We start from the raw sequence: 117,857 nt of genomic DNA, 5'->3' as shown, positions 1-117,857 counted from the left end.
CGACGACTGTATAGGGAAAGGAAAAACAGCGAGACGGAGAGAAAACTGTTTTAAAACCGATCCAGCATTTCCGAAGGGCCGAACTTTAATGAGATACAACAGTAATGAGGAATGGATCCCAGCCGAATATGTGATACCCATTTTAATTAAGATGGCGAGCTTGAGTGCATACTGTTAAATATTGTTAGACCCCTATTTTCTTAGGGTCGCATGGAGGGCATGTACCCTGACGGGCTGTTACACAAAACATAGCTTACATATGGGGGTCAGTAGTGATCAAAGATAAACTCAGACCCTCAGAATACCCTCGGTTCTCATCACAGGTACATCTTGTCGCCTTGCCCTGCTCTCTCTAGTGTCACTGAAGATGATAGCTCACTTCAGGACTAGTTGACAGCCCTGTCTTAGGTTTCGGATGGTATCCCGAGATAAAGATGGCCTGATAATTACACACAATTCCGCTCCACATCTCTCATTCAGCATTAGAGGTCTTAAGATAAAGTAATTGAAGTGTTTATTTTGTATTATTATTCATAGAGAGAGGCTTCTGCATGACAGTGTGTTCTGAATTGCCATATTACTACAATTGGTAATGCAACATGTAAAGGCTGTTTGATTATGAGGTAATAACGTGCATTGTGCATTAATCAAAGTCACAAAGGCAGCGCTCAGAACCTCAAATGCCGTCTGCCGCGTGTCACAGCAAATTTGTTCACTGACATATTACGGTAAGCATCTAATAACATGAATTTGAAAGCTGTTTTTTAGCCATGTAATGACGCTTTAAAAGAAAATGAGCTATTTGGATTTCAATTGTACACTTTATATACGGTGCATATTAATAGTCGCAGGTGCTAAATGTCACGGATTAGATTATAACTGGGAACGTGATTGAAATAGAGCTTTTTTTTTTCTTCTACTGCTGCGGATTTCCTTTCCTTGCTATTAGATTGTCAAATGGATCTTGGCCTTTTGGTTTGAGTGCTAGCTTTGTTGATAGGTGGAGACTTCTCCTGTTGAAGAGGTTAGCTCTGTTTGGCAGAACCTCCTACTTCTTTAATATAACAATCTGTCAAAAAACATTTCGACAATAATTACGGCCCCCTCCTCTTTCCTCTTTGTGTGTGCTCTTTCAAGACTTCAAAAGGAGGTTTCCTTCTTTCTTCTGTATGAAATATTCATAACTTCTGTGTTCGTGGCTTTGTGCTTTAAACAGATAACAGACAGATTTTTATATTATTTCATCTTATATTCTTTTGTTAGATATTGTATTTTGATATACATCACCTTACGTTAAACACCTAATTTGTTGAGCCCAAACAAGACGCAGAGCATGGATCTCAAAGTCATTTGCTCTAACACTAGATTACGTTGAAGTTTTTCTTATTTTGTGCAACAATTACTGTTTTATACAACCCCTGGCAAATAGTATGGGATCACCACTTTTAAAAGAATTGTGTAGAAAAAAACAAACAAACACATACATGCCACAAAAATATTTCTATAACAATCCAAACTTCTGGCTGTATGAAACACTTCATTAAAAAAGTAGAAAGAAAAAAGAGAAAACACTGTAGTCAATTAAAACGTTTTTTCCCGATCAAACAGAGACAGAATCACACAAATCTGAGGAAATTATATGGACTTACCAAATAAAAACACCACTAGTACTTTGTTGCACCAACTCTGGCTTTTGAGAACAGCTTAAATTATCTGAGGTATGCATTAAAAGTATGCTTCATCTATCTGTCTCCAACTTTGTCTTATTGCAGATCAGCTTTGCAGGTTGGAGTCTTGTCATGGACCACTTTCTTTAATTTCCAACACAGATGTTCAATTGGATTAAGATCTGTACTATTTGCAGGCCATCCCATTGACATTATATGTCTTTCCTGTGGGAAAGTTTTTACAGATGTGTCTGAGTTTTTTCTACACAATGAAATATTTGAATCAACATTTTCCAAGAATGGTGATTCTATACTTTTTTTCCCAGGGGTTGTGTATATACCTTTTTCTGCTTGATGTTTTTTTGGATTTTACAACCAATGTAATGCAGTATTTATTGTTTTAAATACTTATAAAGCACTAAAGATTAAATGAGCTAGATTAAATGCCATTAATATCCTGTATCTCATTTTTTAAAAGATATTACAACATGCTGCTGGAAATGAAGGACAGTCTAAAGTAATATGTTGTTTTAAGCCAAATGACCTTAGAAACTTATATTTTTAAATATACATTTCATATTTATACAGAGTAAATATTAACTAACTGTTTCATGGAAAACAGAAATGTTGAAAATGCTAAGAGGTTTCATTGTGTGTTCTGTCATTTAGAAATAATTAAAATATATATAAATATAATAGTTTTTAGGGATAATTTATGGTGTTAAAACAATACGGAATATCCAGTGATTAAAATTTACTCAGTTTTAGTTTGTTGGATTTTATTTGTGTGTAAATGAAGCTATTATTTATTTTCAGACAAGCTAGTTTCTGTGCTTTTTCAGTTTTTGTTTTGTTTTTCTTTCCAAATAGTCAAACTGGAAAATTTCTATTGGTTCAAACACACTGCGCAAAACACACAGGGACAAATATATTTAAATCAAATATTTAAAGGGCACCTATGATAAAAATCATCTTTTTGAAGCTGTTTGGACAGAACTATGTGTAGGTATAGTGTGTCCACAGTCATATAAGGTCGATATAAAGACAATACGTCTCTTTTTTTAAGGCACTATAGATGAAATGAGCTAGATTAAATGCCATTAATACCCTGCATCACATCTTTCAAAAAATATCACAACATGCTGCAGGAAATGGAGGACAGTCTAAAGTGATATGATGTTTTAAGCTAAATGACCTTTAAAATTTTTATATTTTTCACTTATATACTTATATTTTACTTATGTTTATACTATGTAATTTTACCCAATAGTTTCGTAAAAAAATTCAAAAGTTAAAAATGATGTTGTATCATTGTGTTTGTTTTACTTAACTAATTATATTTAACAATTATAACTAAATGGTTATATTTGATATATACATATACATCTTTTTAAAATACATATGCATTTAAAACAATACCAAAGAACCAGTTATACAATTTTTTAAGCTTTTAAGCTGTAGAATTTAAAATGTGTATAAATTAAGCAATTTATTTTGAGACAAGCTAGTTTCTGTCTTTTTTTCTCTTTCTAAATAGTCAAAATAGGGGAAAAAAATCAAATGGTTCAAACATATTGCACACAACACAGGGAGAAATATATATAAATCAAATATTTAAAGGGCACCTGTGATGGAAAGCATCCTTTGTAAACTGTTTGGACAGACGTGTATAGGTATGTCCACGGTCATATTGGGGTTATATAAACACAATGAGTCTCTTTTTTATGTTTAAATAGTATCCAAATCCCTCCCATTTTGAGGCCCACAGCAATGTGATGTAGAAGCAGGGTTTCCAAGCCCACCTAATTGATTGACAGCTGCATATGAACATTTGTCCGTAGTAACACTTATAATCTTATCAACAAGACATGACTTGCGCAAAGCCACTGGGATTAAGCTATTCGGCTTTCTGTGATCATCAATCATCATCAAATGTGATCAAGAATGAGCTTTACAAGTTTAACACATTTTAAAAGCAGGGCATGTTTGTAATGAATTGGTTTTACTGTCTGTATCATCACAGCCGCATGTCAGTACAATTATAAAAAAAAAAAAAAGAAGCTTCAATCCCAGTTTGTGGACATTAAATCAGGTTTTTTTTTTTTTGTACATTAACATAATGGATATCCATAGAGCAGTTTATAATAATGTGTATCCTGTCACATTTGTGTGCAAAAACAGTGCAAAGTTAAACGCAGATGCTTTGTGTGAACTTTGTAACGAGATTGTGTGTCACTCATCGATGCAGAAAGGTCTGAATTAACTCCACATCAAATAATCATTGGGAACGTTTTTACTGTAGTACAGTATTTGTCACAAACTTTACAGTATTTTGTCACAAACAGAGCAGAACATTCCAATATTCTGAAAGCTATAATAAATAATCTGATGGGAGTTTTGAGCTGAAACTTTACACACACATTCCAGAGACACAAAAGACTTATCTTTAATCTTGAAAAAAGGGTAAAATAGGTGCTCTTTAAAATAAGATATACAGTATAATTGTCTTTTAGGATATGTATAAATCCTTTAATTATTCATGCTTATGCAGTCTTCTTAGCTATTATATATGAATAGAATTCATTAGTTTTCTGACACTAAAAAGTAGTTTTGCAGTAACCTGAATAAAAATATGCATACGTATATATGCATAATTATGATTCATACTGGGGGGGAAAGAAACCAGCTTCTAAAGCGCTAGATTTTCTGATGCGCTTTCACTCCGCAGTGTATATACATCAAATTTCCCGGCTGAATACATTTGGTGTGAAGTATGCTTTGTAGAAGTGTTCCCTCAGACTTCAGTAATTCATCAGTAATTAAGTCTGTCTGGGGGCTGTCAAGGGACCCCGAGTTTTTCCTGCAGACTCTGAAATCAGGCTGTTAACACGGCCCTTTAACGGGTACATGGACCCGCTGGGATGGAGTCGCTGACCCATGACTGTCTGATATGTGCGTATGAGGGAGTGCGTGATGTCAATAGTCAGTCTTTCTGCTTGTGCTGAGGTGTGGAGCAGCTCAGGTGGAACTAATGCAGAAGGCTGTGACCAGAGCTCTGCTTACCACAACATTAATTAAAGTCATTCGCTACACACAACCATGGATAAGGGTACGCATCAGGGGAGTGCATTTGTGAGTGTGTGTGTCATATTTATGTTCCAGTTTCTAATGTGATGATTTAATAAAAAAATAAAAGGATGAATGTTGGTAAACAGATTTGCTAATTTGTCTGTATATATTTTAAATTTTTTTCATTAATATGATGATTTACAAAATTAAAAGGAGAAGAATGTTGCCAGATTGGTGAACAGATTAGCCAGTTTGGTTATATATGAAGAGTTCAACTGCAAAATCTGTAGCTTAAATAATTTCAAGTTCATTGCAAAGAATACACTTTTTTAAAGGTCTTTAAAATAAAATAACTCTACATAAACATAGAAGTCTGAGAAAAATACAAATTTTCAATGGAAATTTCAGACGCCAGAGTTGAACTCTATATATCTTTTTTAACTTTTTTTAACAATATGATGATTTAAAAAATTAAAAAGAGATGAATGTTGCAAGATTGGTAAACTTAGCAGCAGATAAAAGAAAATGAAAATTATGTCACCATTTACCCGCTCTCCTCATGTTGTTCTAAACCAGAGATATCCAAAGTTGGCCCATTGTAACCTTTGATTTGGCCCACCATCCATCCTTAATCAGGTTTGGTTTTTCTCCTTCATAAGGAAAAGTTTGGGCACCCCTGCTGTAAACACATCGAAACACAAGTGAAGATACTTTAGGTTTTCTGAGATTTATGTCTTACCATTAAAGATCACCCAAAATGGTGCAGCTTATAATTATATAAATTCTAAATAAAATCTTTTTAATTCTGCAGTTTGGTGGGTTTTGGAATTTTAACATTGTACGTTTACAGTGTTTAGATTTAGTCAAAGAAACTCAGTAATGCTTGCTTGAAGAGTGAGAACCAATTAAGTTCATTTCTATGCATCACACGGCTCTTCTGAGCTTTGGCAAAAACCAATCAGGTTTGTTCTAGTTCCCCAAGAATGGAGTTTCTGTGTATGTTCAATTTTTATTATTTTTTTAGTTATTATTACATTGTTTCTGTGTTTATGAAAGGCTAAATTAAATCTGTTCATAATAAAAAGCAACCAGGTGTTTTCAGAAGACTGGAGATCATTTGTATTTATTTTTTGATTTCTATTAAAAAGTTTTATAAAAAATAAATAAATAAAAAACTTTAATTTTTGAACAAATAGTCTTCATAAAAATATCCGGTGTGGAACAATATGAGGGTGTGAAAATGAAAAAAAAAAAAAAAAGTGCAACAAATCTTTAAATTTTAGTGACACTTTTAGTTTTATTTTAATTACACTGCGGTATTTAATATGCACATTTTTGTTATCATAGGTATGAAAATACTGTGAACGTTTCTGTCTCTGAACAAATTTTTAGAGCACACTTTAAATCATGTACAAAATTGCACATAACTTGCTAAAAATACTGACAACAAAATTATCTCTGTTAAAGTTGCAGTAGTCGATCTGCCAAAATGCTATCCGTTTGCAAAGTAGCTTTGAAAACACAGTCCTCTGCTGGCACACACCTCCCCTGCTGGCCAAAGCCATGCCTCCAGAAACACTAATGTGCACCAGTTAGAAAACTTTATGGTAAAGTAGCATGGTAAACAATTTAAGGAGTGCGTGACAGGCTTTCATTGTTCAAAAATGAACCAAAGTGAATATAAAACCAACTCCACCTCAGTAAAGCAGGCTAGGTGGAATAGTATTGTTTACTTATGTTTTGTTGTTTAGCTAAATAAAAACCTACATTATCGATGCTGTAAAAGGTCCCTTATGAAACTGAAAATAGTGATGTCAAGCTTTCGCTGTAAGATTGCAGTGGCTAAAAAACACTTTTGTGCATATAACCCATTTGAAAAACAACTAAATCACAACATAAACTTTTTATGACTAAAATAGTTTTAAAACAGAACATTACCTGTCTAAAAGAATAAAAGAAATACTTCAGTCATGGTGTCATCCTTCCTCCAGTGTGCAAAAGTAACTCCATTATTGATTCATGATTTTAAAAAATTTTGATTCAGTATTTGTTTTTACTGGTGTCACTCTGTCTCACGTGCACGTAAGCGCACGTGTACGCGCAAATGGCGAATCAGTCTGTGTGAACAAGGATGCTCCGGTGTACAAATCTACATTTGTTGACAGACAGTTTGGGCTACTTATCAGAATTATTGGCCCAAGAATTTTTAATTGGACAAATATTTTTTATTCTTATGCTTACCCATTCATTTATTCATTTTCTTATCGGCTTAGTCCTTTTATTAATCTGGGGTCGCCACAGCGGAATGAACCGCCAACTTATCCAGCACGTTTTTAAGAAGCGGATGCCTTTCCAGCTGCAACCCAGTAACATCTATACACACTCATTCACACACATACACTACGAACAATTTAGCTTACCCAATTCACCTATACCACATGTTTTTGGACTTGTGGGGGAAACCGGAGCACCCGGAGGAAACCCACGTGAACATGGCAAGAACATGCAAACTCCACACAGAAATACCAACTGACCCAGCCGAGGCTTGAACCAGTGACCTTCTTGCTGTGAGACGATTGTGCTACCCACTGCACCACCGTGACGCCTATGCCTTACCCAGAATTTAAAAATACATATAAATTCATTTACTTTAATTATTAATATTATAATGTGAAGGGACTTTCAACCAGCACAACAAAAACTGCTTCTGAAGGCAAACCCCTGCTGCAGCTTTAACTCTGTTTTTTTGTAATTTATTAGAATGTGGTATTATAAAATATTCAGCTAGTATTGTGCCATAAAAATGTAATACCATCACATGCCTAGCAGCGATTTATTTTAAAACTAATATAATAGTTCAAATCTACGTAGATGATTGTGTCAAATCCAGTGATCATTTAAAATAAATTACCAAATTAGAAATTTCTAATAATAATCAACCTCATCCATTGGCAAAAGCCATATCTGATCCAGTCTGAGTGTGGGTGTTATATGTCAGACTCAAAAGGCTTACATAAAAAGAGCTCTGTTTTATTGAATAAAAGCCATGAAAGAAAAGCCATTGGGCGTTTGCATTTCACACCATTTCGGCTGCGAACTTCCCCTCTGAAGATTCTCCCACTCTTTCTGAACCCTTTCATGTTGCCTTTCACCACGGAGACACAAGGAAGTTCTCATTTTGAAGATTGCTTAAAAAAATGTCTCCCAAAGATCAGACAACGTCAAGATTAACCTGCCCTGCACACAAGACCCAGAAATGGTCGAAATGAGCAATCAAAACGGCGGCAACTGGAGACTTAACGTGACATGACAATGGAAGCGGTTAGCAGTCAGTCATTCATATGTTTCCGTGTTTAATCTGACAGGAGGTGGAAGCAGCCAGTCCAAATCTACAGCATGAGCGGAGCGAAGACAGATGGGACCCAGTCAGGATACAAACTCACGCGGATCCATTCAACTCCAACTCAAAGCATATGCCATTAGGACAGTTTCCGCATAAATTACCTGAAATTCTGGTGACCCGCAGGTAGAGGATTAACAAGCACTGTAAAGAATGCTGTACAGTTTCAACCTAATTTTGAAATCAATCAAATACCACTAAATCAAATACCATTTTTACAAAACAATTGGGTTAGTTCATACTGCAACCAAAACTGCCTTAAAGTTTCTTTTTTTTTTTTTTTGTTAGTACACTTCACAAAAATACTTATCTTACTTAGATATTTTTGGCTTGTTTCAAGTCCAAATATCTAAACAATCTTATATTAAGAAGCATTTTCTAGGCAAGCAATTCAAATTGACTTGTTTTCAGAAATAATATGCCAATATTAAGTGAGTTTTTCCTAAAAAAAAAATAAATAATAAATAATAATCTGCCAATGGGGTAAGCAAAATAATCTTGCTTTTCCTTTTGACATAAGATTATTTTGCTTACCCCATTGGCACATTATTTTGCTTTTTTAAGGAAAAACTCACTTGATCTTGGTATATTATTTCTGAAAACAAGACAATTTGATTTGCTTGCCTTGAAAATCTTGCTTTAATTATTTTAAATATTTGGACTAGAAACAAGAAAAAAACAACTAAGAATGTCATTTTTTTTTTTTTTTTTTTTTTTTGCAGTGTTTGCTCTAAAAAAATTAAGATGTTGTAACCCAATATTGGGTCAAACCCAACCATGCTAACAAAACGGTGATGCTTACAAATATTTTTAAAGAGATTACAAAAAATCTTTTTTAGTTCTGTAGTTTGACTTCTCATAATGAACATATTTTAACATTGTGGGCTCTATTTTGACGATCCATGTACAAAATGCAAAGCGCAGGGCGCAAAAGCATTAAGGGCGTGTCAGAATCCACTTTTGCTAATATAAGGACGAAAAAATGTGCTTTGCGCCATGGCGCAGGGTCTAAAAGGGTTGATCTTATTGTCTTAATGAGTTATGAGTGTGTTTTGAGAATAAACCAATCGGAGTCTCCTTTTGCTATTTACATGGCAGACTTTGTAAGTGAATAAAACTGAGGGTTTCACTAGCAAGAAAAAAGGTAAACAGAGCATTTACAGCACGAGAATAAAAGATGAGCCTCCTCATTATTTACTTTCACTTTCACTCTCGTGGTTAAAGAAACTTGTTGTACACACAAACATCCATTAGCCTTTAAATAATTAATTTAGTTTGTTAAGCGCAAAGATTTGTTTCAAAACTAAATTCAGTTCCAATTTCCAGCAAATTAATATATCCAAATACACATGCTATTCCCCATATGGTCTAAAACCTGACATGTGGACAAATCTAAGCTTGGTTTTAATAAAACAAACATAAACATGCATATAATAGATAGAACTGCTAATAATAATAATATTATACAAATGAAATTGTCACGAATAAACTGAAAAAGCCCTCCGAGATGAAGAAGGCATGGAAGTATGGTTTTGTATTTATGTAGGCTAAAAAATAATATGTTTGTAATATTTTAATCCTTTATATTTATATCCTATATATTTATCCTTATTCTACCCTATATATATCCTTATTATATCCTATATATTCAATATTTAAATTCTTTTTCATATGTACTTATATTTACGTATTGCAGTACATCATGTGTGTATAGTTCCTCAAAATAGCAACGCGCCAACATTGCGCCTCAACACGCCTCATTTTTTAGATCAGAATGCCTGTTGGCGCAAACATGAGCACTAATGCATTTGCTATTTAAACAGCGTGGTGCAAAACGTCAAAATGTCTCTCGCACCAAGCTGAGTTTCTGGTGTCCCGCAGGTAGAGGATTAACAAACACTCTAAAAAATACTTTACAGTTTCAACCCAATTGTGATTCGAATACCACTGAATCAAATGCCATTTTTACAATAAGGTCTGTACTTATTTGCACCAAAACTGGATCAAAAATGACCTATTTTCTAGCATGTTCACTCTAAAAATAAGTTGGGATGTTGTAACCCAATTTTGGTTAAAGATTGACAAACCCAACCATGATGACAAAATGATAATGCTAACAAATATTCTAATAGTAAGATTGAGAATAAAATCCTTGTTAATTTAATGGTGTAAATGGCTTCAGATGATAAAAAAGTTAAAATTTTGATGTAGAAAGGGTCATTTAAATTGAAATAAAAAAGATAGCCTAACATTGGATTTGTCCATATTTAACTTAACACAAGGTTACAACAAGGCATACGTTTTTTTCTGTGTAGGCTTTTAGATGCAAATTATGCATCGCAAAATCCTCAAAATAGTATTATATACTAAAAATTAATCAATCTTCTTTAGAATAAAAAAATCCCAGTTGTTTGTCTCTAAAGAGACTCAGCAACTAACGAAGTCAGTAACTTACAACTGAACTGTAAATTCATTTGTCTCCACTTCATAAAGCAACAGTACAAAGAACTCGCTTCTAGGAAGCATGCGTGAGTGTGTGTGTGTGTTTCAGAATATCTGCACTTGTAATTATTTCGGGTGGAAGAGTATGAAGAATTTATAATGAGTATTTTTGTTTTTTAAAAAGAAATACCGGTAATAACTACTATGCAAAGCTATTTGAATGAATATTTATGACCTTTGCTATGAAATATTCATAAAGTCGGTATAAAAAAAGAACACAAAGAAAGAAAATGGAGAAAACGATGCGTGAGTGAGAAAAGTCACGGAAAGGGAGCCACTGCCTGGAATTTTGGTGGGAAGAGCGACCGACAAAACCTTCGGATTGTATATCTGACATTTATTAACAAAAGCACCAGCAACATCCTCCTGTTTTTTTTTTTAAGTGCCCGTCCCTTCATCCCCGAGTTTCTTTCTTTCTTTCGTTCATCCGATCCTCCCCTTTCCATCGCTCTGCTTCTCTTGCTCAACTTCTCTCTCTCTCTCCCTCTTCGTTCCATCTACCCAAATTAAGAAATTAATGAGGGATAGATTCTTTACCGACTGCCCCTGCAATGTTTACCACTGATGAAATTATAATGCTGCCTCAGCTGTATAATTTATAAGCCAATTAGAGGAAGTGTTACTTGATTTGATGGGGAGCCGACACACAAAGTACATTTAACTAATAGAGAGCAAGAGAGTAGCGCGCGGAAAGAGAAGGAGGAGGGAGGACAGCTGAGGCTGACGAGTCCTTGCGCCACTCTAGGATTACGTGGCTAATTGCCCTGCTTTATCTGTCTGTCACGGATAGCCATGCATATTTCAGTGTTCCCAAAGACTTTGATTGTTTGCACTCGTGTTGGGCCTGTAACAAGCAGAGCAGTGGCCAACGTGGAGAGTAGTTAAAGACTGGCACCAGGAAGAGGTGGAAGAGGGAGGAGGGAAGCAAAAGAGAAGAAGTAAAACTGACAGATGAATATTACTGGAGAGAGAAGAGAGGAGAGAGCACCACCAGAAAGATTAATGCAAACATGAGAACCGGCTGCTGTACAGTAATTACCGTAAACTTAGGAGCACTGCTTTGCTTTGTTGCCAACATGTGCGTTTGTTTGAAATTTGACTCAAAAGCAGGGGAGGGACGTGTTGTAATCAGGGGTTTTGTTTAGTTCTTCAGGAGTAATTTTGAAACGTCTTTATAACAAGAGGCCTTCATTTCAGAAATAAAAGAGCGTAAATTAATATTAAATTGAACGTACAGTTGAGGGCAAAATTATTAGCCCTCCTGTGAAATTTTGCCCATTAAACATTAAAGTGATGTTTAACAGAGCAAAGGAATTTTCACAGTATTTCCTATAATATTTTTTGCTTTATGGGGGGTTATTTTGTTTAGTTTGCCTGGAAAATTATTATTATTAGCCCTCTTAAGATACTTTTTTTTCCGATTGACTACAGAACAAATTACTGTTGTCCAATTACATGTCTAATTAACTTAGTTAATCCTTTAAATAAATACTAGAATCTTGTGAAATAATTAATCAAATATTATGTACTGTCATCACTGCAAAGACAAAAGAAAATAGATATTATAAACAAGTTAATAGAAATGTTAAATCTTAAAAATGTGTTGAAACCATCTCTCGATTAAACAGCTGTTGATCACAGAATTTCACAGATGGTATAATCATTTTGTATGTTAGATAAGTACATTTTTCTATTAGATTTAGAATAGAAAAATGTATTAGTACATTTTTTCTATTTTCTATTAAGTATTAAATTCAACCAAAAATATTAAAACAATTATTCAGAAATTTCCTTCGGCTTAGTCTATTCATCAGGGGTCGCCACAGCGGAATGAACCGCCAACTTATCTAGCATGTTTTACACAGCGGATACCCTTCCAGCTGCAACCCAGTACTGGGAAACACTCATATACACTCATTCACACACTCATACTGCCAATTTAGTTTTTTTCAACTCACCAGTACTGCAAGTCTTTGGACTTGTAGGGAAAACCAGAGCACCCAGAGGAAACCCACGCCAACAGGGGGAGAAGATGCAAACTCCACACAGAAATGCCAACTGACCCAGGCGGGACTCGAACCACAGTCTTCTTCTTCCACTGAGCCACCATACCGCCCTAAATTCAGCCAAAAATATCATTGTAAAAAATAATATATATATTTTTAGTTTTGTCTCTTTTTCTTTTCATCAAACAATTGAATTTGTATTGCTTAAGGTGATATATATTAACCAGACTTCTCGAATGTGAAATGTTTTGCATACTAATTAAGTATTTTTGCAGAAGTGGATGGAGCTGATAGAGCTGCAAAGGTTGTTTAAAATTAACTTGAGCTCTGCATGTAAACGTCAGCGGAAATGTGTTAAAACTGAACACAGAATATGTGCAGTGGAGAAAAGCTTAGGCTTTTAATGTTGGGCAGAGAACTCTTAGAAAAAGAGGACGTATGTATGGATGTGGCCAGTGGAGGAGCAGAGAATAATTGACAAGTGATTAGTTTTACTAAACTCCACCTGCTAATTAGCTGCCTATATAAGTTCAAGTCAGCAAATGAAAACTCTTGCACACCCCTGAATGTAACTCTTGCATTACATTGAGGATAACAGAATTCTGTAAATCAAATTGTTCATTTGTATCCAATAAATGGCTAATATGCTAAACATTGAAGAAAAACCTCTCCGGACCTTATTAAATTGTTTGTTTTTAATCTTTATACTTTGCAACTATCCTTTAAACCACTAAGATTTACTCATTTGTCAGCAATAAAGTAAGTACAGGTCAGAATAAGTATGTTATTATTACAGTATAGAAGTACTAATGGAAATTTATTTCACCATATTTAGTTATATTGTTTTAGAATGTTATTTGAAACATTTATTTTGATGCAGATACAAGAATGGAAAATCTAATATTTGACCCCAAAAAGACAAAAACATTGGGGGAAAAACAATTCTTGAGCTGTTTAATGGACGCAGTGTGTGTGCTAGTTTCTACAGTCAAATGTAAGACTTTTAAGATGATTATCAAGCAAATTTCAGCCTTACACAGGGCTAAATATTAAGGAGTTTTCCTAACAGCATCATTGGGCAAATGAAAAATATTTAACCTGCCTTATCAAAACAATTTTTATTGATTTATTTCCTAACCACATATTTTAAACATATTAAAACAAGACAAATCTAGTTAATATTTACTATATTAAACAAAATTTATGCACAACAGTCTGTCTAAAATGAATAGAAAACTTTTAAACAAACATTAATGTAAGGGATATAATTACACCATATTGGTATATATAAAAAACATACATAACTTTTGTTTTATTGAGACAGATTATTAGGGATTAATCAGTGCGCTTTGGTAATTTTACATTTAAATTTTGACATGTTTAAAATGATTTTAGAAGAAATCTGTCATTTTAAGACTTTTTAAGAGCCTGTGGACACCCTTGGTATACATAAAACATTCAAAAATATAAAACAAACTTGCACCAATTTATACAGTAACAAGTGTTTTGCGTGCTTTCACATGGATCTTTGACTCTTCTCAGTGTGCAGCTTACTTATACTATTTTCCAGTTTATGTGGCGCACACACATCAAAAGCATAAAAATCATAAGCGCTGAGCGAGACTGGAGATTTCCAATGACAGAACAAAAACCACACAATGGAATATGTTATCTATACATACTGAAGATCAGAGAGATCATCCTGCAAATGTTTTCTTAGCTCATCCACACCCCGGCGGAGCGCAGAACTCCAGAGGAGCGAGCGGAGGGACAGGCCTGCCGTTATCAGCCTCTGAAAACTGATCAGACATTTATGCAAAAGAGAGAAACTGGAGCGAAGGCATCTTCAATTATCTGATGAGGCAAGTTTATCTGAACGGCTCCCTTTTCTTTTCCTTTTTTTCCTGCGGGAGGATCAAATAGCAGCTCTTTACATAACAAAAGAGCTTCCTGCCTGACCTGCTTCGTTCAGCCTACTTTCAGATGCAGCTGGACTTTCCATAAGTAGGAGGACTTTTCTACTGTAAAACGCTGACTTATTCCAAAATTAGAAACTTGTTTGTTTAGATTCAGCGCTATAGATGACATAAAATATTCCTGCTTGTGCCGTTAAAACCCATAAACTCCATCAACCACCAAGCGATCCTTTGCACTTTTTACATATTTTAGCAGCTTTAAAGTAGGCTTTGCTATCCAGTGTTGCCCTCTGAAAGACCAATATGCTGCTTCACCAAACATGTTACTAATTCATCTCTTTTAAAGCCTGTGTAACTGGATAGCTGTTAATTAATATAGCTGTCAGTTAAAGGTCTTCTGCTGGACCGGCGGTAACATTAGCTTGACCTGCTAGTCACACTAGGCCTCAATCTGCAGCTCAATTAAGCTAATGCTATGCAAAAAAAAAGAAGGTCTCCAGCCATTAGCTCTCACGCCGGGGCCCATTAATAGCATAATTGGGCCATTCCAAAGGGCGATTAATATGGAAGCACTCTATGATCTCTTCTTCATTGCATGCTTAAAATGCTCCTAATATGCACGGATGCAGAATTGAGGGTCCGCAGGAAGTTAAGATTCTAGATGCATCTCCCTCAAGAGTGCAGATTTGTCTGATCAAAAACAGAAGAACGTACTATCAAATAAGAAACTTTCCAAATGGTGGTTAATTAAATATCACAGTGTTTGAATGAATTACATTTTTAAGGGAGATTTATGCTGGGAGTGTGACACCATGAAGGAACTGTGTGGAACGCAGAATTTTCTTACAGTGTACACTGAATGAACAATCCCATGTTATAGAACTTATCCCTGTTTCTACTAAAAGCAGTAAGGTATGGTTCAGTACAATATGCTACACTCTCAGAAATAAAGGTACAGGAGCTGTCACTGAGGCAGTATCTTTTAAAAAGATACATTTTTTGTACCCAAGAGTCCACAGTGGTACCTCAAAAGTGCATATTAATGCCCAAAATACCTAAAAAGTACCATTGAGGTACCGTTATGGACCCTCTAAGAACAAATATGTCCCTTTTGAAAACGTATAGCCCCAGTTACAGCTCCTGTATCTTTATTTCTGAGAGTGTATGGTACACATGTTTTTCTGTTTCCACCATACCATATCACTTTTTTTTTTAACCTTTTCCAAAGGGTACCTTCATTTACCACAACGAAATGACACCAAAATATTAAAGACTGGCAACTGAAAGCTACTGGTTTAGAGAGAACCATCAACAGCGAATGCTACAAGCCATGAAAATAAAACACAGGAAGTTCCATTTTTAAATGCACAACCAAGACATGACCGTAATAACACAGTGATCGCACATGACAATAAGCCATGGCTTGACAGAAGTTCAAACAAACCTTCTCGTCTTCTCATGACAAACAGCCACATGCCAAAAAACAAGAACAGAATCTGCTCTATGTCCTCTATTGTTGTTTACAAGGGTATATTTGAAATAATCATGATATGTGAATTAACTGTATAACTTTATAATTAGGAGTAGTGATGTAGTGATTCACCTGACTCTCGATTTGATACAATTCACAACTCTAATCTTTCAATTCAGTCACGATTTTTTTAAACAAAATTATTTGAAACAAATTTAAGGTGAGGAGCCCTTTTATTTTTTTTCATATTTTTGCAAAATACTATTTTCTGCCATAACTAAATTGTTATTTTAAAAACAAATTCCAAAAAATAATAATAAGCGCTGGGATTTTAGATTTTTATTAAAATAAATATCAGCATATCTATGTTTGATGGGGGTATTTCAGACAAAATGTCAGTTTACTCACACTCAAGGTGTCCCAGTTTGTTGAGTTTCTTTCTGCTACTGAACTTAAAAGAGAAATTTGGAAACTGGTAGCCATTGACATCCATTTTAGGGAATAAACACAATGTAATCAGTGGCTACCATTTTCCAACATGTGTCATTTTGTGTTCAGTAACAGAAAGAAGCTCAAACATGTTTGAAACAAGTGGATGGTGAGTAGAGGATGATATAATTTACTTTACTTTGCTGTACTTGATTTATCAGTGCATGTTGGTAAAAAGGAAAGTCATTAATAAATCTGTGCACTTTTTTGCAATGCAATCAATTTCTGAACCACAACACAATTATTTTCCTACATTTTGTTTTATCTTGTTTCTAGTTCAAACATCTAAACATTCTTTAAAAATTCCTGTAAGATAATTTAAATCTTGTTTTACGAAATAATATGTCATGTTTTTCTTTAAAGCAAGCAAAATAATCTGCAAGTGGGGTAAACAAAATAAAATTGCTGTTAAAAGGCAAAACAAGATTATTTTTTCTACCCATTGGCACAATTTTTTGTTTAATCTGCTTCATTTTAATTTTGCCATTGGCTTAATTTTGACACATTTTTTTGCTAGTCTGGAAAATGCTTCTGGACTTAAGAACATTTAGATCTTAGGACTAGAAACAAGACAAGAAAATCTAAGTAAGAAAAGCATATAAAAAAATAAATAAATATATATATATTTGTATTTTAAAGAGAATATTTTGTCATCTTGTCGGCTTAGTCCCTTTATTAATCCGGGTTCGTCACAGCGGAATGAACCGTCAACTTATCCAGCAAGTTTTTACGCAGCGGATACCCATCCAGCCGCAACCCATCTCTGGGAAACATTTACACACACTCATCCACTATGGACAATTTAGCCTACCCAATTCACCTTTTACTGCATGTCTTTGGAATGCGGGGGAAATCAGAGCACCCGGAGGAAACCCACACGAAGGCAGGGAGAACATGCAAACTCCACACAGAAACGCAAACTGAGCAGAGGTTCAAACCAGCGACCCAGCGAACTTCTTGCTGTGAGGCAACAGCACTACCTACTGCTCCACTGCCTCGCCACTTATTTTTATTTTGTCTGTATCAAATGATTTTGGCAATAGGTGCATTTTATTTTTACATTTCTTTTAATTATTCTATTTTACAACAGATACAAAAATATTAGCCAGAAAACATGCATACTTTCAGAACTTTCATTCTGTTGGCAAGGCTTTTAAAGTATATTTGTTTTAAATGTTGAACTCTTTTTCTGTTTTGGCTATTTTTTAATGTTTTTCTTACAACTTCTTTTATTTACATACACACAAAAACATGAAGCATTTTTATCGTTGCAAAATAGAACTTAAATTTATCAAATTTATCCACAAGCACCAATCGTTGGGGCCTCTTTGGGTGACTTTTTAAAAAACATCAAACTGCAATAAAAATTTGCCTCAAAGAATCGGTTGAAATATGCTAATGAAATTGACATCAACATGTTAACATTGTGTTGATTCTATGTAAATTGAATTAAATATTTGGCTACTGTAAAACCCTTTTAGTGTGGTATTAACTTACTATCTACAACAGGATTCAGCCACCTTCAGTGCATGGACCATTAAAAAGTAAATATTTGTAATGCCAGACATGCTATACAACTCTTATAAAATTTTTTCCAACAGTAAACAAGAAAGTATTATTTGTTTTATTATTTATAGAATAAAAGCAGTTATTGATTTTTTAAAAACATTTAAAGGTCAAAATTGTTAGCCCCATTTAGCTATATATTTTTTTCGATAGTCTACAGAACAAACCATCGTTAACCTAGTTAAGCCTTTTAATGTAACTTTAAGCTGTATAGAAGTGTCTTAAAAATATCTAGAAAAAAAGGCGTTTCTGTGTGGAGTTTGCATGTTCTCCCTGCCTTTGCGTGGTATTCCTCCTGGTGCTCCGGTTTCCCCCACAGCCCAAAGACATGCGGTACAGGTGAATTGGTAAATTTTCTGTAGTGTATAAGTGTGTGTGTGGATGTTTCCCAGAGATGGGTTGCGGCTGGAAGGGCATCCGCTGCGTAAAAACTTGCTGGATAAGTTAAGGATAATAAAGGGACTAAGCAAGTAAGAAAATGAATGAATGAATTATGTTTAGAAATGTGTTGAAAAAATAGAATAATAATAATAATAATTCTGATTTCAACTATATAAAATGGTCGATTTTTTGTTTTGTTACGATTTCCATTGGTTTACATTGTGCGCTCCTGCGTTTGTCCACAAACATGGCCGACTGCATCTCACCATGACAAATTTCCGAGCTCTGTACAAAATGTAGGATTTTTGTGGTTTAGAAACTGACGATTGAAAAAAGATCCTCAAATTTATTAATAAAACAATAAGCAAATTTGTTTTTGACTAACATACAGTTTATGCTACTGTTTATTAAAAAAGTAAATCTGATTTTATTTTTGGCAAATATAAAGTGGGGGAAAATGTTTGATGTTTTACAATTTACTTAAAGGATTTATTTTTATTATTGTTATTTATTTATTTATTTATTTTTTGTTCGTTAAGATACTCAGTGTAACACTTTTTAAATGGACGCACAAAGCTTAAAGATATGAAAATCTCTACCAATGATCTAAACCGATATAAACACCTCAGGACATGAAAATTTCTGAGTTTCGAATGTGTTCAGATTAAACCTATAGATTTATCTGACTTCCCAGCTAAGTTTTATTCCAGTGCAAATCAGCCCTCGTATTGACTGACTGCTTTTCATCCATCTTAGAGGAATGGCCTGTATTTTTGTATGTGTATGTGCACGCAAAAAGCTCTGAGGGAATTTTAACAGTCGAGCCCCGCTAAATCTTTCTGTTTCTACAGCAGAACGTCAATAAAATAAATATCCTGTGTTTCTTTTCTCTCCTCCGATGCCCACTCAAACGTCCTCAACCAGCGGGGCAGAGAATCTCCCTCACACCTCAGGCAATCTTTAATATAATCCTTGTTTTTTTTTTGCCAGTAAATGGCCAAGATCTCAGGTGCGGCTCTTAAACAGGCAGAGAAAAACTAATGTTAACATATGCTGTGAGTGCCAATAGCTCAGGCTCCGGCATCGACCAGCACGGTGTGTGATTAGGGTAGTGAAGCTAAGCTGATCCCAGACACCGATCGATCTCACACACTTTCAATATGGATGCAACCCTGCGCACAGCGGCCACGTCTAGCTGCTTACATTGATTTTTTCCTCAATTATATAATGGTGGCTCTGTCCAGGATTTCAGCTAAATCACATGTATTGAAGGGCTGGCGTCTCTCAAAATGAAGCATTTTTTCTCGTATCTAATTGTATTTATTAGCAGTGTTTGACTATCTCCTCTCCACTGAAATGTGAGTGTGTGTGCATAAAATGTATTCCAATAATATTACAAAACAAACATGTTTGCTCTTTTCAAATCTCTGCCAAACCAAGTATGAGATGGGTGCTTTTTTTATGTATTTGACTTATGATTTTCATTCAGAATAGTCACTTTTGCAGCTTCTAGTTTCTGGTCTTCGTTTGTTCGGTGGCTGAGAGAGCTTATCTTGCTGCAATTTAAGAAAACAAGTGCAACTGCAAAAATTGCCAGCAAATTGAGGAAAGATCTTCATTAGTTTGACAAAACACATGCTGCAAATCGTCCCAACACAAACACATTTAAAAAAAAAAACACGCTGCATTTTCATGCAACACAAAATATTAATAAAACACGCTGGATTTTCTCAAAATGCAAACTTTTTACAAAAACGGAAAATGTTTCAAGAAGACTCTAAAACCAGAGACCCAACTATTTAGGTTATGGTTATTTAGGCTAATAAATACTAAAGACACAGGAATCTGGATATTAAAATAAACAAACAAAAAACTCAAAGATCACCTACAACTTCACTGAGCATTAGTCACGATACAGCGGCATCCGTCACGTTTCTGGGTCCTTTTGAAACATTTCCATTGTGTTCTTTTCTGTTCTGTTCTATGTATTGTGAGAAAATGTAGAGCATTTCATTTATATGTTTGCATGGTGGAAAAAATGCAGCCCATTTTTTCTTACATATATGCATTGTGATTATTTGCAGATCTTTTTAATTTGCTGGTGTTTTTCTTAAATTGCAGCATGTTAAACTCTCTCTGCCATCGTATATTTGCATTTTGTTCACTGGGATTTCAAAATCAACAAGCTTCTATAGATCATTTAATCAGAACCACAAAATGACTGAAAATAAGTCTAATGTATTATATATTAGTAGTGTAATGAAGATGCAGATGTAGTCTTGAAACATCTGTTAGAATATGAGGAAAAAGACAAGGAAATCACAGGTACGTTTTTGATTTTGCATCATAAGCAATCATCAAAAATGTCTATATGAATTTATGGAATTACAATATAACATATTAATTGCTATATGCCAGCTTAGTCAATTTTGTTTTATAATTAAAAATGTATTTATATTTTTTCCAGACATACTGCGACATTAAAATATAAATCATGGAATAAGTAAATCTTTCTACAAAGTATTGCAAACATATCTAACTATATTTGGCAAAATATAATATTACTGAAACTAAGTCATAAAATATATACAGTTGAATTTTCTTTTTTCAAATATTTCCCAAATTATGTTTAACAAAGCAAGGAAATATTCACATTATGTCTCATAATATTTTTTCCTCAAGAGAAAGTCTTATTTGTGTTACTATGACTAGAAGAAAAGCAGTTTTAAATTTTTTTTATAAACCATTTTAAGGTCAAAATGATTAGCCTCTTTAAGGTTTTTTTTTTTTTTTTTTGATAGTCTACAGAACAAATCATTGTTATACAATAACCTGCCTAGTTGACCTAATTAACCTAGTTAAAGCTTTAAATGTCACTTTAAACTGCATAGAAGTATCTTGAAAAGTATCTCGTAAAATAATATTTACTGTCATCATGTCAAAGATAGAATAAATCAGTTATTAGAAATGAGTTATTAAAACTATTATTTTTATAAATGTGTTGAAAAACTCTTTTCCGTTAAACAAAAATTGGGGGAAAAATAAACGGGGGGGGGGGGGGGGGTTAATAATTCTGACTTCAGCTGTATAATTAAAGTTTTTTGCTCTTATGCTATACTTTAAAAATAACAATGACCATTCAGGTTGATTTTGAGTTGTGTAGTTAGTTTACTGCCCCAAAAGTTAAAAAATGTTATCCAATGTCCAGACATTTTATGCAATGTATTTTATGTGTGTCCAGAAGCCATGTAGGCAAAATAAATAAATAAATAAATAAACCTAATGTGTGGATGAAGTGGAATGGAAATGTTTACCTAATGCACCATTAGCATGTTGTGCTATATACTCACACATGACGTATAGTGTTCATGCTGTATACAGTGTCGTCCTGTACAGTGCCCGGGTCGGGTCATCAGGCATTGCAACTTTATATGGGCCGGTGTGTGTGTGTACATACAAATGCACGTGAGCTGTATTGCACATGCAAGGTGAGTACAGACACCATTAAAGGGAATGTGATGCTCATGTTAAACTCATGATTTGTGCTGCAAAAACAATCCTAAATTTAATTAAAGTTAATTTCATAAAGTAAGTTTCATAAGCAGATACTAAAAATCAGGCAGTAAAACATTGATTTAATATAAAAACTGCTAATAAAACAACTTGCTCTGTCATGCACTGATACTAAAAACTATACTAAAAATTAAGGGCTAATTCATGTGTGACTAGCTTATAACAAATACCAATAAACTAAATGTGTGTTAGTGTGTGTGCTGACAAATTATGCAACATCAAATATTTTAAGAAGAACGCTCCATATTAGTTTTGTATCTATCATGTGCTTCAGTGGTGGGGAAAATCCATAAATTGTCAATTTAACATTTATGTTTTTGAATAAAACCAACTATGTATGCAAATATGAACATGTTCACTTTAAAGCAATTCAAACGCAGCACAGACTTACTTCAAAACCCAAATATATCATAAATCATAAAATTCAGCATTTGTTTGAATCCTTTAAATCAGTGAGTTATCAACTGGAGACTCAGACTAGACCATTTGAATCAGCGAGTCATTAACTGGAGACTTGCTTTGACCAGATCATATGAAACATTGAGCTGTTAACTGAGAACTCGCTGGACTAATACAACTAGATCTCTCCAATTTGCAAATTAATTGATTGTGTGATTTGTGAGCTGGCTTAACAGGTTCACAAACCTGATAATGCTATACTGTAGGTTTCTCTGAATTTCTCTGAAACACAAATTATGATAGTTTGGATGAAATTCGAGGGCTCTCACATCCTCTGTAGACCGTGATGGTCCTGAAAAGATTGAAGTCCAGAAAATGAACAAAAACTGTCAAAATATTCAATGTGATTTTGTCTGGTCACACTTTAAAATAAGGTTCATTAGTTAATGTATTTACTAACATGAACAAACATTGAACAATACATTTACTACAGTATTTATTCATGTTAATAAACAGAAGTTAAAGAAAATAGTTGTTCATTGTTAGTTTGTTAACACATAGGGCATTAACTAATGTTAACAAGCATGGACTTGAATGTTCATAATGCATTAGTAAATGTTCAGTTATGATTAATAAATGCTGTACAAGTGTTGTTCATGATTAGTACATGTTAGTAAATGCATTAACTAACCTTATTGTAAAGTGTAACCTTTTGTCTTATCTTCCACAACAGGTCATGGTGCACATCTACTAATACTAGTACTAGTTTACTAGTAAGACATATTGCAATTTAAGTTCAGCAACCAGTGATGGGAATAACGGCACTATAAATAAACGGTGTTAACGATACTATTACGGTGATATTCAGAAGCGAGTAATCAAATGAATTACTGTTTTCTCCATTACAACACCAATGCCGTTACTGACAATACAATGTGCATTAGTATAATAGAGAACGCTGAAGCGGTTTTCATGCTAGCAGCGTCTCTCTTAGCAATAGGACATCTCTTTCTCCTGGGGTGGGTGTGTGTGTGTGTGTGTGTGTGTTTGTGTGTGTGTGTGTGTGTGTGTTTGGGGTTGGGGCGGGACACATGACCAACCAGTGATGATGATTGGTATGCTTGTGAATGTGATGCAATTAATAATGTGATGATTGGCTTACAGTAGATAAAGTACGTTTACATCATTTGCCAATCAGGGGCACAGTAGTGCAGGTGTTTACACACAAGCACACACACAGTCAGTCAAACACACTAACAACCAGGAGTCAGAACGATGGCAAATCCAAGTTCAAAGGTAGCGTTTGCAAACTGGATAAAGAAGCACTACTTTTCCTAAAAAGTTCTAAACCATCTATTGCAGTGTTTCCCAACCTTTTTTTGCCTGAGACCCCCTTTTCCCCCAGAAAATATTCTAAGGTAACATTTAATGATATTGTCGCTCATAAAAAAATTTGGATGACAAAAAATGTTGTTTTCAAAAGCGGTATGTTTATCACTAAATCTAAATATGTTTATGCACAAATAATAGGCTAAAGTAAAATATAAAAGCCAAACATCAGTAGGCCATTTGTATCTAAAAAAAAAAAACTTAAGCCTTTGGCCTTTAAATTGGGCCTAGCTGCCATTTTCTTACAAGGTTTCTTGTCCGTAGCTGTAACGTCTCTCATCTCATTTTGGGGGTGTGTCAATTATTTTGCAAAAAAGGCTCTGGGCTTGTCATGGTATTGGGGATGAATCATCTGCAAAAACGTTGCCGCAGATAATACACTGTGGTTGGATAAAGTACTTTTTGCTTCAAGAAAATGGAATAGAACTATAGTTCTCCAAATTGTCCACTACTAAAAAATGTTAAAAAATATGACGTGACCCCCCACAGAGCTTATTGAGGCCCCCTTGTGAGCCAGGACCCCTCAGTTGGGAACCGCTGATCTATTGTGTTTTATTTTGCAACTATATGATAATATTTATAAAGATATGTTGAATTTGATGGTTGTCTCTCACATTGTCCCACAACAATATTAAAATAGTGTAGATTAGTGTTGCTAACTCAGTTACTATTGTAAGAAGTAACTAGTAACTATAACTAATTACTCTTTTAAAGGAACATGTTGTGCCCAACACTGTCAACATCGGCCGTACTGCCAGTAGTAAATTCACACCCTGAACTGAAGCAGGAAATATAAGCCCCTTTCACACATATAGACCTTTCCGGAAAATTACCAGCAATTTTTAGGTCAGGTCTGTATGTGTGAGCAGACCCTTTTTTAAAATACCGGTAAATTTGTTCAGGCAATTTTCTGAAAAGAGAAGTTTTAAGATTACCGGTAATTTGCCGAAATTCAGTGTTTTGTAAACGCAGAAGAAAAATTGACGGAAAGAGCATGTTTACGAATAGAACACGCTAATGTGAGATGTCAACTCCAGCCAATCAGAACATTCAGACACATTCACATCCGCACTGTTTATGAAAATAAAAGCCTTTGAATATTTTTCCAGACTAATATTTTTAGCTGCTAGATGTTAGTCGGATAATGTTTCTGTGTTCCTTCTTAATGCCAACTGTACAAAAAAATATTGATAAAATGCTCATGATAAACCAGTTTATTTACCTTCAAGCTCATGCTTTCTTCAGGTGAGCGCCAGCACACACACATACTGTATTATGTACATCTCGATAAGCGAAACTGTTCCTCTATATATTTTAATCGAAGTTGTTCACGATACTTATCCATCCACAGAGTTTGTTATGTAATCAAATGCTTACAAATACAAGTGCAGCTGTTTAGAGGTCATTTCTGGGTAATGATGTCATAATTTATCGGTATTTTGAAATGGATGTGTGAATTTTTTACAATTTATGGGCATGCAAAAGTCTTCTTGGTGCTTCATATTATTAAAGTTCAACCACTGAAGTAACATGAAATGTTTTGACAATGTTTTTAGTTACTTTTCTGGACTTTAAACATCTCAGTAATGTTGCTGTGGACGATGATTTTATCGAAAATATCTTCATTTGTTCTCAAAAGATGAATGAAAGTCTCAGGAAATTGGTGCAGCAGGAAGTAGGCATGTGACGATAACAAGGTTTCAAGTTTTACAGCGGTTTGGAAAAGTCAAGGTATTGAAACCGTAAAAATTTCCTGTTACACCGTTCCTAAGTTATATGTAAAGGTTTTTTTGTAGGAAAATCTGTGTTTTTGATATGAATGAAGATAACAGAAGTCAATGATTTATTTTAATTATTTAGCCTGACATGTTTACTGTTAAAAATAATAAAAATATTTCCTAAAATAAAAGTTTTTTTCATAAAGACATTAAAAAATAATATTTGATATATAATTGGATTTATTGTAACTAAAAAATTGGATTATTAAATAATATTTTAGAGCAGTAATCACAATACCATGATACCGTAAAACTGATATTTTTCAGAAACTTTTACCGGCCCATGCCTAGCAGGAAGGTGAGTAATTAATAACAGAATTTTCAAATGGCGTCCAACAAAATACAGTTTAAACTATTCTAGTAAAATGTTAACTAATCTTGTTTCATTTACGACTCTGAAAAATCTGTTTTTTACACAACTTGAAGCTTTAGTAGGAAGAATGTGTCTTGCTATTTTACGAATATCACAAAGAACTTGTCCAACAAATTATAATAAACTAATAAATAAATAACAAACTATCCCATAAAGAGCTCATGCTATCAGACAAAGCAGATCCATTAACAATCCAGCTTGATCCAAAGCCTCACAAACGCGGTTCACCGACGCACTGACCAACAAGTCCAGTTCACGCACACAATCTCGACCCCATTTCAGTTCACACAACGTTCTTCGAGAGGAGCGCGGCTATCAGCCCGTGCCATCAGACACCCGTGGGCCGAGAGCAGAGGAAGAGAGGAGAGCGAGCAGGTCAGGGTGTAATCGGAGTGGAGATGTTAATCTGCCCGTGTGGGTATTGGAAGGATAATTGTTGCATTGCTCAGCTCAGGTGGTTGATGCCACAGATCTAGAGAAGTTAAGCCAAGATTTACAATCGTGATGCTCTGCCTTCACTCACTCACTCTCTCTCTCTCTCTCTCTCTCTCTCTCTCTCTCTCACTATCTTTCTCTCTCTCCCTTTGATTCTTTCCACTTCCTACTTTCAACCTCTCCTTCCTTCTGCCTTTCATCCACTCTCCATGTTTGTGTCAGGCCTTTCAACACTTCCGAACTCGCTCTCTCTTTCTCCCCCGGGGTAAGTATGAATATTCTCTGGCACGTCTAAACCCGAGGCAGTGTGGGGCAGGGGGAAGGGTCCACGGCATAGCTTTAGCTGGAGTAATGAGGCCTAATCCCCTGCTGACTGGGTCCTGTTTAAACAGCTCCTGCCTGAGCCACCCAGTAATAGAGTAATTAACCTCTGCGCCCTCTCCTGCCCACCTGCACTGTGCCACTACACTCCACTTTACTTACTATGGCAGACAATCCAGCTTTTCCATTTGGCCCTCCAATTGCCACAAACAAAAACAGAAGAGAGGGTGATGGAGAACAGAAGGTGGGAGAGATAGAAAGTGTGGCTATAGGACAGATCATAATTGCTTGGAAGTTGCTAAATAAGTTCGGAAACTGATCTAACAAGTGTTGGCAAAGCTATACAACCAGTTTTAAAGTGGTTGTACTTTATTTACAGTGTGTACACTTACAGTATATGTTGTTATAGTGTGCTTGCATGAAGAAGTATTAGTAAATTAAGGTACTACAAGGATTTATATTAAAATAAAGTGCAACTGTAAAAGAAAAAAAATAAATAAAAACTCTGCAATTTTTTACTCATCCTTAACAAATATGACTGACTTTCTTTAAAAACACAAAAGAAAATATTCCTTAAAGTAGGGTAAAATAGTCTTTATTTTGACCATTCAATCAAAGACAACTTGGTACAATGGATTTTAATTATTGTTGATTTATTATTGTTTTTTGTGTGTTTTTGTGTGTGTGTGTGTGTGTGTGCGTGTTTCAATATAACTTTTCACTACCATTGATTAAAAAAATACAGTAAAAACTGTAATATTGTAAAATCTAATAAAAAATGGTAACATGTTATTATCAATACGTCATGACATTTTTAATATTTCTTTAACTTTACATAAAATAAGTTAATCTATTCTAATTTTTGGCGACGCGGTGGTGCAGTAGGTAGTGTTGTCGCCTTACAGCAAGAAGGTCACTTTTTCGAGCCCCACCAGGGTCAGTTGCCGTTTCTGTGTGGAGTTTGCATGTTCTCCTCATGTTCGCGTGGGTTTCCTCCAGGTGCTTCGGTTTCCCCCACAGTCATGCGGTATAGATGAATTGAATAAACTAAATTGGCTGTAGTGTACGTGTTTGAATGAGTGCGTATGGATGTTTCCCAGCTGGGTTGCAGCTAGAAGGGCATCCACTGTGTAAAACATATGTTGGATAAGTTGGCAGTTCATTCAGCTGTGGCAACCCCTGATGAATAAAGTAACTAAGTCGAAGGAAAATGAATGAATTTGTCTGTATCACAAATAGTGTTGGATGAGTTGCGCATCAAAAGATTAACACATCAGTTATACTTTGTTCAAATCCATAACCCTAAACATGATAACAAGAAAAACAAAGTTCTGCTCGTGAACAGAAGGCTCATTTTTCCCTTTTTACCTCTACTTGTATTTTGCGGGCCAAACGAAGTTGGATTGATGAAGGCATGTTAAGCGCACAGCCTGTCTCTCGTCAATGTCTGCTTCAGGACAATCCGTTCTGACAGAGCCATCCGTTTACAGTTGCTAGCTATTGATCTGATTTTCAGCACATCACACCAGGCAGTTTCTTGCAGCATGCTAACAAAAACACTCAGGTACGATCAAAAAGGCCCACACGACACGCGAGAGCTCATCGCCACACAGCGGAAAGCCGCGTCTTCCCACACGCTCTTCGGAGACGGCTAGTTTCTGAGAGAGTTAAGGGGGCTTCGGCGTCTGAAGAAATCAGCCAGCTTGCATTAAGGTAGATGAAATGTTGTGATGTGCGGCGGGTGAATGGTTTGTGTCATTAAGAAGCAGAAAGCAAACAGCGTGAACTTGCCGTGTGTACTGTCTGAGCAAAGGCAAGATTAAGGGATGTTCAGAGACCTTCGTCTGTCAAAACTTCAAAGTTGCCACAGGCTCTCCTTGTTCTGGCGGCGCCGCAACCAAATCGCAAAAAACTCAGCAGCCTCTGAGGCTGTCAGAGGCCTCATGACACCCCCTTTATCAGGTGTACAGTGCTTTAATGCCATCCCGGATAGATAAATAAACCAACACTGCTGGGAACACTGGCTCCCCCTTTAGGCTGGTAGAGACAGCAGAACTAACTCAATTACTGTAGATTAACTACAAGTGACAATAGTCTTAAACATATTTTAATGATAAATTATATAACACTAACACAACGTTTAGTGGCAAAATCTTATGTAATAATCCAATGCATTCTGGAAAATAAGTGCTTGCTTATACAGTATTAGGTAGTCTGACTCAAGTTGGTTCTACCTGAAGTTTTTACTTCATTAGAGTCATAGGATAGACATACATTTACACAAATCTAAAACCTACTGTAATTTATTAACTGCAGAAAAAGGTGGATTATTTATTTCCTAATTATTAGGAAATATACAGTTGAAGTCGAATTATTAAACCCCTTTTCCATTTTTTTTTTTAAATATTTCCCAAATTGCGTTAAACAGGGCAAAAAAAATTGCACAGTATGTCTGATAATATTTTTTCTTCTGGAGATTTGTTTCAGCTAGAATAAAAGCAGTTTTTAATTTTTTAAAAAACATATTAAGATCAATATTATTAGCCCCTTTAAGCTTTTGTTTTTTCGATAGTCTGCAGAACAAACCATCGTTATACAATAACTTGCCTATAATTACCCTAACCTGCCTAGTTAACCTTGTTAAGCCTTTAAATGACACTTTAAGCTGTATAGAAAATAAAAATAAGTATTAAAATAATATTTACTGTCATCATAGCAAAGATAAAATAAATCAGTTATCATAAATGAGTTATTAAAGCTATTATATTATGAAATGCGTTGTAGTAACGCTTTGGAGTAAACAAGGGGGCTAATAATTAAGGGGGGCTAATAATTCTGACCTCAATTGTATATAGCTTGAATAATTCTAGTGAATTGGTTTGCTCAGATCAAGAGATTGAGTGATTTGCATTTTTAAAAGCTGTCCTTTTATTTGCAGTTCATAAAAAGCTTTTTAGTTTTGTGTAAATGTATTATTATGCTCAGTTTAGTATAGTTTAGTGACAAAATCTGATGTAATAATTCAATGCATTCTGAAAAACAGCACTTTATACAGTATACAGCATTGCATAGTCTGTTTCATTCCAGTTGGTTCTACCTAAAGCTTAATTGTTACAGTCATAGGGTTTGCCCAAATCTACACAAACATTTACACAAATCTAAAAGCTACTGTAATTTATCAACTGCAAAAAAGGTGGAGAAAAACAATGTTTGGTAACATTATAAAGCTTGAATATTTTTTAGTAAACCGGTTTGCTCGGATCAACAGTTTGAGTTATTTGCATTTGTGCAGTTTGAAATATATATAATAAATCCTGTCCCTGTATTTGCAGTTAATAAAAAGCTTTTTAGTTTTTTAAAGTTAGTCAGTTCAGTATAATAATAAAATTGCTTTTTTTGTGGCAGATAAATCCCTTAAATGATAAATATTATTATAGTTAAAATGTATTTAAAACTAAAACTAAATATAAAATATGTCATATTGTAAAATACTACATGTACAGTGTATAATATATGAATATTAAACTGAAAACTGCACTGAATATAAAATAAATCTTTAATGAATGGGCTATGTGCACACAGACTTTTATTTTTTGGCCAGGCGATTACAAGTCTGATTTCTTTTAAAAAATCAGCAATCTTCACTGCCTGTTAGATATACGACTTAAAATGAGTCTCAGGGCGGACCCCCCATGTTGTAACCCCCTCCCCCCATGTCTTTAAAATATGACAGTCAGTTTTACCCTAGTATTTCCAATGGAGATTTTGTGCTGGCCTGGTGCAACTGACGGCGCTAGAGGTTACAACAGTCTTTCAGCTTGTTTTTGGCTTAAACAACTACATAAATACTTAAGTCTATTTAACCGAATGTATTGTAATTAAATTACAACAACGATGCTGTAAAAACAAACTTGTGAAATTGAAAAAAAGTCACATAATCCTTTACCGGAAGTTTATCATTGGCTTTAAAACTCAAGCTGTGCGTAAATCCCATTGCCACTGTATTATTTTAAGCTACTCATCAAATTATTTTTGTTGACTAAAACATACGCTTCTAAAATATTAAACAACAAAAAATATGCATTTGCTATGTAAAATAAATTTAAATGTATAAATAACCAAAGGGTAGATTTAAATCAATACATTTCAAGGGAACGTGTCATTTTAGAGACCGGGGCAGGCACTTAATGCTATTATTTCAGTGTTCTTATATGCAGTCTCAAATATCCCATTTTAAATGTTTTACTGTAAGTAGACTACTACTACTGTAGCAAACTACATTTTCAGTGTAGCTACTTTAATTTTTGATCAGCTTAAAATATTTAGAAGCTACATTATACAAGTTGCTATCCCTAGCATTGATACTACGAAACTGTGTTTTTCTATAGCTGCGTTTCCAAGGAAAGAACAGAACAATGCAAATGAAGTTGAAACAAATAATGCAAATTAAGTAAAATCAAGCTATTCTAATTTTAAGAGGTAAACTGAATCAAATGAGTCTCCCACTCGTATCACCTGGGGGCTCATTGCATTCATGTCTAGCAGCGCAGGATGAAATGGCACAGGATGAGCTTGTGCAAACAGCGCTGTCATGTTGCCTTTTCTTCACCGACAGATCAGATGCATAGTGAGGATGGAAGAAAACATCTGGAGGAGACAGATGGAAGAAACGAGGGAGAGAAAGAAAAGAAGCAGATGAATACAACCAGCTCTGTTTGGGGGACCCATTCAGACCACGCTAAGGATTTAGCTGTCTTCCATTGAAAACGCACACATGGGACAGGGCAGAGAATACATTTCACAAATGCATCTTTCAAATGAGAAACAAAAGACAAGAGGTAAGACAGCAAAATAATCTGCCGCATCATAAGTGAAGTCCCATAAGTCTTCGCTGAAGGGTGAACAGAAACGTCTCTGAAATGTGTTTTTGGATTCCGCGTTGATACGTTTTGTTTCATTTCTGATTTGGTCTGCGCAGGCGAAGGGATAAGAAGCTGTTTACATTTGAAGCAGAGATCTGTCTGGCGGATTTTCGCAACGAATGCCAATCTCGCACAACAAAACTCGTCCCTTTCAGAATGCGAAAGTAGCCCAATCCCGTTTTAGAGGCGACGCCACTGAGTTTATTTGCTGATGATAGCAGCTCCGCTTCCTCCTATAGATCTTTGAGTGCAAATAAAAAGGAAAAGAGAGGGGAGGGTGGGGAAAAAAAAGACATTTCAGAAAGGGGCCACGAAAAAAAAAAAGAAAGGGCCTGCGAAAAAGGAAAGTCAAATTAATTTTACTTCCTTTAGAAAAGTGTGCTATACCAAGGGGGTCCCTGTAACTTGTGAAAAATTAAATGAGACGGATTCAAACTGTCCAATTTCCACATCAAACAAACGTTGGCTCTCTGCTCCTGGTGAAAGTGCTTCATACAGCACACATCCTCCCCCCACCCTTTTTCCCCCATTTCCAACTCCAACCTGAACCACCAACACATTTTCTCAACACTCGCTGTATTCTCAGTTTCCTTATTAATCCCACTCTCTAATTCCCCTAAGCACTGTACTGGTTACACTAGCCACTGTCTCTCCCCTGTCTAATTATACCCTTGTGAGTCTATTAATCAACCTGTGAATTATTTAAGAAGGAGAGATCTTCCGTCTGTAACTGACTTTGACAGAGGGGGAAAAAGCAAGGGGGGCCAAGGTAGAGGATGGAGAGAGAGAGAGCTGAATGGAGGGGGGTAGGAGAAAAGAGAAAGAGAAATACGGAATGAGGGTCTACCGTCCTGGCGAGTCCCTGAGGAGCGAAGCTGGTGCAGCTCTCTGGCACCGAAACGAGGCAGATCCTCGTCAAAATACACTTTATGTTTGTTTCCCCCCCCCCTCAATCCGCATAAGTTTTCATCACAAACATGAATTCATGAATATGTGTAGCGGTACGGAATAAAGAGGGTAGGGAACAGGAGGGAACTTAGAGAGGGAGAGAAATGAAGGCAAACGAAGTGAAATTTCGATTACGGGGGAATTTACACTTTCCAGTGTTTGACATCTGGAGTCTCTTGTCCCCGTTATCCAGGCATTATGGAAATGGTTAGACTGTTTTTTTTTTTACCGTGTTGCTTTGCGTAAACTCATAAGCTGAGAGGAAAAGGGCGCTTTTAATGACTCCCGTTGCCATTTTCGTCCACGCTGAGCCGTCTAGGGCCGTGAGAAGCCGCTTTTAAACTAAGATCATCATTATTTTTCAGACTGCAAGGTGTTCTCTGTTGGCCCCTGCAAAATGTCTGCCAATACCAGAATACTAATGAGTGAGGTATTAGATAAATAAATAAGACTGAGCGCATGCTGGCCCACACCACATCAATGTACGAGATGTTAAAGAGTCTGTTTGTGTCTGTCAAAGGTTTTGTGTGTACGTTTGCTGGCGTCGTCTTCCTTATGTGTGTGGGGTTAAAGTAAGCTCCTCTCATTAGGACCTGAGCAGCGCTGCTGTCGGTGGCTGTAGCTCACTGCTCTCTGTGGGATGTTTATTAAATTAATAAAAAGTAGCTTGCGGCGAACGGAACACAGGAAAGCCCTGGGTACAGCTGTGATTGGCACCCTCGGCCGGCCTGCGTTCTCTCAGGAGGCCAACGGCATTTGCTTTAACTAACCGGCCGTGACTGAGGGCGCAAGCTGACATGTCTCTGTCTCTCTCTCTCTCTCTCTCTCACTCTCTCTCTCCACTGGTTTCATTCTCATATCTCTTTCATAGTGAAAGGCCTCAGAATGCACTGGGAAGGCAGGTTGACATTCGAGGACAGCAAAAAGAACAGAGAGGGGACCGTGTTGGGTGAAAGGGCATTAAATAAACAGCAAAAGGTGAACGAGAGCTTTGAGTGCGAATAGAAGATGCTGATTGGTCAAAAGAAGGCAACAACAATATTGTATTGCTTCTCTGATGTCAACAGAACATTAATTCCACTTGAAGTCAGTGTAGAAGAAAACTCTCCAACCTGTTATACGTCTCGGCAGGAATAACTGCATATGCATATGCATAACTGCAATGCAGGAGCATGCATTTGATTGCATGGAAATGTATGTAAACCTTTGAATTTGACAGAAATTTGCTCATGAAATGGTTTGAACTAAGTCACAAGTTTACTTGAAGAAATTATTCTGACTGACCAATTTTCATTTGACAGAAGTCATTTGAAACATTCTGCAAAATATATCATTTAGGTTCCAAAGAAGAAAGTAAAGACCCTTACTTCAGACTCCAAATTAACTTTTGTTTTGGTTGAATTTAGTTTAAAATGAAATCACACAAGCTTGTTTCTATTTTACTTTAAGTTTATCAGATGCTGAGTAGATATACTCTCTAGATATACACGTTTTTTGAGACGTTAACAGTCATATATATATATATATATATATATATATATATATATATATATATATATATATATATATATATATATATATATAAATATATTAAAAAAAAAAAAAATATTTATATATATATATATAAACATTATTAGGACACATTTATTTAGTTCTTCCGGTTTTGAAAATAAATTTTGAAGAAACTTCACAATGATGAGATCATTGTGTAAATTCCAGCATTGAGATTGGCTGTCTGTACAGGCTGGTACAAAGTGACATCATTGAGTTTTCAGCATTAATTCATGAGAAAGACTTGGCTAGAAACAATTAGAGTGCTCTAATGTGAATGAGATGCAATTTCAATAATATGCATGACATAGCTACCTGTTACAGTGTTCAGAGAGACGTTTTTGTCAACCGTATATCAAACAAGTAGAAGAACTACTGTTCGGAGACATGGGTCATTAGTGTTGCATTTATAAATATGCCACAACGAAGTTTTTGTTTCAATTTCTCTGTTACGAGAGCGAGCTTGCATCCAAGGAGTTGGATTACAGTGGTCTGCTAACATGCAACAAAAATATGTTTATAATAATCATTTTTTACCCAAAAGCTTTTCGAATCTGGAAATGGAGAAATCCGAATTTCGAATTTCTCACTCTCTTAAAAAAAGATGCGGTTCCAGTTGGTGTTAATTGTCCTGTCTCTACGGATTTGGTAAGTGTGTGATCAATGTTCTTTGTTTATGTTTATTTAGATGGCAAAGTTAGTATCGTCAGCAGTACTCTTTTGGTTTTTTAAAGACATACCTTAGCCAAAATGATTTAGTTACTAAGTTTACAGTAATTTCACTACAATATAATGGACTTAATATCTTCCACTTCTACAAAGCTCTCAGATCCACTGTAAGGCTGCATTTACACTGCATGGTTCACGTGAATCAATTACGAGTTTTTTCTGTCATGTGGCAAAGAATAGACATGGCCCATGTACATGTAATCAGGAAAAAAAAACACATGGATTCTGATTTACTCAATTCAGATTCAGGACTTGTTCATATGTGGAAATTTATCTGATATAAATCGGATCTGTGCCCTTGTATCTGCAGTGTAAACAGGTAGATCAGATTTTTACCTGTCAATGCAAGTCGCGCATCATTAAAAACTGCAGCGAATGATATAAACTCTGACGCTTTCATTTCAGAACAGACTTCAGCAGAGTCCCAAACCTAAATCTCATACTCGAGGACTAAAAAAGCTTTTATATTGTCATATAGCACACATATTTAAGCATGTTAGCAAGAGAGAGAGCACAACATCCACCACGTAACCAATATAAACTAATATAAAACTGTGGCATATGTCATATGCATAAATCACACCATGGACATTACATTAAGATGCCTACAGGTTTAAAAATGCCTCGATTAAAAGGCGATGGCCAAATGAGAACTTTTCTGTCATAAACTATAGTAAACAACTTAGTTTACATATAGTCAACAACTTGTTGAAAAAAGTAACCCTGTGAGCAGATTAAATACAGAAACAGAGAAAAGAGCACTCTTTTATTATAAGCTGACAGTGAGCACCCACTCTTTTTTTCCTGGTCAATGTGCCTTTGCCTTGTGCTGTGTAAATGCAATCAATAGGATACGGGTCACGTTTAATAGATGATGTAAGGAGGTCAGCAAAAAAAAAATCAGATACAGTCACAAAATCGGAATTGACCAACAAGATCTGCTGTGTAAATGCTGCAAATGCTGCTCTTCAAATCACTGTCGATCTCCCCTGCGTCTGTGTTTGTGTTGCCAGTGTGAAAATTAGCTGTTGTGCGCGTAATAAAACTCCCCTTTTCATGCAAACCTTTTCCTCTTTCACCACTTGACCCTCCCACCTAAACAAAGCTGGACTCACCCACTTTCCTGTCTTTTTTAAAACTAGAGGTGTGAAAACACCCTGAGACAAGGAGGGTTTCATGGCCCTTTAAAGTCAAGACAAATTATTGATTTGGTCCATATTGTTGGTACATATTTAGTACGAAATCATTGAAGAAAATCAGAACATATTAGTTTGAATGAAACATAAACACTGACATGCATTCAGAATTAGCCACTCCATGAGATTTACTACTATCCTTTTAGTGCCAAAAGAGTGTACCTTCCTTTCACTGGGGATCCCGTCTTCTGAGCATCTTCAAACAGACTACATTAGCGTAGTTCTCCTGAAAGACAAATTATGAAATGTATAATCAACTACTTTAATTGTTTTAGAAATAAACAAAATAAACAATAACACAACCCAGACAATGGGCCTACTGCTCTCAAAGGAGAGAAGACATGGGGGGTCTATTTGCATGTTAACTTTTCACCAAGAATCGTCATAGGCGGTATAGAAGACACAAAGATTTTCAAGCAGCAGATTTTCATGTGCAAATTTCAGCTTCGTGTTCTTACCCGACACATTATTATTTCATCAGCAGCCCCAGCGGGTTTTCTCGCTACGTTATTCTTGCCTCCCCGTGGAAGTGTAAAGTCTCTGGCCTCCTTCAGGACCTCTTAAGTCTGTTTACTCTCAGCTGAGGATGCTAAGCGGGACACAATTTTGCAAAGAGAGAACTCATTAAATGCTAAGACACCAGTTGTGACCAGTGTTAGCCATGTTAGTCACAATAATTGCATGTACACTGTCCGAGTTGACGCTTGCCGGCTCTCAAGCCAACATCAGGTGTTACAGTCAATTAGCAGGCCTTAGCAAATGCTTTGAGGTGTGGAAACAAGTTCTCATGAGCTGGAACAGTCTTCAGGAAAAACAATATCCTGGTTGGCAGTGTGTTTGGCCATATTTGGTTGAGGGGGAAGTGGGGGAGCTATTTCGAGCTTTTTAAACCCTTAACAAACTGAGACAAACAAATCCAAACAGCAGCAAATGCACAGAGCAAAACACACTCATTAATACAGAAAGCGAGAGCAATGAGCCAAACAAAGAGGCCCTGATAAAAGTGAATACATGCATCCAGATTGACTATACTCTCACTCTGGCAAACACACTTTTCACAGGCTTAGAATATGAAATGACGATGTTCCTAATGTTATATGCTGCCAAACGGATTTGATCAGCGGGTGCTTTTCGAAGGAGACAAAGCTTTGATGTCAGTTATCAACGTCCAAAAATGTAATTTGGAATTTTATTTGACATGTTTCCTCCGATGCAGCAAAGTCTACCATTGATTAAAAATGCTACGAAACTTTAAAAATGGCAAAGACACTCACTATACTGCCACAGATCAGATGTCTCTGTCTCTCTTTGAAACTACTACTGATAAAACACTGTTAGTGATTTAATTATGTTTTCTTTTCTGTTGTTCTTACAGAAAAGTAATCTTACCTATATTACCATTCAAAACTATGGGATTAGTAAGATAATTTTTCCTACAGTTGAAGTCAGAATTATTGGTCTACCTGTTTATTTTTTTCCCCAATTTCTGTTTAACTTAAAGAAGAATTTTTTCAACACATTTTTTCAACACAGTTTTAAAAACTCATTTCTAATAACTGATTCATTTTTTCTTTGCCATGATGACAGTAAATAAAATTTCACTAGATATCTTCTTCACTTCTATACAGTTTAACGTGACATTTAAAGGCTTAACTGGGTTAATTAGGTTAACTAGGCAGGATAGGGTAATTAGGTAAGTTATTGTATAATGATGGTTTGATCTGTAGATCGAAAAAACATATAGCTTAAAGGGGCAAATAATATTGACCTTAAAATGGGTCAAAATATCTTTGCCATGATAACAGTAAATAATATTTTACTGGATATTTTTCAAGACACTTTTATACAGCTTGAAGTAACATTTAATGGCTTAACTATGTTAACTGGGCAGGTTAGGGTAATTATTAGGCAAGTTATTGTATAACGATGGTTTGTTCTGTAGACAATTTTGACCTTAAAATGGTTTTTAAAAAATTAAAAACTGCTTGTATTCTAGCCAAAATAAAACAAATAAGACTTTCTCCAAAAGAAAAATTATTATCAGGCATATAACTGTATAATTGACATATAAAATTTTCCTTGCTCTGTTAAACATTATTAGAAAAATATTTTAAAAAGAAAAAAAAATTAAAAGGGGGTTTAATAATTCTGATTTTAACTGTATTACTATTTGTCTATAATTTGAGTCTATTATGCACATAAACACAAGACTGTGCTTATTTATCACAAAAACAGTAAATAACAGTCTAATTTACTAAAATAGCATTTTAAAATAACTATTTTAATAAATAATTTACTTAAATAAATAACTATTATATAATTAATAAGTTATGGCACCACTGAATTTTCAGCAGCCATTATTTCAGTCTTCCGTGTCACATGATATTTAGGTGCTCAAGAAACATTTTTGTTAATATCACTGTTAAACATTAATATGATAAATATTTCCAATAATAATAATAATAATAATAATAATGTTTTTTTCCTTTTACTTTTGTCAATTGGTGAAGTTCCCACTGGCTTGCTTGGTTTAGAACTTGAGGAGCTGCACATCGATGGATTTGCTCTTCAGTGGATTTGCTCATTCTTTTATACATTAATTTTCTTTTCGGCTTAGTCCCTTTACTAATCAGGGATCATGGAATAAACTGCCAAATTATCCAACATATGTTTTACACAGCGGATGCCTATCCAGCCGCAACCCAACACTGGGAAACACCCATACACTCTTGCATTTACACACATACCCTACGGCCAATTTAGCTTATTCAATTCACCTACAGTATACCGCATGTCTTTAGACTGTAGGGAAACCAGAGCAACCTGAGGAAACTCAAGTGAATATGGGGAGAACATGCAAACTCCACACAGAAATGCCAACTGACCCAGCCAGGGCTTGAACCAGTGACCTTCTTGCTGTGAGGAGATCGTGCTACCCACTATGCCACCGTGATAGCACTCCCACACTGTGAAAAGTAGTTTGTTAGGTTTCTTCATTGACTTAAGCAAACTTGTTGCCTTCGCATCATACCTTCACATTCAGTACTATTTACTAATGTAGAAAAAGTAATTCTTACTTGTACTGAGTCACATTTACTCAGGTTAATTAAGTCATCTTAAATTTATATCAAGTATTATTTATTAATGTAGTAAAAGTAATTCTTGCTTATATTGATTCACATTTACATAGGTCAATAAAATTATGTTAACTCACTTAAAACTGTACTCTAAGGAATGCTAGTGATGCTAGTATCACTAGCACTGAAAACTGTACTCTAAGTAATGCTAATTATACTAGTAAAGTTTACCTAAACTGCCATCTTAATTATGCTTATAATTAAATTGTATGGTAACATGGTAAAAGGTAAAAACCACAGGTGTCAGTGCAGTGAAAATTAAACCACACTGAATGGAACTAAACTGAATTTCCACTCTGAAAACTGGACTGACCCAGTTTCAATTTACTAGAATTTCTATGTTAATCTGCTTTGACACAATCTACATTGTAAAAGCAAATTGTAGAATTAAAGATTTTATTGAGTTGAAATTCTGAATCCTTTGATGAATAGAAAGTACAAAAAGAGCAGCATTAACAGCAAAACAGAATGTTTGTTACCGTCTCTTCAGATCAATGTAATGTATACATTTCTGTACAAATACTTAACCACTTCAACAGAAGGTTATGATGCAAAGCCCAGACGAAAGGCTGTTGCCTGTGTCTGAGCAGATGTCTTCATCTCATTTGCATAGTTAAAACAGCAAAACAAAATATTTCAAAAACACAGAGGCGGACTTAGTAATCTAATATGCCACGAGTAATCCAGAAAGTCCCATGATATCTAACATCCCGTGCTATATTTGGAAGACAATTAAGTTCCAACCTTTATGCTGTTTGACTCCACCTAATCATATTGATGCTTCACATGTTTACTAAAATCTCCTCTCATTATTCACGCCAAAGTGTGTAGACCCACCAACAGAGACATCTTATTGGTCCATCTACTACACCTAATGACGTTAAAAATAAATTAACTGCCTATGATGGCGTAATGTCATGCATCATCTTAAATAAATAAAGTAACTTGTTATTCCTTGAGAGAGCAATATCTGACAGAAACTTTTGTGATAGCCCAGCTTACACCTGGTTTATGACAGAGATAGTAAATCTATAATATAAACTGCATGTAAACAACTTGACTTTTAACACTGTTGGGCAAATCCAGAGTCACGAGGAGTGAAGCAACTAATCTCTGTCAGCTAAAGGGCAAAGCTCTTGGGGAGAAATATGAAAAAAAAAATCTGCTGTTCCATTTTACCACTTTTGACTTTACATGGGAGTACTGCATCTTTTCAAAGACTTTTAAACTAGTGCACTTATACTTATTCTTGAACTTTTATCAATGGTGATTGTAGCAATGACTATGCCATGGCTCTAACTAAAGTAGATTATATTTGTAATTTTAAATAACTATTTTAAAAATGACTAAGCAGTTAGAGATAGTTTAGCCAATAATAATGTTTTTGGTAATATTTACAGTACTAGTAAATGAATAATGATGTATTAATATGTAAACTAAACGTTACTTTGTTATGGATTAATGATGAGTTATCGCATGCGTTAATCATGAACTAAACTTAACTACAACATGAGTCACAAGAGTTCATGAGTAAATACTTGTTACATGTATTAATTAACATTTAAGTTTAAGCTAAATGTAACCAATATGGAGTCATGAGCTTTCAATGCATAATTATGTCATGAGTTTACTTGGAGGGGCACATCACCATTAACTCATTCTTAACTACTCATGAACTTCTGTGTTTAAACTGTTCATGTTTGATGCTGACAGAACACATTTCTAGTGTTATTCAGTGTAAACGCATTAGACGGACATACATAAGGAGATCATAAGTAGTTAAGAATTGGTTAATGATGATGTGCCCCTTCAAGTAAAGTCATGACATAATCATATATTAACATTTCATGAGTTTGTAATGGTTAAATTAAGCATGAACTTTTACTTATTCCTGGCCTCTTCTACCTTGCGGTGTAGAGGCTGAACAACATTTCTACCACTTTTTCCTGTATGCAGCTACTGTTCTGGTGCAGTTTGGGTCTACTTTTCTCTTTTGGAATGCTGGGTTAAGTGAGTCCATCCACTTCATTCGAGGCCTGCCTCTAGGACGTCTTTCTTGGGTTCTTGCCTGTAGCAAAATGCTTTGGAACCCTGCGGTTTTTTATCTTAACAACATGACCGAACCACCTCATCTTATGCCTGTCAATTATTCATTCAGCGGTTCCTCTTATAGGTTTGTTCTGATGGTCTCCTTGCTTTACTCGATTCTTTCGTTAATGAACTTCTGTTTCCATATATTTCGCACTTCATCCTTATGTACAAGAAATCCAACGTCTGCTCTGCTTTGGTTCCTTGTTAATACAGAATGCATGAGTAAAAAGCCAACTGTTTTACATCATTGTTCTTTCTTTTTATTCTCTGTTAGGGCTAAGAATTTGACTTTTGTTTTGCTGATGACCTCCACGAGTTCATCAATTTTTCCTGCCAGGCTTCTTACATTCAAAGTTTCAAAAGTCGTAGTCCAATTTCCTCGCCATGTCAGTGACCGTTTAGACAGTCTGGTTAGATTACTTTGTTCTCTTTTAATTAGGTTTGTTTAAGCATAAACTACTGTAATGTGGTAATTAATACATTAAATAAAAGCAAGCATGTACTAACAAGTAATTAGGAAAGCCTTTATTTACTCATGAACTCATGTTGTAGTTAAAGTTAGTTCATGATTAGCGCATGCATTAACTCATCATTGATTCATAATAAAGTAATGTTTCAGTTACATATTAATACATCATTATTCATGTACTGGTATTGTAAAGTGGTACCACATTTTCATTATTTACTCACCTTCATGCCAACCCAAATTTAAACAATCTTCTTACATCTGTGGAAAAAACAAAACACATTTTAGCACTTCTTCAGTGAGAAATGTTTGTTATTTAAGCCATAAAGTTCTCCAAATCTTTATTTTTCTATTTGGATGACTTTGGATGCTCCATGTAAACAGTGCTTTACCAATGGTTACGTCACATCCATGATGCCAAGTGAAAGCAACAGGGTTTACTTTTAACTTTTAGTTCATGATGGTTACATTAAGCATAAACCAATGTGGTAATTAATACATTAATTAACAAACAAGCATGTACTAACGAGCAATTTTTATTTATTTATTTATTTTTGTTTTTTTGCTTGTTTATTTAACAGGGACAATACACTTTACATTGTTATACAAAGACAACCAATGTTGCATACATAGAGCAAATAGCATAAAGCTAATTTGCAACCCTCGTCCCTGGTTAGGCTTTACGTAAAAATATTAAAATTAATAAACAAAAAAAAAATACAAAAAAACAATACAACAAACTTGTACAGTATATACAGAGCCACAAACATAAAATGTAAGTCAATCTGCATACTAAAGTGAAATGTAAACCTTACCAACCTGAAAGAATAAGACTTATTAAGATTAAGCCTTAATTAAGATTAAGCCTAAAATTAAGCCTTTATTTAAGCATTGACTGACTCATGCTGTAAAGTTAGTTGATGATTAGCGCATACATTAACTCATCATTAATCCATATTAAAGTAACGTTTCAGTTACATATTAATACATCATTATTCATGCACTGTTATTGTAAAGTATTACAACATTTTCATAATTTACTCATATTCAAGCCAACCCAAATTTAAACAATCTTTTTAAATCTGTGGAAAAAACTAAAGAACATATTTTGTAAAGCACTTACTCAGTGAGAAATATTTGTTATTTAAGCCATAAAGTTGTCCACATCTTTATTTTTCTATTTGGATGAATTTGGATGCTCCATGTAAACAGTGCTTTACCAATGGTTACGTCACATCCATGATGCCAAGTGAAAGCAACAGGGTTTACTTTTTTCTTTTTCCGATTGTAAATATTTGATACACCATTGCACAGACAAGGTCGGTAAGCAATTCTTTCACACTAGTCTAATGCTAACACGTGTAATGTGCTAAAGTGCTTTGGTTACACTTTCAAAACAGTGTTATAGTTGCATATTTTATTTATTTGCAGTGCTGCACACTTGCCCTCCAGGCATCCATATTAAGTATTACTGTAAACATGTTTTCATTTGTTTTGAAGGACAAGTCAGATATTTCAGGGGTAATCGACAGCATGCCTGCAGATCCTGCCGATGGATCTTAAGTTGTGCATAACCTAGAATAATCCAGGAAAAACAGTGCATATTGGTTTGTATCATAAAAACCTTTGAAGTAATTCAATGCTGCTTCTTTTCAATGCACTGTTTCTTGCTGCTAAATGCTAATTACTTGCCTAAATCACAAGAAATTAAAATGGCGAAAGTATTGAGGAGGTTGAGAGACTGATGGCTTCCTTATCAAAATGAATTTTAAATGAGTTATAATCAATATTCAAGAAGATGGCTTTTCACCATTTATATTTCTATCAAGGATCATGAATACTTAACAGTAAAAAAAAAAAAACTCTTCACAGATATAGTTAATCCCTTACTGCTAAAAGGCAATCAGGCAAATCAGATACGATTAATTATGAATTGAACTATTACCGCAATTCCGCCAACTCCGGAAGCTTGCATTAGCAAAAGTGCATGCACAACACGATTTATACACAGTTTTGCTCTCTCCTGATATTTCTACTGGGCAAATGATGCAGGGGCCTGCTTCATATGCAGCGTCCGTCCCGCTCTCCGGGTTTCATTTATATCAAAAAGACTCAAATAGGCAGAAAGTCAGAGAGCTTCCAGAATACCATATCGTTTCCTCCTCACCTTTCCTTTGTGAATCCGGCCAGCTGAAGAATGTCTCATTAATGTTGATAGCCAAGACTCAGACACAAAGACAGAGGGAGAAAAAAAAAACACAGCGAGAAATGCAGTGGGGTGGACGGTGGTAAAGCGGCAGTCTGGTATACGTGTCTTGCAGTTAACCAAAGATACACCCTCCCTACCCTGCCTTCCTCCCTCAGAAAGCCCAGCAGTCAAGGCGCATTAGTGCAGCGAGCGGAAAGTCACATAGTTGAGATTTGCACTCCAAAAATAGTCATTTACCGGTGTGGCGGTGGCACGGGGTGGCATCTGAAAACCTGGATGCCTGAGGACACCCCCAAATAAATCTTCTCCAGGCCTACTACAAGCAGACGGTAGGAAGGAGCGAGGGGTGCAGGGGTGCTATAATGGGCTATGTGAGGAATGGAGGATCCTGAAGGAGGCCCACAGGAGAGATACGTCGCCTGTGGTCTTGCCTTGGGCAGGCCATACACAGCACTCAGGTGGGCTGTCAAACACTTGGGGTTGAGGGGAGGGGCTCCCAAAAGCCTTAACCCTCACAACACTGCAACTTTACAAGAAGAAGCATCCTGGATGTGGTAAACAAGCATTTGTGAGGAGAACAATCTTGAGAATCTTGAATACAATGGAGGCAGAGATGAAAATCATTAGATTGGGGCAGTTATCTTTATTTGTTTATGCTAACAAGAAATACAATTTTGAATGTCTACCAAACTTAAAATGGCAGTGATTGTGAATGACATTAGGTATTCACCTTATTCTCCGCAGACGAGCTGGCGCTGCCATTTGAATATTTTTGTCTCGCGACTTCCGGTCACATTCACTTCCATTCATTTTTTGACGTTGAAAACTGCTCGTTACGCTGCTTGATGTTGCAATTTGATATTTTCTTATTATATTATTCGACTTGGTCTGTATAGTCATGCAAACATTTGTTTGTAGAGCAAGTAGTTTGACCATTTTCTGCCGTTTAATATTCCTAGTCATTTCTCCCATAGGCTACTGAATCGGAAGTTCTAAGACAATCGCAAAAACAGGCGCACTTCCGCATTTTAGAATAAGGTCAATAGCTTGGTTTTGAGGCAAACCTAATACCAAAGTAAATGCATTCATTAAGTTATGGTAACATTGGTAGATCTCTAATAGGAACAATATATGGTAGCAGGAGGTTATATTCACAGCTGTTAGAATCTGTTATGATAATTGCAAATTTTAAACATGACGTTATAAAATTCAGCTCAGGTATTGACAGAACTTCACTGTAAATTTTCATCTTAATACTGTATACCTAACAGGTAATTCAAGATCTATAACATCCACTTTTAGATGGAAGCAATAACAAACTTTTTAAGGCATGTCTTTAAATGCAAATGAGCTATTTATTCTGAACCCCCCATCCAGAAGAGGATGGGGCCTTTACATCTTGTGCCTTAGATACTTAAATTCAAAGTTTTTAGAAAATCAGTACTTACTTATTTTGGATTGTCTTGCAGGTCTTTTTCATGCTCAAACAACAAATTATGAAGGAAGCTGAAAGTGCAAAGACCATTTATTAGATCCCATGTAGCAACAAAGACTCATTCTGAAAACGTAGCCCTATATAGATTTCTGGAGATTGCGAAATATGTAGCTGAAAGTACATAAGGCAGCTTTTCGTCTTTAAAACAAACACTTCGGGGCGGTATTATGCAGTTCCTTTTTGCGCTTACCAGCTGACCTCCGTATGGACGGTATTCCCGCTGTTACCAGTTTGTCCAGTTAGCTCACCATGTACGTCGGCAGACTTGAGACACAGAGAGGGGATGACCATGATGACGGTGTTCAAGTCTGGTAAGGAACAGTTCCAGAAAGCAGGTAAGACAAAAACAGAAGCCAAAAAATAAAATAAGCAAGTGAATAAAAGGGTGAGAATGTGGTAACATCCAAAAATGTGGTAAAAATAAGGCAAGTGTTTGTTTGTTTTTTTGGAATACGTTTGAAAACATTTTGGGTTTAAGGAAGTGGGTGGGCACTGGTCAATCTGTGCTTTTGAAAACACTATTGGTTGGGTGGGTGGGTCAGTCGATCTGTCAGTCAGTTATACAGTCAGTCGACAGTACCCTCTGGTGGATTTAAAAATTTGAGATCTCAAATAGCATACACAGTGGCCTCTGGTGGATTTGCGAAAACAAAAACTGCAAAAAAAAAAAAAAAAAACATAGCTCCTGAGACGTATTTGGCACTCTCCTGAAATGTATGTATGTTTTCAGAATGAGCCTGGGTTGCCATATTCACATCAGCAAAATCACTGTGAAAATTTATTTTTTCACTTTTGAAAAATTACATAAAGCACAGCAAAGGATTTTGCCAATTCATTTTCATCTAGATATAATAAATGTTAGAGTGATTTCTCTGTTTAAGTCTCACAGTATTTCAAAATTGTGAGTAGTGTAGTTCTTTTACTGTGTTTTTGTTGTCACAGAAAGAATTCCATCGGCTTAATAGAGATTTGAATTTTTAGCTTTGTTTCTGGAGCAAGACTATGGCTGAAATTTTAGCTGTTAATATTAGACTAAAATTAGACTACTTAAGAAACATACTTAATTCCCACTATTAACTACTGGCTTATTACTAGCTCATTAGATATTAGCTCTTTGTTAGTACTTGATGTAATATCGAACTCTCAAAACTGTACTTATACAGTTTCAGTTTACTAAAACTTCTATGTTACGCTGTCTACATTATAAAAGCCCTTTATAAATAAACATGAATTAAATTGAAGTGAAAGTCTATGATCTTATTCCAAATCCCTAATTCTACTCAATACCTTAACCCACTACTACCATAATGACTATTAATAAGCAGCAAGTTAGTACTTTATTGAGCTAAAATTCTTAGCAGGAATGGCAAAAAAATGTACCTTAAAATAAAGTGTAACCTTGTACACATTTCACTTTAATGTCGTTTTATAGTCATTTAACTGAATGTCATTTTTTGTTGTTGTTGTTTGGCCAGAGAGAATCATGCCATATTCTGTTTTTTGGGGGGAAACTCTGCCACTGATGGTTTACATACACGTTTGATGACAGCCGGGCTGTCAGCGTAGATTCAAAATGACATCTTTGTTTTTACTTCTCTTACCAGCCAAGGGCAATCATAGTAGATGAGCTCAGACTTCCTATACTTGACCAAACTAGAGATAGAAGCCTCTGGCATGTCTAAAAATGGGAAAACCATACCATCTGTTCACATTCAAACATTCAACATGGATGAGGCCTGTATACGACTCTTCATAAAATCGTCAACAACAGCGCTCTGTCTCTCAATAACGCACATATTTACAAAGAGAGATGCATCGCAGCAAACATCAAAGTCTCAGAGCAGTGCTCAGCGGGACATCTGGGGAACACTGCTCCGCATTCAGCAGGGAGGTCATTATCAGCCCACGCTCACACAGTTGTCTTCATACACAAGTCTTTTTACCGTTTTGAGAGTTAACGCTGAAACAACAGTCTGACCGTATTGTTGTAGTGTGGACTCATGTCTACGGCAAACAACTTAGAAAACAGAGATGAATGGAACAATACTCAACTATTCAGATCATATCAGGTCACTATGGTCACTGATAAACTCATAAACCATCACAATTCAACAAGTGGCAAAGGAAAAAGTGAAAACAAAACAGTCAGAAAGTAGACAGATATAGATATATATAAGCACACACACAAAACAAACCATTTAAAAATGAAGTTAGCAGTCCAAAGCAATAAACAAATCAATTCACCCTTAAATCAAAAGAAATAGCCTGTAATTCTCCAACTCTACAATCCATCTCTAGTTAGCGAAACGAAGTATACAAAAAGAGTAAAAAATAGCTTGCATAGCATTCATTAGCTACAAATAAATAAAAAAAAATCTCTCTCTAATAGTTCCCTAAATCCCACAGCTCCCTGCACTATAGAGCGCTGAAAGAAAGATGCGAAGGAACGCCGTCTCCCACAAGTGCTTGTTAGGCCCAAATTATTATTGCAATGAATAATTTTAAAAATAAATAAGTAAATAAATAAATAAATAAAAAAGGAAACATTTATAGATCTAAGTATTATCAGAGGACTGAAAAGTTTGTTGCCGAGCTCCAGAGACTCGTTTGAAATTTGCTTTTGTTTTTCACTTTGATCTTTAACGGTTTACCTCTCCTCCAGCACTTCACCCTACCTACCCACTGAGACGGCTTCTCACTTCACGTTTCAATGCCATCAAGTCGGACACTAATGCATGACATAACTTCAACATTATTAATAATACAATCACTTTATTTCTGTCGCTTACCATAAGTGGAAAACTCATAAATATTGTCATAGTTGAGAAAATTTTATTATACAACAATGCCTAATTTGTACTTTAACAGTGCTTTTTAAAATGAATAATTTTGTAATGTTCTGAAAAATGAAGGATAGAAAACTGAATAAGAACTTTGCTGGTAATAAGGTTATTGTAGCAATTATGGATGAATAATCAAAAGTAGCGTTTTTACACTTACACTAATTGTGACATGGAAGAGTATTTAACTGCGAAGATTTCTGCATGTCTGTGTGAATAACTGGTGGAGATTGGTTTACTACAAGCACATCATTTCCCTCTCCAGAGCTATTCCGAGAGTCACTTTACAAATATAAGGGTTATTGTTACATCAACTTAAAAAAGTAATTAAGTGTTCAATTGTTCTTTTAATTTAACTTTTAACCTAAAACAGAATTTGTGAAAAAGTCAAATCAGTTAAAGTATTCGCTTCCCTGTTTATTTTTTCCCCCAATGTCTGTTTAAAGGAGAGTTTTTTTTCAACACATTTCTAAACATATTGGTTTTATTAACTCATTTCTAATAACTGATTTCTTTTATCTTTGTCATGATGACAGTGAATAATATTTGACTAGATATTTTTCAAAACATATTTTTCTATACAGCTTAAAGTGACATTTAAAGGCTTAACTAGGCAGGTTAGGGTAATTAGGCATGTTATTGTACAACGATGGTTTGTTCTGTAAACTGTTGAAAAAAATATATAGCTTAAAGGGGCTAATGATATTGACCTTAAAATGGTGTTAAAAAATTTAAAACTGCTTTTATTCTAGCCGAAATAAAACAAATAAGACTTTCTCCCGAAGAAAAAAATATTATCAGACATACTGTGAAAAGTTCCTTGCTCTGTTAAACATCATTTGGGGAAAAATGTAAAAAAAATAAAAAAATAAAAAAAAATTCGAGTGGGGCTAATAATTCTGACTTCAACTGTAAGTAGGAACCTTTTATGCAATGAAAATGTGTATACGTATTTGTTTTAAGACAGCATACCAGTATCAACCACCCAGAAAGTCAACTGCCTATCAACATGATAATATGACTTAAACACCTTGACAATTAAATAATCAACATCTAGCATTAAAGTAGCATTTAGAAAGTAAAAATTAATTCTCCCTGAAAAAAAATAGGTCTGCATGTGTTAAATTTAAACAAATTTATTAATATTCAACTTGATTTTTTGTTTAAATTCAGCCCAAATAAACTATTTACAACCACTTAACTTAAAAAAAATTAAATCCAAGGAATCATCTTTGAATAATTTATTTCAGGGCTACCTTCATTTACTTCCCACTGACTCCCATGGTATGGGAAATGCACGTCAATGGGGACCAGAGGATGTTTGGTTACACACACATTCTTTAAAATATGTGATTTTGGGTTCAGCACAAATCAGTTTTAGAACAACTTGAGGGTGAATAAACGATGATAGATTTTTTTTATTTTTGGGTGGCCCATTTTGAAGAGGCAAGCACTGCTCACATTTTATTTGTTCTCTAAACTAATTCATACTTACAATTTTATCTCTGGTCATGTGCTTTAACATTTTTACTTTCAACATCAGAGTCTATTTGACTAAAACAAAAAGATTCAAACACTTACTCAGCATAGCAGGGTGCTGAATACATGCGGGGACTGTGCAAGAAAAAATGTCAGACAGAAAAAAAGCTCAGCTAAATAAATGGGGCAAAAGACAAGACAGACAATGAGTGCAAAATTAGGAGAGACAGACAGAGACGGCAACACTCATAGCGGAATCCAGACTACTCTCCATCCTGTCCCGTTGGGACGAGTACCAGCAGAGGGGGAACAACTCAACCCTCGGCTCCGGTTCTGAGTGATATTGTAATGAGCCAGTTTCACTGGCCCTTCAACAAACCCCCCAACACACACACACCTCAACCAGCTCCCCAGGCCCCCGAGCGGCTCGCTCCATTCCGTTTCATCACACTTCAAACAGGCCTGGCGCTCCACAGGCCTGCACCAGACCAGGGGACGCAACATCTGCATGAGGAGCGAGGAGGGGAGGCGTGTCTCACGGGGGGACGCACTGTGTCTCGGAGCAGATGTCACATGAACCTGAACAGCAGGACGGGGAGGATGCCGTGAGGCACACTGCAACAGGTTGACAGAGAGAAAGAGAGAGAGAGGGCGAGAGAGAGAGAAAGAGAGAGTGAGAGGGAGAGGAGGGGGAGGGAGAAGTGAGAGAGATCGTTCCAGCATTGTGGCTTCCCCCTTTTGGGGACCCTCTGATTCAGATCTTTCTCCGCCGTTGCCCCCTTCTGCCCCCTTTGACAATAAAATTAAGTAATTAGTCACCCTCGTCCTCATAAGCTAATCATGTCCATGTGCTTTTTTCATTATTTAAATCGTGTCGTCCCAGGGTGCTCCCTGAGGGCTTCTCCTGGTAAGGGTTGGTCCGGCTGGGAGAAGATATGCTGTTTCAAAGGTCCCTCCGGCAAAGAAAGCCATGCATCATGGACCTGCTACTAAATCTTACATAAAATGATTTGATTTCTTAAGGGAAAAGCAAGCTGTTTTGTAACATCACTTAACATTGGCACTAGTTCAACTCTCATCTCTCTGTTCGAATGTGTTGTTGCTCTCAAAGTTGTGAAAAAGTTCACATCGATTGATTCACTCACAGCACTAACCAACATAATGCTGCTAATGTGCTGATACCTTAAATGCCTGCTTATTTGTTACTGCATCCATATATGTTTTCCATTCATTTAGTATGCAGCTCGTTAGTAAATAAAACCATAGTTTGCCCAAAAATGAAAATGTACTCACTATTTACACTCTCTCAAGTGGTACCAAACCTTTATGATTTCATTTCTTCTGTTGAACAAATACTATTGATGTCAATGGTTGAAGATTTCTCCCTTTCTTCGCTATTTCCTACTTTGCGTTCCACAGAAGAAAGAAAGCCAAACCAGTGTGAAACAAGTAAAGTGTGAGTAAATGATGGCAGAATTTTCTTTTGGGTGAACTATCCCTATAATATATAACATTATAAAGTTTCAAATAAGCAAATAAAAGAAAATGACACTACAAATAGTTCAAATAAGTGACAGACCGTCTGAAATCTGAGCGGCCCAAATGCTATTCGTGCAGTGTAATCAGGCAGCACTCTCACTAATTATTTCAGCAGACCGGATGCACTCCCAATTACCAGCAGATACGCCAAAGCCTGCGTAGAACAATCAAGCACAGCGTACGCTCGACTACACTGATTCCCCATGCTGTTGTCGGATATCTTCTGCTGCACTGGGCCTCGATTGGAAACAAATACCTTTCGCTGACCTCCAGCACCGAATGTGGTGGCGGCCGAACAACTGCTGATTCACCCCCAAACCTTTTGCTCAGCGTCCATGTACTAGATGTGCTACTGTGGCTAAATGTAATTAGAGAGCACATTAAACTTTGCCACAGCACTTTCCAACATCGTTTCCATTCGTTTTGTTGCCTTTATTTGTTTTGCAGAGTGAGGCGTCCCGCAGAGCGTGGAGACAAGCTGCCGTGTTCTTCTCATTACACATTCAGACTGTTTTTGTCACCCAGTCGACTGGTGCCTCCAAACAGCTGTTTTCCCTGGCAGTATAAATAAGCATTTGTTCTGACATGAAGGGGAAAAGAGGGAGAGAGAGATAGATGTGGTAGAAAAGCCAAGCTCTGAACAGGCAACATCGGGAAAAGGAGAGAGGATACCACGGAGGCTTTGTAGCTGGTAAAATATTCTTATTATAACCTCAATAGCCAAGCAACAGATAACACATTATGCTGTTGACTATTCAGTCAGGATGTTTAGAAAAGATTTGAATGCTAACGTTGAGCATAAGCGTGGTTTTAGCTATTTTCAGCTGTGATGGGCCCCTCCAACTTATCGCTTGAAGCTCAAGTTGAGCTTGGCAGCTGAAATGTCTCTGCGCTTCCTATCCAGAAACACATAAATAAATAAATGGTGTCAGGAGTATCACTGAGGGGTAACAGGCCTTCGCTTCATCAAAGCATTATGGGTGCCAGTGGTACGAGGCGTACAAATGCGGTAGCACTTTTATCACAGGCCAGTAATGAGGGATAACTTCACCACAGTAATGGCAATCTTAGCAACCCCATTCATTTTTTAGCAGCTGCAATTACCAAGTTCTGTTGATATTTTTCACCAATTTATACTATTTAACATTAAGTAATGCAAGAAAACTCATATTTAATTTTTAAGAAAAACTTATTCTCTTAACCCTTTTCTCTTAAAAAATAGTTGTTTTCTGCCAATGTGTTAACTTCTATCACAAGGCTTTAAACTAAGTATTTCAATTAGCTATTTTATGCAAAAGATGGTTAAAATACAGTTATTTTGTGTTTTATTTAATTGGATATTTCACCAAAAAAGATTAAAGGGGTGGCCCAGAGGGTATTTTTAAAGCTTGGTTGTGTTTATAAGATGCTAAGCAATGTGTGCTCATGCTTCATTTGTAAAAAATGACTTTCTTTTTTTTTTTTAACAAATATCTTACTTTGATTGTATAGACTAGTGGTTCTCAAACTGTGGTACGTGAACCACTAGTGGTACGCAGGCTTCCTTAGTGGTACGCGAAGGAATTGTGTATGTCATGTACATGCTTAACACATTTAAAAATGTATCAAAAATGATGTATATTATATGCCATATATGACATAAAGCCTATATTTCTGAGGGAATCTGCCACGTTTTTTTAACTGTGCAGATTTGTAGCTGCTTTACTAGGCCAACTACACTATTGTATTTCAATACTGCTCATTTTGGTGGTACTTGGAGAGACAATTTTTTTCTGAGGTGGTACTTGATGAAAAAAGTTTAAGAACCACTGGTATAGACGGATTACCAGTTTGTAAACATTCAGGATGCAGAAAAAAGCAAGGAGTGCTAGCATTTACAACGAGGAAATGGCATCCAATGCGGTACAGAGTTTGCTGTTGTATTAGAGATAAATTATTTTGATAACATATTATATATATTATTTACATATTGCTTTTAGCATATTATAACAGCTTGTCACACAGTGATAAGCACAGTGATTCTGCAAAATTAATGTTAAAGTAAGCAGCATTTGTCTGACAGACCCATTTACGATAGCACCCTCCCAGTGGATATTGGATAAGACGAAGTGGCCAAGCATCCAGCCCGAAATATACAACTATCTCATTGATAGGCCTACAGGTCTTTGGATGCCTACAATTTAGTTCTGTGTGGTCATGTGCAAGAAATAATGTTCCATGATTACCAGATTCAAAACTTTGTAGTGCTATAGAGGTTATGCCTAGCCAAAGACAAGGAAAGAAGACGGAACAGTACAAGGCCTGGGTAATCATCAACAAGCAAAACAACTGCATACTGACTGCGAACTGCACCTGTACGGCAGGATATGTGAACTTAGATTTTTCCATTTCATTCTAAGCATTCAGTGTTTGCAGTTAATTAACCATATTTAACTGTTTTTGCTGAAATCGTTGCTGCAATCAAAAATGAGTAATGCGCATGATTCAGCATAGCGTGAACCTACCTGATATACAATGAACTGCAGAGTCAACTGCAGAGTCAAGAATTTTTATTAGGTCCTCACTCCATTCAGCTTTTCTGATGGCTCTTGGCCAAAGATGTCTGCGGTTGGCATTAAAAGCAATAGTGGCAAAATTTAAGTTTTACATTTTTGGACTTTCGATTTTGTGTTTGCTATTTGTCTTTTGCAACCAGTATGTGCGGTTGAACCCGTGTGACTTCATGGGTGACGTAGATTAGTACAGTAATTCCGCTATACTGCTACTCCTCTAACACGAAAACAACTGTCATATTTTCTAGTTCCCCCGAAAGGCCCGCCCTCAAGAGGCTCTGATTGGTCAGCTAACATTATGTGCTGTGATCACGGATCGGCTCCACGTCACCAGGAAAAGAGTCACACCTCTACAAGTAGGCACTTTGCCTCAGCTCTATAAACACTGTCAGTCAGAGTGCTGTGACAGAAAATGACAAAGGACACAGCCGAGCCTCACGCCTGCTCTCTAAGATAAAATCTGACAAGTGTATTTCAAATATATTCAGAATAAGCATGTGTAATAATGTGAAACATTCACTTATCTTTTGCGAGTTTGTTATTTGAGATACAGAACGCACGGAAAGTGGCTGCATAGAGAGACACTACAGGGCTGGTGAAGACTGACTGTTTACAGCGGTTTGATGGATAAATATGAATTTGTAGCTTACTTGTAGTGGTGCCAACCAGCATTTCCCATTGTTTACATCCTTGCTACAACATTCTATTAACGCTAGACACTATGCATGTACTAGATCAATTTTAACAAATAAAAACACTTAGGTTGTGGCTCACAATCCACAGCTTCTTCTATTACGGTTGGAGCTGCTCCTTCTTTGAGAAGTTTTTAGCCGAATCCAGCACTGAACTGAGAGAGATTCTGGAAGTTGTCCTTTGTCAAATGCTAGAGCTATATCTTTTTTTTATAATTCTCTGGAACATAATTAAAATTAAACTGTAGGCACTTCTCCCTTTGTGTCATGTTCCTTGGAAGCCCAAATACAGAAACAGTAGAAGCTCTGTGGAAATAGCTACATGGATGACATTTTAGCTTTCTCTGCTATAACATTACAGCACCTCTAGCCACGCCCCTTCGCTGCACGGGGTGCATGTGCATGGTAAATGCGCATCACCTGAAGCATTTGTGATTTCACTTACCTGGATGTACTGTTTTGTAGTCCCCAAACTTTGATCGCTGTAGGCTTTGCTAAGCTAACTCTGTAAAAGCCAATGTCTCACTTTGCATTGAACTTTTTGTTGTTTCAAACCTTTCTTTTGCAGAAAATTTTTGAAAGAATGTTTCAACAGAGTTTGTGAATAAAAAATACCTATAAAAAACTTTATCTAATAGCTTTATCTTAACAAGCCATACAGCTTATTAGCATAAACGGGACCACTTTAACACAAAAACAAGCATTGTCCATAGTAATAGAAAAGCTATGGAAGACATTAGGTCAACTAACACTAAGTAGTTGCAAAGGTACTTATAGTCAAAATAATGTTCAAAGGGGACTTTGAAAAATGTAAGTGCTATTCTTCTGTATTGTGCAGAAAAAAAGAAAAAAGTATAAAACTTCAGAAAAGACATGAAAAAGAAAAAGACATGTTGAGAGAAAAAAAAGTTTTACTATTAAGTGAACTATGAACTATGAAGGGGGAGATAAAGACTAAAAAGCCAAACAAACCTGTAGCCTCACGAAATTGTGCAGGGGGTGATGAGAAAGATCTTCCACACTGCGATTGAACAGCATACTAACAGCCTTCTAATTAAACATCGTCTCCACTCAGTAGCTCTGAAGTGATCTGCCAATCATCCTGCAGGAACGCATCACATCCTGTTAGCTGCCAATCACACGATGCTGAGTTCATGACAGGCGCCGGCAAAACCTCTTTCTGAAAATATGGACCTGCTTTTCTTCAAACCCACAGCTGGAAAAAAATAGAGAGAGCACACATGAGCGTCCTGGTGGAGTTTCATGCCGTTTATGTAGATTAAGCGCATAATAAATAAGTAAAACCGATAGCTACTTTCAGACATTAGCCTGAGGGGATAAACATCTATTAGCAGATTAAACAAAAATAATAACCGCAAGTCACTCATCTTAAAACGCAGGAAGTTAAAAGACACCGAGCAAAGGGGGGAATGAAGTCAAGTCATTTCATATAGCCTTTTAAAACAATTGACAGAATTTTTCATAAAAGAGAAAAGAAAATCAACACTTGTATTATTCAGTGGCAGCTAAAAACATCTTTTTTTTTGCAAAGAAAGTGACACTTAAAAGAGAAGCTAACCACCCTTGATAATCTGCAGAGCACCCTTAATTGAGAGTAATTAATTACATATTTATAGCTGGTATTCTCAGTCAACAGAGCTGTTAAGGAGTCCTAGTGTGTCCGACAAACAGGAGTTTAAGCCCGGCGAGCAGACAGAAGCTGAAAATGACAGCTCATCCCCTGGGAGCTCTAACTCTGGAGGAGTGAGAGCCATGGAGAATACAGGTGTTCACACATACAGCTGGGTTGATGGTGTGGAACATTTTATGGATTCTAGGTCTGACAATGTGAGCAGACACAGCGTTCACTTGTGCTTTGAAATCCAGACCGGTTGTTATCAAAGAGATGCCTCACACACCAAGAATGAAACTGGAGATGAGCTGAAGATTTTACTGTGTGGTCATAAGTACTGCAGATACAAGAAGAGCTCCTGAAGCACAGCTGCAGATGTCCAACCTGATTCCATCAGCAACTTCAGGGGAACCAAATACATCTGGATCCATTAAAGTGCAACTTGCTACTGCGCTAAAGTTTGAAATGTTGAAGTAGCCACATGCTTAGTATTTGAATGATATTATGTACAAATGACCACCCGCTTTGAATGTTATCACTCCCTTGAATGGATCAGTGGATATCAGCTGATAGATTTGGGCCAGTAGGGATCTTCTGCACCTATTAGTAGATTTAAAAGGCTGTTATCATCCATCCACATGGTTAATTAGCTATGCTAATAGAGAAGACTCCAGATTTAGATCTAATTTTACATTTCTGTGACTGTTGAGTTTAGGGTTGGGGGTAGAGGTTTATAAAATACAATTAATGAAAAATTAAAAAAATTATATAAATAATTCTTGTTAACTTCCGGCCGCAGCTGTATGTGATCTATAGCGATGTGGATGGATAATAACAGCCTTCTGAGCCTACTTGAGGTGCAGAAGGCCCCTCCTGGCCCATATCTATCAGCTGATAACCACTGAGAATGCCAATTCAATCGAGGGATAACATTTTTATCGGCTAATTCCTGTTTTTCAGAGATCAGTGAGAATGACTAAAAAATGCTACTTAGCTTGATGACTTGGCTAAAACAAAGCTAAAATTGGGCTTTCTGTGAAAATATGATAGATGTTTAAGAATAGCCCAAAAACAGACTAGACATCAAATACACAGGAATGATTGACAGCAAATGTGTGTCTAATTTCTGTAACAGATGGGTGGGTAGTTTTGATTTTCAGGCTCCTATAATGCCGTTGTCATATAAATAACAAAAACATGTTTTATATACAGCTATAGAAAGATTAAAGAGACCACTTGGAAATTCCCAGTTTGATTAAAACTTTTGTTTTGTTCTGCAAATTACAGATCACATTTCTTCTAAATACTGAAAAATGCCATTTGAAGCAAATAAAATTGCTCAATAAAGAACCATGTATTTAGAAGTGTCTACATGTTTGTGGAATAACCTTGAATTTCAATTCCAGCAAATAAAAATCTGTAATTTTGAACAATCTATCCAGTTATGACCCCATAATAGTGTGTACCCTGCTGTCAACTAACAGGCCTGGGCCTGTATACGATTCTGACAGTATGATATCACTGGTAAAAAAAATATATATATCACGGTTTCAAGGTATTGTGATTTCTGCTCTGAAATATATTCTTTTTAAATGTCTGAGTTAAAAACACAGAAACTTTTTTCCACTTTGAACACAATGGCTGTGTCCGAAATTGCATAATTCCAAACTATATATTAAGCTAAAACAGTTTGTGAGCTGAGTAGTATGTCCAGTTTCATTGCAATCGAAAAAGAGTATGCAAGATGTACCCGTATGATCTACTTCTTCAGGCAAGATTCTGAAGTGTGCAACCGATGGACGCTCTGCTATCCAATGAGAATGAAGCGCGTGTGTCACATGACCTTGATAAAATGGCAGATGTAGTACATCCGAGCTTTATTCATTCTACTCACATTCATACTGTATAGATCGACCTTTTTATCAGTCGAGTAATAAATTCAATTGCAGTACCCACTGAGTAGTAGGCGATTTCGTTCACAGCCAATATATTTTATTTTAAGAAACATTTAAAATGTTTTAGAGCAATAAACATGTCAGGCTAAATAATTCAAATGAATCATTGACTTCTGCTGTCCTCATTCATATTAAAAAACACTGATTTATTTACAATTTAAGTGACGTCTTTGGATAGCTTTTCTGCTGGGGATACTGTTGTCCTAAAAAACAAACAAAAAAACTATTTTAAAAATCTTACATAAACCGTAACAGAAAATGTTTGCGGTTTTAAAACCTTGACTTTTCTAAACCACGGTATACCTTGAAAACGGTTATCATCCCATGCCAACTAACTCCATGCCAGCGCACATCATAAAAGAAATACCATGACTGACAGCCTTAGACTGATTGACCGAGGTTGAACTCGACTTTCCTCATACATTTTTACAGTATGCATTTAAAGGGCAGCACCCCCTGAGCCATATATCTAGCCAAGCCCCAAACATGGCGTATTGATTTTTCTAATCTGTTTACTCCTTTTCTGCACTTTCCAGTCGACTGCTGGATACCATGGTTTGCCCTCGGGCGTTCAGTGGAGCCCAGCATGTTTCAGCTTTGATCATCGTTCAGCCAGCGGATTAACATATGCAGACTCTCTTCCTCCCTTTGTCGTCAACCCTACTAATAAATCTATGGCTTCCCTCTGATCAACTGCAGGCCATGAATCAATCAACCCACCTCACATCCTAACAGTCTCCACAAAGATGGGATCTCTTTGTCTGCTAGGCTGAAAATGGCAAAAATCAACCAAGCTGCAGTAATCATTCAAAAGAAAATAAAGTTGTGACTGCAGGTTTAGTCTTTCCTGGATAGGCGTATGCAGTAAAGTCTTAAATGCAGTGAGATCACTTTAAGTCATAAAGGATTCTCGTTGCGTTGACCAAAAACTGTGATTTGTACAAGATGATTCCATTATTGCTGACACCAAAAAGGTGGGATTGTAAGACTATTGTTTAAAATAACAGCTCAGTAGTCTCAAAGATAATCAATTTATATTAGAAAACATACACATAACAGAGCTTTTAACAAACACTTCACAAAAAATTCACATTTTCTCATTTTAGTAACTAACCAAACAGGTTTAAACTACTTATAAGCAGTGGTGGAAACAGAACTGAAAAATCGTACTCAAGTAAAAATGCCATTACTTACCGAAAAATGTAGTGCAAGTAGAGTCAAAGTATCTGGTGTAAATATTACTCAAAGCATGACATTCTGTAGTGCATTTAGTTATTGTTTAAGGTCATTTGGTAACTTCAGTCATTATACACTACACATCTGCTAACTTCTTATCAGTGACATGAAGTCTAAACAGTCTCTCGGTCATTGCGTGCAACAATTTTGTGTCTTAAGGTTGTTTTGAATAATGCAATTTTCTATGTGGGATTTGATTGGATGGCAGTCAGAGAGCTGATCATTTAGCTTCTAAGACTTCTACTTCTCTTCTGGCCAATCACCATAGCCAAGAAAAATAATAAAGTTGTGGCAACAGGTTGAAGGAAAATAGTGGAGTAAAAGTACCGATACAGCACTAAAAATGTACTCCAGTGAAAGTAAAAGTACACAAGTTTAAAACGCAAATTACAATTCTTAAGAAAAACTACTCAATTACAGTCATTTGAGGATTTGTAGTTTGTTACTCCAAACCGCTGCATATACTGTAACAACATTAACTCATGGATTAGTAATGTACAGAAGATTACCCTAGATAAATTTTAAGCAAAAAAACAAAAAAACAATACAAATAAATAATTCAGTATATTCGGGAAATAGAAATAACCCAGTGCTAACTATTTCTGATGTGAAAGGCCCAAGTGACTTTATAATCAGACCTTTTCATATAAAAGTAGGTACTACAACAAAGGATTAAGATATATGATGGAAAAGGCACACACCAAATAAAAAGATGCCTGAGACTAAAAGTTTAATTTGTCTTTAATTTGGGTTTTTTTCAACAGTAGTCGCTGTACCTTTAAATACAGACATGTGAGACTATGACCTCCTATCTCAGTCTGCACTGGCAAACACTGGCATTCAGTTTAACAAAAGCAAAAGCTCATCAGGGACTGAAGAGGACTGGCCTCATTGGCAGCTGATGGAAGTAGGGCACTAACGTTTCCAATGCACTTTAGCTCTGTTAAATATTCCCTTAAAGAACCCCAAAAACAACTGGTTCTGTTTGCCGGCAGACCTGCTAAAAATGATCTGAATACTCATTAATCCAAGTACAATAGAAATAAAGCTTGCGAACAGCATCCAAATATTTTTCTGTTTGAAATGAATAAATATATAATTCAATCAGAAAATATACTATATAATCTAATCATTCACTTTCCTTCTGATTATTCCATGCTTTATCAGTTGTCGTCAAAGTGGAATGGACCGCCAACTTATCTGGCATATGTTTTACAAAGTATACGCCCTTCCAGCAGCAACCCAGCATTGAGAGCACAACCTCCAGTGCTGGAAAACACGCACACTCTCCCATTCACACACTACAGCCAATTTTGTTTACCCAATTCACTTATATTGCATGTCTTTGGACTGTGGGGGAAACCAGAGCACCTGGATAAAACCCATGCACAAACAGGGAGAACATGCAAAATACACAAAGGGCCTCTTGGTCCAGTCGGGACTCAAACCAGTAACCTTCTTGCAGAGAGGTAGCCATGCTAACCACTTAACTCATAACCAGAAATTGACTCTTGACATAACTGACCTAAATAACTATTCTGACCTCAAAAAGTGTGATTTAGAAACATATACAACCTAAATATTAAGCTGTTTTTACGGCATCATTTCAGAAATTCTTCAACTAAATTTTGGGATTCATGCTAAGAAAATGTGATTTACTTTACTAAGTTGGATAAGAAATGTTCTTTATTTTATGAAATTAGAAAAAAATAGCTACTCTCTTCACCAGCCTAGCACTATTTTCATCAAATAGTGGGAACCCCTTTGCAAACATTTCCAAACTGTTCAACTTGACTCTGCTCCTTTTGATTGAATCCCCACCCCCTACTCACAGCTACTGGATACTAGTTCTGGTCAGCACATAGTAGACCTGTATTTTCTATATCTAAGATTGCACTAGTGTTTTTGTTGGTTTGTTTTTTGCTTAAAATACTCTTCTGTGTATTTGCTTATTGTTACATATTTATGTTGTCAGTTTTGTATATTTTTATAATGTGTTTTTGAAAGTATAATTAAGAAAAGTGAAAATTTAAAACTATTTCCATTGTAAAAAATGCTGGGTTCCACACAATTCTTTCATGTTGTCCCAACACCACCAATCGTTTTTACAAATTTAAGTGGATTGAACATAAAAGTTACCTTAACTGTTGTATGTTCAATCCACTTAAATTTGTGAAAAACAAATAAGTTGTCCCAAAAAACATGAGAATTGTGCTGTTTCAACTTATTTTAAAGAAGCAGTCTGAACGCAGTTTCAGTGTACAATTCACAATGTGCATTCCATTTTTGCCATTCATTAGACTGTGATTTAGAACAGTTAAAACACTGAAAAACACTGGTTTGTTTGTAAACTAAATCTGATAAACATATCGACACACCTAGTAATTTGTGGGTTAAAGTTAATTTATTTACCTCAGTGGGTACCACTCTCTTGGATATACATTCATTCACTCATTTCCTTTTCAAATTAGTCCCTTTATTATTCAGGGGTTGCCAAAGAGGAAGGAACCACCAACTTATCAGCATATGTTTTACACAACGGATGCCCTTCCAGCTGCAACCCATCACTGGGAAACATAAATACACACTAATTCACACACATACATTACGGACAATTTAGCCTACCCAATTCACCTATACCACGTTTTTGGACTGGTGGGGGAAACTGGAGCATCCTGAAACCCACGCGAACATGGTGAGAACATGAAAGTTCCACACAGAAACGCCAACTGATCCAGCCGAGGCTCAAAACAGCGACCTTCTTGCAGTTAAACGAATGTGCTACCTTCTGCGCCACCGTGCAACCCACTCAGATATAGTAATTTAAAAAGTAAACCAACGCAGCAGTTTTTAGTGTATAAAACTTCATTATGCAACTGTGAGAAAAACCAACCGAGAAACATGTCTTCTGTGAGACCAAATAAGATGATATTCTACACATTGCACTGCTAATGGGCAGAAAACTGCAGTGAACAAAGTCCATAAACAATCCTGTGCGAGCAGCAAGGAGTACAGCGACCTTTGAGTTTGGAGTTGAGGCCCTATTAAAACAGAGCCCAGCTTACTGCCAGGACGCGCATCCCCTAACCGTGGAAAAGCAATCTCGCAGCAACTGCTAGGCAATCAGCGGTGCACCGCGCGGGGTTGAGACAGCGATGACCTGCTGATTCCACAACAGCAGAGGTGAACCAGCCTCAACACACTGATGAGCGCTGCACAAACATCAAACAGGCACACAGGACCTCCCCACGACCTGCTTCGGCAGCCCCGTCTGACGCCTGTGCCTTTTATTTGGGCTGATAGCGAAGGGCGGATTGGCAAATATCGATCATGGCAGTGTTCGTAAAACTCTCCCTTCAGATTTGAGAGGTGATTATGGTTGGACCCAGCTGATGCTGTTGTGTGTGGGGTGGGTGATTGTGATTAAAGAATCCAAACATAGCACAATCTCATCCCTTGTAAACTGCTCTTACCCTTAAGCACAGTGATTCCCAGTGTTTGTTGTCTTAAGTACCCACCAAAGCTCCATCAGTTGGGCTCAAGTACCAATTCAAAAGACGGAAAACACTACAATGTATTCCATTTAAAGAATTACTTTACTTAAAAATGAAAAATTGGCCTTCATTTATTTATTTCATGTCCTTTTAAACCTGTATGAGATACTTCCCACCATAAATGAAAAATGAATATAATCATTAATTTTCTTATCTTTATTAATCTGGGGTCGCTTCAGCGGAATGAACCACCAACTTATCCAGCATATGTTTTACACAGCGGATACCCTTCTAGCTGCAATACAACTCTGGGAAACATCCACACACACTTATTCACACTCATACACTACTGAAAATTTAGCCAACCTAATTCACCTGTACAGCATGTCTTTGGACTGTGGGGGAAACCAGAGCACCCGGAGGAAACCCACGCGAACACAGGGAGAACATGCAAACTGACTCAGCCGAGGCTCAAAAAGCAACCTTCTTGAGGTTCTTGAGAGGTAACAGCACTACCTACGGCGCCACCGCGCCAAAATGAATAAATATAACAAATATATATATATATATATATATATATATATATATATATATATATATATATATATATATATATACAGACATTCTCAGTCAGTTTGGTCAAAAAATCAATGATCTCTTCATAAAAAAGTGCTGAAATGATGTATACAGTTTCACAGGTTCAGTGATCAACATGACTTTATATTTACATTCAGATCATGATGCACCATTTCTACACAGGTTTAAAAATGTATTCTTTAAGTCAACATTTAAGAAATCATAATAATTTACACTATTTTCTCACTCTCAAAGGGTTCCAAATCTTTATGAGTTTCTATCTTATGCTAAACACAAAAGAAGACATTTTGAAAAAAAGCTAAAAACCGATAATTTTCCTTCTATGGAGGTCAATGGTTTCCAGTTTCCTTCAAATTATCTTCTTTTGTGTTCGACAGAAGAAAGAAACTCATAAAGCTTGGGAACCAAGCTTTTTTTGGGTAAACTACCGAGGTGCACGGTGGTAAAATGGGTAGCACAATCGCCCCACAGCAAGCTGGTTCGAGCTTTGGCTGGGTCAGTTGGCATTTTTGTGCAGAATTTGTTCTCCCCGTGTTGGCGTGGGTTTCTCCGAATGCTCCACTTTACCCCACAGTCCAAAGACATGCGGTACAGATGAATTGAATAAGCTACATTGGCCGTAGTGTATGTGTGTGAAAGAGTGTGTATGGGTGATTCCCAGTGTTGGGTTGTGGCTGGAAGGGCATCCGCTGCATAAAACATATGCTGAATAAGTTGTCTGTTCATTTCGCTGTGACGACCTCTGATGATTAAGGGACTAAGCCAAAAAGAAAATGAATTTTAAACTACCCCTTTAATGAACACTTTAAAAATATTAAGCGCAATAAATGATTATTTCTGTTACATAATATTGCAGCGCTACTACACAAGCAGTTCCTCAATCATTTACTCTTCATTAATTTAAATAATTTATATCTATTATTAAACAGCTTTGGTTTTAAGTCAGCTCCTTTTATTGTTATTTATAGCAGTCTATAGTGACCTGAGTAATTGTTTAAATTAACGGCCCATACAGTCAGTTAAAAAGCTAATTATAAAAATGGCCTCTACAAAACCCCTGGAAAACAATTCAAACATTCACCCTTAATAGAAATGTTAATGTTGGACCAGCTTTGAACACCATTTTACTTTTTGTTCCATTTCAGTTTTTGGCTTTTACAGCATGAATTTACACAGAATAATTCTAAACCATATTTAGAAAGTAATCAAAACACTGATAGTCAATGTCCTTTGAGTTTTAAATATCTCAATCATTTAAAGCAGAGCACCAGTAGACATAAATGTAACTGAAATGTAATAGCCATACTTTAAATCCATATACACAGATTAAATACATTCTCCATAGAGAGTTCAAATATATGTACAAAAAAGCATATGCTATTATGTTTATATCATGGCTACTTTCAATAGGCCAATCTAATTTAACATAGATTTACAAAGTCTGTAAAGTGTTTATCCAAAATCATCACTTCCCTTTTGTTGACACCTTGACTTCTGGGCAGTTTAGTGTTGAGGAATTAATTATTTAGGAGTCTTCTCATATCACGATTATACAGTTACTTAGTTGGAGTTTATTGCATGATAAACTATGTTCCTCAATGAATCATAAATGGCAATGAAATAGTGTTATTTTTAGTCTGTGTGCACCAAAAAGCGGCTAAGACTTTTATTTCAGTGTGTTGATGTACTTCCAACTAAAACAGAACATTGAGTGAGTTTTTTTTGCGCATTATTCCCTTAAAGCAAACTAATGGTAAGAGGGGTGTGCTTAAAAGGCCATGAACATGAGATTGAACATGAGAACACTCAACACGAACTAGAAACAAGTCTTTTTTTAAAATAAGACAATTGGCAAATCCGGATTTCACCATTTCCATAATCGAAAAGGTCTCTTTTGTCGCGTGTTAGCAGACCACTATAATCCACACATGTGGGTCCACACACGATTAGTGCTCTCATCTTGGGTAAATGGAAAAATAACCTTTGTTGCGGCACATTTATAAATGCAACACTGACGACTCATGTCTCTGAACAATTATTCTACTACTTGCTTGAATTACAGATGTCAACACAACGTGGCGTCTCTCTGAACACTGTACAGGTAAGAAGAGTCTTCGAAGCTAAACCATGCATATTAATAAAGTTGCATCTCGTTCACAGTAGAGAATGCTGATTGGTTCGAACCAAGTTTTTCTCATGAATAATGAGCCGATGTGCTGAAAACTCAACGACAGCACTTTGTACCTGCCTGTACAGACAGTCAATTTCCACGCTGGAATTTATACAATAATCTCATTGCCCTGACGTTGTTCCAAAATTTCTTTGTATTCCGCAAGAACGAATTTGCACTAAACAACACAAAAACAACCAACTTTTTAGTGAACAATTATGTGTCTTAATAGTGTTTTAGCAATGTGAGACATATATATATGACTGTCAACGTCATATATCAACACTTTAAGAATGTTTTGACTATAGGCCATCAAACTGTTGTCAACAGAGAAGGACCATAGAAGCAAATGGTCAGACACTGATTGAAGATTACTAAAACAAGATTGTTTTTTACTTGCACATATGAATCGCTAACCTAAAAATAGTAATGTGTGCTAGAAAAATGTACATTTTGATTTCACACAGACTTAAAGAGTGCATATGATGCAAGTTAAACATCATATGACTGAAGAGAATTATACGATTTGAACAAATAAAATATATGTAAAGTACAATTTAATTCTGTCCACCCACCACCAAACCAGACACGCAACATTTTGGCATATATCAGACAGCAGATTATGTTTTCAGGACACTGGATACAGATGCGTCTTAAAACATCCTACCTTTGTAGGCTGCACTTTTTAGCTTTCAAAGAGCCACAATTTCAGTTAAAGCACCCACTAGAACCTTCCTAAATACTCTCCACATGCCTCTGTCAATGAGTATCGATCAATAAGGGCCATCTTGAGTAAAACAGAGAAAAAAAAAGTGAGACATTACAAAGCAACAAATGCACTAAAACATATCCTCTTAATTCCAACTTATTTTACTGTAACAGATAACACACCGCCTCCGTTTCTTTGTCGGAACACAGACTCCAGTAACGAACAGTGCCAGTGGACTCCAGACGGGTACTCTCTCACCCCCCTTGTGTTTGCAATAGGAAAGGAGTGTTATTAATTAAGGATACGAAGCAGATTTTGACAAGGGTTCCCGAGTGGCAAGCGGTGTGGATTCTTGGCGTTGACCTGGCCCAGCGGGGGTAGCATGCGCCTGTTTGAGGAAGGGGGTGGAGGAGGGTTGGGCTGGCTCCATGCTGGCAGCCAGGCCTTCCACGTCTGCGTTGGTGCTTTGAAGTGTCACCTTGAGAGAAGAGCCAGTGGCCGGGTAGTGGAGGGAGCAGGAGCAATGAAAGGAGTGGCACCGCTTGCGTTGCCAGACACGGCGCTTTTAATATTACATGGGCTCCCGTCCATCTCTCTACACATGCAGGATATTGCTTCTGCTTGATTTATTCAGAAAGTGGATCTTTCTCTGCTCCTTTTCATGCTGTGGTTCAACACCTGTGCAGGTTTTAGCCGGACTTCTGCGCTGGAGCGTGGTGTGTCAGGTTCTCTGTAACTTTGGATGAGAAGACATTAGGTGTCCGTCATGGCGTAGTTAGTGAGAGTGATGTTTTGATCACAGCAGGTGTTTGAACAATGCCGCTTTAACAGTGAATCAAATGGTTTGATAAAGACGGGTGGGAGGCCGCAGGTCACATCAAGTTGTGGCATATTGATACATCGGAAATGTCACCGTATATGTAAAGGATTATGCTTATTACAGAGCCGCACATCAGATCAATTTAATAATGATCTAAGTTGAAATTACTTTAAAATCTTACCTTGACATTAACTTATTAAGCTGCTGTAAAGAAACAAATAATCTGTGGAAATGTACAAAAAAACTAACTAAATGAACACTGCTATAGAAATACTGACATTTTACACACACACAAACACAAATTTAGTTTTTTTTTTATATAAGTATGCCAGTTTTGCTTTAAAATAAACATCCATTGGCAAGTCTGCAGAGTTGTGAGAGGCTGTAAAAGTAAGAAATAAAGTCTTAATTCTGTGTATGTGAGATTTCCCATCTTCTTTGCATTATTGGAGCAACAATATAAACAGTCACCATCAAGTGTTTTTAAGGTAAAACAAAATGGCTGTAGTTAAACCAAACCAACCCCTAATGGGTTATATGGACTGACTTTTCACTGAATTTCAGCCCCCCAGCCTAAGCGCTTCCAGTGAACTGTCTTTCCATTATAAAATTGCCATGTTTAAGGTCTGATTTCTTTAAAAATCTGTGATATTCACTGCCTGATAGATATAGGATAAGGAGTAGGTCTCAGACCGGACAAGAAGCACTGCATTAAATTCCATTTTCTCCTTCAATGTCTTTATAATATGACTTTATAAAATTTTCAATGGAGCCTCTGCACTCGCCTGCTGATCCTGACGGCGCTTGCATTTAAATTGTGTTTTACACTTGAACAACTAAATAAATGGTTAAGTCTATTAAACTGAATGTATTGTAATTCCATGACAACATCGATGCAATAAAAGAAACTTTATGAAATTGAAAAAAGTCACATTAAGCTTTCACAGGAAGTTTATCATCGGCTGAAAAACATTAGCTGGGCATATACCCCATTCACCATGGTTCAGCTACACTAACCATAGTTTAATGGCCATGTTGACGTGAGTCAGTCTGGCAACAAAACACTTTTACCTTTAATAATACACAGGGTAATTAAGTCATAAGCTTGGGCTGGCATTATTATCATCAGCGATAAAATAGAAAATAAACAAAGTAAGATGTACCTTTCAGTTTTCGCAACCTTAATTGAAATTGTTTGGAGTTTTCAAAATCAAAGTTCAACTCAACCTGCTGAAAAAGCAAAGCAGCAAAGAACAAGCTTGAACCAGCTTAGACCAGCAAAGAACAAACTTAACCAGCATGTGTAACCCCACCATTATTATTTTTTCAACAATCTAAAAAATTTTAAAATAACTATAGTATCAACATTAATTATTATACACATTTTTCAGATTCTAGCCTACCTTCTACAGTCTACGTTTTTATACAGTAAATGTCCTCTGTTTTAGGCAGTGCTTTAAATACTTTTTAAAAACAAAATATTTCTATACAACTACAAGGGCTAACGCTTTACATGTTAACATCAGCAGGCATCGTATTTAGTTTTCTATTAAAAATGAACTGTGACTATGTTTTGTATTGGTTTATTATGCAACTCATTAGCTCTGAACCAACAATAGTTTTGTTGGTTTAAATGTTTTATAATGCATGACTAGCATAGTATGTTTTGCATTCATAAAGTATATGAATAGTTACTGATAAAACAAGAAAAAAATATTCAACACTTGAGCCGGTGTTAAATTAACACTTTTGAAAATGTTAATTTAACTCTGGCCAGTGTGGATTATATATATACACACCGGTAAAGTGTTAAAATTAATTCTCTCTCTCAGAGTTGAATTAACACTGTTGATTTTAGAAAATAACAAAGGAAATCTTTCACCATTCACAGTATTGTAGCTTTCGAGAGTACTAATATCTGCAACATTAATGTTATGCTAAAAATGTGTATTGAAATGATGACGGGGCTATTTTCTCGCCAAAAATGTGGTAAATGCATAAAAAACTAGGCCTCAAGGTATCCCGCTTATACAGGCTGGGTGAAAAATAAGCTGTTTTTAACCCCCCTTTGGTAATGAAGGGCATATGAATAATTTTGCCTTTAATTGCCACATGTATTGTCGATGGAGGAAATAAGAAATTAGAATCATTATTTATTTTATTACTTTTTAACATATTTTTAAACGATGCTTGCAGTCAGTGTATGTCGAACTCCTGCTGCATTTGAAACAGGAAAGGGGTATTTTGAAAAGATTTCTCGCACCCGTCCCAGATCATAAATCGCAGTTTTAACTCCCCTGATTAGTTCTGACATCCGCAGCCTTTTATCTCTCTCTCCATCTTGCTTTTTTTAATCAGATTAACCCAAATGGGCGTCCTTTAATGGCCCCTTTTTTAGAAAAGCCGAAAGAGGATGATAATTAAAATAATTAAACCACTGGGATTGGCGCGCGCATCCCTTATTATCTCTCTCTCCCTCTCTTTCCCCTTTTGCTCTCTTTTCCTTTCTTCTCTCCTTTTTAAGTTTGGAGTCTACTTGGCTAACAGATTCAGAAGTGAGGAAAAGCACCAACCACCCTCAGTTAATTGAATTTACTCTCATCTAAAGGTCTAACTATGCAAGGTTTTTTCCTCCTGTGAAACTAGTGTGTGTAAAGGTGTGTGTCAGTTGTCTAAATCAGATTGCAGGGGTGGGCTCAGAAATAAACGCTCATTTTCATTCTGTTTCTGTGCAATTTTTGTTTAGCTAAACATAAAGCAAAAAGTATCATCTTTAACGATTATTTATTCATGGACTTTTAAGCTATTAATGAGGACAAATGAAGTCGTTTTTAAGAGTGTCAGTATGAAATAAGCTTACCAAAATGATCTTGATTTGCATGTCTGCTTCGTTGTGTGTCCATGTGGAATAAACACAAACATTAAATATAACCAGAATTTTAGGATACCCTAAAAACGTGCTTGAAACAGCGCTAAATAGATGTTCCTGGAAAGAATGAGAGGGAAAAACATGTTCCTGTCCTACAAAAGTAATAACTAATAGTGTTAATTGTAATTAGTTTTGCTTTTACTGGGTATCTAATTACGCACAAGACCTAGATACCACAACGCTGGAAGTATTTCATGCCTTTTCACAGTTGGATACAGTTATTCTTTAATTATACTTTTCAAATGCATGAAAAAATGAAGGCGAGCCCTTGATACCAGGAATCTACAGCACTTTCAAGAGAAAAGGGAGAAATAATGAAATAAAAATAAGACTCTTTATAGCCCAATCATGACTGCATGGCACTGCTTTAACTCCACGGCTCGCCTCCTCCTGCGTCCTGACAATTTCACTGGGTTGCATTTCAAGTTGGCAAAGAGAGAAGAGCGAAATCCCTTTGCTGTGAATACTTAAGATTTATACTTAAATTTTCATACAATCTTTGAAAACATTGAGGAGCAATTTCATATTTGCACTGACATCTAATTTCTCAAGTAGATTCTGAAATCACAAATTGGTATGGATTCCCTCTGCGTCCAATTATTCCGCATCAGTTTCCCTGACCCCTCAGAGTACTGCTAAATTAAACATAAGATTTTTTTTTCAGACGCAGTCATGAAATAGTCCTACATATGCACACGTTTGATAAACTAATCTTACTTTCTCAGTTGTAGCAGCTCTCGTCGTGTTTCTCTCTGCCACTGAATTGCAAACGAGACGCGCAGAGCGGGAAAAGTTGCACCACATATGCGCCATGTTTAGGTCACTTTCTGTCAGTTTGAACTGCTGCTGGTATAATTTGGACATTGAGCACTGTAGATGAAGATTAATGATTGTGTAAGTATAAAATTATTATTCATACTGCCGCTAAAAATAGAGGGGGAAATACGAAACCACGTTTGCAAGCCAACAATTAGCTAGTTTCCCAGTCTGACCTGCAAAGGAGGAACGTTAAAAATGACTAAACCGTTAGACTGTGGAGTGGTTCAATTATCATTTTAGACCAAAAAATCGACTCTATGAGTAATCCTATGTACGTTTTTCAAGTGGAAGCGCAAAACTTCTGAGATCTGTCGTTTGACCTCAAATGAAGACGCATGCTAATGTGTAAATGTGCGCTGAACTGAAGACACTTGGGAGATCCTGCACCTGTTGACTGATGGTTGGTAATTCAGAGCAACAGTGCCCTCTAGTGGCCAATCATGAGAAGAACTTGAAGAACGATCGAAGTCTTTTTCTTTTGCTTTGTAAAGGGCAAGCCCTTGATACCAGGAATCTACAAATGAACTGAAATAGGGAAGCGAGCCTTATCAATCCGGCCCCTTATCCTGGAACATACATCTATGATCCTGGAATACTCTTCAGTCTGAACAAAAAATGTCTGAGCTCACCCCAATCAAATCAAAATGTATGAGTTTTTAACATATTGTAATGTGGTATAGCCGAACAGCTAAACTGTATTTTTATATTGCCTTAATTTATTTATTATTAATATAATTATTATTTTTACATAAGTCATGTGCTGGGAACCTCTTGGCAAAAACTGATTACAAATAATATTTATGCTGTAGTTTTTCTTTATGATTTATTATTTAATATTTTACAATTATTAGCCTACTGTCATCAATCTTGAATGTATTGGAACACAAACCTAATTTTTTTTAGCCAACTGTAAATTATGATAAATTTAGAAATAAATGTTTTATTCACTATTGCGTCATTTAAAAACGTCATTTACAAAATTAAAATCATTATAAAATACAATGAATAATTTATGAGACTAAAAATTTCAGACCTACATTGAAAATGACAATTTATATAGGTTGAATTAAGTTGAACAAATTAAATTTCGTTATGTCCAATGCCCAAATAAATTGTTTACAACCACTTTTTATGTTAGCTAAATTAAAGCAATCTTTGAATTATTTTAAGATGGATGCAAAACCATACCCAGAAAAAACTTTAAAAATTAACATATAAGTAAAGAAGTCTCCACTTCACTTCCTAATCTGCAATTGCCTCTTTGAATATCACATTAATTGTACAAAAAAAAAAAAAAAAAAAAACTACTAACACTTCCCTTCTTAGACTTTACAGACCTGAAACTTGCCTTTAGTACTTATTCATTGTTGCTCTTAGTTGTGTAAATTGCTTCCTTGTCCTCATTTGTAAGTCGCTTTGGATAAAAGCGTCTGCTAAATGACTAAATGTAAATGTAAATAGTGTTTACCCTTATCACTCGATTGAATGGGTGTTATCAACTAATGATAAATATGGGCCAGTGGGGTCTTCTGAACCTACTGTTAGGCTCAGAAGGCTGTTATCCATCCACATGGTTAATCAGCTATACATCAAATACAGCTGCAGCAGGAGGTTATTTATATTATTTATTAAATTTCCCATTAATTGTATTTTATTAACATCTACCCCAACCCCATCCCTAAACCCAACCATCACATTAATGTAAAAACAGATCAGCATGTGCAGACTTCTCAAATATAGCTGATTAACCATGATAATTACTTATATTATTTATTAAATTTCCCATTAATTGTATTTTATTAACATCTACCCCACCCTAAACCCAACCATCACAGTAATGTGAAAACAGATCTGGAGTCTTCTCTATTAGTATAGCTGATTAATCACAAGAATTATTTATATTATTTATTAAATTTCCTATTAATTGCATTTTATTAACAGTATTAATTTAGTATAGCTGATTAACCATGTGCATAGATGATAACAGCCTTCTAAGTCTACCAATAGGCTAAGAAAGCTCCTACAGGCCCATATCTACACTGTAAACGATTTCTTGTTAAATTAACAGTAAGTTACTGGCAACAATTATCCGGTAGCTGCTGTATTTCATAAAACAGTAACATTACTGTAATACTAATTACATTAGTATTAGATTTACTGTAAAATGTAATACATCATTTTACTGTTTTCTTTTTTTACTGTAACACCAATTACAGTAGTGATAAACATACTGCAAAACTGAAAACAGTATTTTACTGTACATTTTTACCATGCAGAACTACGGTATTTTAACGTTACTTTCATTATTACTGTATAGTATTTTACAGTTATTAAATGTTATTTTATTGTATTTAATAGTGCTACTTTATAATGAGCAATGAGCAAAACAATTTCAAAAATTGCACAAATATTATTTGAACTGTTTAAGAAATACAAGAAAAATTAAGAAACTGAAACTTTAACTTCACAATAAAAGTTTATTGTGTAAACCCTACTGAAACAGTAGCAATTATTCAATATAACAAAGCAACAGAACACTAATGAACAATTGATAATTAAAACCAGTCAACAATTAATGTATCAAAAAGCATTAAAATTTAAAAAACAGGTGAAAATACTGCTACAAGACAGGAAATGATGAAGGCCAAATGATGTTGTGGAAAAGGGACAGTGAAAAAGGGCAGCAGCACTTCTGATGATCCTGCAAAAATGACAAGCAAAATCAATCACTGGAGTAAAAGCTAATCATGCCTCAAATTATTTCATTCATTCAGAAACCAAACACCGCACTATTGTTTTATATATATATAAAACACTGTTTTTTTTTTTAATCATTTTTGTTGGCAAAATAGTTTGTTGTCAATTTACAATTACACTAACGTTAATGGGGAAAAGATCCGTCAAGTCAAAACTAGTCATTAACTAGTCTTAACTATAAACTATAAACTAGTCTTCACATAATGTCTGACTCTGTATAGCTTGAATATCTAATTCCATGATCACACTACTAGTGCTTCCACCGATTTAAGCGGGGTGAACACAGTTCATTCTGACCTTAAGAGGCTACATATTTAAAATAAATAAATAAAATAATCTAATTTAACGTGACAAATGTTAATCAAGTACTTTTAAGCTTTTAACATGTGAAAATTCACTTCTAACTTACAGACAAGATTGCGTTAGAGAACATGAAAGCCGTAGGTGATTTTTTTAAAATAATGCTAATGATGAGTTGCTGACCTTTGGTTCGTATAAAACAAAATAATCACTAAGCATTCATTTTTGGCAAAATCTGCCGAGAGGCACAGCGACACGACAAAATGTGTTAAAGTTGAGCAAAGAACTGTACAGTAGTCAAGCAATATACTTCATGAAATGTTTGTGGTAATATTTTGCGGTCAATTCGTATTACTGTATTTCAATATGCAGTGATGGCATGTCAGTGAGACAAATAAATCTTTAATAGAGTCATTTTATTCAATTTATTTATTTTTTTTAGGAACACCTCTCCAGTGACATTTCCTCAAATTAAATCATCATGACGTTACTGTGCACAGCATCAATTTAAATCCCAAATTTTTTAAAACAGTCACTGCTGATTACAAACTAACATTAAAGATAGGCTTACAGAAATCCTGTATGCATGATAATATGAAGATTTATTACTCACTGATGTCGAAGCACTTCGTCAGAGATGTAGACAGGACAGAATATGTGCCATCAAATGAGCTCTTGTGCAGCCTTTGTTGGACATCAAGGTAGTATGTTCACCTACACTGTAAAAAAAACAAAATCTAAATAATCTAAAAAAAACAATAATTTTATTTATTAAATACTTGCTTAGCCATATATAGATGTAAAAGTAACCAAAATAAATAATTTATTAAAATGTGAGGGATACTAAGCATGTTTGGTCTACAGAGAGAAGTAAACGTTTACTTTAAGCATTGATCCTAATGAATCTATTTCTGAACTACATCCATCCTCGCCTCTGAAACAGCATTTTTGAGCATTTAGATCAGGGGTGCTCAACCCTGTTGCTGGAGATCTACCTTTCCGCAGAGCTCACCTGCAACCTTGATCAAGAACACCTGTCTTTATTTACCAAGTGCTCCTTCAGATACTATTTAGTTGGTTAGTTGATGTTTGATCAGGGTTGGAGCTAAACTCTGCAGAAAGGTCGATCTCCAGCAATAGGGTTGAGCACCCCTGTTTAAGACAATGAAAAATAAGACATCTAGATGATATTTTATATTCAATCATTTGTTGTGAAATTTAAATGGCTTCTATTCAGTATATACATAAAATAAAATTAGTATAAGAATAAAAAATAATACTCTATGCCAAATAAAATACTTCAGATCTAAATAAAGCAGGTGTTTTTACCTAAAGGTTCCTTTCCTCCAGGTAGTTTAGCTGCAGATCGCTCCACATCTGTGCTTTATTTGGTTCTTGACTTAAGAGTAACTGTAGTCGCATTCCAGGTCCATCAAAATCTGAGCTAAAAAGACAATATGGCAAAAGACAAGACTAATATACAAGTTAAAAATATACAAAAAAAATATACAAGTTTGATGTTTAATGGAACAAAAAAAAAATCTAACTATTTTGAAACAAGTGGAGGATGCCAAAGATGCTCTCATTTTCATTTTTGGGTAAACTGTCCCTTCAACTTATGACATAAAAAAACCAATATTGAACCAAGCTTACAGTTTCCAGGCTGTTTGAAAAAAACAAACACGGCCAGTAAAATTGCTAATAAACACAAAGACGAGTTATAGTAAAAAATCTGTGTCTAATATTTACTCAGCATTTGATAGCCAAATAGCCTAGCCATGGTTGTTTTATTAATTCATTCATTTTCTTTTCGGCTTAGTCCCTTTATTAATCTGGGGTCACCACAGCGGAATGAACCGCCAACTTATAAAGCATGTTTTATGCAGCAGATAACCTTCCAGCCCCAACCTATCTCTGGGAAACATCCACACACACTCATACACTACGGACAGTTTAACTTACCCAATTCACCTGCAACGCATGTGTTTGGACTGTGGGGGAAACCGGAGCACCTGGAGGAAACCCACGCGAACGCAGGGAGAACATGCAAACTCCACACAGAAACGCTAACTGACCCAGCCGAGGCTTGAACCAGCAACCTTCTTGCTGTGAGGCGACAGCACTACCTACTGTGCCACTGTGTCGCTACTGGAAGAAGAAAAAGAGTTTGTACATGAAACTCCTCACAACAAATCAGTGAACAAATTGACATTTCAAAATCTAATCAAAATGAGCAAGACATGAACATTACCTTGAACAATCAAGTGAGGAGTGATTGGTAGCATCAGCTTTTCAACATCAATTGCTGTAGCTGCAAAAAAGAAATATAGAGTAAAGATAAGAGTAAAATAAGACTTAACATTTAATAATCTAAATCTATGGTACAACCATACCAATCTGTATGGGGTTAAAATAAATTTGTATACAAATCATTCCCTACACCTGAACACCAAAAATAAAATGTACAATTAATGACACACTAACGTTATACAATAAGCTCATTAACCAGTGAGAAATAGACAATTAATATGAATTATGTTAATATTAGCATTAACTTAAAAGACATGAACTGAATTTTATTATCAGCTCAATTTAATAAAACAGTTTAGACTTGTTTCATTGTGAGTTTAGTTTAAATAACTTACAGTTAACAAATCTAACCATAATGATAACTTAGTCATAATGACCACATGAAGATCAGAGCTTACCTTAACGTTAAACGTTTAACTTTTTATGGTGACTTTGCCTTCATCTCAGTGTTGTGCTGAAATAGAAAATGCAGTTAACGTTACACTGAGTAAAAGTTATGTTTTTTTCAGGTAACGTTACTATGGTCAAAAACTCACTCAAGATAAACTCACTGTAAGTTATCTAATAGTTACCTCGCAAACACTACAAACACGGTCTGGCGTCGAATAACGTGACATAAGAACCTAACTTACAACTAAAGTAACTTGGTTAATTATTTTAAATTACACACACACTACACAGAAATATACACAAAACAAAACTTTAACGGACAGAATTTGACTTTTAAACACTTACCGAGGATGAATTCACTGGAGGAAAAGGCGACAGGTGGATTTCAAATTAGGATAGCCGTTTGCCTGGTGAATGTCGAATCGACTCTGTTCGGTTCAATAAATCGGCTCCTTAGAACAGTAAAGAGTCGAATCCGCCTAAAACTGATTCCTTTTCGTATATTATTGTAAGACACAACAATGAATCATTACTATATCGTTATACTGCTCGGCCACACACATTTATACACATGTTGCTGAATGTGCTAGTAAACACGTGTGATAAAATAATTCCCGAGCAAACAGTTCAATCCGATTCGGTGTCGTTTGAGTCCTGAACCGAACCGGTGCAAACGTGATATTGATTAAATAGTAATATTGTTTTTTTTTCACTTTACCAGCGAAAAAATTACATATATCTGACTTTAACAATAAGAATAAGGTTCGCTTGAAGTGTTTTGAGAATTAAATTTTTTTTTTCTCCCAGAATTCATTTTACACCAACAAGCAAATAGTAATGGCGGATGAGAAAAGCCAGATAATGTCGTAAATATTGCGTTTAATATGTCGCGAAATGAAGTTTTAACAGTTTTTCATGCGAGAATGTAGTTCTTCCAAACTCAAATCTGTGGTTTGTTTATAGATATAATGACTACTTTTAAGTGTGCTTTGCCGATAGGGAAGATTCTGACCTCCAGGGGTTGACGGCGCTTTATCACTCAAGTATCCGGCAAACCTCATGCTTTAATCGGCTTAGACATTATTGAGACATGCCCCTGTCTTCGATGGCTCTATAATGAATGTGTTATATAAAATAAAGTTTTAACAGTTTTTCATGCGAGAATGTTGTTGTTTTAAACTCAAGCCTGTGCCTTATTTATAAAGATGATGCATATTTTAAAATGTTGTTTTGAAAATGCGGAGATATGTGACCTCTACGGTGGCCAATATGGGCGCCCAATATTCTTGAATCCGTCTAAAGCAGGTTGGTCACTCTGACATTTAAGCTGACTTTGAAATCATTTTGTGTGTTTAACAGTCTTTAGTTACGTGAATCAATTATTTTTGTTTCAATTCACGTTTTGGTTTAGCACATAGTTATGTTTATTTAATATTATTTAATATTTCCATGTTACCTTATAAAATGAAGGTGCAGTGCACCCAAAAATGGAAAACCAAGGGACAGTTTAATGCACTGAACAGTCTGAAGAAACTGGTTAGGTTATTAACTTCACAAAATAATTTGTCAAAAATAAATAAACATAATAATCATAATATATATAGTGTGTGTGGAGTTGTTCTTGGTCATTTGCAGTACTGTATTTAGATACACAGTAACTGATTTTTCCCAAAATTCATTGTAAAATCTACAGTAGCATACTGTTAACCATGTTCACAGTATAGAAAAGTTGAAAATACATTATTATACTGTGAAAACAACAATATATACAGTAACACACTGTGCACAGCGTATACAGTAAAAAACTGTTGAGAAATGCAGTATAATACTGTGAAAACAACAGAAATCGTTTACAGTGTATCAGCTGATAACCACTGATGACACCAATTCAATCTAGTGATAACAAAGCGGGTGTCACTTGTTCCAAACCTTTTAAATTTTATTTCTTCTGTTGATTACAAAATATGTTTTGAAGAAAGCTGGAAACTTGTAACCACTGACTTTTTTCGAAACATCTTCTTTTGTGTTCAACAGAAGAATGAGACTCAAAAAGGTTTAAAACCACTTGAGGGTGAGTAAATAGTCAGTTAACTACAGGCAAACTATGCTTTTAACAGAAATAAATTGGAAACAATAAAAGATTTTATATTTGAAAATGTTCCCAAATACTTTTTCCACACCTAAAAACCCAAGCAGCTACACTACCTGACAAAGTCCAAGTTCCTATATCCACAAATAATAGCTTGACTTCTAGTTGATCATTTGGTATCAGAAGTGGCTTATATGAAAGTCAAAGCCCCGGTCTAGATTATGCTTATTTTACTAAAATAAAAAAGGATTATGACTTGATTTTAATTATTTAATTAGGTTAGTAAGGTCTAACTTTGCTTAGACAAAAGTTGTCTATAAACAGAAATAAAGTCCAGAATAGAATATAAATTCATGGCGCAGTGGAAAATGAATAAATATTGTGTATGACTCACATGAGCTTGGAGGACTGCATCCATACATCTACACAATGACTCAAATAACGTGAGTCTGGAATGGCAAAGAAAGCGTTCTTATAGGACTCCCTAATGTTCATCAAGATTCTTTGTATTCATCTTCAATGCCTCCTCCTTCATCTTACCCCAGACATGCTCAATAATGTCTGGTGACTGGGCTGGTTAATCCTGAAGCAGCTAACATTTCTTTGCCTTCAGGAACTATGATGTGGAGGCTGAAGTATGAGAAGGAGCGCTATTCTGCTGAAGAATTTGCCTTCTCCTGTGGTTTGTAATGTAATAGGCAGCATAAACGTCCTAATACCTCAGGCTGTTGATGTTGTGGTCCATTATGCAGATCTCTCGCACACCCCCATACTGAATGTAACCCCAAGCCATGATTTTTCCTTTACCAAACTTCACTGATTTCTGTGAGAATCTCGGGTCCATGTGGCTTTTGATGGGTCTCTTGCAGTATTTGTGATAATTGAGATGCAGTTCAACAGATGATGATGACAAGACTTTTGTCAGGTAGTGAACGTTATGTTTGCAGGTTTTAGAAGCAAATCTGTGCAAACATTTGTTACTTCTAGGGATACAGCATGCAGCTGGAAGTTAAACAATTATTTAAATTACCCATTAATTTTCTTTTATTAATGTCTGCGCCCACCCCAACCTTAAAATTACTCCTAAAAGTAAACAGTAATTATTGTTGTACAGTAATTTTAATGTTGTAATAATATAAATAATTATCATTAACTTCAGGACGCTGCTGTATCTCTTTTAGACTTTACCGCAACACGCCCTGCCCATATCAGTCAGCATCAAATCAGATCACCAACAGCCAAGAACATGATGTGATCCATTCCACATTTGCTTGTAGACCTCAAATTGCATTTCATTTCCATTCCAGACATCAAACCAAAACTAATCACAGAGCAAAATCAGACAAGGCAACTCCAAATCTGTAGTGCAAAACATTGAAGACGATTTTATTTTTGTCATTCACAGTTAACACAAGCAACTGCTTTTAAGAACATTTTCCACTCGACCCGGCCTTTCGTTTTTTTTTTATCCCTCGACAAACCCCAGAACTTTCACCTCCAGCAAAGGAGCTCAAATTCAAACGTTCTTTTCCTTTCACGATGATTGTACCTTGTGTCTTGTTACGTCGTGGTTCCTGTCGTTGGCATTAAAAGAGGATTGTTGTACATGCTCTAGATAGCAAGGCAGAAGGAACAGCAGAGACTGAGGGGACAACAGGATTTGGGTACAGTTTTATAACCACCATGTCCGCAATTCCTAAATGACGATCAACATGGCCACTCAATATCGCCTACTTGGTATGGCCAAAAATCGCCAACTTGGTATCATACAGCTCAAAACCAATTCTCAATGTACAGATCTTATATTTACCCCCTCAAATTGATATGTGGTAGCATAAGAACAGTCGAGTGAATAATACAACGGAAACCAATACATTTAAGTTCTACAGAATACTATTATCGTGTTACGGATTGAGTATTTGGCACTCAGAAAGCAAAATAAGTAATAATATACTCAAAAGTGAGAGGGTAAACGACAGATCATTCATACTATTATCAATTATCCAAGCGAATATAATGACTTAGATTTAGATTGAAGGTTAGTATCGTCAAAGCGAAGTACTTCATTTGAATTGAATGTTAGAATAGGACTTCAAAATGGCCACTAGAGTTTCTTTCTGAGATTACAGATTAGGTTTTTGTGGGTAGTGATCACAAATTTGCAGCCGTTGTTTAGGATTATGAATTTTTGGTAAGTTTTAAAAGCCCTGGCGAGTGACTGGTGATAATTAAAAAGCTAGAAATGAGGAGAAGACAAAAAAATAAATAATTTAAAAAACATGTCTAACCTTCCTCTCTTTTGGCTTCCTCTCATTTATTTCTCCCGATTTAGTATAATCCAAGACTACTGTAGATTTTCTTTTTTTCTGTAAATGAGTAAGAAATGAGTGCAATTTAACCCAGAAATAAATCTGGGATACAGGTCATCGCTTTCAACTCGGACACAAACATACATCACACACATACACACACTCATACATACAGTAACACAATAAAGATAAACATAGTTTGAGCTCATGAAAATGCACTTGACATGTTTAAAAGGTTTTTAAAGAAACACTGACTTCTGCTTGGCATAAGATGACCATCAAACTTCCTCCTCCTGGTATCCAAGCAAACACTTCTGTTCTTGCTCTGCGCAGGTGAGTTGTGAAGGTTGAAGTTTTGAACCTTTCCTAAGACTGAATGGACTTATATTGCTTCTAAACACACTAAATGTAAAGCTGTAACAGTTACTTGGTAAAATGGAGCAGATAAATTAGCTAAATAAAATAAAAGATGCAGCGGAGACACTTCTGATAAAGAAAGCAGTGGAGTTACTTAAAAAAACACCTCTTTACACAACACATTAGTCCATTCCTTCCACTTGTCCGGTTTTAGTGAGGGTTTGACTAATTTATTGGCTCCAAATCCTGTTGTCGGCTTGTGGAAATGGGACAGATAACACTGAAGATTGAAAGAGTCTTGCCTTACGCTCTATGAATCTAAATCCGCACATTTCTTCATTCTCTCTCTCGCCGTTTTCCATAACTTTAGCTATGCTCATGACGACTTTCGTTATAGTCCATGATTCTCAACGGTTGCTGCCTGGGTCGCTCTGGGCATCTTGAACCTAACGTGTCTTGTTTTTTGGCTCTCTGTGCGTCGGGTTGGGACTCTTTACCAGTTGTGATAAGCGTGACGCTTTGTGCGGTGGTGGAGACGGACGGACTCTTTGCTGTCGTCTCTGTGCAGAGCTCAGTTTTCAGGCCCTGTGATAGGCCAGTTAGACGAGGAGGCGGAGTTTCTTCCTCGTCACACTGGCTTTCGCTTTTGTTGCGGAATAACTCTCGTGCCCGCATGCCCAGAAAGCTCTTGGCGCTGGGGTAGGAGCCTACGGTGAGTGGGGTGTCAGACGACACCAGGGGTCCAGGGGGTCCCAGGGGGGAATGGGGAAGGTGAGGGGGTGGTTCCACCAGGACAGGCGGGGGAGTGTCTCGATTGCCGTTCACCGAGTTGTCCGGAGAAGAGCTGGCTTTGGGATGGCCTGGTGATAAAGTGCTGCCATTGCCACGTGGAGACTGATGTGGCTTTCCGTCCTCTTTTGTGGCTGTTTTGATGGCACCGCCGACTACTATGACACTGGGATAGCAAGAAACAACCAGATAAAAAAAGTGTAAGTGTATGAAAAAACATTGATTTAAGGGAGGAAAACACGACCTTCAAAATATCACAAAAGAAATTAAATACTGAAGTAACACACAAACAGAGTAAAAAAGCAACAAGTAATGTAAAAGATTAACATAATTAGATACTAGGGATGTCCTGATCAGGTTTTTTTGCCCTCGATTATGAGTCATTTTATTTTGAGTATTTACCGATACCAAACCCGATCCCATACTTCTGTAATACAGAAAAAAGAATAAAGAAGAGCAAAGAAGCACCTCCCCCTCTTGCAATTACAAGTTTACATATCTCACAGTTTTCTATGACAATGTTGTTGTCATCAACTTTATAATACCTCCAGACCGCAGACATACTCGCGCTTTCCGCTTCAAACTGCTTCAGTGTTCTACTTTGCTGGCATTTAACCAATAGCATCACTGCAACAAAGTGATGCCATGTCGCACGCGTTGCTGTTTCTGTGTAAAGTCAAGAAAGAGGTCTAACTCTGTGTCACTGCATAACTATAGATGTGTTAAAAAATAATATGTATAAATATATATTTGAGTCCTGACTGGGAGGTAATATCCGATTGCGATCGAGTCTGAAACTGTGTGATCGCGCCCGATTGCCAATCACATGATCAGATCTGGGCATCCCTTTTAGATACTTTAGATAAAACGATTACGCAGCAAAGTATTGCATTTTAAATGTAGAAAATATTTGAATGCTAGCTGTTTATGAGTACAAATGTGAGTGGTTTAAATAACATAATATAAAACGTTTACATTTCTGTATTATTAACGTTGTTTTTATAATAATTTTCTACATATAATTATAATAATAGATGTCATATTACACATTTAATTAACATATTAATTTTATTACATATATATTACATTATATATTTATTATTACATATAAATTGTAATTATATTACATATACAATTTGTATATTAAAGTCCCTTTGAGCGGGAAGCTGCAACCGTTTTATTCGTATTGTGATGCAGTTCCGAGAGAAACAGAATATTAAATGAGAAAACAGTGGGCGTGGCTTGTTTTGTCACCTGTGAGCTGAATGGACGTAGTAAAATAGGCATTTAATTCCGTAAGATCTGAACAGGGTTTGGGAAGAGTAATTACAACCTAACAGACACCTCCTCCTCCTCACCAGTTCTGTTTGTTGTCAAAACATAAATATGTTAGCCACGCCCAATTCCAAAGATATATGCAATCTGACAAATTAACTGAAAAAAAAAATCAGGTGCGTTTCCAGATTTCAATTAAAGATTAGAAAGACAAACGTTTGTTCTCAATGACATGCACAGATGAATTATTCACCACAAAACTAGCAATGCGAGATAACAACATCAAAATGGTTAGTTTTAATTTCCTGGGGACTTTAAACATAATCCTTAATCTAAATGCAAACACATTCAGAGATAATTACAAGTTCTGCATTTACCAATGTTTTTACATATAAAGGCTTACCTGGGCTCGGTGGTAATGTGTGGCTCAGTAACACCCTCTGCCTGTAAGGCCGAATCAGCAGCAGAAGAATCTTCTGTTTCCAGCCTGCTATAGAGCTGCAGAAGCTCAGTCTGCAGAGCCAGAGTCACTCTCCTCTGTGCCTGATACCTGCTCTCAGAAGCTTGCAGCTCCCCTCTGAGCAAAAGACAAACAAGACCGACTCAATTCATACATAAGCAGTACCAACAAGGTATTTTATGTTTCCAAGAGTCAAGTTGTCTGTACGGTACAAAGACCTTCAATGCAGATCATACTTAGCCTGAGCCTTGACATCTTCCAAAAACTTCTTTTGTTCTGCGATCAGATGCTCCTTCTTAGAGAGCTGAGTCTCCAGCTCCGCCACTCTCTGCTGAGCCGCGTCCAGCTTTTGGCTCTGAAGTAACAGATTCTGTTTCAGACGCTCCGTCTCCTTCCCCCAGGACGTCTGCAACATCTGCACCTCCTACAGGAAAGACGGCAGAGCAGAAAATGTAACGTACTACATTTATGTCACAGATGATATAAGGCGCTGTTCTTCTGCTTCCTTTGGCTTGTACCTTGCTAGTATCCGGTCCAGCCTGATGAAGCTCCTGAACACACAGTTTATGGGCTTCTCCCAACAGCAACAGCTGCTTATTCAGAAAACTCAACTGCTGCTGAATACTTTCACTAGAGGACAACTGAGGAAAACAAAGTAGGACATACATAATAGCACTACTGACAAAATTTAAAGGAACAGATGACTGCAAAAAATATTTCCCAGCAAACAATTTTATGTTTAAAAGACGTCCAATAGACATCTAAACGTAGACAGCTTGGATAAAACAAGGCTAAACTTGGGCTGTCAGTGAAAATCTAATAGTTAATCTAAGAACAGCCCAAAACTAGACTAGTCCTCAAATAGACAGAGTAGACAGACTTCATGTGTGTAGTCATTCATTTCTGTTTATTTGATGACGAGTCTAGTTTTTGCCTATTTTTAGACGTCTATTACATTTTCACTGACAGTCCATATTTAGCCTGGTTTTAGCAAAGACGACTAGGTTTAGACATCTACTGGACATCTTTTAAAAACAAAAAATGCTTGCTGGGTTACCACTGTACTCTCTCAAACATACTCAAGAGTGTGGTACAGGCTGTTTTCTGAGTGATTATTTTTACCTTGGCAGTAAGCTGGTTCAGCAGGTGTCCTGTGTGGCACACCTCATTATTGGCCTTCTGAAGCTCCGCCTCCATCTCTCCTATTCGCTTCTGGCATTCTTGAAGCTTGCTCTGATTGGGGGAAAGATGCATAAATTAACATTTTGAAAATCCCCAACTAATAAGTAGGTACTGGATTGAATGTAAATGTACTACTCCACCATTAGGAATGTACGTTCTATACAGTGTGAGTGAGAGTAGTATGAATAGAACACAGATGTACTACATCCGCCATTTTGTCATCTTCACACGACCTACCTGCGTCAATTGCATCGCTTCACTCCAACTAATGAATTCTCTCATGGCGCATCATGGGATAGTGTAGTGCCCATCGGATCCACACTTTAGAATTTCGCCGGAAGTAGTAGGTCATCCGGATACTTCTCGCATACTGTTTTTCAATTTCTATGAATTCGGACAAACTACTCTGCTCACATACTGTTTTTAGAGCACTATATACAATGGAAGTATATGATTTCGGAAACAGCCATTGTCCCCTTTCATGCTCAATTAATTTAAACAACCTTATTTTCTACTATCAGATGAAAAGATCATAAAAAGTCTCTATATCCCTACTAAAAGAAATCCGTAAACAAGATTATTTCTTCCTTGCGTACATATACTTGTTCTCTAATCAACTCATTTAACACAGTGTGTAAACATGGTCTAAATGTGAACATGGTAAGCATTAAAACAAAAGAAAAACAAAATAAAGATAGCGTGTACAAGGGTAAAGCACCTGTAACTCCTGGTTTTTAGTGTAGTAGTCATCCCTGGCTTGCTGCAGTTGTCGTATCTGGCTGTGCAGGCGTGTAACTACAGTCTCTCGGTCGTCCCAGAGCTGCCGGTATCTCTGCTGCTCCACCTGAAGGCTCTCTCTCAAAGACAAGATGTCCACACTTTGCAGGTTCAGCTGGTCCTTCTGTAGAAACAAATACACAGATACACATATCAACACCATTGGTATCTGACACCTTCTAGTGGTCAACAATAGTGAAAGCATTTTGCCACCAAACATTGCTTAACTAAAAAAAAGGAATTATTTTTATTTTTTTTAATGAAAATAATGGATTAAATGCCATGATTAATGGTGTGTCTGCGGGCAAAATATAATCATTTCATGACTCCAGGCATTACGTTGTAAAGACAATGGCATGGTGTGTTTTTCAACCATATAAACAGCTCAAATTTTACCCACTGACAGTTTCAAGGAACACTTTCATTTTTAATAGAAATATGCTTATTTTGCATGTCCTCTGGAATTAAATAGCTGAGTTTTACAATTTTTATATTAATTCAGCTTATCTCTGGGTGTGACAGAAGCATTTTTAGCTTAGCTTAGCATAAACTTTTGAATCGAATTAGACCATTAGAATCTCCCTCACAAAATTAAAAAAAAGAGTTCTGACAAGTTTCCCATTTAAAGCTTGACTTAGTACGCATTGTAATTACAGAATAGTCAAGCTTTAAATAGAAAACTTGTCAGAACTCTTTCGAATTTTGTGAGCGAGAAGATAATGGTACAATCCTATTCAATGACTTATGCTAAGCTAAGGTAAAAGTGACTCAGAGATCACCTGAATAGATTGAAAAATGGAAAAACTCAACTGTTTAACTCTAGAGGTCTTTAAAATGAGCCTATTTCCAAAAAACTGGAGTGTTCTTTTAAGGCAGTGTATCTTAACCACATTTCCGGAGGATCACCAGCTCTGCACAGTTTCCATGTTTCCTTAACCAAACACACCTGATTCAGATCTTCAGCTGATTAGCAGAGACTGAAAGACCTGTAATGGGTGTGACAGCCAAAGGAGACATCCAAAACATGCAGTGGTCCTCCAGGAATGTGGTTGAGAAACACCTAGTGATTCTAGTGTAAATGTAGTCTGAAAATCAATAATTTTTTATTGAAATTACCATAGCGTTATTCTGCTCCTCGAGTGCAGTGGCGTTGATGATTCGCCTAAGCAGACGTCGGTTGCGAACGGCGTGCTGCTCTCGCTTATAGCGCTCATACAGGAGCTGGTTGTGTAGAAGCAGAAGCTGACTGCGCAGTGTGTGCAACTCATCCAGAGGAGCTGAACCTGTCAACAAGAAGAAAGAAGAGTTAAATCAACAAATAAAATTAAAATTTGTCCTAAGACATAAATGAATGTTGTTAAATAGTTTTAAAACAACCTAAATAAAAAGTTTTGATCCACTTAAAATGTTGACTACTACATTATTTTCACTACAGTGATCACTACAGTTTCTTTGAATTTAATAAGCCTTTTATCCATATAAAACCACTAAGGGTGTGAGGAGACACTTGAACAACTTGTAATGGATGTTAGTTTACTTCTAGTTTAGTGAATTCTTTAGAGTAAAGGGCATGCAAACACTGCTAAATATTTTGCTAATAGCCTATTTGAATGAAACATTTTTTTATGATGTTAAATATTAACAAAATATTTGCTAATATATGAATGGAAAGGGCGACGCAGTGGCACAGTAGGTAGTGCTGTCACCTCACAGCAAGAAGGTCGCTGGTTCAAGCCTCGGCTGGGTCAGTTGGCGTTTCTGTGTGGAGTTTGCATGTTCTCCCTGCGTTCACGTGGGTTTCCTCCGGGTGCTCCGGTTTTCCCCACAGTCCAAATACATGGGCTATTGGTGAATTAGGAAAGCTAAATATTGTCTGTAGTGTATGTGTGTGAATGAGTGTGTATAGATGTTTCCCAGAGATGGGTTGCGGCTGGAAGGGCATCCGCTGCGTAAAACTTATGCTGGATAAGTTGGCGGTTTATTTCACTGTGGCGACCCCGGAATCATAACGGGACTAAGCAGAAACGAAAATGAATGAATAAATGAATGAATGAAAAGTAGATTTTTATTTAACTAAAATAAATAAATAAATACATCACAAACTGCAAAACAATTTGGGTGCTTTAAAAAAAAAAGAAAAAAACATTAATGAATTGTATTTTATTTCTATTTTATTTATTCCATGCCATAAAGGACATGCAAACACTATATTTAGTTATAAACTCTATTGACTGGCTTCTCGCCCAAGCAACCATGTGACACGTGCAACTCCGAAGCCAGCCTAGGTTGCCAGGTGTGTGCAATTTGCACTTTAAATCCAATCCTGCCTCCAATCTTAATTTCATCCTCGCACTCCATCATAACATCACAACTCACGAAACAACTTTTCAACTTGACGAGAAATCTTGTCACAATTTAATCTTGCGAGATCTTGTCATAAGAGATCTTGTTACACCCCTAAAAACCACCTTTATTCATTTATTAATTTTCTTTTCTGCTTACTCCCTTTATTACTCTGGGGTCGACACAGCGGAATGAAACGCTACTTTATCCAGCATATGTTTTACGCAGCTGATGCACTTCCAGCTGCAACCCATCTCTAAAAAACATGCATACACACTTATTCACTCTCATACACAACGGACAATTTAGCCTACCATATTCAACTGTACTGCATGTCTTTGGAATGTGGGTGAATCTGAAGCACCCGGAGGAAACCCACGTGAACGCAGGGAACCACCTTTAAATTTAATTAATTTAAATTCAAATGAAATAAAGCATAATTTTGTGAGAAAACCTCAGCTTTAACTGATATATCTAAAGCAAAACTGCTTTTTTAGATGCATGTTATTTCAACTAGAAAAAAAGAGACCATCATTTAATAACTCCCATGAATTTTCTCTACAGAACATAAATGCATCATTGTTTTTGTCTATACAAAGAAATTCAATGGGGATCAACAACATTTTTTATAAATATTATCTTTCTGTCATTTGCTCACCCTCATGACTAGAGCATGAAAGTTCATTTTTGCAATAGCTATCTTTTTAATTCACCTTTAAATGTTTGTCCCTGTCTGAAATACGGCATTGTTTTTTTTGTGCTCTGAAAGAACTGATTTTCCACAAGCAGTGTTGTTTACCTCCAAAGTGTGTCCAGTCAGCTGACTTGCTTGGCAGGGGCAGTCTGAGAGCGATTGCAGATATGTTGTGAGAAAAGGAAGAAAAAAACAAAAACAGGGGATCAACAGGGTCGGTTGCAATGTGACAATAATTTTGGACACATTGTATCTCTGGCAGAAATACCCTTTCCACACAGAACCATCTCTTATCCCACAGTCAAAACACCTCAATTTTGTGTGAGCCCAGTAACTCAACTCAATTATGTGTCTTCTTGTAAGGCCTGTACAGGAGGACAGAGGGCTCTGATTGTGTTCGGTCAACACTGGCTCTCCTGTTAGGCTGTGGACTGATTTGTGTGGCTGTGGATGTGACATGGCACAATGCAGACAGTTGTTTCACTGTAATAGCAACTTAGTGGACAAATCTGCAACCAGTTTGACATGGTTCTGCTTAAAGGAATACTCCACCTTTTTAAAAATAGGCTCATTTTACAACTCCCAAGACTTAAACACTTGAGATTTACCATTTTTCAATCCATTCAGCCAGTTTCTGGCTCTGGCAGGAGCACATTTAGCTTAGCACAGATTACTGAATCAGATTAGACTATTAGCAAATGACTTAAAAATAACCAGTTTCGATAATTTTCCCATTTAATGCTTGACTTTTCTGTAGTTACACTGTGTAAGATCAGAAGAGAATAAAAAGTTGCTATTTTCAAGGTCGATATGCCCAAGAACTACAGACGAATTTCCATGTTTGTAAACATTCAGGATGTGCGCGCAGCGAAGTTGGAGAAAAAAACTGGAGTGCTAGCATTTACAGCGAGGGAATGACACCTGATGCGGTACAGAGTTTGTTGTTGTCTTAGAAATAGGATATATCGATTATATATGAATTATATATTATCTACATAATACTTTCAGCGTATTATAACAGCTTGTCATCCAGTGATAAGCACAGTTATTCAGCAAAACTAACGACAAAAAGACCAAGCATCCAGTCTGAAACATACAACTATCTCATTAAAACTCCAAGTGTTTTTAGAGAGAAGTTAAAGGCCTACAAGTTTTTGGATGCCAACAGTTTTGTTCTGTGTGGTCATGTGCAATAAAATAATGCTCCATAATTACCAGATTCAAAACTATGTAGTGCTAAAAACCGAGGTTATGCCTAGCCAAAGACAAGGTAAAAAGACAGAGCAAACGTTATACAAGACCTGGGTAATCATCAACAAGCAAAACAACTGCATTCTAACAGCGAAGGCACCTGTACAGCAGGGTATGAGAACTTACACTTTTACTTTTCATTCAAAGCATTCAGTGTTCGCAGTTAATTAAACATATTTAACTGTGTTTGCTGAAATCTTTGCTGCAATCAAAAACGAGTAATGTGCATGATTCAGCATAGCATGACCTTACCTTATATGAAATGAGAACGGGAGAGTCGAGCATTTTTAATTAGGTCCTCACTTCATTCAGCTCCCTTTTACTCAAAGACGTCTGCGGTTGGCATTAAAAGCAGTGTGGTGTACGGTAAAAGTTAAGTCGAATTTGACTATTGCAACAGGGAACCTGTGTGACGTCATGTGCGACGTAAGTTGGTAATTCCTCTATACTCTCATTCACGTGTAACAATCAAGGAACTTTGCTGCAATACCATGACTGCAGCAGGCACAATGATGTTACACAGTAATTACGCTTGAAAATCGTGCAAATCTGGAGAAATTCATTTATTTTCTTGTCGGCTTAGTCCCTTTATTAATCAGGGGTCGCCACAGTGGAATGAACCGCCAACTTATCCAGCAAGTTTTTACGCAGCGGATGCCCTTCCAGCCGCAACCCATTTCTGGGAAACATCCACACACACACACACACACACACACACTCATACCATTACACAGACAATTTAGCCTACTCAATTCACCTGTACCGCATGTCTTTAGACTGTGGGGGAAACCGGAGCACCCGGAGGAAACCCATGCGAAGGCAGGGAGAACATGCAAACTCCACACAGAAACGCCAACTGAGCCAGCGACCCAGCGACCTTCTTGCTATGAGGTGACAGCACTACTTACTGCGCCACTGCCTCGCCCTGCAAATCTGAAGAAATGAGCTTGTAAAATGGAGATATTTTTGAGAGATGATTCAGAACTGCTTTCAGATACTCTGTTATATAGTTGTGCCTAATTCGATTCAGTGATTTATGCTAAATGAAGCTGAAAGTGCTTCCGTCAGACCCGGAGATCAGGGGCCTCATGTATCAATGCTGCGTACGCACAAAAACTTTGCGTCTCACTGTAGTTATTAAATGTGATATTTAATTTATCTCGTCTCTATCTAACAACTCTTCGGCCTTTTGAATCTATCAGGTAACGTGTCACAGCATCAGTACACTGCTTCAGTCTTTCGCTTTCATGCTTAGTAATTTTAGCAAAAACACTAGACACTGTTGGTTGTGCACCTTCTTTACGAACAAAGTTTGTCGACGTCATGATTCCGAATTGGTCGACATCACCCAACATTACTGGGGACTGTTTTCAGACATATGAACATATCAGACACAGACGCATATTATTGCAAAAGCTGCAGCCATGGTACGACAGCAAAGTTCCTTGATTATTATGCTAGAACAAGAGTATAGCCAAATCAACTAAGAAAATTAGTAACTTTAAAATTTTCCATCAGTCTCTGTACATAATGTAACAACAGAAGTTTTAGGCTTTAAATGGGAAAATTACTTGTTTTGACATTTCTGATCAAGGTGCTAATGGTCTAATGAAATTCAATAGTTTTTGCTAAGCTAGGCTAAAAATGCTCCCGCCATAACTGGAGATCGGGTAAATGCTTAAAAAAAATGGAAAAACTCAAATGTCACGCTTGGTAAAGGTGAACCTACTTCCAAAAAAGTGGGGTGTTAACTTCTTGCTCAAAGACACAACAAAGTCAACTTATTGATCCGTTCTTTTAGATTAAATCCTCAAATCTTTAATCACCAGGCCACAAGACCACAAGCTTGATTTATTGCAAGCCACATTCGAAGCAAAAAGCCTTACCTCTTTAGCACTTTGTCATGGGCGTCTCCACCCTGCTGCACGAGGCGATCCAGCACCTCCAGAGGCGAAGCAGAGGCGACCCCCTCCACACCCTCGTCCTCCCCTTGCCTGCCAGAATCCCCTCTCTGAAACCTCTCCATCGCCACTCGTTGCACTATCTCTGAAGTCTTCCTTCCCACAAAAAGAGAGGCAGCCCGAGGCAGAGCCATGTCAAACAGAGCCTCGTATGGCATGGGTGGAGGTTTGCATGGGCTCGGGGAACACAAGCCAAATTTTAAGGCCTCGTCATCTGGTGCTGACGGGCTCCGATGAAGGAGGCTGTGCGTCGGGTGTTCGATGGGCATGAACACTGGCTGGAAGGACCAGGGTTGCTCTTGGGACGGGCCTCTGCTGACTCTTCCTTTGTCACCGGGTGTTATTTCAGTTTTGTCAGGGGTGGAGATGGTGTTGTGAAGAATAGAGGAGGGCAGGGGTTTCTGTTGTGCTCCAGTCAGGGTCTCTGTAGTGCTGAAGAATGGAGAGTCGAAGCCACGGAGGCCGGCTAGATCCCGCTTCTCCTCGGTTAACTTCAGGAGCTCCTCTGTGATGGCAGCTGAGGGGATGGAGGGTAAAATTAATGGAGGCGTCGACAGATCTTTACAACTTAATGATTTTGTCATTATGTAAAGGAGCGAGACTCCTTACTTCAAAAACTAGCCGTTACTTGACTTAGCCAACAATAATACAAGTTTCTGGCACTGCAGCGCTTTGTTGTCATATTTCACTTACATTGTTTGCTAATTTTATTTAACAAAACTAGCATAAGCCTAGTATTCAATGCAAGATGGTGCTACTTTACCTTATGGTCAGTGCAGAAAGGGACCGTATTACCATCAATACTTGTTTAGCACGAACGTTCGTAATATACAAAAACTTAAAAAACTAAATCTTACCAATGAAATGTTGTGCCTTTATGCTTTTTTTTATTTGTTTGCTCGTTACACCACCCATACGCTGTGCTAAAGTCCAGCATCTTCACTTTGGCTTTAGTCTTTTTTTAGACAAATGTCATTTGTCCTGGGAGCACTGTACAAAAGTGCCGGTGGTATTGACACATTGCTCAGGGTCCGTATGCAATATCTAGTGTATATATTGATGATCTATGATCTATCTATATATATATAAAAATCTATGGATTCCACTTTAATTTACTGAATGTCAAAAATTTAGAAAAAATGAGTGAATGAATCAGTATTGGGGATGCATCGTTAAGTAATTTATTCGAAAAAAGAGTTAAAAGATAGTTAAAAGATGTATAGTATTACAATTTGTCGTGTTACAAATTGTGATAGAAATAAAGGCTTAATACTGCAGCATATTACACTACATACACTACAAAGTGTATTTTAGTTAGTTTATTTTGTTAAAAGAAATTATTTTAATTATTTAATTAAACATACTTGAAGGAAAAACCTAAACATTATCTAAAATGTAAATGTAAAAGTTGTAAAACTGTAAACATGTTATATAATAATTGGCAATTATTTTGACAGATATTTAACTATAAAAATGTAATTTAACAATTAAAAATGTGCCAAGAAAAATGTAACAGAAAAATTGAATTTGACCCTGCAAACTAATAGAATTACAGCATTACAGTCAAAGTAAGAAAGAAAACAAGTTTATACCATCCTCCCTCTCCTTCTCGATCCTCAGTTGTTCTTGTTCCTTCATGTACACAGAGAGCTCAGTCAGGGTCATGGGCATGTTTTCACCTCTGCCATCTGGGTCAGATAAAAAACTCAATCTTAAAAATGTAACAACTAAAACTCCATTAACACCAAGAATAATAACTGTATCTATAACCATATTAGAACCCATACCAATGGAGGATCATGTGAGGTTTCATACAAGCGTACATAATAGCTTTTTGGTCTGACATTTTAGTCTTGAATTATAACGGGATTTTTATACAACAATATCATTCCTCTCTGGCAATATTGTTATAGCTGTGATACTGTTGTCGCTAATTTCATACATATCCATAATTTTTGATAGTTGTATGAATAGGCCTTAACATTTGCATTTCCTGCTCTGCATTTTAACATGCTAAAGTTCTTCTAACCTGAAAAGCATTTAATCTTTCATATAAAGCTGTTTTGTACATCATAGTAAGATTATTCCTGTGTTTTAAATGATTCTTACTCATCACATACCTCTGTGATTCATCGTTTCAGGCCCAGTTTTTTCAGACTCTCTGAGTTGCTCTTGTCTGACTAAGACCGGTTTAATATGGTCTAAAGGTCTACCATCCTGTGGAGAACAAAATCGTAAAAACGGTGAAACTGTACACAAGCAAAATGAGATTATTTTACAGAAAAAAGGTTAAAAGGAAAGTTTGCTGATAACAAAAGAAGATATTTTGAAGAATGATGGCAAGCTGCAGCCATTACTGTACATGGTATTTGTGAATTGCATGTGAATTGCTGCTGGTTTGCAACTTTGTTCAGAACATCTTGTTTAGTGTTAAACGGATTAAAGAAATTCGCTGCGAGTATAGTTTATTGTAAACTACGTCCAAAATGTTCACACATAAAAACTCATTTTCGACCTCACGTTATGTTAATCACATTCACGTTTTTGCATTATAGTGTACTATATACTGTTTCTCATCTTCACAACTCTGGGTTGCACTCCTTGCCATGTGCCCTTAAGTGTAATTGTATTGTTTACAATTTTTATTTTAACTTACTTTTTAAATTATATTATGTGTAATTATATTTATTGTAATTTCTTTTTAAAAATCTACTTTTGGGGTGTCACAGTGGCACAATGGGTAGCGCTGTCACCTCACAGCAAGAAGGTTGCTGGTTCAGTTGGGCATTTCTGTGTGTAGTTATGCCTAGTTCAGACTGCGTGATTTTTGCCCCGATTTTGGCTCGCGGACAGGTTTTGAGAAATTGCCGACAAATGCCTGAAATCACAGGCAAATCGGTGCTCGTGCACGTGAGTGACAAACACAAAGTATGAACTATCAAAGACGCGATCTGAGAGAATCGATGAGGAGTCGCCGATGCCTGCGAGATATTTGGCATGCTTTCAAATCATGCTGTGTGAATTGAGTTTTGACTGAAAATAGCGAATTCAGCGATCGCCTACAGCCAATGAGAGAGCGGCATTCACTTGCGTGTGTGTGTGTATACCTTCCGCAGGCCAGCGGGAGGCTGGGGGAGATGTTAAAAGCGCTCTTTTTCGTTTTTTTTTGGACCCACGAAATGGAGGAAAAACTAGTGGAGGCTAAATGGCTAATTCCCTTTAAACCCAGGTGAGCAAATATGTACATTTTCTACCCCATTAAAGGCTTCTTTCTCATTATGTAGTTAATAACAAAAGATTTACTACGTGTTTTTGGCTGTGAGATGTAGTTTGGATGAAGTTGTCAGCGATTCTTCTTATAGTAAAGTCATGCAATGTGAAAGTCCCTGTCGCAGATCCATCTTGCAGTGTAAACAAAGCAGCGATGAAACGCAAGCTCAGATAGTCAAGCAGTGTGAAAACATCTGTGACACGACTACTCTGAAAATCATGCAGTCTGAACTCGGCAATAGTATGTTCTCCGTGTTCGTGTGGGTTTTCTCAAGGTGCTCCGGTTTCCCCCACAGTCCAAAAACATGAGGTACAGGTGAATTGACCAAGCTAAATAGTCCATAGTGTATGTGTGTGAATGAGAGCGTATGGATGTTTCCCAGTGATGGGTTGCAGCTGGAAGGACATCCACAGTGTAAAACATATGTTGGATAAGTTAGTGATTCCTTCCGCTGTGGCGACCCCTGATTAATGAAGGAACTAAGCGTTAAAAAAAATTAATTTATGAATTCTACTTTTTGTATTTCAATTCTCTGCATGTCCTGTACATGTGGTTGAATTGACAATAAAGCTGACGTTGACACACTGCGTCAAAAGCTTTCATCCATTACAAAAATAAAAAAAAAATCAGAACAGGATTGGGTTTTTTTTGCACAAGCAAAAACCTAAATAAAAAATGCTGTCACTTTCTAATATATAGACAGAATGTGGCAGATGGTTAAAAACCACTGCTTTTGCCTACCGCTATTTGGCAAGTGTGTGTGTGTCCATAAACTTTGAGGGTTACACCAATGTGTGTGTGTCCATAAACAGTGGGTTACACCAATCACTTGACGCAGAAGTATAAACCAGGCAAGGTGCAAGGATTTTGTCCGTAATTAATTTTTTAAATACAAACAAAAATAAAAAACACAAAATTTTGAAATTAAGTGTGCAAAGACCTTAAATGAAAGGACATTTTTCTATCTCTATAAGAACTATCTCTTAAAGGAAGTGTTTAAGCTGTTTTATTGGTGTTCAAAATATACAGTGGCTTTCATCAGATTTCAAAATTCTTTTAAATAGATCCTTTTCACATTTCCAGGTTTTTCATTAGCAGAAGGCATCATGGTTGGGTAAACTTATAGTGCTGTGAATCAGAAAGTACAAAAATGTATTTTTTACAACCCTATTTGCTGAAATAATACAAGAAAACCGCCATGATGGTGTTATCAAGATGTTTAGAAAAAGAAAAAAACTGTTTGAGATTGATGACGGCAGCCAGAGGAGAGAATAACTTCAAATTTACTCTCAGCCCCATAGACACTGCCTGAGAAACACCTCACATAAACAGTCATTTGTTTTTTTTTTTATTTGACGCAAAGATGATTCAATACATTCATAAATACATATAAATATTCATACGTTTAAAAAAATTCTAAATATGAAAAACTTTCAAGGATTTAAGATTACGATCACAGTTAAACATGTGCAAAGGGTCCATTCTCCATAAGTAAGTGACACTTTTTTTGAAACAAGTAAAGGATTTGTTAATGAACAAAGTACCTTGCATGGTGGGCTGGCGGTGCTGCGTGGCGTCGATACAGGGGGATACTCATCTGATAGACTAGGAGGAGGTGTTGCAGCTGCAGGCGTGCTGGAGGACGGGGTGCCTTTTCCACCTGCTGCATGAGAACCAGCAAAACACCCAATTCACACTAAAGCTTAATGAAATGGAGAGCCAGACACACGTGCCAGCATGATAAATATCAACATTGTGAACAAGCGTAGACAGTATAGTCACCAGGTGTGCTGTAGAGTCGGCTTGGTAGGTGAGAGGCACTCTGGGACAGTTCCGGGTTTGGTGACATCCCACGGGAGGAAGGGGGAGTGGCCATCCCACACTGGGAGGAGGGGCTCCAGAGAGAATCCTTAACCCCATATGTGGCATTAAATTCACAGCTGGAGTTCTATAAATAAACACAAGCACAGATAAAATCAGTCCCTTGACTGCTTACACAGACTCATCTCGTGATTATTAGATGGCATCTACTATATTTATGCTTTATGGACTTTTTGGTTTACACGTTCCACAAACTGTCTAGCAGAGGTTTTATGCAATACTGTTGCAGAGATTATAATACCACACTTTTTGGTGAATAAGATATTTTTTAAATTAATACTATACTTGTATTACGCAAATGTGTATTGTTACGTACGTGAGAGTTTGTATTTTTGTGCCTTCTCCCTCTCTGTCACTCTCTCTCCCTTTGTCTGTCATTTGCTCTCTGTCTCGCTCATCTTTTGCTCTGCTATTTTTTCCTTCTCAGGTAACTGCTGATTGGATCCCGAGCCTGTCACTACTTATTAGGGCGTTTCTTCGCTGACCAATCAGGCTTTATTCTGCGGACTTTAAATTTGACCGGCACGCCTCGTTTGTTCAGTGTTGTGTGTGTGAGTTTGTGCTGTGCACGTTTGCTCCTGTTTCTGTATCATGATTTAGTCCGTGTCTCTGAACTAATCAAAGCAACTGTTAATTCAACATGGTTTAAGACTTACATTTTGCCCATAGTTATTTGATTGTTCAGAAACACTAGGTATTTTTGTTTATTATTTTAGGGAGTGTATGTCATTGGCGTCACATAAGCTGAAGATTTCAATTTCTTTTTCACATTTTTTATTTTCTTTAGTAAGTTTAAAGGGATTTTGTGTTCTATGTGGCTGTTGGTTTTGTTTAGTTCTTTGCTTTGGCGCAACTCTTTTTCTTTTTTCCCTCCTGTAACTTTTTGGTTTGATTATATTATTTATATATATATATTATATATATTTCTATTTATTTTCAAATGCACTGTACACAGCTCATATACATGCCTCTCTTTTGCAGGCTTTATCACATTTCCTTATAGAGGAATAAACAAATTAAGTGTTAAGATTGTGTGTCCTTGTTTATTTCCATCCATTTATTTAGTAAAAATATAATATTCTAAATGTTACGTTTTCTCTCCCTTTTTACACCTTTTTAAATCGTAACATGTATTAAAATCTGAAGTAATAATATGTTATGTTTATTGTATGTTGTTTATTTTGTATGCTGTTCTTTTTATAATTGCATTGTCAAAACGTGCTGTTTTTGTTTATTCATTCATTCATTCATTCATTCATTCATTCATTCATTCATTCGATTTAGTCTACTTCAGAGGTTGCCACAGTGGAATGAGCCACTAACTACTCCGGCATATGTTTTAAGCAGCGTATGCTCTTCCCGCCACAACTGCATACACACTCATTCACACACTCATACACTACGGCCAATTTAGTTTATTCAATTATTTGGACTGTGAGGGAAACCGGAGCACCCGGAGGAAACCCACACCAACACGAGGAGAACATGCAAACTCCACACAGAAATGACTACTGGCCTAGCTGGGACTTGAACCAGCGACCGTCTTGCTGTAAGGTGACAGTGCTAATCACTGGGCCAGCGTGCCACCTTGATTTTGGTTCATTAAGATGTATTTGGTCTGTATATTGGGATTAATTTCACAGCAGAGTTCATTTGAAAGCAGACTGAGATCATTTTAAGTCCAACTGTTTGGTGTGCACCAGGCTTCAAACGACCACTTTCACATCAAATGCACAGAAGTTGGTTCCAAACCTACCAGTTGTAAACACACACAGATGCTCAACTGACACCGCACGGCCAAATGTAGTCAATCACCAGATTACAGCATGTCACTTCTACGACCTGACAAGTGCCAATTCAGTATTTTAAACTTGCAAAAACAAGCTCAGACAGATGCCAACATGGGAAACACTGATTCAACAAAGCCCTGATTGTTTACTGCGGTCTGTCGCTGTAGTTAGAATTACGTTTGAGAGACTTCATCATCTAGCCCCAAATAAAAGAGACATTATTTCAAACATCTTAAAAGATGGTTCGCTTTAACAGCAAGTGAGATATTGTGCTCTGAAAAACATGAGCAATCAGAATGTTATCAGCAGATCACAGCAGATCATATTATCTTGAAAAATCTGAATCTGACATTAAAATATGAGCGGAGAAAACAACACAACACCATTTGTTTTCCATCTGCAAAGGGTTGAGCACAATAAAGGTCCTGGCAGTGGGCAGAAACATGCGCTTTAGCGTCAGCCGCATCACCAAGACAACCGTTTCTTGCGTCAGCTAGGAGATGGCGTGTTTTTCTCTTTTTAAAGCCCTGCACACCCACCGGAATGACTCAACACCTCTCCCCTCCTTTCCTCTGGGCTCCTCAGCCTGCCTGGAGAACAAGGAGATGATTCATGGTGGGAGAAGGAGGGGGAGCTCTGCTGTGCAGCGGGATGGGAGGGGTTCAGGGATGGCTGATTTATAGACAACAGCTGACAAGCTGACAAACAACAAGAGGGAGGAGGGAAGCAGACGCTGATTCCTGCACTGCTGCTGTTGCAGAAACCAGAAAGACAACCCGGATCTGTTTATGTGCAGAACACTGATTCACTGGATTCACTCTCGTACTTCCACATTGTCAGTTAGGCGGGGCTGCTAAAATTAAGAAAGTGTAAAGTGAGATTTTAGAGTTTGGAAAACTTTTACCTGCCGACGGGTTCCAGTGGGGCTGCGGTAGGGGGGCTGAGTCCCTGAGATAGAGGACAAGGCCAAGGGAGGGACGACAGGCTGACGAGGGGTGGAGAAATGAGTCGAAGAAGAACTTCCTGGAAATGGACAAAAAAATTGTCTCTATGAAATAAAACAAAAAACATCCTGACTCTGATTAAAAAAGGGTTTGCCCGAAAACAGACTGTGACTATGTTTTGAGACAGCATGCTAGAGATTTTACTTTTCCTAATTAAATTTGTGTCTTAAAACAGGTTGTGCTTTTAAAATATAGTTCAGGTCATGAACTGAGAAATCCATTCCTTTGATCTGTTGATCTTTATTTATTAATTCTTTTAATGGCATGTTTTTTCTGATGAATGTCCACTCCAGGATGCGTACACATACCTTTTCTTATGTCTTTATGATTATTAATAAGTTGAATGTTTAATAGCCTAGATTATATGATGACTTTAATTTCATCTCACTTCTGAGTAAAACTTGAATAATATGCGTGTGATTTCTTTTCTGTATGCAAAATGATTTGTTTCCTCAAGATCAAGATCCTGAGGTCCTCTTGAGTGGACCTGGACTCCTGAAGAATTGGAAACAACTGTTTTCTGAGTTATTTATCATTTTATGTGTTAAATCTTTCAAAGTTAATTCCTTTGTATGTAAGCTGCCAGTTTGGATGTAGATCATGCTGTTTTTAAACCAGTTTTGGTAAAAGCAGCTAAGAGTACACCTTGGGTAAGAAACAGATTGTATTTGAGTGTGTGTGTTCTATTCGATTGCGGATCCTTTCACAGGTCAGGGGTCAGCACTGAACATCCTAGTGCAGGGCTATTTAATTAGTTTGTCATGAGGACCAGTTCATGAAAAGCATCCTAAGTGAGGGGCCGGAGAAATATGACTTGTAATATAAGTGATGACACAACAGCATATAAGACCCCATATGCTGTATTTTTGCTCCTTAAGACACCCACGTTGGATTTTTCTACATTCAAATGTTAAAATGTTGTATATGAAACTACATAATTTCACTGCATTGTACAACAGGCTTTTTTACAAACATATTGTTGTATTTCAAAGCACAACAAAAGCCGTGCATTGCTTAAGTAGGCTTCTTCCACATTCAGACACATTCATATGTTTTGAACGCCATATAAATTAGAGAGGCAAAGATTATAGAACTTGGTAGTAAGATTATAGTCTAAAGAATATTCATAGTTTCACAGTTATCACATCTAATGTAAATTTAAGCTTCATATTAGCTAAGTATTACAAATGAACTGCTGTTATATTCTGCGTTTATACATACATAATCATTTTAATAATTTGTAATAATTCATCATACATATCTTTTGTTTACATTGCACTAAAAGCCATGCTACATTGTGAGATGTTTTCTACTGGGCGTCGCTCCACTTCCGCAAGCATATTGACATTTATTCTTACATTGGAAATAAACTTGCGCGAGGAAAAGACGTATTATATAAATGGCCCGCTGCTATAGTTAATCCAGTGTGTGTGCGTATTAGCCTCCTTGTATGAAATCGGAACTTTAAACTAGTACACAGATGGCATAACTTTGTTTAGTTGCAGCAGTTTCGTACTGTGCAACAGAAACATGGCATTGAGAAGCCTTTAAGAATAATTAACATAGTGAAGAATAATTAATAGTGAAATTGGCTAATCGTTGCTATTCGTGGGCGGCCAATTGAAGAGCCCAGTCATAGTGGCTGTCAGATGTTTGTATGGTTGACATATTGAGATTAATTCATTTTCTTTTCGGCTTAATCTGGGGTCGCCACAGCGGAATGCAACTTATCCAGCCTGTTTTTACGCAGCGGATGCCCTTCCAGCCACAACCCATCTCTGGGAAACATCCACACACACTCATACACACACACACAAATACACACTCATACACTACGGATAATTTAGTCTACCCAATTTAACTGTGCCGCATGTCTTTGGGAAACCGGAGCACCCGGAGGAAACCCACGCAACGCAGGGAGAACATGCAAACTCCACACAGAAACACAGAGGCTCGAACCAGCGACCTTCTTGCTGTAAGGCAACAGCACTACCTACTGCGCCACTATGTCGCCTGAGATATTGAGATACCCTTCAGAATTGTAAACACACACCCATGTGGAAATTTTCCTAGCCTATCTGTGCTTTAACCAATCAGGTTACAACACCTATATGTATGATGCAGTTAATGAGGTTATGTCAGAGTATAATTGTTGGTGTTTTGTGATAGTAAGCAGATCGACCTAAACTTATTTTTGAGTGTTGAAGCTGGCTTCTGCTGATGAAACTGCAAACTATCTTTAGTAAACTTTCTTTTTAATTGAATCTCTGACTCCAGCTCTTCTTCATCAGACAGACTGGTCATTTTTGGCTTCAAACCGTAAATTATTCCTACGCTTTTGCCAGAGGTCACTGCAGTATGAAAACATTCTCAATGTTTCACAGCTCAAAACTTTCTGACTCAGTCTAAAACAGCTTATACTGAAGCCAGTCTACCAAAATGACTGCTTGAGGAATGCGCCACTTTATTACTTAATAGGGTGTCAAAGCAGCACATCAGCTGAAAAAGATTAACACCTGTTTCTAAATCACTGCCTGTTTAGCCCTGCACACAGATATGTGCACATATGAGATGATAAACAAGAGGCAAAAACAGGTCTACACAGAAATCAAATGATAAAGATGGCTCTGAGGACAAGATGCTGTGCTGTGCCAAGCTATGAGTTGTCAAAAAGCACTGATTTTGTATTGTAATCCTCATGATCACAACATTAGGAAATAGTAAATTAATTTTATAATAAATGAAGATCAAGAACGTGTAAGGAAGAACTTGGTCTGTTTGTATTAGCATTTAATTTAATCAAATCATAAATGGACAGTGCAAAATACAGGTGTAAACGTGCTCCAAATTGTTCTAAGCTTAACATATTATGGCCGCTTCCAAAACTAGCTGAAAACCCATTTGATCATATTGCTTACATAGTACAACCATATTGATAAACTGATATGGGTTATTTAAAGGCCAATGCAAATATATTGGAATGCAGAGTGGCAGACAGCCGATATTTAGCAGCTATAACTTTATTTATTTTAACTGATAATTACACTTGAATAAACAAAAATGTAATTTAATCTTAAATAATTTGAAAATGGGGTTAAAATTGTCTAAAGTGAACATTCTTATACTTCAGAACAGTCAGAAAAACACAAAAAACCTATTGGCTGACGCCGATATTGGAAAAATTACAAATATGGGCAGATAAACCTGCCTTGGTAATATATCAGTCAACCACTAGTTAAAACAGCCAGAGAAGACTACCTACTGTCCTAACACATGATCACTTATGATGAATTAAGGCTGGAATCACTGCTATTTTGCTATTTGCCAAATTTGAGACAGGAAGAGGCTGTTACCGTAGCTACTGTGGAAGTCACCATACGGACTGGCAGTGCAATCAGCCGGACGTTGTTGTAGATGAGCACAGAAATGCTCAGGCATGCTGGCATAGCCCTCTTCACAGGACGCCTCTTTTGGGTCCAGAGAGACTTTGGCACACTCGATAACTATATCGTGGATTTCGAATCTCTTCCACCTTTGGAGAAAAGAGACCATATGAGGGATGAAGGCTGATGACTGTGGTTTATGTTCTGCAATGAGTGGCATGAGTCAGTAATGTCTCACCGGCTGGGGTCAAGCTCGTGGTCCTTGGTTCCGGTCACTAATTCAGGATGTATTCTGACATGTTCAAGCATGGGCTGCATTATTAACACAGACACAAATACCATCAGTTATATTCGACTGGAATGACACTGTGACTAATAAACAATAGCAATTAATGCAGAAGTACATTTCAAGCACTAATTTGTCATTTCTGGAGAAAAATATTTATTAATCATGGTTGAACTTTTTTATTCACTACAGTTCATTACAATAGTCTCTGATGAATCATGTGACACTGAAAAGTAGACTAATGGCTTTAGACAATACTTCTTTGCCATTGCAAAAATAAAACAAAATTCAATAATATTGTTTGAAATTGCGATTCCATCTGCATAACCATTTGTTTAGTTTGTAATATTTTTTATATGTTATGTGTGTGTCTATGTGTTGTATTTTTTAGTATTTTACTTATACACATTGAAAAATAAGACTAGCTATAAAACGTTTTTTTAATGCAGGTTTTTTTTAACAATTGATCAATACATAACAAGGGGAATCTAAAAGTTTACATGAAGAAATTAGCACAATTAGGTACTGGCTCATTGTATTGTATATTTGTATGAATATGCATGAGTATTTGGTTAAAAATATTGGCTGATTACATTACATTCATTAATATAACTTTATCAATCCATTTAAGGAATTAATAAAGCTGTTCAACTTAAAATTATGCAGGGCTTGATATTAATTTATGATCACCAGTCACTGTGGCTAGTAGTTTTTCAACATTACTAGCCACTCGCCAATTTCACTAGCCACAATTTTGATGTTGGGAAAATGTATATTATATGCATAAATTAAACTTTGGCATGCTTAAATTACTTGATTTAGATTTTCGTGTTTTCCACATGCCTACCCGGTCATTTACCTTTTTTTGTGTGTGTCGTGACCTTGCTCAATGAGCATGAGCAAATGAATTGTGGTTTCATAGCGTCACATTGCAATTTGTTTTATTTGACTTTTTAGGGCTCAACAGTAAGGATTAACCTCTTTTTTTTTCTCTGGCTTTATCAAACTAATTAATTCCTTGCCACACATTTCAAATAATGGGTCAAAACAATCAAAATATAACTTTTTATTCAACAAAAAATTTTCTTAAAAAAACATTTACATTTAAAAAAATATATATTCATGTATTTAGAACTATACACAGTAGTTTACCCAGGCTAAAGATCACAGATTACCAGTTACTATACTATAGATAAATGGAGAGTTAATCTCCTATTAAAGCTGTTGTTAGTCTCACTGTGCACCTGATCATCCTCTCATTTGGTATTCACCTGCTTTCTTTTGCTCGTGCTGCTTCACGATTCAAAGATAACATTTGCACGCATATTGACAAACGATTAAAATAAAATTATAATTTTTAGTGACAAGGCAACACTGGCAATTGAAAAAATATTTAAAGTGACTGGTGGGGTTGTCTGTCTAAGCAGCCACAGTTGAAATCTACCCACATTTGGAGGGTGTTAATGTCAAGCCCTGTAGGTATGATACACACACAAAATACATTGTTTTTGAGCAATAAAAGCAACAAGAAATAAAAATCATCCAGGTATTTAAGCAAAACAACAACAAGATAAGCAACAATGGTGAAATATGAAACCATATATATGCAACCGTGACTGCCAGCTCACCTTGACCACCTCCTCAAAAGTATCCATGTTCTCCTTCATACTGTAATGGGAGCGAAGGTATGAAACAAAATTGCAGGGGTACATCCCATACAGCCGGTGGAAGAGTGAATAAACGCTTGCGTGCAGATGGATAAGATAAACCTCTGGTATATGTCCTGTGAGCAGAGATCATACAGCTTATTAACATCTACTCTAAACATTAAGAGGCCTCATACTTACTTTTCTGATTTGACTTGAAGACTAAACTGATGCAGAAGTTTTTTTTTTAACAAAATGTACTTTAGAGATAAAAAAAATAGTATATAACTGAGTCATAGTCAGTAATTTATTCATACCTGGGTTTCTTAGGTTCCAAGACGCCAGACGTCCAAAGATATCAAAAAACTCATAGAGATGTTGCTTGCCAGCTTGAGGAATCATGGGTAAAAGTGTGATGAGCACCAGGACTCCAGTTATCAGAACCACAACATCTGTGTCTGTCTGTAACACATCAAAAATCATACGTGTATGTTACAATTATACCGATTCCAACGGTATGATAACCTTGAATAAAATATCACGGTTTCAGGGTATTGTGATTACTGTTTATATAATCTTTTAAAATGTCTGGGTAAAAAATAAGAACTTATTTCCGCTCCGAAGACAATGACTTTGTCTGAAATTGCATACTTCCATACTATATAGTACATTAAAAACAGTATGTGGGCTGAGTAGTATGTCTAGATTTATAGAAATTTGAAAAAACAGTATGCAAGAAGTGACCTACTACTTCCAGCGAGATTCTGAAGTGCGCATCCAATGGATGCTACGCTATCCAACGGGAATGAAGCAGGTGTGTCACGTGATCTTGATAAAATGGCAGATGTAGTACATCCGAGCTTCATTCATACTACTCGCATTCATACTGTATAGAATGTACTTTTTTTATCAGTCGAGTAGTAAATTCAAATTCAAATGCAGTACCTACTGAGTAGTAGGCGATTTTTTTCACAGCCAATATATTTTATTCTGAGAAACATTTAAAATATTTTGGAGCAGTAAACATGTCAGTAAATAAATACATATATATATATATATATATATATATATATATATATATATATATATATATATATATATATATATATATATTTTTTTTTTTTTTTTTTTTTTTTTTTACATTTTTTTCACATAATCTGACACAGTTCATACTTTCGTAACCGACAATAAAAAAAATCGTGTAATCTGACCAGGGCTTTACTCATTCTGAATGATCTTAAAAACCAACAACTACTCTTACAAAACTGGTTTGTAAATAATGTAATACTTAAGTTAGTAATGAAAAATAAATCCTTAAAGTATAAAAATTCAATCATTTAGCACATTATACATTTGCTCATAAGCCACAAATGATCTGATACTAATATCTATTAATGCGGACTTAATGCTTAAAGATTCCTAGTGTGCAGTTATAACAAAGTATTTCCTTCAAAAATCATTCACCTAATACCAAGCAGCAAATCAGATAAAGTTCACACTACAAGCTTACCTTGAGGCATTTGAGGAGAGATAGCAGCAGCGGATAGTGCGCGATCTTGTGGATCCAAGATGGCTGCTTACGGACAACGTGCCCCAGGAGAGTGAGGGTGGGCAGGCGACAGGGGGCTTTAGCCATGCATTCATTCATTTTATCAAAAAGGTGCTGAGAAAGAGACCAAAAAAATCCAAGTCATATTATGAACCAGACTTATTAAAACTGCTGCTAATGTATTCACTGACATCAGACATTTTTGTTATTAAATATTTTTGATAGAAAATAGAAATACTGCTTAAAGATATCCTGATATGCAGGTGTTTAAATGATGATGGTGAGATGACAAGCTTCATTTGTTCATATATTTAATAGCTGTTTATTCATTTTTGTATGATTTGAGTGGGGGGAATTGGATGTTCACACTTAAAATACAACTCAAACCTCTTTTCAATGAGTTATAATATAACTGAACCAGTTCCTAAACTTCAAATTTCCATTTTTATATATGTGCATCAATAAAAATAATTAATGCATGATTGTTTTTGGGCTACTTGGCTAATATAAAAACATGATCAAAGCATGACCTATTTTATTGACAAAAATATAGCTAAGCAAGCAACAAACATTAGTATAAAAATCTACCAAAAAAATCAGCCAGAATAACGCATGCACTACTACAACTACTACTAAGATTATTATTAAACTGTACTATTTATTATTACCATTATTATTTACTTTATTATAATTTTTATATTATTATTTATAATACATTTATATTTACACATGCAACAGCAATGCTCAAAAAGGGATTTGTGAAGAGGGCTGGTTTTGACAACTGTTGTTTGCATGCTAAACTTATCAAAAACTGAAAAAACACAGTTGAAGGTAAAATAATTACTTTAATTACTTGTAATTATTAACTATTACTAAAATGATTACTCTGGTGACATTTGAATTCTTTTTCATTTTTAATTTTTCATTATTTCCCATGTGATGTTCAACAGATCAAGGACATTTTCACAGTATTTCTGTTATGATCACCAGCGATCACCAGCGGCTGCAGATAGCTGATAAATGAAAAGATCACTTAGAACTACAAATCCGCCTTTACATAGACTACAAATCACAGCATGCACTGTGCACACACACCGGTTCCTGATCCTGTCTGATTGCAAACACTCACAGCTGAAGCTGCTCACGGACTGATTACAGGACTATTTAAACCTCACACACATGCTGAGTCTTGTTATACTGAATTGTGAGCATTCCGAAGCGTTTTCGTTGCTGGTTTCGACTCTCGCTTTTTTTTTTGACTGTTTGTTCTTGTCTGCTGCCTGCCTTCTGACCACTTGCCTGTTATTTGTTTACAACTCAGGATAATCTGCATATACCTCTTTGTCCCTGTGTTGACTGCTGTTTGCCTGACCATTCTGTTGAATAAAACCTGCATTTGGATCCGCACTTCACTGTCACCATCGCCTTCACATTACAATTTCCTATTATATTATACTGTATAGTTTTGTGGAGAAAGTCTTATTTCGGTTAGTTTGACTGGAAAAAAATGCATTTTTTTTAAATAATTGTAATCTATTATATTTTCCTTTTTCAACAGATCAAGCCACTGTTGTCCAATGACTTGCTTAATTATTTTAACATGTCTAGTTAACCAAGCAGCCGGCAGCTAGCTCTCTGCAACTCTCATGGTCGCCCACTGAAGCTAACCAGGCCTGAACTTGGTCAGTACCTGGATGGGACACCACATGGGAAAGCTGGATTGCTGCCAGAAGTGGTGCTAGTGAAGCCAGCAGGGGGCGCTCAACCTGCGGTCCGTGTGGATTCTAACACCCCAGTATAGTGAAGGGGACACTATACTGCTCAGTGAGGGGTTTAACTGGCATCCTGGCCAAATTTGCCCACTGGCCTCCATCCATCATGGCCTCCTGACAATCCCCATTTGATAATTGGCTTCATCACTCTGTCTCCTCTCCACCAATCAGCTGGTATGTCGTCTGGCGCAAAGACTGCCATCACGTCATCCAGGTGGATGCTACACAATGATGGTGGATGAGGAGATTCCCACAAATGTATAAAGCGCTTTAAGTGTCCAGAAAAGCGCTATAAATTTTAAGGAATTACCCTAATTAACCTAGTTATGCCTTTAAATTGCCCTTTAAGCTGAATACTAGTATCCTGAAAAATAACTACTAAAATATTACCTACTGTCATCATGGCAAAGATAAAAGAAATAATTTATAAGAAATAAGATATTAAACTTATGTTTAAAAATGCTTTTCAAGAGGGCTAATAATTTTAGCTTCAACTGTAATTTTCCATTTTCAGTACTTTGTTGTAAGTTAAACAAAACCGCAGTGAAGCAAGTTCAAGACTAGGTTAGAAAATTATGCAGAGAATATGCTCAAGTGGTCACCTTATCATGTGGCTCCCTCACTGAGGACAGGATGTGCACTGTCTGGGCAGAGTTGGTCTCCAGGAAATAATCCACCAAACCATTCAGCAGCACGGACCCTCGATCTGCAAAATACAAATCAACATTAAATCATGCAATAAAACATTCAAAAGAAAAAAGAATTATGGATGCATGATATTGGAAAATAACTGACTTTGTGATATTTTTTTTCTTCTTTATATTTTGTGATATGAAAACTATTTCATATGTTTGGATTTTTTAACACCTTTAGGGGGCTGCCTCTGCATAAAACTATAGTACAAAAATTACAAGCAAAAATAATGCAATACAACAAAAGTTCCACATGAAATAAGCAGTACTTTATGTTTTATGCTTTACAGTTTTTCTTAGTTATTTACACACAATTACTCAGACACAAAGACTACAACATGTAGCTGATGCACCAGCCCCCTGAACCAATTCTGCTATACTACAAGCACAATTCCTGCTTTACACTCAAATTGCAGATTCAAAACACAACACACAATTCTCTGCAGTTTGCACAATTTTCATGCAGAAAATCTCTTGTTTTAACAAGGAACACACTGTCATTCAAAATTGTTAAGTCAGTTGCCCCTACTTTGCATACTAACTCATCACATGAGCAAACACCTGTCACACAGAATTGCAATTTAGAAATCAGAGCTCATCTGGTTCACAACTGGTTCACTGCCAACCCATGTTTTTAGTTGTTTATCTCCCTCCATATTCTTCATTCCTCAAACATATTGAGGAATTTTTTTTCTGCCTGTAGATGAAAAGTGGATGACCGAAATTCACACACACTTATACCCCTTTTCCAAGCTATAGCAGTTGATGCTTTTCGTGGCTGGATTCGCCATGCAAGAAGACATTTCCCCCACTGCTTGGCCAGACCAAAACAGAAAAGAGGATGCAGTATAACATTTTTTTTTACTGTAACCGTATTCAGTAAATACTTCTGTTGATGGCATATATAGACGACGTTATGTGCAACTTTGTTGTTGGTTGATGAACACTGTGCACACTGTATTTGTGGGAAAAATACAGTAAAATATATTTGATATTTGTGTGTTTTGTATAAAAACAATATTCTGAAATATTTTACAATGCACTTTTGTAGGCTTATGTAGTAAGTGTAAGACTGAACAAAAAAAGGCTTACAGAAAGTTATTATGATGAATGGAGAAGAAGTGGTCATAGTGTTTTACATTAAGCACATCAGTGCTCAACTGTTCTTATTATTGTCTATTCATGTGATGGCTTGTGTGTGTCATTTGAAAACAAAATATCATTTTGAGAAGAAATCACATTGTTTTGAATGTAGAGTTTAATTTTGCAGAACAATTGAAGAGTTTTGCCCAATGGGTGTGTGTTTTGTGATTTGTGTGTAGAGTTCTGATAGTATGAGACATGCTTTGAGAAAATGTGTGTAAACAATTAAGAAAAACTGTAAGAAACACTGCATAGTCTTAACTGTACAAAACAAAATGCAATTAAAGGGACTGTTCACACAAAACTGAAAATCCTTTCCTCACCCTTCACTTGTTTGAAACCTATTTGAGTTTCCTATTTCTGTTTAACACAAAAAAAAATCCAAAAAATGGTGGTAGCTAGAACCCATTGACTTCCATAGAAAATGTTTCCTACAATAGAAGTTAATGAGTGAAAGCAACCAGCATTTTTTAAAACCTCTTATTTTATATACAATAGAAAAAAAGAAACTTATAAAGATTTAAAACAGATGAGGGTAATTTCATTTTTGGGTGAATTATCCCTTTAAACTTTGTAAAAAGCTACCAATATCTTTGTTTTTTAATACCTCAATGTCGTAAAGAAAAAGTGTCCAAACTTAGTCCTGGAGGGCCGGTGTTCTGCAGATTTTAGCTCCAACTTACCTCAACACACCTGCAAGAATGTTTCTAGAGCTAGAAGGCTCAGTAAGAGCTCAATTTGCTAGCCCAAGTGTGTCTGATTGGGCTCGGAACTAAACTTTGCTGGACAACAGCCCTATAGGGCCCAGTTTGGACATCCCTGCTCTAAAGTAAGTTTGTTCATACAGTAACAACCTACAAATGATAAACTCAGACTCTATTATCAAACTTTGCTATTAATCCACAAATTCTGAACTGTTATTCCTTGTCACCTATATTAGGGCTGCACAATATATAATTTGAGCAATGTGCATGTCGGCAAAAGTCACATGGCAAGATATGCAATGTTGAGTTGGGATTATTATTGATCAAACCACAAATTAAAACCATAACAGAGTGAAAGTTTATCACTGGCATGCTTTTTAAAGGCATTTCAAGAACCTTCTACCACAAAAAGTACAACATTTGTAACTTTACTAAAGAATCATTTGACTGAAATATTAATTCAGAAAAGACTACACAGTGTTGTTTTACAATTGACATTTAATTATTCAATTTCTGTACCTGAATACTAGTTTATTATTAATTATTGTACTTTTTTCTTTGCTCTATTGCAATAATTTTTGCTTACTATATTTATTAATGTTTTATACATTATTCAAACCCTTACAAAATCACCCCACTAAATCTAAATTAATGATTTCATTCCAAACGGGGCTATTCAAGCCATGAAAAGGTGCAATTGTGTTCATATCCAGATTTTTCCAATATCGTGCAGCCCTACTATAAAGTATGATCTCTACTTGACATTGTGCAGTATGTGATGCAAGTCTTTTGGAGATTCACATACTGTGGTGTTCATTCTGAAGCATTATATTGTGCAGCTATACTACTATAAATCAAGTCATGCAAACATAGAGAGGCAGTTTTGTCTGCACCTGTGTTGAGGTGTTCATTAATAAGGCCCTTGATCTCGTTCAGCTGGCGGAGGTCAAAGGTCTCCAACAGGGGAAGAAGATCCCCCACGTTCAGCTGTTCCCTGGACATGACGGTGTGGAGGGTCTCTTAAACAGTCTCTCAGACGTCACGCTCACAGCGTCCCGTGTCCTGTCCAGCCTGGAGGGGTCCCTGGGCCTCCCGTCGAAACAGTCCCCAGGCACCACTGCAAGACACATTTGAAGACTTACATCACTTCACTTTTCTAGATGTGCTTGTCTCCATGAAATATTCATGAGAACATCTTGCAGTTTCTGCGTTTAAGTAAACTTTCCAATTCAAGAGTGAGAGAAACATTGGGGGGTGCACAAAAGTTGTAATGTGCCATTATGAAGTACATTTGATATCATTACCATCAAAGGGTCAGATGTTTTAAGAAACGCAAACATTTTTTTAAAACAACACTCCACTTTTTTGGTAAATAGGCTCTATTTACAGCTCTCCTTGAGTTTAAAAGTTGAGTTTTACCATTTACCATTATAATTTAGCAGTTTGGGAACACTTTCAGCTTAGCATAGATCACTGAATCAGATTAGACCATTAGCATCTTGCTAAAAAATGTGTTTCGATAATTTCCTTTTAAAAGCTTGACTTTTCAATAGTAACATCGTGGACGTAGACCGACAGAAAATGAAAAGTTGCAACTTTCTAAACCGATATATGGCTAGAAACTATACTCTCATTGTGGCATTGTGATAATCAAGCTTATTGCTGTACCATGGTTGCATAAGACCTTTTTTCCCCCATGTCCTGTCTAATATAAAAACAACTATTCATTTTACGACAGTCTTAGTACACAACGTAACTTTAAAAAGAAACATTATTAAAACTCTTTTTTTTTTTATGAGATGCTAATGGTCTAATCAGAATGATAATCTATGCTAAGCTAAGCTAAAGTCCTCCTGCCAGACCTGGAGATTGGCTAAATGGGTTCAAAAATGGTAAAACTCAACTGCTTAAATCTTGGTGACTTGGTAAAATGAGGCTATTTTAAATAAAGTGTTCCTTTAAGCATTGATAATTCACATGTTCAGACCTGTTCTTAAACAGACATGACAAAAGTCAGTTGTCACACCAGCCTGACAACACCAGATCAACACAGTTAAAGTCAAAGAAAGAATGCAGTTTAATGAAACCAGGGAACTGACTAAACAATTTGGTCAAAATAGATTACACATTCAACATAATTAACTTCAGCTATCTTTGTTGCGATATTTTTGATTTTTGGTTCAAAAATGTTTCTTCCAAAGTTTGCATGTCTATAATTCAAGAAGTATTGAAGATGTCTTAATGTCCTGTAAAATTTCTTTTTTAAAACAAACTTTACTTTTAAAATAGGTGTTAATGCACGTATGGTTCAGTTACAGAGATTCTAGGATTTAAATGTGACTTCATGAGTATTTTACACATTTCAAAGGTCAAAAACGAAATGTGGGTTACACAGAATAAAAGCAGATTTTTAAGTGTAATATTATAAAAATGCAAAGAACATACTTATTTAAGGAAAATATAAAAATAAATAATTTATAGTCAAATTATTTACATTATTATTTTTATTTATATACAACAGTTCTGTCTGGTTCTTGAATCTTATTGGTTGATAGTCGTGCGAAATTCTGCCAGTAACAGTACTCGTCCAGCCTCTTCAACCTTGTGTATTACTCCGCCCACATACAGCAACAAGCAGAGAAAACTACAGTTTGACAAATATTGCAGCTGTTGGAGAACATAACCTACTTTTTTAGTCGATAATGTAGTTGTTTAGATTGCAACTATGCAGTTTATTTAGGATAGTGCCTATTTTAAATTTTTTTAATTTCTGAGAGACAGTGCGACGAGCAGGCTAAAGACGGTTGACGTTGTCCATCCACAACAAAGGCTGCATTATAAGCCCTTAGAGGAGGAAAAATACAGCGTAATTTCAAACTACAGCTGTTCAAAACATTATAAAACTGGTATTGCTTTTGTATGTTGTAGTGGTGTATTTACACCATAGTAATTGGTGTGTGTTGAGTGTAAGATGGGACTCATCTTAAAGTCTTAAAACTGATGGCCATCTGTTTCTAATGAGTCTCCTGTTACAACAGTAATCTGGTAGTGTTTGCTTTGCTTTTGGCTTTTTCGGGGGTTAATTACTGTGATCTCCTGATTGCAACAGAGAGAAACTGGGAAATCTCTGTAGACTGATGGCATTCCATGCCGTTCAGTGTTATAATCGTAAAATGTGAGCAAAATCACCTGTTTTTTCATCACTTTAAACATTACGCTAGGGAATCATTCAAATACCAGCTCTAAAGTAATGTTGTGAATGAGCAGCAGTTTCTGCTGTTCTGACGTCAGCTGCAGATGTGAATGAATGGCCAAAGAAAGTAGTTCCTCATACAAAAGGGTTTTTAGACTCTCCGTGTTTGATTTGTTTTATTTTTATATACATGATTATGCAGTCAAACTATCATTGCATAAACGCAATATCATACTCGAAGCAGTGCGGTGTGACTGTATATCGTCACTGGTCCGACACTAAGGCAATGCTCGTGCCAATGTAAAAAAATGTAAAAGCCTTTATTAACATGGCTAATATTTAAAAACAGCTATATAATTTGATATACCTGTAATGTATGCAAGATATTTCAAGAAGATTTTAAATGGTTAGTCATTTATATTTTAAAATCTTAAAAATTCTATTTTATTTACTTTTAATGATTGAAATGTTGGTTGTTTATGCTCATCATAACTAACACTTATTGCATTTAAATATGTTATAATGTTGACACTTAGATGTGGTAGAGCATTTATTTTATTCTTGCACAGTATTAAAAGCGCATGTAAACTGAAAGTATTCATTTCCTTAATACATTTACCCATTTAAGCCAACACTTTGAACATTAAATCAGCATTCATAGTAAAAATGTAAATGTTTGTTGATGATGGAACAACTATATATTAAAACAAACTATACAACATAACATGAATGTTAGTTAACAGTAATCAACTGACCTGAAGCTGAAACCTGAAGACAGACTAGCAAAACAACTTCCAAACATAACAGATACTTTTCATAGCATTTAATACTAAAAAGTCTTGCACATCTCCATATCAACAACTTCAGATTATAGTCTTAACCTACATATTAACCAGCTTAATCTTGAGAGTAACGCGAGTCCCCAAGACCTGAAGCTAACAACTGCTAAGTGGACACTTTCTCCTTATTATATCATCAAAACAAACAGCTGCTAGAAAACACAAAGCACTGCTCTAAGGATATCTTAGTAGAAGATGAAAACCATCTAGGGAAAGGTGACAGCAAGAATGACCCTTCAATGTTCCATACAAAGACGTTCATTGATTAACTTCATAATCATAGCTCCCAAACTAAAAGCACGTATCACACTCATGGGGAAAAACACACTAATAAGATGAAGTTCTGGACGACCTCTTCACGAACTGTGGCTGTGTCTGCCAACTGGAAAACAGGGCTGTTAACAGCACAAAGAAGCTTTATATGCCATGTTTAGAGCCACATAAACAACTTCCTTAAAGAACTTCTGTTTAAGTTTACAGTTTTTCTCAAATTTCTCTTTTAGTTTTTATATATTAAATCAAGTCATAGTTTTTAAGAATTCTAAGTCTACACACTCAGAAATAAAGGTGCAAAATCTGTCACTGTGGTGGTATCCTTTTAAAAGCTACACTTTTGTAAAGGTGGACATTAGTACCTTTAAGGTTCACTTTTGTACCTTTATGGTACTATGAAGAACACATTTGTACTTTTTAAGTATTATTAGGTACATGTTACAAACAAAATAAATGTAGTTTTTTTAAAAAGTACCATCTCGATGACTGTGTGAGGGCTTTAAAAGCATTTAGAACTACGAAATTGTAAATTTGACAGATGAATAATGACTTAATTGTTTATATAACAAAGACTATGCAGTATTATTTTACATTTGATTATTCAATTACTGTACAACTGAATACAGTTCGACTTCTTAGAAAACAATCAAACACTGTTTATTTAATTTGTATCTTTTTTTCATTATTGAGCTTGTCTATATGCTTGTAGATTATCTCTTATATTTTATGCACATACACTTCCCTACAGAATCATCCCAATCAATCTAATGATAAATTAGCAGATCAGCAGATATTAAGCAGACAGTCTACTAATACTCAAATGAACCATCAAAATAAAGTGTTGCCAAATATGATTATTAACATAATTAGTTTTTTGTCATGATTAATAGAAAACGCCCAATAAAAAGAACTGGGAGTAACAATAGTTTATACAGATGCATGCAAATAAAATATTGCCAGGCATATTTTATTTCATGACATAATTAAATACTGTATTTAACAATCATAGTGCTGCCACAACAAATAATTAATTTGTACGTTATATCTTTATACTTCACCACTATCTTTTTTAACTACTACAAGACTACATTCTTGCAAGCAAGAAATATTTAACAATTACTAAAAATTATACAATTTAGTATGTTAACTTATACTTTTATTAAGTACAAGTCAGAATAAGCATGTTATTTCATTAATATATAATGTTATATAATCATACATGTGATTATTTCAGCTATAACAAAAACATTTTAAACATTTAAAAACATTAAAGTATTTATTTTATATGCAAATTACAATGCAAAAACATTTTAATTAATCAAGAAAAATAACCGTCATTCTTACTAGTTAAATGACTTTACACACTTAACAGGCGAGCAATGATCATACAGTAAGAGCTGGAGACTGCATTGAATGATTTGCATGCACACAACAAATTCTGTTCAAAAACATCCGCTCTTATGGGCGTAAAAGACAGCAAATAGCAAACAACATATGTCTGTATTTCAACCAATGCATGGCCCAAAATAACAGCGCAGGCATGTGCAGAGAGATGTTGTGGTTTGATCTGCATGCACTGACAGCAGATGTGTGTTGAAATGACCACTGGCGTAAACAGCGCAAGAGAACAATGGCCAGAATCTGCGGGACTGTCTCCAAAAAAATGCGCCGACCAAACCAAACATCCCCGCATGCATTTCAACTTCCCCCTTAAACGCCTGCATGCGCGCGGGGAGATTTGTTAGGATTCGTTTTGAAACTGTCACATTCAATAGGGACTATTATTTCACAGACAGTCCCAGGCAAGAGAGCCTTATTATCGACAAGCATACTGCAAATCAGAAATAACGCCCGAGAAACTTTATAATGCACGTAAAATACTGAGAAGCAAGCACATCTAACATCCCGACTGTCAATGCAGATGATGTAAAAATGTCACCCCAAAAAACATCGTTTAATAAACCTGTTTACCTGTTAGAGAAACTGCACTCCACAGGGCGCCGCCATCTTGAACACCTCACAACCCCTGCCAGCGCGGTCGCCTTCCGCGGATGAACAGGAGAAATAATCCCCGAGAGCTCAAAAACACGCCTGTATCTGAACACAGAACATAGAAATACGCAATGAATGTTATTAGAAATAACCTGCAGACGTACTTTATGAATGCATGGACCTAAGGCGGGAGCAGGACTGACGTGTGAAAGTTTTAGAGGATCCTGCAGTTAGGCCCTGAGTTGTTTTTCT

The 117,857-nt window shown here is 36.3% G+C and overlaps 1 protein-coding gene and 2 long non-coding RNA genes across 5 annotated transcripts; all 3 read right to left on the bottom strand.

The window, feature by feature from the left end:
• Nucleotides 1–3,945: 3,945 nt before the first annotated feature.
• LOC137490590 (uncharacterized) lies at nt 3,946–71,312 on the bottom strand. Of its 3 annotated transcripts, XR_015520195.1 has the most exons (7): nt 66,558–67,111; nt 66,334–66,453; nt 55,554–55,797; nt 45,433–45,490; nt 42,000–42,036; nt 36,540–36,670; nt 35,801–36,307 (listed from the first exon to the last, which is right to left on the bottom strand). It is a non-coding gene; the product is annotated as an uncharacterized LOC137490590 (long non-coding RNA). The 3 variants fall into 3 exon arrangements; XR_015520197.1 differs by lacking the exons at nt 45,433–45,490; nt 55,554–55,797; nt 66,334–66,453; nt 66,558–67,111 and adding exons at nt 3,946–5,415; nt 12,597–12,754; nt 43,943–44,135 and having other exon boundaries at nt 36,244–36,307; XR_015520196.1 differs by lacking the exons at nt 66,334–66,453; nt 66,558–67,111 and adding an exon at nt 70,842–71,312.
• A 2,088-nt stretch (nt 71,313–73,400) lies between these two features.
• LOC137490743 (uncharacterized) lies at nt 73,401–77,522 on the bottom strand. Its single transcript, XR_015520178.1, has 7 exons — nt 77,046–77,522; nt 76,709–76,764; nt 76,252–76,311; nt 75,963–76,148; nt 75,330–75,444; nt 74,614–74,719; nt 73,401–73,644 (listed from the first exon to the last, which is right to left on the bottom strand). It is a non-coding gene; the product is annotated as an uncharacterized LOC137490743 (long non-coding RNA).
• Nucleotides 77,523–80,149: 2,627 nt separating this feature from the next.
• Nucleotides 80,150–117,618, bottom strand: tsc1b (TSC complex subunit 1b). Its single transcript, NM_001282392.2, has 22 exons — nt 117,585–117,618; nt 112,202–112,425; nt 109,372–109,475; nt 106,959–107,111; nt 105,766–105,910; nt 105,431–105,585; nt 103,755–103,828; nt 103,487–103,665; nt 100,034–100,152; nt 97,241–97,406; nt 97,003–97,121; nt 94,308–94,404; nt 93,780–93,875; nt 92,113–92,704; nt 89,081–89,124; nt 87,055–87,221; nt 85,880–86,062; nt 85,102–85,212; nt 84,498–84,620; nt 84,216–84,403; nt 83,923–84,096; nt 80,150–82,410 (listed from the first exon to the last, which is right to left on the bottom strand). Exons 2-22 carry the CDS (start codon nt 112,308–112,310, stop codon nt 81,822–81,824), a joined length of 3,687 nt encoding a protein of 1,228 aa, NP_001269321.2. The 5' UTR covers nt 112,311–112,425; nt 117,585–117,618; the 3' UTR covers nt 80,150–81,821.
• Between the last annotated feature and the right edge of the window lie 239 nt (nt 117,619–117,857).

This window comes from Danio rerio, chromosome 21 (assembly GCF_052040795.2).
Source record: "Danio rerio strain M-AB ecotype USA chromosome 21, GRCz13ab, whole genome shotgun sequence".
Lineage (NCBI taxonomy): Eukaryota > Metazoa > Chordata > Actinopteri > Cypriniformes > Danionidae > Danio > Danio rerio.
Note: the sequence above shows the minus strand (reverse complement) of the source record. Positions and strands in the feature narration are given on the sequence as shown.

What these genes read in the sequence shown, in the direction of transcription:
- tsc1b (NM_001282392.2), bottom strand. Translation starts at nt 112,310, where the DNA reads ATGTCCAGGGAACAGCTGAACGTGGGGGATCTTCTTCCCCTGTTGGAG. An exon ending in TTGGAACCTAAGAAACCCAG is followed by an intron (nt 105,586 to 105,765) that starts GTATGAATAAAT and finishes CTCTGCTCACAG; the next exon opens with GACATATACCAGAGGTTTAT. An exon ending in CTGGACCGGATACTAGCAAG is followed by an intron (nt 84,404 to 84,497) that starts GTACAAGCCAAA and finishes TCTTTCCTGTAG; the next exon opens with GAGGTGCAGATGTTGCAGAC.